The sequence below is a fragment of the Canis lupus genome, chromosome X, assembly GCF_011100685.1.
Source record: "Canis lupus familiaris isolate Mischka breed German Shepherd chromosome X, alternate assembly UU_Cfam_GSD_1.0, whole genome shotgun sequence".
Lineage (NCBI taxonomy): Eukaryota > Metazoa > Chordata > Mammalia > Carnivora > Canidae > Canis > Canis lupus.
The window spans coordinates 22,596,920-22,741,098 of NC_049260.1; the positions used below are offsets into that span (position 1 = coordinate 22,596,920).

Genomic DNA, 144,179 nt, shown 5'->3' on the forward strand with positions numbered 1-144,179 from the left:
GAAATTAAACTACCAAAACTGAAACAAGAAGAAATAGAAAATTTGAACAGATTGATAACCACCAAGGAAATTGAATTAGTATTTTTAAAAAATCTCCAAACAAACAAAAGTCCTGGACCAGATGGCTTCACAGACAAATTTTACCAAATATTTAAAGAACAATTAATACTTATTCTTCTCAAACTATTCCTCCCCCAAAAAAAAGAAAGAAAGGGAAGGAAAACTTGCAAATTCATTCTATCAGGCCAGCATTACCCTCATACAAAAACCAGATAAGGACACCACTAAAAAAGAGAACTACAGGCCAATATCCCTCGTGAACATAGATGCAAAAAATCCTCAATAAAATAATAGCAATCTGAATTCAACAATACATTAAAAACATCATTCACCATGATCAAGTGGGATTTATTCCTAGATTGCAAGGGTGGCTAAGTATTCACAAATCAATCAATATGATACATCAAATTAATGAAAGAAAGAAGAAACATATGACCCTTTCAATAGACACAGAAGAAGCATTTGACAAAGTACAACAATATTCATCATAAAAAACTCTCAATAAAGTAGGTTTAGAGGGAACATACCTCAACATCATACCTTTTCATCATATATGAAAAAACCTACAACTAGTACCATCTTAAATGGGGATATAAAATGAGAACTTTTCTTCTATGGTCAGGAACAAGACAGGGATGTCCAGTCTGATAACTTTTATTCAACATAGTACTGGAAGTCCTAGACACAGCAGTCAGACAACAAGACAAAATAAAAGGCATCCAAATCCAAAAAGAAGAGGCAAAGCTTTGACTATTTGCAGATGACATGAGACTATACAGAGAAAACCCAAAAATATTCTACCAGAAAACTGCTAGAACTGATAAATGAATTCACTAAAGTCACAGGATACAAAATCAGTGTAAAAAAAATCCATTTCATTTCTATACACCAATAATAAAGTAGCAGAAAGAAATTAAGGAATCAATCCCATTTACAATTGCACTAAAAACAAGAAGATACCTAGGAGTAAACCTAACCAAAGAGGTGAAGACCTATACTTGGAAAACTATAAAACACTGACAAAAGAAATTGATGATGACACAAAGAAATGGAAAGACATTCCACGCTCATGGAATGAAAGAACAAACATTGTTAAAATGTCTATGCTACCCAAAGCAATCTATATTAAATATACAATTCCTATCAAAATACCACCAGCATTTTTCACAGAGCTAGAACAAATAAGCCTGCAATTTGTATGGAATCACAGAAGACCCCAAGTAGCCAAAACAACCTTGAGAAACAAAAAGAAGCTGGAGACATCACAATTCTAGACTTCAAGTCATATTACAAAGCTGTGGTGATCAAAACAGTATGGTACTCCCACAAAAATAGACACAAGATCAAGAGAACAGAATAGAAAAACCAGAAATGAACCCACAATTATACGGTCAATCTGCAACAAAGCAGGAAAAAATATCGAATGGGAGAAAGATTGTCTCTTCAATAAATGGTGTTGGGAAAACTGGACAGGAACATGCAAAAAATGAAACTGTACCACTTTCTTACACCATATGCAAAAATAAATTCAAAATGTATTAAAGATCTAAATGTGAGATCTGAAACCATAAAAATTTTAGAAAAGAACACAGGCAGAAGTTCTTTGACATCAACTATAGCAACTTCTGTCTAGATATGTCTCATGAGGCAAGGGAAACAAGATAAAAAATAAACTATTTGGACTACTTCCAAATAAAAAGCTTCTATACAATGAAGGAAACACTCAGCAAAACTAAAAGGCAATCTTCTGAATAGAAAATATTTGCAAATGACATATCCAATAAAGGGTTAGTATTCAAAATATATAAAGAACTTCTAAAACTCAACACCCATAAAAGGAATAATCCATTTAAAAAATGGGCAGAAGACATGAACTGACATTTTTCCAAAGAAGACATCTGGATGGCCAATAGACACATGACAAGATGCTCAAGATCACTTATTGTCATGGAAATGCATATCAAAACTACAATGAGATATCACTTCATTCCTGTCCAAATGGCTAAAATCAACAACACAAGAAGCAAGGAGTGTTGGTGAGGATGCGGAGAGAAAGGAACCCTTGGGCACTGTTGGTGGGAAGGCAAACTGGCGCAGCCACTCTGGAAAATAGAACGGAGGTTCCTCAAAAAGTTAAGAACTACCCTATGATCCAGCAATTGCTCTACTAGGTATTTACCTGAAGAATACAAATACACTAATTCAAAGGGAGACATGCACCCAATGTTTATGACAGCATTATCTTTTTTTTTTTTTTTTGGCATTTTCTTTTTTTTTTTTATTTTTTTTTATTGGTGTTCAATTTACTAACATACAGAATAACACCCAGTGCCCGTCACCCATTCACTCCCACCCCCCGCCCTCCTCCCCTTCTACCACCCCTAGTTCGTTTCCCAGAGTTAGCAGTCTTTACGTTCTGTCTCCCTTTCTGATATTTCCCACACATTTCTTCTCCCTTCCCTTATATTCCCTTTCACTATTATTTATATTCCCCAAATGAATGAGAACATATAATGTTTGTCCTTCTCCGACTGACTTACTTCACTCAGCATAATACCCTCCAGTTCCATCCACCTTGAAGCAAATGGTGGGTATTTGTCATTTCTAATAGCTGAGTAATGTTCCATTGTATACATAAACCACATCTTCTTTATCCATTCATCTTTCGTTGGACACCGAGGCTCCTTCCACAGTTTGGCTATAGTGGCCATTGCTGCTAGAAACATCGGGGTGCAGGTGTCCCGGCGTTTCATTGCATTTGTATCTTTGGGGTAAATCCCCAACAGTGCAATTGCTGGGTCGTAGGGCAGGTATATTTTTAACTGTTTGAGGAACCTCCACACAGTTTTCCAGAGTGGCTGCACCAGTTCACATTCCCACCAACAGTGTAGGAGGGTTCCCTTTTCTCCGCATCCTCTCCAACATTTGTTGTTTCCTGCCTTGTTAATTTTCCCCATTCTCACTGGTGTGAGGTGGTATCTCATTGTAGTTTTGATTTGTATTTCCCTGATGGCAAGTGATGCAGAGCATTTTCTCATATGCATGTTGGCCATGTCTATGTCTTCCTCTGTGAGATTTCTGTTCATATGACAGCATTATCTACAATAGCCACAGTATGGAAATAGCTCAAGTGTCCATCAACTGATGAATGGATAAAGAAGACGTGGTATGCATATTCAATGGAATATTACTCAGCCATAAAAAAGAATGTAATCTTGTCATTTACAACAACATGGATGGATCTCGAGGATATAATGCTAAGCAAAATAAGTCAGTCAGAAAAAGGCAAGCACCATACGATTTCACTCATATGTGGAATTTGAGAAACAAAACAAATGAATAAAGGGAAAAAAAAAGAGACAAACCAAAAAATAGATTAACTATAGAGAACCAATTAATGGTTACTGGAGGGGAGGTGGGGGGGATGGGGGAAACAGGTGAAGGGGATTTAGAGTATACGCACCATGATGATCATTGAGTAATATAAAGATTTGTTGAATCACTATATTATATACCTGAAATTAATTCAACACTGTAGGTTAACTATACTGGAATTAAAATAAAATAAAAATTAATTAAGAAAAAAACCCCGAAAAACATAAGCAATGGAATGAATCTTTGAGATGAGGGCTATTTGTAGTTTCTTTTCAAAGCTTTATATTCTTTGCATAATGAGAGGAATGTTCTATTCAAATTGTGTTCCTGTACAAACGTTTCTTTTTTTCCCAATTATATTATTGTGATAAAATACTCATAATACACAATTCACTATTTTAACCATTTTAAAGTGTATACTTCAGTGGTATGAAGAACATTCATATTTTTGTACAACCATCACTACCCAGAACTCTCCTCACCTTATAAAACTGAAACTTTGTATCCATTAAACAGTGATTTCAATCTTCAGTTTTGAAGAACTGAAATGCAAACGGACAAGGACCAAACCGTACACAGAAAGAGAACTCTCACCCACAACCTGCAGCAACCTGCCCAAGAAACCAATTTTCTATTTATACTAATCAGCCCAGGAAGCCAACTATTATCTATTAGTCAGACTTAGAGAAATTCAGACCACTATCTCTATTCAACCATGAGGGCATACTTGAAAGCTTTCCCTTTTTTCCTCTATAAAGCTTTACCCCTCACCTGCCTGCTTTTGAATCTTTGCCCAAACTCAAGTGATGGTGGCTCACTCTCTTGCTATAGCAAGCTGCAAATGAATAGCTTTTAAGTGCTCTCAGTTGTTTGGTATTCATTTATTTCCAGTTTGAATGGGTTAAACAGCTGCTCTACCACAAGGTTGATATGGACCAGCATATTTGAACCTGTTTATAGGAGTCATATGCAGGGTGCCTTCACCTGCCATATGGCAGCACATTCACCACTAGATTTTTTTTTTTTAATCAGAATGTTATTTTCAAATATCCAGTAGACTTCTTCCAGGGCCTACACCTACATGTGTAAATGAGCCAGAAAAAGAGAGGGAGAGGGAGAGGGGGGGGGGGAGAGAGAGAGAGAGAGAGAGAGAGAGAGAGAGAGAGAGAGAGATTAAAAGAAAGGAAGAAAGAATGTGTGAGAGACAGAGATGGAGGAAGGATAGAAGGAAGAAAGGAAACTGTTGAATGATAGTTTTTCAGTGCAAGCAATGACAATCAGTTGGCCTTTTAAATTAGAAAACTGACTAGATATCAGAATTTTTAGTAACAGAACATTAACTTTCAGACATAAACTCTAATCTCTGCCTTGAAAAATGAAAAGTTAATATCATAATGCACATTTATTTAGTTCTTTTTCCCCCCAGGCTAGCAAGTTACTTCAATTGTATTTTAGTACATTAGAATTGGTAGGAGCTTTTGTTATGTCACAGCTTAGAAACTGATTGTTCCTATTTGAAAAAATAAAATAAAATTAAAAAGCCTGAAACACAATCTACCAACAACATGGAAAATCTCCTTATTATAAATTTCAATATGAAAACCCTGCTTGGGGTGAAATTTCAATTAGAGATTAAAATAAAACAAAATCATCTCAAACTTATTAATATAGTGACAAAAAATGGATTACAGACAGTTCCATTCTCACTTCTAGAATATGATGATAAAAATGGATTTAGGAATTAATGGGCCTTTTTGCAATGTTGCTTCATAGTTCATAAACTGTATATAACCTGTTGCTTTTTTCCCTTTTAAACATTTCCCTATGAGAAGATAGGGAAATGATTAAGTAAATGCCCATGTACAATTCTTGCTTCTTTTAAAAAATTAGTGACAATAATGAAAAATAGAGACTAAAGCATCATTTATTACTAAAATAAGAGGCTCCATTCACCATATTGGAAGCAATTACACCAAAATACAGTGCACTTCGGTCCCAGTTGAAAGAGGATTTTGGGAACAGAGAACAAATTGTTAGTTGCCAGAGGAGAGATGGGTGGGAAATGGGTGGAATAGATAAAGGGGATTAAGAGGTACAAACTTCCAATTATAAAATAATTAAGTCACAGAGATGAAAAATACAGCATAGGGAATAGAGTAAATAATACTGCAACAATGTTGTATGGTGACAAATGGTGACTACGTTTATCATGGTGAACACTGAGTAAGGTATGTAACTGCTTAATCAATATGCTGCATATCTAAAACCAAGATAACATTTGTTAATTATATTTCAACTTAAAAACAAAAAGGATTTTGGGAGCTGATACAAAACTGTGTTAAAAAATATCTAGCAGAATTTGTTCTGAAGGACCTTGCTGGACACCTTCAATATTGGAAGGCCTGGGGCTGTTTGGCCTGTAGGGCTTCTTTCCTAACCACATATCAACAATAGAAACAAGGCTGATCAGTACTAGTTCCTAAAATCTGGAAACAACACTACTCTGCACCTATATACCAGAAATGATTTTTCTATAGATGTCTACTAACAATGAGATTCTATTACATATCTAGGAGAATGGCTAAAATGAAAAGAATGACAAAACCAAACATCAATGGAGTTGCAAGCAAACCATAACTCACATACATATTGGTGGGGGTAGGAGATGGTATAAAGCATTTCAGAAAAAACTCTGGAAGTATATGGAAAAATTAACTATATATCATACATATATACGACACAGTCCTCTCAGTTATTTAGCCAAGAGAGATGAAAACAGATGCTTACAATGAGGTGCAAAAAAATGTTCACAGATTGATTCCTAACAATCAAAACCATAAACATCCCAGGTGTTCATCACTTGGAGAACACACAAATTATGGTATATTTGTGTAACGGAATACTGCTTAGCAATAATAAGGAACAATTTCATGATATACTCAACAACACGGATGGATCACAAAATTATTATGCTGAGCGAAAGGGGCTTTATACAAAAGAGTACATACTGATGTGCTTCTGGGACACTGCCCCAAAATATACCACTTTGGCATATTAATTCTTTTGAATTAAAGTTACTTAAGAAACAGTCAGTACAAAGACACTCTTACCTTCCTCTACTCTTCCTGCACCTGGAGGGTAACCAGAGATAGAAGATTCAAGGTCACAATGGTTATATAAACAAACCTTGTTACTTTTTCACTAATTTGCTACCCTAAGTCCAGACCCCTTTATCTTGCCAATTCTTCACAAATTTATGGTTTGTCTAAAAGATTCAAAGGCTCCTACTCTGGTTACTTCTTCGATAGTCACATTTCTATGAGCACCCATATGTATGAATTAAATGTGTTTTTCTCTTATGAATGTATTTTATGTCAATTTAAATATTAGACCAGCCGAAGAAAGGAAAAGTTTTCTCTTTTCCCTACAATGTTCTTCACCATATTATATCCTGTCCTATGTTCAAAGGTGGTATAATATATACTGCATGACTGTATACTAAATTTTAAAACAGGCAAAACTAATGACAGAGAAAAATATCACAACATTGTTTATTTCTGGAAGGGTAAGGGCTAGGATTTTCTAAGGAGCATGAGGGAACTTACTGTAATTTTGTAATATTTTATGTTTTAATAGAAAATTGGGTTACACAAGGTTTATGTACTTGTCAAAACTCGAATGTATATTTAAGAGTAAAACAAAATTGCTATCAAGAGAGAAAATATGGCAAACAAATTTCAATTTAGTTAATAATATACCTGTTGATGTATTTATAGGAAAGAATACTAATATCTAAAATTCAATCTCAAATCCATAACAAATAAAATGAACTAAGGTATAGACATGCTAAACAGTTGTGCAATTTAAAAAGTATAGCAAAATGTTAATACGAGAATTTAAGTGTTGGGAATATGAAGCTTGGGTTGCAATTCTTTAAACTTTCCTTTAGGTTTAAAATTTTACAGAACATAATTTGCAAAATATTCAGAGAGAAAAGATAGGAAGGCAATGATCCCAGGAAGCAGCTATCAGGGAGTCGATCTTCTCAATGACCTTGAAAAACTTAATAGCTAAGCATGGAAAATAAATAATCAGCTTCTAATTCCGGAGTTCAAATTTTAAGATTTGATTCTAAAAAGTGTTTTCATCATCTGGAAAAAAAAAAGGCAAGCAAATACCACTGAAGGGGTACAGAAGAGCCTCCCCAAAATGTGGCACTTTGGCAAGTGGATTACTTTGAGCTAAAGTCAATTAAGGCTCAAAAGACTCAGCAATAGCTTTTATTTCCCCCTTAAATACTTAGAAGAATTTAGATAGGTGGCCTAGTCCAGGAAGAGAACTATCACCAGACATAACCACAAAGAATATGGGCTAGATGTTTGGGGTTTGGGGAAACTGCAGCTGGGCCTAGAGCTCAAATTCCTTTCTGGGTCCCATTGTCTCTGTACAGTATAGCAAACATTTGTTTAACAACTGCGCTTCTCATTTTCCTATGAACTGTCTTCTTCCTCTTTCTCAGACCCCTACCCTCTTCTCCTTTGCTCAGGATGGCATATTTATAGCCCCCAACTGCCTGACTGCCTCAGGGATCTCAGATTCTTATGAGGCTTCTGTATGTACATAATTAAATTAATGTTTTTCCTGTTACTCTGTGTTCTATCAATTTACCAGGCAAAAAAATCTAGAAGGGTAGAGGAAAAATTTTTCTACCTCAACACCACCCACATTTGTGTAGAATCCAGTTGGGTAAGGTACACTTAACATGATTGTCCCATACAGACACTTAAATCAACAAGGTAAGGAAAAGAAAATACCAGTTAAGGGAGATTTTTGTTTCTATGTTTCTGGACTCATAAAATAGACAGTGATGAGTTAATAAGTTCGAAAGTATAGGTGAGAAAAAATAATTTTACTTCTACCCTTCTAGGCTCTTGGCTGAGACTTCATCTCCCGCCCATAATAAAAGACTAACAGTAGAAAAACAAACAGAAGCTTAATAATATACATACCTCCTGTAATATATGGGAGATACCTAGTTAAAACTGAGTAACTTCTTGAAATAGCCCACACCACCACTTTAAATAACATCTCCAGCTAAAGACAAAAGGTATTTGGGTGGCAAACCAGTTAGAGGAAGTTACCAGGAAAACCACAGTAAACAAGGCTATGGTTGTTATGCAAATTTAAATCCTTGCCTGCAGAGTTTCTAGAAATTTAGTTATCCTCTTTTAGGTACAGAGAAAGGGACATCCTTATAAATGCAGATTTCCTTTATAAATGTAAATGAGTCTTACAAAAGGGTAATTTGTATCTGGTTTTCAGAGTTTCTCCTGTGACCTGTGTTTCTCCTGTGTTTTTTAAAAACAATCAACTCAAAATAACTCTTGTGCAAAAGAGGCATCTTTTGGGTGGCAGATTCTGCTTCCCTTCAAAAGCAGCTGGTAAATTATAAAAAAAAACATTTTTAAGGGAGATAATAACATTACAAAGCTGAAAACTAAATTAAAAGTATAAATCAGTAGTATCAAATATTTTATTAAAAATTGAAAAATCTGTGATATTTAAGGTTTAGTAGAAAAAAATACATGGAATTCAGTACAGGACAAAACATAAATACTAGAGAGGACAGTAGGAAAATTAGTATGTTAAAAGAAGAGACTAGGACAAATGAACAAAATGTCTTAATTACATAGATACAATGGGAAAAGTTTCTTAAAATGAGGGAAAACATAAATACGCGCAACTGCAAGTCTCAACACTTAGAAAGATTATTTAATAAATATTAACTACACACCAAACTTATTTTATGAAGTTATGCAGCTCCAATACTAAAAAGAGAATACTATAATCACACAGAGAATCATATTAACCAAGGGAGGGATAGAAAAAAAAGTTTACGTTAACTACAATTCTCTCTTCTACAACTGTAATTACTGTATGCCAATGACGTAATTTCCTCAGCAGAGTCAAAACCAAGAAGTTTCTACCAGGAAATTCTATTCTGACAAGTCTATCACAAATTAAGGAAATAGAAAAATAAACTTGAACTTCAAGGATTCAAGGGGTCTATCATTTTTGTACCACAAAGAGCTAATTTTTAAAGAAACAACCAGAACTAAAACAAAATGAGTATCAGTGTGTAGATAAGAAGGAACCCCTGGCTTAGAGAATTCATTCTTAATATCTGGACGCCAAGGATATCAAACAGCATGTGTCTGCTCTAATTAAAAAAAATATATATGATATAAAAATACAAAAACAAAAATTCACATAGTTTAGAGCACAATAGAAAACAAAATAAAGAAAACGTAATGTAATAATATAAAGTAAATGAATCTTTCAAAAGCGAGACCAGCCATATCAATTTTGACAATAAATACAAAAGGAATAAAATTTATGTATAAAAATTAATAGGACTCTCAATGTCAAGGAAAACAGCAAAAAACTAAAAAGCCAAACCTATGCTGTCTCAGTAATTGCCTTGAAAGAACTGACTATAAATGAAAACAAATACACATCATGCTAATGAAACAAAAAATAAACTCACATCATTAACATCAACGATGATTTCAAGGTAGAATTTACTAAGTAAGACAACAAACTTATTTTGTGAGGCTACAGAGTACCATATTCATTTACCATTATATTTATAAAATAAAGAACTTATAAATATAAGAAGAAATTGACAGAAACATTAAATTTTTATGTGATTTTTATAGAAATATCTTAATTCTTTATAGATCATAAGCCAAATAAAACAAGAATATAGGAATCTAAGTAATACTAAAAATAACTTCATGCAAAAGATTTTTTAAAAATCAATGCCCTACAAAATAAGTTACATTTTAGGCACCAAAGAGAAACAAATATCCATACTGAAACCATGCCCCACAGGGTTAATGAGGTTGAAACTAGTAGAAAACTTAAAACTTGTTTTTCAGAGAACTGTTTTCTCCTGATCACCTATTATGCCATTTCAAACCCCACTAACAAATCCATTAGATGTCCTTGCAGAAGCTGGACTCAATGTCAATTGAAATGGTTCTAGTCTAGGAACAAGCAAGGCCCTGCATTCTTTACCCAAAATAACAAACCCAAGATCCTATTCACTTTACATAAACTCTTGGAGCATACCCACAGCCCCTTCTCCTTGTCCTTAAAAGAAACTCAACATCAGGAAATAAATTTTTCCTCATTCTGACATTAAGTCTCTACTCCAAAGTGAGCATGGGCTATATGCTACATATATGTTTGCTCAAGGCGCATGCTCCATTTTTTCCTCATGAGTAGTCATAAGTTTCCCTGCCCTCTTTATCAATATGTATGTAATCTCAACCCCTATGATTATAAAAAACTTGTTCTTTCCCCTTCAGGAAGGCAGATTTTAGACTTGTCCTGTCTTCTCATTTGGATGCCTCTCCTAGAATAAACCCTTTTCTTGCCGCAAACCTGATATCCCAGTGATTGGCTTTGCTGTGCATCAGGTAGATGAATTTGGGTTCCATTTAAATATTATATATATTATTTAAATATTAAATAACAAAGACAAGTGCAATGAATTCCAAAATGTAAACATGATACAAATTAACCTTTGTGAGCACAATGGAATAAAGAGCTCAAAAAGCATAAAAAGAAATAAACCTAAGCAATAGGATCCTAAATAAATAAGTTAGCCAAATGTCACAACTGCCACTGAAGAAATCCTAAAAATAGTGGGAATACAGACACTCATATTAATATCTGAGTAATATAAACAGGACGCTGTTTTATAGAGAAGAAAGTTAAACCACCAAACACTTTCAAAGGGAATAAACTACAAAAGAAATTAATGTCTTCATTTAAAAATGACAAAATAAACAACAAAAAATAAATCAGAAAAAGTATTTATACAGATTTAATACATATACAAATGGAAATCTCTACAACATACAAAATAGTAGCAATGAAAAATAATTTCCGAACAACATGCATAAGCTAGCCTAACCAAAGGGAAAAAAGCATGATGAAACTAAAACTTATAATATGCAGATATGATGGCAAGCCCACTCTAGGAGCTTTCCACAGTCTCAAGTTTATTAATCCTCTCCAATAACCTTTTAAGAAGGACCAGAGTAATTTGGAACCAAGAAGTGGTTGGATGTTAGTTGTTCCTATATACTACTTTTTAGTCATTAAAATTTTAAATTTCCCTAAGGGTATCATTATCATGATGAAGGTGACAATTACTATATAAACTCTTTATCAGAAAATATATTTTTAGTTTTATTGTTCATCATCAAGACAGGGGTGAGGGAAGAGAGTGGGAGAGCTTTTGTGAAAAGAGACCCCCCCCCCCTTTATTTTGGAATCCCTTTACTAAGAAAACCAAGCTATGGCTGATGCCTAGTCACTTCTGGCAGGCTGGGCAGAGTCATCACAGTGACAGGAGTAATTGATCTTAATCATTAGAATGAGGGAGGATGGGGCAGCCCAGGTGGCTCAGTGGTTTGGCTCCGCCTTCGGCCTGGGGTGTGATCCTGGAGACCTGGGATGGAGTCCCACATGGGGCTTCCTGCAGGGAGCCTGCTCCTCCCTCTGCCTGTGTCTCTGCCTATCTCTCTCTCTCTCTCTCTCTCTCATGAATGGATGAATAAAATCTTAAAAAAAAAAAAAAAAAAAAAAGAAGGAGGGAGGATGGCTTTGTATCTTAGAGATGCAGAAGGACCAGTAAAGACAGTCATGGTGTTCCTCACATTTAGTCTCCCACTGACTTTCACAGGAGGAAAAAGCACCTTGTCGTAGGAATTTATTGCAGTGGCTTAGGAAATAAAAACAGTGCATAGAAGATAAAAGCACATTGTCTGGGAGACAATTTGAGATTTTTTTCCATTTATGATGGAGAAAGACACTCATCTCCTGTGTCTGGTACAGGAAGGATAGAAGCTGATTCTTCAGATATGAATGGAAAACACAGAAAATCAGATGAAAGAAAAATACCAATAACTTTACACCATCCTGACAAACGATTGTACCTTGCTGTATTCTGCTATGTATTTTTAATGAATACCATTTGTGATCAATTGCATATATAATTCTTATTTTATTATAAAAGTTATTTCTAGGGGCACCGGGGTGGCAGAGCAGTTGAGCATCTGCCTTTGGCTCAGGTTGTGATCCTAGGGTCCTGGGATGGAGTCTCGCATCTGGCTCCCTACAGGGAGCCTGCTTCTCCCTCTATCTATCTCCCTCTCTCTCTCTCTCTCTCTCTCTGTCTCTCATGAATAAATAAAATCTTTTTTTAAAGTTATTTCTAAAAATATCAGACATTTTAATGACTGATGGAAAATCATCATTCAAATTCCCACCACTGAGATATAATGACTTATCATTCAAGTGCATTTTTTTATTGTCCTTGTTATTGCATATTTTTATGTAGTTTACATCAATTAGAATCTACTGGACTTTTAAAAAGGTTAATAACTTGGGAAGACGCATAAATACTACATTGAAGATTTTAAATGGTAGGGACAAAAATAAAATAATGAAAATGGCTCAACTCATCCGATATAATATTTAAAGTCGTACAAAATCATTACATGTGTCTAATAAGAGTGAGGCTATAATAATTTTCTATTCAAGTTTGCTTCTGTGATAGAGAGAAAACTCATTCTAGGTGTAATTTCATCCAGTAAATTCTCCAAAGCAGATTAGGCATCATTACCAATTACATTTTTAGGGCAGCAAGAGTAATTAGTTTTTGACATCCTCAAAAATAACAAGATCTTCCCCTAACCTGTGAGTTAGGAGACACATGATAAAATAAAATAAAAACAACCAAGACAAAAGAAACAAGAAAAAAAAAAAAAACCCTAGTACTAGACCAATCCTGTAATTATCAGAGAAAGATAACTTCAGCAAGCCTCGAGAAACATTCACTTAGGCTGCACAGTCCATTTGGCAATAAATCACCCAGAGATAAATTGCATTCTGCATGTTAAGAAAGTCAATTTATGTCACAATTTAACCAGTCTGGGATTTAGTATTAATTAATTTTGGAAAAAGTCTAAAAGTAGTATTTTGAAGAAAGATACATGGATAGTCTATTTTCTAAACTCTTTACTCTTTAACAGTTAATTAGTTTCCATGAATGAAAAACAATTTATTTGAGCTATATAATTCTCAGGTTACCACATCTCCCCTCCTAGGAAATACAGTAGTATGAATTCATTATCTGTGGTACTTCATATTAAAAAAAATTAAAGTCTAAAGGCATTCTTGTTTTCATTCTTTTCTAGGTAATTTTTAATTTCCCTTTTTTGTCTTCTATTTTTACAGACTTTTATGCTCCACTTTGTAATGTATCCTAGCCCATTCAGCAAAACAACTAGATGTAGCTTTCCTTACATTGCTTTTGCAGGTGTACCATGACTTTTTTTATTTTTCTCAGACTGACTTCTTGTTGCTGCTGCTGCTGTTGTTCAAGCAACTTCTCATTAGTTGTAACACTGATCAGCTGGTTATTGTTTCTGTGTCATTTGTCTCTTCATCTTTTTCTATATTTTGTATTTACATTATCCACCTTTGCCAGCACAACTATCTCTGCACACAGTAATCACTCTGTGTTTTTCTCAACCCTCGAAACTTCTCAAGCAACTCAGATCAAAAAGAGCACTGCAATGAAAATCTGGCTTTACAGCTCATTAGCACTGCCTTAGTTCATATTACCTAATGCATAGATTGTTGTGAAAATTAAATAATATGGCAAATATAAAGCGAGGGACTTATCACCAAATAAATGTATGTAAGTATGCACAATAGTGTATATTTTGTTCTTTACTTTTTTTCCAAAACAAATTTATAAACTGCTACTCAATTTTATTTGCCCTGCCATCTTTTCTTATATCTAATTTTGTCTTGTGTCATCTAATTTTATCCACCTTCTCTTTCACTTAATTCTGTTGATTCATTTAAGCCTGGTGAATCCTGGCTTTCTTATATGTTAGCACATAACATTTGTCTTCTTGTATTCTTTCTATCAATTATTTCTGAAATGTTAGTTGGATTAACATGGGCTATTATTTCCAGATGTATGCTCTGTCTTTAAACTTTTAGGACTGTTCCCCTCTCATGAGAATATGCTTATAGGGTCACCTACCTGTCTTTGCCTTCCTTCAGAGATGGGTTAGATTAGGGATAAGGAATTCGTATTTAATTCTTCCAGAAACTCTTCTACCAAATAGAATGAGCTGCTACTTCTAACTTCAGTTTCATAGCTCCTTCTGTAATAGGAACAGGGGGAGAAATTAAGAAAGAAAGAAGTTTCTTTTAAATAGTCATGGTTTTTACACTTTAGAGTAGTGGTTCTTAGTGGTGATTTTGCACCCCCCAACACCCTCACTGCAGAACATGCAGCCATGTCTGGAGATACTTCTGGGTGTTTCAACTGGGTGGAACTTAGTGTTACTGTCATTTATCAGGTTAAGGGCCAGAGATACTACTAAACTTCCTACAACATGAGGAAAACACCCCACAACAAAAAACTGCCTGTCCCCAAATGTCAGTAGTGCTGAGGATGAGAAATCTGGCTCTCAAGTTTACTGCTCTCTCCTGCCTTAAGTATTTTAAGGAGAAATTTCAACGACTAAAGATATTGGGCATGAGTGGGAACTGTGGTTCCACATAATTTTTCCCTTAGGAAAATTCCAGGCTGACTGTGCAGATTCTGACAATTCATAGTCCATTTCAAACTGTCAAGAACTTTTGATCAAATACTTGATTGAAATCTTCAACAGAGACAGGGTTTGAGAGATCAAAGTTCACTTTATTGTAAATAAAATATCTGTGATACATGAGAAAATTAGGCAGGATGTTCTCAAAGAACTGAAATGCCGGTTTGGCTAGAGAAAACATTTCAAAAGTGACAAATAACATGTGAACTCAGATGTGCTAACCTGAGGAAAAAAGTGAAGTTCTGTCTGAACTTGTTCTTTTTGAAGAGCTGAAGTTTGAGAAAGAATAGCTAAGCTTTTATCTGCTAAATAGACATAAAAGCTTTTTAACCAAGTAGAGAAGAGATAAAACAGATAAAACTACTAACTGATAAACTAAATAGATTGAAATTATTTCAGGCAAGTCAAAATAATTGCTGCTTCAAAAAAATTTTTTTCTTCCTCTATTCCCTCAAACATTAGTTGGAATGATTCAGCATTAATCTAAGCAAAGTGAGCTTCAGACAGAGAGAAAAAAATAATAAAACACGAGGAAAGGGTAAGGCTATGATGTCAGAATCTGCAAGGCTTTAGAGACAACTAATTTAGTGAAATAAGTCAACACTAACATCATGCAGATAGAGCTAGAGACAAAAAAGACAGTAATGCTGTACTAAAAATAGCTAGCCATATATGGTACGGTATCCTAATCTAACAGGCAGACACACCATAAAATTTAATGGAGTAGTTTGGTGATTGTACATTTTGTCTTGCTAAAACTTTAAGTGTATCATATCTATCATCATTAACTTTAATGGAAAAAATCCACAAGGGTCTGGGAGTAAGCAGGAATAATTAGGTACAACAGGAAAACTATGTACAGGTGGAAAATCATATTAACTATTAGAGTATAATTTTATATTTAAAAGCAAAATAAAAAATTGATATGTGATCTATAAAAAGAAAAATTGGTAAAAATTACTTTGACAGAAATACTTAAAATACTCATTAACAAAGAAGGATGTGCAGTTTGTGAGTTTGTGAGTTTACAGAAATCAGAATTGGCTTTGTATGGGAATATCTGGTATTATAAATATGTCAATTTTCCTTAAATTGATCTATAGGTCCATTAAGTTTACAATAAAAATCCCAGCAGGTTTTAATTTGGTTTTTCTTTTTTGTGTGTGTGAGTGGAAATTAACCAGCTAATTCTAAAATTTATATGGAAGAGAAAAACCAAGTCAATCTTAACAAAGTAGGAGAACATATATTTATGACAGCATGGTATTGGGAAATGAATAGACTAATATTTAGGTTACATTCATGTAATAGGCAAATGCAATGAAGATGAACAAACCACTATTTCTTACATCATCAAGAGTGAATCACATAAAAATAATGTTGAGCAAAAACACCCGTACATAACAGGATATATACTGGACAATTTCATTATTTGAAGTTCAAAAATAAGGAAAACTAATTTGTTGTTTAATCATGATGCTGGTAATCTTTGGTAAGGAAAAATGATCAGGATGAGGCATAAAAGGGAAATTAATATTTCATTTAATTTTTATAATGGTGGTGTGATCACATAAGTATAATCACTTTGACATAATTCACCATATGTATACTTTGGAGTTGTGAATGTGTCTTCACGAACTTTACATTTAAATTGTAAATAAAATAAAATAAAATATTAAATTAAATTAAATTAAATTAAATTAAATTAAAGCAGGCTTCTACTGGCCTGTAAGGAGTGATTTGTTTCAGCTGCCAACACATCAGATATAACTTTTAAAAAAATCAATGACTTCATGATGTGGCTCAAAAATCCTTATGGGTCACTAGTGGATGCTAGGATATCATTTTTATGCTCTGAAAATTGATAAATAGAAGGAAAGAATCCACATTTACCTTCTATTTCTCATACACACTCTATGTCAGGGTAATCAAATTTCTGATGAGGAAAGTTCTTTATAAGAGAATTTCAGTGAATAAATACAGAAACAATGAGAGCATTAAAAATTGCAATTTTAAAATCTAATGAAATAATGGAAGTAGCCAATAAACTTCAACGGATGCTCAATACTTCAGGCAGGGCTGTGATAGAGAAATTTCTAATGGGAGATAACACTGATACTGCGTGAACCCAGTGACCAATCTCAATATAATAGTTGGACAACCCTACATTATGTGTCTACTGATATGATACAATAGGAAATACATAATACCAACTATAAGATATCTTCTCAAATTATTATTCCTGAATATAATAAAACCTTTATATATTTTAAGTTTATAAGATATTTTATAAGATATATGGGGGGGGTGATATGTAGAATAGAAACTGAAAGCATGCAATGAGAAAAGTAAAGTCAAATTTAGAACATAGTTTTTTGGTTTTCTTTACAGAATATTGACCTGGTTTATCCAACAAATCAATGGCATTAAACAACAACAACAAAAAAAGTTGGGACAGTGTTACAGAATAAAAGAGGTTTTAGAAAAGTAGTAACCAAATGTAATATATAGAATTTACTTAAATTCTATTTTAAAAGAAAAAATATTTAAAAAATCACCTTTGAGATAATCAGGGAAACTTGAACATGAACTATTAGTTGATATTAAGAAATAATCATTAGCTATATTAAGTATGATGGATATCATTTAGAGATGCCAAATGGAAAATTCACAGTTGAAATGACATCTGTTTTACTTTTGACTTCTCCAAAAAAATTTTGTTTGCACGTGCACGTGGACATGCACACATATATACACATCATATATCTGGTCATTGGCTTCCAAAAGTATCACCAGACAACTTATTAATAAAACAACACTTAAGTCTGTTCAAAATCATGTCAGTAAGGAGAACATCATACCAATAAGGTGTTAGTAGTGTCTCAGGCTAAAGTGGTTTAAAGTGGGAAACTGAATGGGATTGGGCAAAGTTCATAATATAGTAATTCAGGACTAGTTAGGTATCAGTCCCTTAAGAAAGTTTTCATAAGTAAATTGTTATTTAATACATGAGCTGTTTCCCTAGAAAAACAGACTATGATCTTTGATAAACTGATTTGCAGGTATTTCCTGAAGCAAATAATTATTTATTAATCTGCAGTCACATCTTTCCAGACCAAAGGTTTCCTGGAAAGAAAATAAAACAACTAAGTCATGTTCATATGGATGATCTTAGTTCTCAGGAAATAGACAAATAAGGTTTGCAAAGTTTGACAACAGGTGAGGCTATGTATGGGTATGAAGAGTCACTTAATTTTACTTTTCTCTATAGTTCTAAGTTCTATATTAGTTCTATATATAATTTAAAATTTCCCATAATAGAAAGCTTTTAAAGGTGCTAATCTTGAGGTCCTCTTTCATTAAATCTAATAAAGCACTTGGTTATAGATGAACATTTGGAAAACTAAAGAAAGAATTGGCTATAAAGTACTGGGCAAGAAAGGGACTAGATAAACATCAAGAATAATAGGAAATGTACTAATGTGACAGTTAGAAAAGTTACCTGATGTGATGTTTTAAAATCAAAACACCTACAAATCAGTATTTCAGCTAATTTTTTAATAAAGATTTTATTTATTTATCCATGAGAGACAGAGAGAGAGGCAGAGACACAGGCAGAGGGAGAAGCAGGCTCCACACAGGGAGCCCGACATGGGACTCGATCCCAGGTCTCCAGGATCCCACCCTGGGCCGAAGGCGGCACTAAACCACTGAGCCACCAGGGCTGCCCTTTAGCTAATTTTTAAAGTACTTAATATATACTGGTATTTTGTTTAATGCATAATATATATAACATCTTGATTCTCACATAACCCTATGAGGTAAGAATTATTAGTAGCAGCATTTTACACTTGTAGGTAGGAATAGGTGGAATAAGACTCAAAGATTCTGGTTCAAATAGTGAAAGATAAACTGCTGCAATAAACTAGTCTAACGTCACAAAATATAATGGAAGTTTTTTCTTAAATTACTATTTTCATTTTTTAGAGTACAGAAACCTCATACTTCATATAGAAGCCAGTGCTTCTGAATGTGTCCAGCATACTTTGAGAAGCAAGTTTGACCCCAAGACCCATCTAAAGAGGAAAGAAGTAACTCCAGATAAATGGTATTTATGCTTAAATGCTCAAGTTGGACAAATACATTGCAGCTGAATTTCAGTTATAGTCTTGATAAATGGATGAGGGCTCCTGACTTTGAACTATCAGTACTTAGAATCACCTGAGAATGTGGTCATTTGTCAACATTACTGCTTGCTTTGGTTTTAGAAATACAAGCAATGTGCTCATGCACTGACATTAGTGCTTACAAAATGTGCAATCTATCATCATCATCAACAAATATTTATGCAGTGCTCACTGTATGTAAGCTAGTTTCAGAAGTTGCAATGGGAATTTATATGGCACAGAGAAACCATCCTATTGTGTTTTCTTTTCCTTTTCAGTCATATGTAGTGTTTCTAAGATTGTGAAAAAATATATATGTTGAAAAACTATACTTACCCATCACAAATCTGATAAGTTTAGAAAACTGAAAACAACCTTTTTGCTTCCTATTATAATTTATATTGGGTTCACGTTATTTCATATTCATGATCCTTTTGCAAACAAGGTGGGCTTTAAAATATGACTTAACAAGTGATCAGTCAGGCATTGGATTGCTGATCACTCTGTTCGGCCTTTTGTAACAACAGAAAGAAATATAAGAAATGTCTTCACTTGAAGATATTGCTAGCCATAGCATACTGTTTTGAGTAGACCTGTAAAAGAAGACTCTTGTTTGTTTTCCTATGAGCATTTGAAATGTAAACATCTCCTGAATCAGTATTCATTTAGTTTTGCTATGATTTAGATCTCATAGCATTACTTATTAAGCAAATATACTTTTAACCAATGCAATCTCTCTACAAACAAATGGCAAAGGTGTTTTAATTTCATTTTTGCCAATGAGGGATCTGTAATAGCATTTGTTTAAAATATGTTGTAATTCATCCACTTTTGAGAAGAATTGGTATTGGTGGAAAAAGATAATCTAGTTACTAGGCAACATAGGCTAATAGTTTTAGTTTTTAAAAAGTCATTAGCAATTAACTTCCCTGACTTTATTTTACCTAAATGAGTGTAGAAGAAAAATTTTCCTCTACCCTTCTAGGCTCTTTTAGCTGGTCTATTAATCACATTGACATAAAACAGATTAACAGGAGAAAACCAAATTTAATTAATAGACCAACCAAAAAAACATGGACGGGTAGAAGGAAAATTTTACCTCTCCTACTGTTGGTGACCCAGTTGGGACAAAATTCACTGGTTGGACACTACTCACTCCAAGGCTTCTGTAGCTGAGAGATCCTAAGACCTCTGACAAAAAGGCAGCAGTAGGTATGAATTCTTACCACATTAGTGTCCCAGATCTCTGCCTGCAGAGACCAGTGGAAGTGAGAATTGTGAGTCTTTTCCTTTTCTAAATTTAGACTAGTAAGAGGAAACATTGGTAGAACTAGTTCTTTGGGCATAGCAACTCTGTTAAAAATGTGATATAAGTATTCTTGATTTGTATTGATTTATTCCTCTAATAGGTGGTCACTGTTTTTCTTCGTCTCCGTTGTGTCATTTGTCAAAAGGAGGAAAATCTTAGGGTAGGGTACAGGCATAAGCCCTATAAACCTGTTGTTTATAACCAAGCTGGCCTCACAGACTGATGAGTTCATACTTCTTACCTGCCCAGCATATATTTAGGCAAATTTTCCTATGGGTTAATGTACACACGAAGTGAAAACTGTTGCTAAGAGACATCTCAAAAGACAAAGCAGTTTGGGGAGTATGGGTCAAGCTCTTAGCTGTTAGAGTACTTGCCACCTAAGCAAAAGACTCCCTTGTTAGGATAAATTGGTGACGGAACAGGCTACACTGACACTAGGTCACCTGCCAACCTCAAGAAAATATCCTTGCAATGAGGTTCTCTGTAAAATATCACACAATCCTCAAAGTGGTGGCATATCACTCTTAGTTATCAGTTTGGCTCTGAGAGACCCAAGGCTTAGCTAAAGATGTTAATCTGCATATGAGAAAAAAATTCCCTTTCATTTTGTACCATGTCTTGAGAGTCTCAGCCAACCAGAGGATGCATGTACCAGTGTGTACCCTACCTGGAGCACAGCCAAAGAGGCTGTGGATCTGATAAGCAGTATCTTTTTATACAACTGTGTCAGCTCCCAGGGAAATTTGACAGAAGGGATCCCAGTCGATATGGGGCCTTTGTTGTCTTGTCACTGATTTGGCAGGACAGCAGTATGGGTTGCACCCCATATGCAACTAGATCTTTTTTAGGCTACCTTTGGGAGTGAACTTTCTGGCTCTTGTAAGGACTGCATTTTTTGCACTATCATTTGGGGACACCTTTTGTGCCTATGGTTAAGCCATAGAAGATTTATTTGTTTGAGTCTCTATTGAGATTAATATAAGATCCTATGCATCAATGGCAGATGACAGATGGTCCCTTGAATCAACTGTATTTGAAAGAAAAAAACTTTAGAGAAACTCTCATCTTAAGCAATTGTCTTATTGGTACTCAGAGAATGACCAAATTAAAGAGAATATACAAAGAAATAAAACATCTAGCTTCAGGGACAACCTTAGCAAGATGAAAAATGAGAAATTACACATAGAACAAAAACTAAATCCAAAGTAAATTTGCCTTCTCAAAATCTGACCCCATCTGCCTGATGTAACTTCCCTTTCCCTACAAAGTTTACAGAGAGCACTCCAGCCTGATCTCCAGACTCAGGGCATACAGGTTACTCATGTAAATGCTGAAAGTCAGAAAGTGATATTAGCAGAAGCATATGGTACAGGCAGTACGGCTTGCTTTGCTGGGCCCTATAATCAGACTCTGCGAGCATAAGGCCTTTCTATGCAATGTCCTTTGCAGAAATATCCTAGATCCCAATCCAAAGAATCCATATTCCCTGGACAGCAGAAAATAAACTTTCATATTGTCCCTTCCTTTCTCAATCCAGACTTACTGGTTATTGATCCTTTCTCTCCTAGGGATTGCTACGGACTGACTTCTTATCTCATTTTGTGTCTTAAACACTTGCCTTGGCTATCTGCCTAACTGGGATGTGCAGGTTGTTGGTTTTTTCTTTTGGCTATCTTTGGGAGGGACTCAGAATCTTGGGAAGCTAATATCCTTTGCACTCTCTCTGGCGACCTCTCTTACATCCAATGGTGTTTTCTTTTTTTTTTTTTTCTTTTTTTTTTTAATGCTGCCAGAAATATTTACCGTTTTTTTTTTTTTTTCCCTGCTGAAAACAGACAAGATATTTAAAAGGAAGAATGGCTTTATTTTGGTCCTCTCTCCTAAGCTAAAATGAAGCGAAATGAACCCAGAAGGAAAGAAAAACCTTCCGAAGCCTTTGTAGAAGTATTTACTAAGACATTTGAAAGCTACCTGATATAAAAAAAAGGCAAATTGAAGATAATGAAGTTAGAAGGGTGGATCAACCTATGATGTCACTTTACCTACAACCCAATTCTTTGAGAAATTGAAAGCAAGTGCCCTTATCCTACGAATGTCTGCAAAATCAGAAATACGCCTCAGGACAATTCAAAGCCAACCTGCTCTTTTTACCAATCTTAAAACCTTCTCCTTTTATCTCAAAGGCTTGAAAATACTGTCCTTAAAAATCAAAGTTCTTTTTGGAGGAACTTGCATTCTTTGTGCCTTTGAAGGTTATCTTAATTTGTTCAGTCTGCCACAAACAGTGATCTGTGTATTGTACCTAATTTGTGGCTAAAGCCTTGGAATGAAAGCTATAAGATTTCTGCTTACATCCATCTGTATGTTTATGTATATATGTGTATATATATGTTACAGATATGGTACTCTACCTCTGGATGGTACTGACAAAATTAATTCATAAAGAGCTTTAACTGGCTTAAAATTAAGTGTTTATAAAATAAGTATTTTTAAGCTTTTCAGGAAATGTAACAGAAACTAAACTAACCCAAATGCTTTTCATGTCATATGATCTTAAAAAGTATTCAGTATTAAAGCTAGTCTAAGTTCATCTCTTTTGAATTACAACACTGAATATAATGCAGACATACAATTTTTTTAAAGATTTTATTTATTTATTCATGAGACACACAGAGAGAGAGAGAGAGAGAGAGAGAGAGAGAGGCAGAGACATAAGCAGAGGGAGAAGCAGGCTCCATGCAGGGAACCCGACGTGGGACTCGATCCCGGGTCTCCAGGATCATGCCCTGGGCCGAAGGTGGCACTAAACCACTGAGCCACCCGGGCTGCCCGCAGACATATAATTTTTATTGTGCTTTGGTTTATCAGTCAAACAAGTTCAAATTATATTGTTTATAAAATTTGTCAGCAAGAAAAAATAGCTTGGGATTATGGCTGACATTGTCTAATGTTTCATGAAATTTTTGTGAATAGTCTAAACATAGGGAGCAAGTGATTTAAGATCCACGTAAGTGGGATGAGTTCAGGTAAAGTTTTTAGCAATAATTATATTTTATAGTACTTAAAAATAGCTTCCAGAATATTTTTTTAAAATATTTTATTTATTTATTTGAGAGAGTGAGAGAGAGAGAGAGCACGAGCAGGAGTGCAGAAGGAGATGGAAAGAGAGAATCTGAAGCAGATACCCCGCCGGGCATGGAGCCCAATGATGGGCTTGGTCCCAGGACCCTGAGCTCATGACCTGAGCCAAAACCAAGACTTGGATACTTTATTTTTTTTTTAATTTTTTTTTAAATTTTTATTTATTTATGATAGTCACAGAGAGAGAGAGAGAGAGGCAGAGACATAGGCAGAGGGAGAAGCAGGCTCCATGCACCGGGAGCCTGATGTGGGATTCGATCCCGGGTCTCCAGGATCGCGCCCTGGGCCAAAGGCAGGCGCCAAACCGCTGCGCCACCCAGGGATCCCAAGACTTGGATACTTAATCAACTGCACCACTCAGGCGCCCCCAGAATCTTCCTGGTAACTTAAAACTCTAGAGTTTGCTATGTTAAGTTAAATGACGGAAATTTATTAAATATCTAGATCATTTCCAAATAAATAGCGAAACATTAATTACTGAGCGTAGTTTTATCTACTTTTGCTTCTTATTGCAGAGAAACTAAAGATAACTTGGATGTATTAGTAACCATGTCTTAAGAGATGTTAAAAGACCATTATGAAGAAGCATATGCTTTTAGAAATTATGAAATGTATTCATAAATTTGCTAGTCTAAAAGAATACTGGTGTAACAGTTCACAATTGCTTATTACTTATTTTTCATTAGAAATTAAAGTCTTGGGCAGCCCGGGTGGCTCAGCGGTTTAGCTCTGCCTTCAGCCCAGGGCCTGATTCTGGAGTCCTGGGATCGAGTCCCACATCAGGCTCCTTGCGTGAAGCCTGCTTCTCCCTCTGTCTGTGTCTCTGACTCTCTCTCTGTGTGTGTCTCTCATGAATAAATAAATAAAATCTTAAAAAAAAAAAGAAATTAAAGTTTCTAAGGATAAGAATTCTGATTAATATCTGTAGTTACAACTACAGGAAATAATAAGCTAAACAACTTAATGCAAGGAAAGTAAGATTATTTTTGGTAAGGAGAGGTAGAAGATATGAAGATGAATTTTTGTTGAGAGAAAAGGAAGTGAATTTGTCCCATAGTAAAACTAGTTATTTCAAAATGGGAAAGGGGAGAATAAAGCACAAATTAAACAGAAAGTTGAGAAGAGAGAAAGAGAGGGAAAATTTTATCTTGTGTGCTTAATTTGGCTAAAATTGAATGAATTTATTATAAGGGTTATAAAATTAAGCTTTAAAACCAGTAGTGTTCTTATGTAAAACTAAAGCTTAATTTTCTTTGATCTTCTAAAAGGACAACATTGGCTCCTGATAAGAGATTATGAATGTTTTTCTTTACCTTTTAAGTACTCTGTCTAAAAAGCAAAGATTCCATGTTTTACCAAAAAATTTCCTGGACTTTATCAGGTCTTTGATTGCTTAAGAAAATTAAATCTTCTTAATATTAAAAAAGGCTAGATTTTGCACAACTGTGTAACTTTCTGTGTTTGCCTTTGATGTTTTTTGTTGTCACACTGGTTAAATGGATAATTAAGTCTTATTTTGTAATGATCTATGATCCTATTTAGTCATTTGTCCATACCTTTGATATCTTTGACAAGCTTCTCAAAATCTAATCTAAATTCTTTTTCTTTTTTTTAACCTCAAACTAAGTTTAAGGTATTTCAGAGAGCCCCTGGAACAGCTCAAATGATTTGCTTTCTCTCCTTATAAGAAGACAGATGTTAAACTAATTAGGCTTACTTGGTATGTTAAATTACATGGAAAGCATTGTCAAATAAGTCATGATAAGCCTTACTAGATTATATTGTATGGGTAAATGTTATTAATATAAGTAGTCTAGAAATTGTATGAAATTCCTAAAATTCTGATATATCCTGACATAATAGTATCAGTCATAATCCTAGTTATTATCTTAAAATGTTGCAATGTCATAGAAATAACCAAATTTCTTATCAATTCCATTAAAATGAACTCTCATCAGCTCTTTAACAATGGACATTATAAATCTGTTGTCATTTACAGACAGTTATTGTTTTACTCTGATGCTTTGCAGAAGTACTTCACCTTCAAGGAGATTTAAGGAAAGGATTTTTGACAACTACAGGTTTCTGATAACTTTAAGATCATGCAACTGAGCTGGCTATTAATTTCAGAATTAATGGAAAAACTGAATTCAAGAAGAAAAAGTATTAATTATATAAAATTGAATGAAGTGAGGAGCATGATTATAATTCCTATGACTCTGTAACATTGATTGTTTTTTATGTTTTGCTTTTCTTTCTTTTTCTTTTTTTTTTTTAGATTGTATTTATTTGTTCATGAGAGACACAGAGAGAGAGGCAGAGACATAGAAAGAGAAGCAGGCTCCATGCAGGGAGCCCAATGCAGGACTGGATCCCAGGACTCCAGGACCACGCCCCGGGCTGAAGGCAGGCACTAAACTGCTGAGCCGTCAAGGGATCCCCTGTTTTGCTTTTCTAGATTTAAGGAAACCTTTTCTCTTTTTTCTTAAGCTATCAACAATTTGGAAAGATGAACCTCTGTGCATAAAGATGAAACAATTTTTCTCCCTACCGGATCCCTCCAGAATTTGGAAACTTACTATTCTTATTTTTATGGTAATATAGATATTTGCGTAAGTTCAATAAAAATTTGTTTTTATAACAGGACACAGTAAGAGACACTGGATATATTATCAAGACTTTGATTGGAATGTCATATTTGAAAATGACGTGCATAGCTTTAAGAAACTAGGGTTGCCTTTATGGAGCCAACAAAATCCCTTGGAAAAATATACCTGGTATCTTGCTTACATGGTTCTCCAGACCCTTCTAGGTTAGTAATTCCTGGTAGGTGCAGGAACCTCAGGACATTTTGAGGACCTCAAAAAGAGAGGAATTAACCCAAATCTATAGGTATCAGAGGCAAACTTTGATGTCAAGTCCTTGGCTTAGCTTTCTAGCCTTGAAAGGCCTCTAAAAAGTTGAATTTGCGATTCCTTAAGAAAAGTGATGACAAAGCAGATTTTAAAAGGATATATATATATCACTATTCTGTGGCATTTATGTAAATAATCAGGCCACATTTTATTCAAACTAAAGTTGGACAACTTGATACAAAGAAATCAGAGAAAAAAAAGAGAAATCACTACAGAAATGCTCCTATCTGAACAATACTCATGCCTGTTGCTGTATGGCCCATTCAGAAAGATCACCAGAGAGATTTAAACTACAAACTAAAAAACCTCTCAGGCTGCCACTGCCCATCTTCATTTTGTCTAAAGATGCTTCAAGCCATATATCTAGGAATCTTCTCAACTGGCTGCCTTTAGAACTCTGAAACTGGAATTATAGTCTGCTTCAATCATTAACCATTGGTTTCCTTTTGTTTCCACAGAAATAGCTCTTATTATATACCTGACTGCTTGCACAGGCTTAACTTTGGGAGCTCACCTGCATCACCAATCGTGAAAGAAGGAACAACTGTTTAACCGAACTGACCTATTCTCGGTACTAAGAGACTGGTTCACTGAGACGGAACAATCCACCAACTCATCTTCTGGACTGTAAAAACTACTTAGGGAAGTTTCAAAGGCAGGACTGAGGTAGGGGGGATCAAAATACATGACTCCAAAATATGCCACTTTGGCATATAGACTATATTGAGCTTCAGGTAATCCAGATCCAGCAGACTCAAGGAAAACTTTTACCTCTCCCTTAATACCTAGAAGAATTTAGATAGGGGGCCTGGCCCAGAAGGAGAGACTACTTTTTTTATCTGAAATATATATTGGTATGGTGCTGCAAACATCTAATTATGAAACATCTCCTCTTACTATTCTGTAATTATCTTCTTTCTCTTTGAAGACTCAGGCCCCTATCCCACTCCTTAGCTCAGGATGGCACATAAGTCGGAACTGACTGACTTATCCTTGAGTCTCATATTCTTATGGGGTTCCCGTAAATATATAATTAAATTTGCTTTTCTCCTGTTAATCTATCTTTTTTCATTTAATCAACAGATTAGCCAACACAAACTAAAAGTGTAGAGGCAAAGGTTTTCCTCTCCTACACTGTCAACTCCTATCTAAAATTTGAAATTGGAGAGAGTGGATCACAAATTTTAATATATTTGTTTATTTCAGGATGCTGCTGACTTCAATTTAATAACAGTCTCCCATATCTTACATAAAAGAGATTTCGTATACTAGTAGGTATTTATCCAAAGGATACAAACATAGTGATTTGAAGTGGCGCGTGAACCCCAATGTTTATAGCAGCCATGTAAACAATAGCCAAAATATGGAAGGAACCCAGATGTCCATCAACAGATGAATGGATAAAAAAGATGTGGTATGTACACACACACACACACACACACACACACACACACACACACACTGGACTATTACTCAGCCAACAAAAAGAACGAAACCTTGCCATTAGCAATGACGTGGATGAACTAGAGGGTATTATGCTAGGGTGAAATAAGTCAGTCAGAGAAAGACAAATACCATATGATTTCATTTATATGTGGAATTTAAGAAAGAAAAAAGATGAACATGGGGAAAGGAAGAAAAAATAAAATAAGAAACAAAGAAGGAGACAAACCATAAGCAACTCTTAACTCTAGGAAACAAATAAGGTTTGCTGGAGGGGAAGGGAGTGGGGGAATGGGGTAAGTGGGCGGTGGGCATTAAGGAGGGCACATGATGGAATGAGCACTGGGTACTATATGCAACTGATGAATCCCTAAATTCTATACCTCTGAAAGTAATAATACAGTATACATTAATTAAATTGAATTTAAATAAGAATTTTTAAAAAGTATAAACACGGGATCCCTGGGTGGCGCAGCGGTTTGGCGCCTGCCTTTGGCCCAGGGCGCGATCCTGGAGACCCGGGATCGAATCCCACATCGGGCTCCCGGTGCATGGAGCCTGCTTCTCCCTCTGCCTGTGTCTCTGCCTCTCTCTCTCTCTCTATGTGACTATCATAAATAAATAAAAATTAAAAAAAAAAAAAAAAAAAAAAAAGTATAAACACCACCGAACTAAAGATTCACATTGATTATAATATTTTTTCCAAAGACAGAAAAGTTAAAATACACAAAAATATGACATATACAGGTCCTACCAACACTTCCTATTTTGAGTAAGGTCAAAGGTTAAATGAAAATATACAGAGTCTGTTATCTTTTTTTAAAGATTTTATTTGTGTGAAAGAGACTGTGCATGCATGTGTGAGCATGAACAGGGGGAGAAACAAAGGGGGAAGGAAGGGAAGGGGTAAAGAATCCACAGCAGACTGTGCTGTGAGCACAGAGCTGAACTTGGTGCTTGATCCTAGGGCCCTGACATCATGACCCCAGCAGAAATCAAGAGTTGGGCTAACTGACTGAGCCACCCAGGTGCCCCAGTCTGTTATCTTTTAGATGGTTACTTTTGGTTAATAAGAGTACAGCAGAGAAAAATCAGCAATACCCATACCTATATCATCAGGTAAGCAATAATAATAGCTAATACTTACTGAACTCATCACATGTATCAGTCATTTTTCTAAGTACTTTCTTTTTTTTTAAAGATTTTATTTATTTATTCATGAGAGACACACAGAGAGAGGCAGAGACACAGGCAGAGGGAGAAGCAGGCTCCCCATGGAGAGCCCAATATGGGACTCAATCCCAGGACCCTGGGATCATGCCCTGAGCCAAAAGCAGATGCTCTACCACTGAGCCACCCAGGTGCCCCTTCTAAGTACTTTCTATTTATCCTCTCATTTAATCCATGATCATAGGGTGTAGGTACTATTTTTTTCCTGGTATGCAAATGAGAAACCCTGAAGTTCAAATGCTGGTAAGTGGAGGAGCCAGAAAGTAAAAGTAAAAAGATCTAACTCCAGAGATTGTTTTTGACCACTATGCTCTTTCTTATGTATAAGCAAGGTGGTACCTACAAATCGCAGAACAACAAACACACAGTGGCTGAGTAGGCAAGAACCAACATAATATGAGAAAACTTTCACATAAGCATATAACAAGCAAGCATTTGGGTTTTCTTCCAGCATTTTATTATGAAGTTTTAAGCATAAAGAAGATCTGAAAGAATCATACAATGAACACTCATATATGCATGACCTAGATCCTACAAATAACATTTTGTTGTATTTGCTTTATCATGTTTCTATCTATCCATCAGTCCATCAGTCCATCTTATTTTTAATTAATTTTACAATATATTCAGGTCTTTGATTTTGTTACTATAATAGTGCAGAAAAATTTGGAAGGCCTGTTTAGAGAGGATGTTAGAAAACTAATTTGTTATTTTCTAAACATCATACTACTGTCGGGGTCAAGAGTAGCCTGTTCCCAAGATGGACCACTTTTCCATGAAGATTATTTTAATTAAAAAGCCATCAAAAGGGATCCCTGGGTGGCGCAGCGGTTTGGCGCCTGCCTTTGGCCCAGGGCGCGATCCTGGAGACCCGGGATCGATTCCCACGTCAGGCTCCCGGTGCATGGAGCCTGCTTCTCCCTCTGCCTGTGTCTCTGCCTCTCTCTCTCTCTCTGTGACTATCATAAATAAATTAAAAAAAAAGCCATCAAAACCCAGCAGATTCAGGAAAAACTCTTTACCTCCCTCTCAGCTGCCTAAAAAGAATTTAGATAGAGGATGTGCGGTAGGAAGAGACCAATCACCAGAGATCACTATACTATACTGTGGACTAGTTAAGGTAGATGGGGAGGAATCTAGTAAGGCCAGTTTGTTCAAAATCCTCAATGTCTCAGCAAACACTTACACTTCATAATCTTCCTGTAAACTGCACTCCTTCCTTTTGAAATCCCAGACCCCTACCCTTTCTCTTTAGTTCAGAATGACATATATACCTCATTTTGTCTGTCTTTGGAATTTCCATGTCTTTGTGGATTCTTCATATGTACACTGTTAAATTTGATTTTCTCCTATTTATCTGTCTCATGTCAACTTGATTTTTAGCCCAGCTAGGAAGACCTTGAAGGCAGACAGGAAAGTTTTGCTCCCTGGCACCACAAACTGAGCACCTGTTTTTTTAAATGTCAATTAAGTACCACTAACTTCTCAATCACTATTTTCCTTCTAAATATGCAGTTGTGAGGATTTAATGGGAAAAAACTAATTAAAAAATACAACACTTACTACTCTACCTTGCATATAGTAGTACGTGTTCAATAAAATATAGTCAAAATAATGAAGCTAATGAGAAAATGCAAAAGCAACTAAGCTTATACTGCACTGAATAAGTAAATGTACTGGAGGGCTTAGGATAAAATAGGATAGGACAATCCTCCAACCAGGAAGGGGAGAGTAATGACCAGACAGTTTATATCTGTATCTAGAAATGTTTGAAAAATTTTATGCTATTGGAATTAATCAAGTAAAATGAAGATCAAAAGCTTTTTAGAATAAAGACAAAGGTAGCAGGGAATGCAGAAATATAATCAGATGAATATGTTTTCTTAGTTCTTTATTAAAACAAAAGCATTTCTTGAAGCAGCTGAGTGAATAAAGTGCAAGTACACTGCTCTTTGGGAATCTAAACTGGAGCCGCCGGAATAACCAATTATCTGTTAAATTGTCATTATAATGTGGATTTTGTGAACAGTATTTTCTCAATTCCTTAAGGACATCAAGTGAAAGTTAACTGTGTGCCTAAAATGCAAATAAACAATTATTTGCTGCAAATACTTTAACCCTCCAGATACGTATGAAATAAACACAACTTTCTCTTGTGAAAATTGAAGCACTTAACATATTTCTCATTCCAAAATTTACCATATCCTTACACAGAAAAAATGTCACAAATATTATAGGCAAGGTCAACAATATCCTTAAAAACAAATTTGGATTTCCATCCATGTAGGTATTAGCCACAATACCACAGCATACGATGAAAAGAAAACCTGGTAAAGGACAATTTAGCCTGAATAACTTTAAAAAGAAAGTGAAAAAATTTATCTAAATGAGAAAACAATAATAGATAATCAAAAACATCTGATTTGGTGTTCGAGGGTAGAAAAGAAAAGGAAAGAATATTGCTCTAACCTGGGCCTATCAGAATGAAATAGGTGTAAACCATTGCCTAAACACCTGAATGATGGAATTATTTACAATCATCATTTCAGTGCTTTAAGAACACTGGCCCGATGCACGGTTTTAATATAAGCATAGACATTGTCAAGATAATCTTTTGTAGCAAATTTTAGTAAAAGTAAATCGAAATCTGCTCCTTAGGTACTGTTTTGGGATATTAAGAGCCAAATCAAACCAATGGGACACTGAGAATCATTAACAATCATATTTATAAATCTCAAGTCTGAATATGTAGTCATAGATAGTTTGTTTTCATACTTTTGTCCATGAAAGATAAATGATTATATGAAAGAAAAGCTAATCATAACTGTATACATAATGTTAATTTGATTTTTTTCATGAATAAAATCCCATAAAAACAGAATAAAACATCCTCTGAAATGGAATATAATTAAACTTATGTTTGATAACTTTAAACAAGCATTTATATTAATCCTAATGTAAAAAATTCATTACCTATTCCCACATCTGCCTGTCTTTCATTAGGACATATGGAGTGTATCTCTGTCCTGATAAACATTTTAAGGCACCAATCTAGAGAAACAGCACGAATGCATTTATAAACCTGGTAGTTTCAGTTTCAAGTGGTTTCACATTATGAAAAACATAAAATGTTTAGGTAGATTTTGCTTCTCTACATACATACATTAAAAACATGGTCTTTAAAAATATTTATTTTGTGAGTCAATAGGAAAAAAAAACTTTATCTCCAAATACTGACGTTACATGTTTTGACCACCACCAACCCTCTACTATATTGATCTTACCAAAGAATAAATTTAATCTAAACCATAATCAGAATAAAATGAAATGAAAATATGTAAGACACAGAGAAAAATCTAATCTTCATTTCTGTTGAAATTCAGCCTGTTATGTACCTCTTCTCAGAAAAAGGAAGTAAATTCACAGTATTACAAAAACTCTACTGAGAATATCTTCTTGAATAAATTTAAATTTGGATAATGTACCCAGAAATTTCCCAGTGGCTTCAATAATGACAAGTTTCTCTAACTACACTGAGAGAGAAAGACAGAGACAGAGAATATGTAATACGAGAAACATAATCTAATCTATCTAGGTCAATTGTAAGAATAATAATGGATTTTAACTACAATAAAAATGAAAACAAAAGTTATGATTTTACCAAATCATCCTTCAGAACTGAAGAGACACACCAACAGGCCTACAAACTAGACACATTGTGAAGCTATAAGAAAAATAATCTGAGAAGTTTCTGGCAATTAATAGTATGAATCGGGACTAGCTTTTCCAGTGTTAGGGGAATATGCCAGTATGCAGTAGCAGAAAGATACGCAAGCAGGCAGCCTGCCCATATAATCAGCAATGTCTACTGGAGGACAGCCAGGGGATGTTCTGGCAGGAAAATGGTGTTAGGAAAATCTGTTGACTTGTGGTCAATAAAATTATTAAAAGGCAACCCTTATGATGGAGGCTTTAGGTAGTATCAAGGTGGTTAAAGGGATAGAGTACTTAGATGCCTATTCAGAGATGGGGAAATAACAAGGATCTAGTGAATTAACTAGAAAAATAAAGAAAAGGCTTCAACAATATAGCCAAGAACCAGTTATTAGAAATACCAGCCAAATCAGTGTCAAAGGTAAACTTGAAGTTGATCAATAGAATTATCAACAGACATTAAGAAATCCTCCAATAGAAGGGAGATTATTTGAGAGAGTAATACTGGTTTGAGCCTGAATTTTAAAATTAAGCATTCCCAAATAAGGGAATCTGATAGCTAAAAGATTAAGACACCAGGCAATTTTTACCATCATCTGCAAAATTAAGATTGAGTACGATGATTCTTAGAATATAATTGTAACGTAAGCCAGTGTGTGCTGGAAACAATGGTATCATTAGGTATATTGCACACAATAGTATTTTCCTACTGAATTCCCTACTGAAGAGGTTTCCAGCTGCATAATAAGAAAAATTTCCATTATTCAGCACCTAAGAGTCTGTTTCAGTCAGGGTTCTTTTTTTTAAGGCAACAGGAGCTGACTCTAAGTAACTTCAGCTGAATATAAATTTATCAGAATAGCTGTAGCTTACAGAATCAATAGGAAGGCTTAAAAGCCAAGCTCAGGCGATGAGTATAAAACAAAGGGATCCTGGGCAATGGTAGACACAAACAATGCCATGCTACAGAAACTGCCAGGATATGGTACTGTTTTGGCATCATTTTGCCAGACTTGGATGCTATCAACATGTCATAGCAGGCAGGACTAAATTCCCAACTACTCTACCATCACCACACCATTTCCTTAGATTCAAATTCCTGAGGGGGAGTTCATGATCAGCTAAGAAAGCAGGCTTACATTGGGGCTTCTATAAGGTGGCTTTCCTCCCACCCATTCTCAACCTCAGACAACCACTGGTCTGTTCTTGGTCACTATAGATTATTTTTGTTTTCTAGAATTTCATATAATTGGAATCATATGTATTCTTTTCCATCTGGCTCCTTTTGCGCAGCATAATGTTTCTGAATTTTTTCCAGGTTGTTTTATGTATTAGTAATTTTATTCCTTGTATTGCTCAGTAGAATTTCATAGAAACAGCAAAATTTGATTATCTATTAACCTACTGATGGGCTTAGAGTTGTTTCCAGATTTTTGCCAAAATAAAAAAGTTGCTATAAACATTCATATATAAATATCTGTGTGGACATATGTCTTACTTTCTCTTGCGTAAACAATTCAGAGTGGTAACTGCTAGATTATGCCATAGGGGTATTTTTGACTTCTAAGGAATTGCCAGGCTATTTTACAAAGTAGTTATAGTCTTTGCATTCCCACTGGCAATGTATGAGTGTTCCAGTTGCTCCATATACTAACACTAGGTATAGTCTATCTTTTTAATTAGCCTTTCTAATGGGTGTATGGTAATTTATTATGGTTTCCATTTCCATTTCCCTGATGACTAATGATGCTGACAGTATGTTCTTCTGTTTATTGGTCCATTTGTATGTCTTTTTTGGTGAAATACCTGTCCAATCTGCTTGTGCCAGACTGCACTTTAACCATTAACAGCCACAACAATATCTCCTGTCTCAAATGCTTTTCATATAATGTAATTGTTACACACTGACCATCAAGAGACAGGGTCTATGTTCCTCTTTTTTGAATTGGGGAAAATCCTGTGACTTTGAAAAATATGTCATTAAAGGTCATAAAAGGTGATACAGTTTCCACCTAGGTTTCTTGGGATGCTTCCTCTTGGAATTTGGCCACCATGCAGTGAGGAAACACAAGAAACCACATGGAGAAGCCACAAGTAAGTGTTCTGGCCAAGACCCCCTTCTAAGGTCACAGACAAAGGCCAGCATTAACCATTAGACCTGTATATGTGCTACCGAAGCGAGCACATTAGACTTGTGAATGAATAAACTTTTGGATGACTCCAGCCTCCAGTTGTGGATTCATTTTGTAAGCTGAGGCCTTTGACATTATGGAACAGATGACCTTAATATGCCCTTTCCAAATTCCTGTACTACAAAATCCATGAGCATAAAAAAATCGTTGTCATTTTGCACAGTTAAGTTTAGGATGGTTTGCTACATAGTGGTACATGAGTAAAACGCAGGCTTTGAGATGCAATAAAATATTTAAAAACTTCTAGAACAGAAACACAATTTAGATAGTTTTTTTTCTACTTTTAAAGGCAATATATTTGTTGCATATTATGTGGGTACAATTAAGTTCTTGAGAACCTAAAGTTTCCCCTAAAGTTTCACTAATTTTAATATATCACAGTGTTTATATATGACATATGTATAATATATAATAATATATACACACGTAATTTTTTTAAAGATTTCATTTTTTTATTTGAGAGAGAGCGTGTGTACACAAGCAGGAGTGGCAAAGGTTGAGGAAGAAGTAGTCCCTGCTAAGCAGGGAGCCCACTGCGGGGCTCAATCCCAGGACTCTGGGGTCATACATAAGCTGAAGGCAGATGCTTAATCGACTGAGCCACCCAGGTGCCCCTACACACATAATTTTTGATGAAACTCTCACTTGGAGTGTTACTTAGACATTATTCCGTTACTTTCATTTTTTCCCGTCAACTTTCAGGAGGCTGATAAAGTTTAAGTAGATACCTATTATGAGGTAATGATATTGATAAATGTCATTAGTACTTAACTGATTTCTCATAAACATTTTCACAGCTCTGAATAAGAGTTTCCTACCATCAGATTTGCAGGTGTACAAGGACAAAACAAGAAAACTGAACCAAACAAACAAGAAATATGCTGAATTTTATTTTTATTAACTCAGAACAGGTGCCAAGGTAATGGGAGCCCAAAATCACTACTCATCTAGCCAGGGTGAGCACACAACCATAATTGCATTAGTAATTCAGAGTTACAAATACACTCGTATTCAAATTACCCAGGACAATAAGATAAAGTATGTATTTAGATATATTTAGGCTGACTTATATATCTTGATAATTGTGGATTAATGGATGTAAATTCAGTAAGTATCCCTAAACTTATCCATCAATACCTGAGCTAGTCTTATATTTTTCCACTAAAGTTATATGAACTAAACTCAGACCAACATATAGTAGATATATTCTTGTATCTGCATAGAGCAAAGTACTGGAGACCATGAGGTAACACAAACTTGGATTCTTCAAGAATCTCAAAATGGAGGAATAGTATGTTTTTCTTTTGTCTAAATTTTATTTGCAATCAGTAAGAGGTTTACTATGGTCTCTATAGTAAAAACTATTTTTTGAAAAGTCAATTTATGTGATCCACATTGACTATAATGTTACAAATGTATAATATATTTATAATTACTTGGTTAAATAATTTCAGAACTTTATATAACAACTACTATGTAATATGACAGTCTACTTATACATTTATACATCCACATACTTTTCCATGAATTAATCAACTGCTATTATCTTTAATGAGAAAATACTTAGAACTTTTTCTTCAGTGATATTGGTAAATAAAAACCTTTATATTAAAAAATACATAACATGTATAAACTAAAACCGACATGAGTTAATATGAAATATTTGAAATTAGAAAATAGTTTTGGGATGCCTGGGTGGCTCAGCGGTTGGGCATCTGTCTTCAGCTCGGGGTGAGTGTGATCCTGGGGTGGGATTGAGTCCCGCATTGGGCTCCTTGCAGGGGGCCTACTTCTCCCTCTGCCTATGTCTCTGCTTCTCTTTCTCTGTGTCTCTCATGAATGAATAAATAAAATCTTTTTTTTTTTAAGAAAGTAGTTTTAACTCTGAGTTAAAAAAAGAATGTCTCATTATGTATCAGAATATATGCATATTTGGGAAAATGACAATAGTTTCTAATGAGAACCACATATGTTTGTTTCATTCCCTTATTAATGGAAGTGGACGTGCTTACAGAGCTCCTCTATATTTATATAGGACTTAATGCCAGCTTATCTAAAAAGCAAACTAAATGCTTAGAGCAGCAGAAAAATATAGACGCTAAATTTGGTTAAAGTTTTGTTAAGAATTTTCAATAAAACACCAGCTTTGTCATCACAGGAAAAAGCAGAACTCTTGTTCTACATGCTACACTTGTTCTATGGCTTAATGTTTTTTAAAATGTTATTACATATTAAGGGTATACCATCAACTTTTTAGTATGTGGACCTTCTCTTTATTTTAATCTGAACAACATGGTCATTTATGAATATCATTTATGAGTATGATGGATATTCATGAATATCACAATTTTGTGACATTGTGTTATTTTTGGATTCACTTTCAGAACTTTCAACAACGAAAGGCAATAAAAATAGTAAGATTTTATCATCTAATTCTGAAAATAAAAATATAATTCTCAATCACATGGCTTCTCTAAAAATCACATTTCTTCTTTGAGTTGAAGAGATGGCAAGTTAGAAGAGATCTATTTCAATCTTTCTACTATTCTGTTTGTGGCAATTGATATATCCTAAGATATTTGATCTGTTAAAAATTGCCTTTTAAGCTTTATTATTTATGTCCCATTTAATTGTTTCTGAACATCTAAATACTGACTACTAAGTCTAGAAATTAGAAGTCTGGGGACTAGTCATCAGTCATGTGACTTTGGTGAAAGAGGGTCTGGGAGGCCAGATCTAAATTGTCAACTTTTCTGACATTGGCAAAATAAATTTTGTAAAGGAAAACCAATACTTTGAACTTTATATACAAAAGGCTTCTTCAGCCTGGGCTATGGAAATGATCCTATTTCAATATGTGATTCAAAAGCTTAAAAATATAAAGCATCCAGACAGGATTTTTCTATTCCTCAAATTTTGAGAGTATGTATTAATTTATGGGGTAAGGTCGAGGTTGTTTGCACTAAAAGGGCACTTTGTTTTATTTTCTAAAAATCTGTTCATTTATTAATCACAAAGCATAGGCCTATTGGCTTAACAGGTGAGCATGCCATTAAAATATATAATCAAAATTTATTCTTGAAATGCAACATTGTTTCTGGACAATATTCCTTTACTGTACTACATTGTAAAAACAACTTATAAAAATGTACGATTTTAATTTTTAATTTTTAAAATGAAGTCACACATGTATCTATCTCATAACACTTAGAATATTATATATCAAAAAAATTCCACTTGATTTCACCAAAATTCCAGTCTTCTCCCAAAAGTAGCTATTGCCATCAATTTGGTATCTATACCATTAGATCTCTTCCTAGGTGTTTAAATACATTTATTAAAATACCAATAAGACAGGTTTTTAAAAATTTTATAGGCAAATTAAGTAATTTGGTGTATGTCAAACTGCAATTTTTCCCACTTAACAATTTGTATTGAAGCACTTGTCATTCTGTATTATGAAATACATCTCATTTATGTACAGTGATCCAAGATATATAAATGCAAATAAGGAGGAACTTCTATGCAAGCTGTCAGTAGCTTATTATTTTAAGGTTTTGAAAAAGTGCTGTTAGGAAGAAGCTTGGTGTACTTGTACAATAATTTCTTTAAGGTAATATGTGCCAAGCACTGTGTTATGCGAAAAAGGTATTATTATTTCCTCACTGCTCTGAAGGTAAAAAGCTACTTATCTAAGTCCACACAGCTAGTAAGGGCTAGGTCTGGGCTTTCCACACATCCTATCAGGCATCATAATCAATGTTTTTAACAACTGTTCTCTACTCTCCAATTTTAAACAAAATTACTACTGAATCAAACTGTAGTCACATTTAGATTTCAATATATGCTGTCCATTTGCCTCCAGAAAGGCAATAGCATTTTACATCTACACTAAGACTGAGATTTTTGTTGATATTTCCCTGGCACATCCCTCTAAAGGTAGGACTATGCCTAAGTACTTTAAGTAAAACAGTGATGAAGAACTCAATACAGATTTGTTAACTGGTATTAGAACCTGTGCCTTAATCTGTTGTGACAGAAGGCTTAGTGGGTGCCATTTCTGTAGGAACAGAAAATAGTGTCCTCAAAGTGAACAGAGATGTGTTCCCTTCTCATTCACCTTCTAGCTCTTTATGTTTTTGAGATTTCATAACAGTTTTAAATAAACTATTTACTTCACTATTCTCATTTGTCCTGCTTTTGGTATAGGAAATAGAAGGGTGAGCACGCTCTCATAAACTGAAAAGATGATTCTGTTGTCATATATGTGTCTATTCTGTTGTCATCTGCATGGAAATGGCTGTACCAGAAAACTGGATCCACTTTCTAATTACTGTCCAGAATAATGGCTTCTGATTATTTCTAAACCAAAATCATTACACCTGTTAGATGCTCTCCATAATTTCACTAGGTCATAGAAAACCAGTCTATAAAAAAACTGAACAATTTAATTACTTAGTAACCTATATTGCTCATGATTAAAATATATTTGGATGTTAGGCATATTTTTAATGGTTGAGTTTGGCATTTTGTTATTTGGAATTAAATTATCTGTACTTCTGCTATAAATGAAATTTTAGTTAAAAACTTGAGATCAAATTTTAACCTAATAGTAATGATCCTTTTCTTCTGTTTCAATTTTCTGAATCACTTTGTATAAGACAGAGGCTATGTTTCCTTTAATAATAACTAATAGAAAAATCATATAATTACAGTGCTTTATTTTTTTCTTTAAGATTTTATTTACTTAGAGAGAGAGACAAGGAGTGTGGGGTGGGGGGAGGAGCAGAGGAAAGAGACAGACTCTGTGCTAAGTGTTGAGCCTGACAAGGGCTCCATCTCAGGACCCTGAAATTATGACCTCAGCTAAAACCAAGAGTCAGATACTTAACTGACTGAGTCACCCAGGTGCTCCCCCCAAGTGCTTCATTTGAGTGCTTCATTTTGACTGATTCACTTTTAAGGTTTTTTTTTTTTTTTTTCTACTTTTTATTCTGAATTTCTCTAAGTTAAACTTCTAAGCTATACTTCTATATACAATTTTTCATTCTTAACATTTTTTGTCGAATGTATTGGCCTTTTTCATGGCAATGAAATATTTTAATATTTTAACATCTTAAATGGCCATAATATGTCAGGTTATGAAGTCTTCCCTGGGTTGAGCCATTTGTTTGGCTCTTTTGTAGATCTTCTATCTCTTTGCTGATATTTTCTGTTTCATTTGTTTCAACCACTGCTCATTGAAGCATTTTTAGGATAGCTGCTTTAAAATCCTTGTTGGACAATTTCAGCATCTGAGACATCCTGGCACTGGCATCTCTTGATTATCTTTCTCCTTCTGGTTATAATTGTACTAGTTCTTGGTGTGACTAGAGATTTTGAATTGTATCCTGAATATTTTGAATTTAAGAAATTCTAGATCTTATTTAAATCTTCAATTTTAGCAGTCAGCCATCCTGTTTAGGTTACCAAGTAGGCCCAGGCCTACTTACTGGATCCAGTAAGAATTTTCAGAGCCTTTTCTTTACAGGACTGTTCTAGTCTACTCCATTTATGAAGAATACTACTCAGACACCACTCTGAAAACCTGGGTATTAATCCACACTATATTTCAGTTCTTAAACCCTTTGGTGTAATAATTTCCCATGTGGGTTGCTTAAGGGTCTGCTCAGGACTTTACATGCAAATTTAAGGAATCCCTTTCTTCTGCTTCTTTTTCTCTGAGATTTTCCAATTCACTAGTTGAGAGGATGAGGCGCTTCACCAGTCCCCACTAGGAGAAGAATGTGAAGTCTAGACTCCTCACTAGGTCTTCACTGAGTCCACAGGGGGCGCCAGGGGGAGCTGGAGGGTACCTATGGTATTTGGTTGGGGTTTGGCAATTATTTGTCAAAAATGTTTCTTTCAGCCTGGGGTCCCTTTTTCCTCTTCTTTTGGCTGAAAATCAGGCTTTTCGGGTATGTGCCTGTTTTGTTTTCCAAGTTACAGATTAATCCAGTTCCCAGTCAGGATATATAGAGTATTGTTTTAAAAAGAAGAAAAAAAAAACAACTTACCATCATGCCATTCTTCAAGACAAGAAGATCCCCCTGCTCTCTTGCCACCTCTCAGAGTCCTTTTATGATTTATCTAGTATAATTTCTACAGAGTTTTTAGTTGTACTTTATCAAGGAGAAACAGAGGAAAATAAATCTATTCCATTCTATCTATAACCAGGAGCCCAGGACATAACCTTTGAGTCATGTTTTTTCACAACGCATAATTCTTGGGTTTCATTCATGTTGTAATATGTATCTAAGACCTTGCTGTTATGAAGAGATTTATTTTACAGATCTACCTTCAGGTACAAAAATTAATTATTTAAAACTCCATGACACCGATCACTCCTTGTTGTACTTCTGTTCCTTATCCTTTGCTAATTTTGGGGAGTAGATTTCCTCTTTTTTATTTTGAGATTGCCTTATATTGTAAAAATATTTGAAATTTTAAAATTTATTTCATCCAACACTTCTATGCGGTCGTATTGTTATATGTGAACAGAGAGGGGATCAATGGGGATTTGCATTAGTTCAATCTGCTAAGATTGTAAACTGCATCAAATCCTTTCTGTAATAAAGCAAAATATACATAATAAACAACTACTTTTTACAGAGAGATGTATAATATGGAAGCATGTCATTTATTTTATTTCATTTGACCCATACCATAAGGATGTGAAATAAAACCTACTGGTAGGGTAGATTTTTTATCGATAATTTTCTGGGAAAGTAGACACCAAGTATGTTTAGGTAATTCTGGTTAGGCATTTGAATAGAATGTAAAAAGGCGAAATGTAAACCAGGTCTTACGCTTCTCACTCCATATTCTTTGCTTCAATATACTGCTAAATAAAATAGAGCTTTGCCAAATTAAACTTTGAATATCATGCATAAAAGCAGATACATAAAATTTTAATATAAAAAGAACAAAGGAAGTTTAATTTAGCTGGAATACAATAGCTTGTTGAAATCTCTATTAAAATACTGTTGAAGATGTATATTATTACATTTTACTTTATAATTTTACTAATTAAAATTTTCCCTAACTGTACTGTACAATCAGCTTCATATTAAAGATGCATATTCCTCTTGGAGCAGCTTTAGCCTTTATCTTTTGTGGCTTTTTGCTATATAAATATCCTTGAGAAGAGAAATGGTAAAAATAGGGCACTTAGTGCCTCACTTGCAAAACATGTAGAAATATAAGATACTTGGAGAGAGAATTATCACCCAACAATTAAAAAATGGGTTTGGAAAATGTAGTTTCCAGTACGCACCCTGTGTGGTACACACTATAGTACAGAATGTCAGTAAGACAACTAAAAGACAAGAGACATTATCTGTCACAGCTTGAAGGATGAAGAGAATTTGTTAATGCTAATATTTGTTTAGGGGCTTAGATAAAATAGACTGGCAATCATAATTTTGGATTAAAACATGTATAATGCTGTAAACTAATATTTGAGCTATTTTAGATAGAAAGCTGATTCTTGTTAATATGCTCACATCCAGATGCTTGCATTTGGATATTCCAATGAAATTAATAGAGTTGGCTCATACTCAACATCCACATTTGGAAGAACTCAGTTTCTCAAGCCAAATAGTTTTTCTATTTTCCAGTTATTTATTTGGAAAGATGATATAATAAAATGTGTATTTCCAAAGCAGCATCTTTGTTGTAGTTTAGAAATGTGTGTGTGTCTGTGTATGTTTTACATACCTATATTTTTGTATGTTAAACAATACATTTAAACTGCATAGAAGAGTGCTTTACTTTTAGGTTATTTTGATGATAGTATCTTCTTATTAATCTTATGAGAATAGTAATTGTTCTATTTAGTTCAACCTGGTTCTTCATAAGACCTATTTTAGGTTTTGGATAAAAAATTACTAAATAATTATGTTTCCAGAGTGATATCCTTTGATTCCACAGTCACTGCTCACCCAAATGCCTCTCAATACAAGCCATCTCCAAGGGGTGGGTTTGGGTGTGTAGGACAAGTACATGATTAAGAGCGCCAGCTAACTATGTGGTATCTAAATCTCAGGAGAAAAAAAAAAAGGGAGGACAAGGAGGGGGGAGAATGACATGGCAAGACACAGTCTATAATCACATTACTTGCAACAGTTGTCCCTATGCAGCTACAACATCTAAAAGCCCTAGGATATAAACTCCAAAAATCCTACATTCTAGAAAGTTTTAATTACTTTCCTACCATCTTCTTGGCCACAAGCAGCTACTGCATGTCATGACCTAATTCTAACAAGGTAGGTGAGCAATTCTCAGTTTTATACCAAGACCTAGAAAAGGTAGTTTTGTTAAAATAGTTTCCCACTGGCACTCAATATACAGTCTGTATTCTTTTTTCTTTAAAAAAATATATTATATTCTTTACAAAAGTCTGATATCATCACACAAGTTTTACATTTTTCCATCATGGCTGCACACATGTTAAATCACCTTCTCTTCCCACACATATACAACCAAAGTATGAAGAGATGACAAAATCTCATTTTAAAAATATTCTGTAAGAAAGTGCTAGTTTTTTCAAGGTTTGTGCCCTTCATTTTTCACATATTACCATTTCAATAATTTGTAAAACCACAAAAATAATTTCGCTAAATCAAAATCAACATTGTATGAAACTAAAATGTTTTAGCAATTGGAATATTTTGCATATTCTCATAAAATAATTATAAATATATATTATTAATAAGTAGGTATTATGAACATTTGAATTGTCTAAAATATAATTTGCTGTTACGACCTAGATTCTCTGATCCTTTTTATTTCCCCTCTGCTATTACTCATGATCACACTACTATGTACCTATGCCCTCCAATTGAGAATGTGTAAATCCAGGTAAAATACAATTTCATTTATTAAGCTTTTCCTAATCATGTTTGTAAGAATATAACACTCATTCTTCTGTGTTTCCACAATAATTTCTTCTTGTTGCTCTTGAAGTTAACTGATTTTCTGATTGGCTGTCTACCACTAGGTTGTCATTTGCCTACTGGTAGGGACCAGTTCTTCTTTATATCTTTAGAAACTAACATAATGCTACACAAAGAGTTGGTATTCAGTAAATGTTTTCTCAATGGACTCAAATTAATATTTCAATATTAATGCAAATTAAAAAATGCTAACATGCACATACAGACATTATATATGATTAGAAAAAATACAGCCCTCTATTTCATCTTCCCCGGTTCTTTATAAGCAGCTTATGTCTGAATGGGAATATTTTCCTAGACTTCTAAAGCCCAAATGAGTTTTTAATTATACATGATAGCAGACTATTATGTAAAGGGATTTTCATTTCAGTGATTTTATTCTTTCCTTATCTTAATGGGATATTTTTGAGAAATTTATTTTCTCTTTACCTATAACTAAAATGTTATTTTAAAGTCATATTAGCTCTACCTCACAAACCTGGATGTATGAAAGAGATTTATGAGTGTACTTTGAGGCAGTGCAAATTATATGTATAATTTTAGAATGCTCAAACTAAAAATGTCAAAGTACTCTAAACCTGACACTAAGATCATTATTCTAAGTTTTAAATTTTACATGAAATTAGATTTAGTGAGGTGAATGGAAGTAAGACAATTTCACATTCTACTAATAGCCAAACAATAATGTTTCACTTGCTTATAGTAGTCATTATGTTTGGAACATAACTTTCCTTTGAGTTGTAATTTCATATATATTTTTAAGTGAAGTATACAAAATACTCAGACATTAGTTTGCAGATATTATCATATTAGATGTTCTGTGAACAGCAACTTTGACTCTCAAAACTATTCAGTAATGGAGACACCATTTTATCGATGAGGAAACTGAGGTCAGAAAGATTAAATAGCTGGATCTCTTTATCACAGGACATCTTTATTCTAAATTTTCTTAGTAGTTCTACTTCCTTTATGGATTCTTCATTTTAAAAATAGTTTAAATTGCTCCTGCTTTTCCAATAAACAATAGTTAATTAAAAAAATAGTAATACTTAACTTTCCATATGTTATGGTTAATATCATTATAGTGATTATTAGAAATCAGAACCTACTATAGTACAAATTGGAGCAAGGAAAGGTACCATATTAGATGTTTCTAATACAAGGCTGGGAAGACCACAGTTGAAGTTAAAGAGATTTTTGAATATCACGATAATCTCACTAGTTAAATTCTAAAAAATATGGACTAGTTTAAGCAGAGAAAGGCAGTGATGGAGAACAGAGATGCTCGAACCAGACTGAGTAAAAACTTATGCTCTTAAAAAAAAAAAATCCCGGTTTTAACTCTTAATAGCTTGGCAAGTTACTTAACCTTTTTCTGTTCCAAAGTGTCACGAGGATTAAGGATATACATAATTTAGAACAGTACCTGTTACATAGTAATCACTAAAACCAAGCTGTTGACTATCATTTCCTTTTTTTTTTTTTTTTTGATAAGCTTGAATAGCTTACCCTCTGTTCTCCTTCTCTCCACCATTATGGCTTTTATAGCACACTGTACTTCTATCTGGTCATTTTCAGAATTGCAGGCCACAGATATCACAGGGGAAAGTAAGCTTTTCCCTATAACTAGTACAAAAAGAAAAAATAATATATTCAAGAATCTTTGGTTTCATCACTTGCCTACTGCTTTATACTCTCTGTAAATAATTTTTCAAGGGTAAAATTTCCAGTTTCTACTATTCGCCATCATCTATATGCTGATCATATTCAGGAGTATTTTACCAGCAAAAAGCTATCTCCATAGCTTCAACTGAAATATCCACCTGTCTAATGGCTATATCCAACCAGATACACAGACTATATCCAAAACATGTTCTTCTTACTGTCATCTTATTTACAAGATAACATCCAAAATTCTTAGCATAACATAAGATATGTCATGGTCTAGGTCTTTTCTGTCCCAGTCTTCCCTTAGGCTGAATTGTTTGTGGTGCTTTCCCATTAGAGATGCTGGTTCCTGCTCCCATTTTCCTAGAATGCACTTCAAGCCTAACTTCTAATTTCAGACCCAACTGGGCCATTTTATTTTCCTGAAACCTTTAAACCCTCACTGGATATTACTAGCATGCATTTCCATTTTCCCAGAACTTCTACATATGTATGAAAAAAACATATATGTCTGAAAAGGCTAAATATAATAAGGCGCCATGGTGAATTGATGGATTCATCTTGTATTTTATGACAATGGAAGAAGGCACAAAAAGGAAAGAAGAGCCCATGGTTTTTGAGGTACAATGACACTGCAAATTCATTATTACTGCTCAATTAATGGGATGAGCCATTAGATTCACAATCCTCCCTCAGCTAATACGTATATGGAAAGCTAAAACACTGTGAATGATGGAAGTTACCTGCTATAATGAAAAGAGTTTAAAAAAAAGAAAACTCATTCCAAAATTTAAGTACATTGTTCTTTTCAGTGGTGATGAAAAGTCCTCTAACTACAAATGCAAAAGCAAGAAAAAAAAATCCCAGGCTTTCATAAAAACCTGTAGATCTTCAATTACCAAGAATAATAAAATGATCATTACACGTTTTTTTGATATTTGAATTGTTTAATTGGATATATATATAAGTGCTCAATTATAAATGATGCTAAAATTATTTTATGAAAATCTGCACTTTGGATTATTTCTTTAGGAAAGATTGTGAGAACTAGCAGTGCCAATTCAAACAATATTAATAGCTAGTAATATTAATTGCTTAAGCATACTTACAGAGAGTGTAAATTATAATTACATGCCTATATTATATTTAGATTATATTTTACATGCCTATATTATATTTAGATTATATACCTTTTAAAAATATTTATTTATTTTTCTTCATGGGAGACAGAGAGAGATGCAGAGACAGAAGGCAGAGGCAGAAGCGGGCTCCCTACAGGGAGCCGGATGTGGGATTTGATCCCGGACCTGGGGATCACTGCCTGAGCCAAAGGCAGATGCTCAACTGCTGAGCCACCCAGGTGTCCCAAGATTATATACTTTCAATAAATAAGATCTAAGTGTAATATAGGCATGCAATTAACATTTATACTCTCTCTAAGTATGCTCAAGCTTTAGGCATTTGCTGCTTGATTACTTCATTTGACCCTTGAACAATGCCTGGGTTAGGGGCGGCAATTCCCCACATAATCGAAAATCTACATGTAACTTTTGACTTCCTAAAAACAACTACTAACAGCCTACTCTTGCCTAGAAACGTTACCAATAACATGAACAACAGATTAACACATATTTTGCATGTTATATCTGTTAAATACTGTATTCTGACAACAAAGTAAGTGGGAAAATGTTAAGAAAATCACAAGAAAATATATTTAAAGTACTCTATTATATTTATTGAAAAAATCTGCATATAAGGGGACCCAGATGGTTCAAACCCATGCTGATCGAGGTAAACTGTACCTACAAAAAACTGCACCTCATTGTTATATTAATTTGATTATTTTTGAAATAAAGTTTTTAGGGTTTTTTTGAGTATTGTTGACATACAATGTCACATTACTTTCAGGTGTACGACAGCTACCTGTCCCATTATATTCCTATCACAATATTGCTGACTATTCCTTATGTTTCATTAAGTTATTTGCATGCTGCTCTTCTTTTCTTTTCAGACACATGGTAGGTTGGCACTTCCATATACTTTTGAAAGATAATGTGGCATGTGACTTGCTTTAGCCAATTAAAATTCAGGGTACGAAAAGCATCTTTACTCTAAATGCAATCTTTATAAACCCATGCATGATTTCCCACAATCCCTCACTTTGAGAGGGCATGGAAATATTTCATTTTGGAGCTTCCATCAGCTTGTGTCCCTGAATGATTAGGATGTGCAGATCCTCTGCTAATCTGCATTTGAATGAAGTTAGATAGCTTATCCTTCCTGATTTAATGTAAATACTGTGTGGATAATATGATAGCATGTTCATCTCATGAACTTTTTTGATAGTTTTAAAAAATATTTCTACAACAGTGTAGCTAGCTTTGGGGAGTTTATCTATGAATATTTACATGCTTTTACAAGTCAGTTCATTTTTGTTGTCTTACTTATGTGTTGTACATTTATCTATTCCTATAGGTATCTCTCAAAACCAAGCAGTTTTGTTGTTGGTACAATAGAAGAAAATTCCTGAGACATAAAAAAGATATTTGAAGACCTGTTTCTAATATTTTAAAATTAACTGAAATTGTTAGCATCAGGAAAAACAACAAATCCCTCTCTATTTTATTCTTGACTTTGCATGAATATAGCACATAAGGTAGCATAACAGAAAAAAAATTTAAAATAAGTGAAAGGAAAATAATTATGCATATATGATACATTTTTAACATATTAGATTGATATTAGTTTCTATATATAACCAATTCATCATGGTATCTAAAAATCCTTTTTTATCTTAGAAAGAAATAGCTCAATTCTATATTCTAAAAAGCCATCTACAGCATTTCAAGTATGTGGGATGCTTTCTAATTTTCTTTAATTTGTAAGGAAGAATTTGCATGTAAATAGATAATTAAGAAAAGGCATAAAAGGCTATGATAGAAACTAATATATTTAGAATAAGAATAAAAGTTTATTTTCCTATTTCCTGCACAGAGAAGTAACTAGGGTAAGCATTTGTATATCTTAGGAATAAATCCTAAGGCTGTGAATCCTGCAAGTTGTGTTTCCCTATAGCTTACTATTTCTTTTTTAAAACATAGTGAAATTAAGTGATTCCTTCAAAATTTTGGCGAGAGTAACTATATATCTGAAGTACAACAAATGTCATTATACTGAAAGGCAGATGCATGGGGATGCTTGTGCTCATTCACTTACTGTAGGACTTGCATCCATACATCAATTTTGCAGAACTTGTGATTCAAATCTGTCATTCAGCTATATTTAAATTTACTACATGTCATGGATGCTCAGAAAGCCAAAACCATGACTATTAAATCTGTTAAATGATTGTGTATGACCCATGATAATAGTATAATGTTAATGGTTTATTCAAGGAATAAAAAGGTAGTCCATATGATTATAGAATGGGTGGGAATTTTGGAGAATGCCATAGGTAATGCTAGAAAGGAAGTTTAGGACCAAACTTTAATAGATGTGGAATGTCATGATGTTTAACGCTGTTTAAGGGGAAAGGGGTCAATTATTTTTAATTTATATTATTTTTTATGTATTTGATTTTCACTATAGGAGTGGTGTCATATTCTAGAATAGTATGAAAAATGGACTCCTGGGATGGTCAACAGACACATAAAAGATACTGAATATTACTCATCATTAAGGAAATGCAAATCAAGACCACAGTAAGATATCACCTTACACCTGTCAGAATGGCTAGCATCAAAAAGACAAGAAATAACAAGTATTAGTGAGGATTAGGTAAAAAAGGATGCCTAGTGCACTGCTGGTGGGAATGCAAACTGGTACAACCACTATGGAAAACAGTATAGGGGATGGCTGGGTGGCTCAGAGGTTGAGCATCTGTCTGCCTTCGGCTCAGGGTGTGATCCCTGGGTCCGGGGATCAAGTCCTGCATTGGGCTCCCTGTGTCTCTGCCTATGTCTCTGCCTCTCTCTCTGTGCCTCTCATGAATAAATAAAAATAAAAACTTTAAAAAAGGAAAACAGTATAGAAGTTCCTCAAAAATTAAAAATATAAATACTATACAATACAGTAATCCCACTATTTACCCAAAGAAAGTGAAAACACTAATCCAAAAGATATATGCATCTTTGTTTACTGCAGCATTATTTACAATAGCCAAGATATGGAAGCAACTTAAGTGCCCAGTGATAGATGAATGGATAAAAACGTTGTGGTATATAAATATGAAAAAATATTACTCACCAGTAAAAAAGAGTGAGATCTTGCTATTTCTGAGAACACAGATAGACCCAGAGGGTATTATGCTAAGTGAAATAAATTAGAGATAGATAAATGCCATATGATTTAACTTGCATGTAGAAACTAAAAACAAGCAACAGCAGAAACAGTCCTACAAATACAGAGAACAAACTGGTGGTTGCCAGAGGGGAAGTGAGAAGGGGGTTGGGCAAAATAGGTGAAAAGGAGTAGAAGATACAGGCTTCCAGTAATGGAATGAATAAGTCATGGGGATGAAAGGTACAGCAATGGAATATAGTCAATGATACTGTAATAGTGTTGTATAGTGACAGATGATAGCTACACTTGTGGTGAACATAGCAGGATGCATAGATTTGTCAAATCACTATGCTGAACACCTGAAACTAATGTAACATTGTATATTAGCTATAATTCAATAAAAATAATTCGAAAAAGAAAAATGAACTACTTGGGCGTGGGGAAACTAGAAGCAAAGAAAATAGGCTTAGCTCAAAACTCAACTATGGGGAAAATCAGAACAGGAGTTACTTCTAAGAAGTTGACTTGAGAAAAACATGCAGGGATTCTCTGGGGTGATGGCAGTATTTCAAATCTTGATAGGGACTTGTATCTGTTTCATATCTTGAGAGGTTACAGAGTATAGGCTTTTGTCAAAACTCATGGCATAATACACTTAAGGTCTCATTTCACTCTGTATGAATTTCACCTCTAGGAATGTAAGGTCTAAAAACAAATATTGAACTCTAGATAAAGATATGCATACTGCTGTGTTTAGGAGTAAAATGCATCAGTGAGTAAAATGGATTAACAGATGAATATGAGAATGGATGAATATGGGAATGGATAGGTATGTGATATGAAATAAAACAAATATACCAAGAATGTTAGCTTAGCAATTGCAGAATTTAAGTGGTAGGTGTCTTCTGGATATTCACTATGCAAGCATTTCACATTTTCTATACGCTTGGAAATTTTCATACTCAGATGCTGAGGACAGATAAGCCAGATCAAATTGTGCAAAATACTTTGTAAATGTTAACAAGATCTGTACTTTTCCCTGAAAATCATTAAAAAAAAATTAAAGGAACAGAAGTCTGAAAAAGTCATGCTATTTTAATAATAAATAGGTTCCATTATAATCTTAGAAATTTCTATAATGGTAAATATATACTTTCTCAGAAAGAAAGCTAATATAACACAATGAATAATATATCCATTTGTTTTCTGTATAAGATATATATTTCATACACAAAGTAGAACTATTTTCTAGTTGAGCTAGCCTAAAAATTCATTTACATTCTTGATAGAGTGGGGATGGGAGACAGAACATAGCAGCTCCTTATTATTCCAGAAAAATAAAATTATTCTAATGGAAAAACCGAAAGGTATAGACAAGTAACACAGGTAAAATAAGATCAGTCTTATCAGAAACATTAAAGGAAAGAAAGATTCTGTAACTTTAGAGTGGTCCTAATTTCTTTGTTTTAAGCAATTACTTTGGAATATTCTATTATTTTATTTATCCTGGCTGGGTAAGTAGAATGTCTTTAAAATGGTTTCCATGCCTTAAAAAAATATAATGTTTTGATTATCTGATGGGTTGTCAGAATATTCTTTTTTAAAAAATTTATTTGACACAGAGAGAGAGAGAGAGAGAGAGAGAGAGAACGAGCAGAGCCGCAGGCAGAGGGAGAGGGAGAAGCATGCTCTCTGCTGAGCAAGGAGTGCAATGCAGGACTCATCCCAGGATCCCGGCCTGGGATCATGACCTAAGCTGAATGAAGGCAGATTTTAACCAACTGAGCTACCCAGGCGCTCAATCAACATTCTTATAGTTCTCTTTTCTAAAAAACATGAACATATGTTATTGCCTTTCTTAAAATATTTTTTTAAATATTTTATTTATTTATTCATGAGAGACAGAGAGAGAGAGAGAGACAGAGACAGAGACAGAGACACAGGCAGAGGGAGAAGCAGGCTCCATGCAGGGAGCCCGACTCGGGACTTGATCCCGGGTCTCCAGGATCACACCCTGGGCCGAAGGCAGTGCTAAACCGCTGAGCCACCCGGGCTGCCCAAAAAAATGTTGTTTTAAATCATATCAGTTTCAAACATTTAGAAACTGGTGTTCTTTTTTTTTTTTCTAGATTTTAATTATTTATTTGAGAGAGTATGAGTGAGAGAGCACAAGCAGGAGGGGGAGTGGTAGAGAGAGAGGCAGAAGCAGAACCCTCCCTGAGCAGTGAGCCCAAATGCAGGGCTCCATCCAAGGACCCTGAGATCATGACCTGAGCTGAAGGCAGCTGCTTACCCGACTGAGCCACCCAGGTGTCCCTAGAAACTGGTGTTCTGTAGGGTTAATGCTCATTTTATGCAAACATTATAAAGATTAAAATGTAAGCAAATCCTAACTACAGACTATCATCCAAAATGAATTTATTTGGCAAGTATTAGGATTACAGTAGAGATTTTTAAAGGTAATTATTAAAAACTATTATTCATAAATTCTCATCATGCATTGGGCTTACTTAGATCGAAATGTTTATCTTTTAAAGTACTGGTATTATGCTGCTGTGTGAAAAACTAGTAGTGTATCTGTTTCTAATACAAAACATATGGATTATGTATGAATTATACCATATTTCACATCATACTATTATAGTCCCAATAAGTATTACTATATTGGGTTTATTTGGAATGGATTGAGAACTTCAGGTAGAATTTCAAAAAGCATTGGCTTTGACCTTCCTCATTCTAGTCTCTAAAAAGCTGAAATGTTTCATCTGGTGATTTTAAGCCGTTGATCCCCTTTCAAAAATCCCAAAAGAAACATATGGCAAAATTACATCGTACAAGCTTTCCACTTCATCACCTCATCAGAAATTGAAACAGAACATTAGGAATTCAGCCAAGAGTTGCCATCCAAAGGCCACACTTTCTGTATGCTGACTCAACTCCGGCATTAATTATGGGTGCATATGATGGTTACTGATATATCTTTAGAACATCCAGAAATTGCTTGAAAAATATAGTAAATTATCCTTGTCAAATTTAGAACAGGTACGCAAATCTTTTTGAAAGGGAAAATGAAAGTGAATTAAGGAAAAACATCCTCTAATCAGACTCAGATTTAACTTTCAAGTATGTGGTGCAGCTATATACTTTAAAAAATTAACCTTGAATGATATTTGATGATTTTGTTTCATTGGAATTTTAACAAATACATATGGCAGCTGATTTAAGAAATATATTTAATAGTCAAATTAGTTCAATTCTTTTAAATAATCTCAGCAGCTAATTGTACTAGATATGAGTTTTACAGAGTAATCTCCAGTAAAAGTGAATATAAATGTATACTATAAATAATATTTCATTTATATATGCCAAATGAAGCAACATTAGCAGAGCATTAGCTATAACTATTTCCTTATTTCTGACAAGTGAAGGAAAGTGAGCTAGGAAAAGAGAATGAATGCAGCCACAGCATAGCTTCCCCAAGTCCAACTTGTACAACTTCCAACTTGCAGTTTCTTTTTTTGTTGGTTTGTTTTTAAGTTTCAATTTCTCTCTTCATGATATTCATGTTTCCTTTATTTCCTTAATAATGTTTATCATAACTGTTTAATTCTTTGTCAATTTTATTCTGTCACTTCTAGGTCATTCTAACTGATCTTTTCTGGTTATGAGTCACTGTTCCATGCTACACGGAAGTTTAGTAATTGCTGATTGGATGCCAGATACTATGAATGTTAATGTTGTCTAGACATCATTGGTTTCCTTGAAAGAATATTGAGTTTCACTTCGGACATTTATGTACTTGGATAACAGGATTTTCTTCTTGAGACTTTTTTCTAAGCTTTGTTAGGATGGGTCTAAGTTAGCTTTTATTCTAGAGGTAATATAGCCTTCTTCCTATAATGAGGCTTTTCTGAGGCCTCTACTGAATTCTCATGGTTATCAATAAGGCTATTCTATTTTGGTTATGTTCCAACCCCATGGGAACTTTGAGAACTGTTCAGTTTGTAGCTCTCTGATAGTTATTCTCTGGATGACCTTGTGAAGTCTCACTTTATGCACATGACATTTACTTAGCCAAACATTCAAGACCAAATTCAGATAATATGAGACTCATTCAGTACAAAACTCTCTGTTATGATACTCCATCCCACAAATTGCAGACACTTCAGCCTTCCAAACTGTCGTCTCTTTTAAGCCTGGAAAGTACACCATGTTCAGTTTGGAATCACCTCCCCTCAGCCAGAGGGAGGGTAAATACCTCCAGACTGAAGTCTGAGGCTACTGTAGGGATCACCTGGTTCTTTTCCTTGTCTCAGGGACCCAGCACTGCCAGTTGTTCGAGTGGGAGAAGATATGTTTTATATATTCTGTCCACTTTTTAAGTTGTTCATGGCAGCAGAAGGGGAGTAGTGGGGCACAATCATATTATCAGTTATTCTGCCATGATCATAAATAAAATAAAGTATTTCAATGTGATTCTTAAAACTCCTAAGGGAACTCAGATGTGCATTCAAAGTTGAGTCCTATGTTCTAGTTGACATTTATCAACTTAACAGGATACATATACATGAATTCAGCATAATAGAATACATAATCATCTTATAAAAACGTATAACATTCAAATTATCTATACTTTCAGAAAGATATATAGATATATAAATTGTTTTTTTCCAAATGAATCTCCACTATTCTTTAATTGATTATGTCCTCTGTTCAATTAATTTAATACTTAATAAACAGGTAACCCAGCTTCTATCTGAATATCAATTTTTAGTTATAAACATTTAATTTTCATGTATCACTGAATAGCTTGGAAATGATTATATAAAGTTTTGTTCTGACTTTATGTCAATGGAATCTGCCTTGGGAAATATGGACATAAGAGAGTCTATCCTCTAAACCAGTGGACTAACAGTCCACAGGCCAAATCTGGCCACCACCTGATTTTGTAAATAAAAGGGGTTTATTTTGAGCAGAACTATGCTCATCCATTTATGTATGATCTAAGGCCATTTTCATGATACTACAGTATAGTGAGTAGCTGAGATGGAAACCAGATGGTCCTCAAAATATAAAATATTTATTTTCACAGAAAAAAATTTGCCAACCTCTGCTCTGAACTCATATTTGAATACTGATCTGTTCAACAGATTGTAAGCTAATGATCCTACAAATATACTTTCATTTAGTATTTAAAACACAACGTCACAGTAAGTGTGGAAGTGATATTCTTGGTCCAGCTTCCTTTGTCTCCCTTAGTTTCACAGAAGCACCGTGAAAGGGGAATACTGCAAAAGATGACTGATAAATAACAATGAAAACCCTCATTGGGTGTTTGAAGCAGTCATTCAACTTTTTCCTGTAAGCTACTTCCTTATCTTTGGACACAGCCAGTATTTATCATGTTAATAAGGCTTATTTGTACACATTTAAGAGAATACATATACACATATCATATTGTATTATATTTATAAATGATCCTTGTAACATATATCTCAAAAGAGGTACAAAAAACCAAAGATGAAATATACTAATAAAAAAGGCAATTATCAAAGCTAAAATGGTGATGTATAGTCCAATTACTATTCCACTGGATGCAAGCAGGGTTTGACTTAGAGCTAAAAGAGCCTTTGCAATTTGTCAATCCCACAAAGTGCTGAATAGGAACTACATTTAAGTACTCTAAAGAAATGTCAGAAATATCAAAATTACTAGTTGTTTATAATGTGTGTACTATACTGCCAATTTTTTTTTTCATTTTTACCTATGTTGCTCTGTAAGAAATACTAAACTACTAGGAAAACTCAAAATGAAAAAAATATATTTTAATTTAAATGAGTTTTAAAATAAACCACAGTTCTGTAGAGCATTTAAAAACTCCCAATAACTGTTTTCTTTCTCTTCCTTATGCTGATGTTTTAAAAAAATCAAATTTCTATCTTCAGTAGTATTAAAATTTAAACATATCTGATTGACAGCAAATTAAATCTTATGTTAACAGGTTTTCAAATATCCTGTGATAATGAGCCTAATGAAGTAATCAGGTCACTGCGACAAATCTAAAATTACAATTTATATTAAGAAACTGCCAATATATGTTCATTGTATATTTGCAGTTTAATATAGGTAATTATTATTGTATTCTTTTTATTTTACTTGAGTGATTTAATGTACCAGGCACTGCACCATGCTCTTTGTAGCCATGGTCTTTTAACAATCATTATCAGATCTTTTAACAATCATTATCTATGACTGATATGAAATTTATTTCAGATCTCAGAGCAATTGCTTATAAACATACTCAATTGGTTAACTGATACAATCTTCTGCATGCCTGGCCACGCGGTCAGTGATGGAGAGATATCATTTAGCAAGACACATGTGCTAGCTAACTTCATGGAGCATAGAGTCTATAGTTATTGATCTCAAAGCAGTAGGGATTTCCATTTTATCTCTTTGCTACACTTACCAAGGGTTGTGTTAGCGAGGGACATGTGAGTGTGAAGAGTGAGCCCTTGTCTGCTCTACTATCATATTTCATTGTCAATCTCCCCTCGACACTGGTCTCAAGGTGTTGAAAAACGAAAAATAGTTCTCTTTTTAATAAGACTTACTACATGGTACACCGTAAACTTGTACAATGCTATATGTCAATTATATCCCAATAAAGTTAAAAAAAGACTCAGGACTCCTCTGAGCAGTAAAACGGAATTTGTCATTCAGTTTGACATCTCTATGACTTAATTATAAACTCTAAACTATGAAGTGCAATGTTGAAAGACTGTGAAATGCTAATTTTTATGATAATGTGATGTATTTCAGAAAATGAAAAGTAGTTAACATAAATGTTAATGTCCTACTAACCTCTATCTTTCAGTAAAGTTACATAAATAAAACAAAAGTGAACTCACCAATTCTTTCAAAGTATATTATTTCTTACAAACATGTATCTTCATTACAAACCATTTCTGATACTTTTCTACATTTAAATGAAGGACAGTTTGGTTCCAAAAACCTTTGTCTCTGACTCCATCAATTTTAAGAAAATAGAAGTTTCAGCATCTATTATCAGCTATCTATATAACATTTTTCTCTGTAATTCTTTCCATTATATGTTCTTCCAAGGCAAAGATGCTTGAGAAAAAAATATAACTTTGTAAAAAATGTAACTTTGCAAAAAATATAAAAAATATTTTAAAAAATCTAATATAGACCTAGACTTTCATCCTACTCTAACAATCAAATGCAAGCGTCTAGTCATATATATATAAATGACTGATTTTTTTCTAATGAAATATAACATGTTATCATTGCAAATAATGTAGCTTAAGGGGTTATATTGTCCTTAGACATGAACAGCAAATTAAATCTGCTCTCCAATATCATATATTGCCTATTGTCTGATGTAAATGTGTGAATTTAATTAATAATGGAGTTAGGGTTATATATGTTGAATTTAAACAATAGGAAAAAGGAAATGGGATTACTGTGCTATCCTTAAAAAGTTTTCTGATTCATTATAAAGAGTTTTTATATGACTAAGTGAGAGGTTAAAAATTTCAACATAATTTATAAAATGACATTTCACATGAAGCTTACATTCCTTAAAATAATCTGAGTTTTCTACTCTTCTGAAGGGGTCAATCCAGTTTACAAGCCTTCATCCAGCGTACCTCCTGACAGGGTAATTATTTAAACTGACTTTTATTCAAGGGAGTACAGTTTATTGCTCTATTTGTACATACTATTTTAAAAAGGACTTGATTCTAGTTTAGAGTCATAGTTTTTGTGTTTTCAAAATTTATTATCTATCATATTGAACTGGCTTCAAAGACATTTTTGAGGAACAATGAGAGACCATTTCTAGTTCATGCTACTTGAACTTTTTGTATTTGGACAAGGCAAGTTCAAGCATTTAATAAATGATAAATAGAATACTTTAACAATAGGATATAATTGCAAATCCCATTTCCCAAAAACTTTCAAAACTATTTTTTTATAAAAGGAAAAAACTAGTCTGAATAAAATGACTACCAAAATGGAGAAATAAACAATTTACCTAAAGGATATATAAAATCCTTGAAACAAAGTCATCCATGCTAAAACTCTTGCTGAACATTAATTTCAGATAAGTTCAAATGAAATTAACTTTCTAAATCTTCAGAAAGTATTACTTATGTAACTTCATGAAGAACTGATGTTTTATATTTTAATCCTACATTTGCCACTGACTTAATTTCAGCAAATTTCTTTAGAGTTATATTATACTACTAAATAATTCTTTCTACCAACTTACAAAGTAGAAAATGAGTAAATATTTATACATTGCTTGTGTAAAGAGCAACACACAAAATTTTTTTTTTCAAAGAATGAAGAGAATCCATTTGGTTTTAAACACAATGACCAGTTAGTTTCTAAAGATAAAATATTCCTTGGTTTGTTCTGACGTAAGTTCAGGAGATAAATGCCAGTTTTATAAATGTGGTGTGTTATAACAACTCAGAAAGAGAGACAGAGGGTGGCAGGGGGATACTCTTTTCATTTAAACCATTTCTGGACAAATAATTCCTCTTTGAAAATATCTTCTATTTATATTTATATGCATATAGAAAACAAAAGATCATTTATTTCTTGCCACTCTTATGTGATAGAAAATTGTTGGCATTTTTCATTAGTTGAATAAACTCTCCTTTATTTAGAAACCAAGCAATTCATAAAGATGGAAAGATAACAAATGATATTTTATCTATTTCCATATTCTGTATGCTTTTATTCATTCTAATATATCAAACTGAGGAACAGGCCAATAAAACAGTTGTAATAAAATCAAACAAAACCTTTCTAAGATACATGATTGAGAAAAAAATATTTTCTTAATCCAATCTTCTTTATTATGTATATAAACATATATGCCTATTATTCACTGAATACAATTAAAATCATGAGCCCTAGATACAAGCCCTAGATACAACAAGAATCACAAGTAAATACATATTCAGATATGGGTATTTAAAATATATTCTAATTAAATGAAAACTTAAACTCTTCAGACATTCACTCAATTCTCTATTCATTCACTGATGCAACCAACCCATCAACATGTTTGAGTATCTACCATTTGCCAAAAGCAGTACAAGGTACAAGGAAAACACGGAGAGATAAGACATTCTATTGTCTGTTTATATGCTGAGTCTAACAGGTCTTAATATGGTTATGGGCTCCATAAATGGTAACAAATACAAAAAGGGCAGTTAGGTGCTCAACTCTATCTAAAGATAGAGAGTCTTTACATAAATGCCATTCTGGGATTGACTCGGACTTCTCAAGGTAACAGGAGCCAAAACTGAGTTTTAAGGTAGACGTACCATGAATAAATCTCCTTTTTTCAAAGATCAGGATAGTGTGATTATGGATGATGAGCCTTAAAGTCTTAAGTTTGGAGGCATAGTGACAAGTCAGAAAACCATTAAAACATTCTAGGGGACAACAGATGGACAGCAAGAAAGCAGGTGACACTGGTAGAACTGGTGAGAAACATTTATATAAAGGACATAATTAGGGATACAAATGAAAAAAAAAACTCTTCACTCACTGTGAAAAGGAGAAACTGCAGATGTCTTAGATTTTGAATTTTCTAAACTAGTATCTCACTTTAACTATCCTTAATAAACTGAATTGATTTTTTTAAGTGCTGGGTTAGTAGTTCACTGTACACAAACTTCTGCCAAAGTAATTACTGCTGTAGCATAGTGCTTTTTGCAAAAAATTTCTTCATCCCAAGCCCATAACTCCTTGACATATATGAAATGTAATAATATGTTCTATAAAGACTCTTATAAATCGAAGATCTCATTGTTGCTTTGCTTGCCTTTCTTGTCTCTACATAGGGAGTTCTAGGGATTGCAGGGCTGATCAAGGAAAAAGATAAGGTCACAATAAGGTAGCCAACACAAGCTTTATTTGGAATATGCTTTGACAGGTTTGCATGTGGGAGAAGTCCCTCACAGCATGAGACTGTGCAGAGGTTCCTCCAGCAGGTGAGGAAGGCAAGAAAACTCCTGGGGGAGAGAGGGATTGGAGCGGAAGCTTATGTGTTTCGGTGATGTCACTCAGTCACAAGGCAAAGAGTCACTGGGTCAGAAATCTCAAAGGACAACATCATGGTCCTCACAGTCCTGGGATTTATCTTATCTATGGCATAGTTTCACAGGGTATGCAAAGAAAGCAAGCTCTAATTGGCTAAAAATCTGCCTATTTGGTTTATGCTTAAAACAAATGAATGTGAAAAATTTTAAGTTCAGGGCTGGTGGGCTCTTGAGCTAATAAGTTCTCAGTTGTCAAATAGCACAAGACTTAGGGACCAAAATACAAAATCATTTTTGGCTAATTTATGTAGTATGCTAAATAACTGCTAATAGGAGTGTCTCTCTGTGAGGTTATAGAAGGTAGGTGTGTGAGTAGTCATTTTAGTCATGATTCCTTTACACTCCACTGTGCACTTTTTGTGGCTCAACTCTATATTCCTTAGAAATCTATGTGGACATAATTGATTAATTCATGCATGCTTTCATTCAGCAGAAATGTGTAGTTATATGTATATGTATGTTTGTATGCATGTATATCACACACTGTTACAATGTGATAAAAGAAGGGGATACAAAAACAGGGTCCTTGCTCTCACTGAATCTGCATATTGACCAAAATTTACATCAACAAATATATAAATAAAAATTAGATGTTGATAAATAATGTAAAGATAAAACAGGAAGACTGACAGGAATTCAGAGAATCTCCTAGGGTGATACTTTAGACAGATGGTCAGAGATGCACTCTGAAGAGGTACAGCTTAGGTGGAGAGAAAAATGATAAAAATCAAGAGTAAACATTTCATATACTGAATCAATTTGCTTACATGAATTATAATAAAGCATATACCAAAAATGAAGTAATTGAATTAACAGTGAAGACACAAATTAACACTTTTCTTTTAAAAAAGGACTGACTCAGCAAAAACAACACATCAGTAATCACAGACCTGTTCTGCTGAAATACTTATCCCTCAGTTTTCTCATTCTCCCATTACTGCCTTATTCACACTCCAGAGACTTTGTAAAAAATATAAAGAAATAATAATTTTAAAGGCACTTTAAAAATGGTAAACCGGGTTCCAGAACCTCATTCTGCCACTCCAGCCCTCCACCAGTTTAACCAACCATGGCAAATATTCAGCCTATCCTCACTGCCATCCAGCAGAATGACATACAGCAAAGCTTTATGGCGGTGGTTAAGTGTTTTAGCAGCAGGGATTAAGCATCAGTACCCTGAAAATCATCAGAGCTTCTGAAACATACATGAAACAAAACACTGATCTGGTAAATCGCCCCTTCTGCAAAGCCTGGCAAAGTATGTGAATTTAGGGTCAAGTGGAACCAAGTTCACCAGAAGCAGAAGGTGATGAACAGATGGCAACAATTCTGAGGAAAACCAATCCACTGTGTTCTAGACTAGCACCTTTAATGACATTAAGCCACTTTGTGTCCCTTGTAGTATAGATGTTCAAAGCTGGCAGCATCTACTTAAAAATAGTACAACTGGCCTTGACAGGAGTGCATATAGGATGATTAATTCTGGGGGTTGTAATCCAGGCAATTCTAAGCCAGCTACCTCCACTACCATCTAGTCCAGTGGCATGCAATGGGGACTTACAGAAGAAGTCATCAAACACTATGAGAAGAAGGTAATCCATCTCAGAAACGTGGCATTCCCTAAGGATTCTGAGGAAACCATGAAGCAGCAATATATTAACTATCGAGACCAGTCAGTCTTCCCAGGGCCGGTAAAGTACATGACCTGAGGGCAAGTTGGAGCTATTGTTCAGCAGCCATTAAAGGGTGTAAACACAAAAGGAGACATGCACTGGGGGGATCAATCTAGTACCTTCTACACCAAGACCTTTCCTTTTCTCACCAAGCTGGGTATCACAGGACAGCCAGCAGTCACTCTCAGCAGAAGGAATTCAGAATCATGAACACAACTACCCTTTGGGCTTTTCAAGAACTTCTCATAAACTCTACATTGAAATGATTACCCATTCTTTTTAGTGTCAGTGCACGACATGGATTCAGGGCCAGCTGAAGTGATTGAGCAGCGGGTGTTGAAGGATGTGGACACAACAATAGTGATTCTTGAGGAAAAGAATCCAATGCGTTCTAAGTCTGTCACCTTCACTGCTTTCAAGTGTGGCTGCTTATAGTGGAAACTTATTGGAAAGGTCCTTACCCTCTTTGAGAAAAAAGGATTCAGCCTCATGGCAGTAACATAATTTCAGGCCTGCGACATATATATGAAGCAGTATTTCAGTGACCTGACAGACCAGTCATTTTTTTCAGGGCTGGAAATGTGCATGAACAAATGTTTGATTGTGGTGATGATGGTCCAGCATGTGCTTCAGGAGATGATGACAGTGGAAGTACAGTTTATGGTACCCAAGCAAGTTTCTCAGTCAGGCACCTTCATGGCCAGCAATCTGAACGACCGCACAGCAAGGCATTATAGAAAATGTATTGAGTGCTTGCAAAGAAATGCATTTCCAAGGGCTTGGGAAAACTGGCATTTCTTCAGAATGTAAGGAAAATGTGAAGCATCCCTCTCCTGAAATGATACACTCGTTACTCTTCTCAGGACTGGTGAGATCCATTATCTCAAGGGGGTTGTGATCATTGTCCAGCCAATGCTGAACCCTTTTACCAAAGGTCAAGTGACTAGGGGGGACAAATCCAATGCATTTTAATGAAAGCAACTTACTGCCATCAAGTTGGGAAAAAATAAGAATAGAGGTGAAGGAGAGGACGTGACACATTTTGAGCAGAAGGATTTTAGCCCAATGGTCTTTATATTCCTTTGCACCTCAGAGGAACATCTGAATCTGCACCACAGTGAATTAAGAGATGCCTGTTCTTCCCAGGTCTGAACATAAATTTAGGATGGCCAACTTTAGTATTAATTCAGCAGGCACTGTATAATATAAACTTAGAGAGAGATACTTGAGAAACTCAATGCAATGGATTTAAAAAATATCAAGCCAGGCTTACTAAATCCACCAGGGTTTTAACTAGACAGATGTCAAACACCTGAACAGAAGAGATTTAGATCCATGAACATAACATTCTTTCTGACCTGTGAAGAACAACATAAATAACATGACAGTGACTTGATTTTGCTGCACAATCTTCCCAATTACGGTCATGCTCAGCAGAAAATGAATGTGTTCAACTCAGGAGAAGTAGTTTTGGGGAAATCATTACTAGGCCTACTCAGAGTATCACCTTCATCTTCCTTGCACAAGGAATATCCTGTTGAGTGTATGTTTATATTATGTATCACATGTTGTATAATGAGTGTAAACAGTCCTGAGTGGAGTGAACACAGGATGAGTCATCTAGATAGAAATGTAACCAATTTATTCTATCCTGGCAAAATAAATGACATCTAGCAAGGAGCAGGCAACTGCACTGAGGAGAGGTCATCAAGCCCCTTGGGGAGAAGACTATGAGTCTTATGAATACAATATTCTTTCAAGCACCTACAATCCCTTGAAGAAGCAGTGCACTGGCTACACACCACTGAGCATTTCAACCTTGAAAGCGAGGTTCATGACCTGAGCCAAAATCAAGAGTCAGAAATTTAACCAACTGAGCCACTCAAATGCCTGCAACTTCATCTTTCTTACACAGGAGTATCTTGCAGGGTGTGTATTTACATCCAACATGAGGTGGTAACAACTAGAAAAGGCTATGTGTGGGGTAAACCAAGGATAGTTTGTATACTCCTTAAGTGGAATCAATTCTAATGAATTTTAAGTCCAAGAAACTACCATACATGCAAATGACATGCCATGAGGACTTTAGAGGACAGGTCATCAAGTACCATGAGGAGGAACCTATGATATTCTTTCAGAAACATTAGAAACCTCTAAGATACTAATTCACGACTCAGAGACCATCTGTTATTCCTGACTTAGAAAGTATATGTAGTAAGTGACTTGCACTGCAAAGTCCAGAAGAAACTGAAGGTGATGCGCAGAGACGCATGAGTCTGTGGCTAACCATTACCCTGTATCCAAAGGCTCGCACATTCAAAATGCTTACACACAAGATATCCAATATGTCGTTTATCCTTCTTTATGGCACATGTGATTTGATAACTGAAGAATGAGTGTAACTGTAGAATGAGTATATGGCACATGTGATTTGATAACTGAAGAATGAGTGTATGATAAAGAGAGACAAATGAGTAAGAACATTCCAGAAATAAGACAAATATAATATATGCAGAATAGGGGAAGGGAAAGGAAGCTTGTTTCACTCAAAGAATTTCTAGTACTGAGATCATTTGTGAGGGCATGACAGAGACAATGAGTACCTGAATGAGCAAAGTTCATGAGGCAAAAATCTGAGGCTGGAGTATTAAGGATGGAGAAAAAGGAATAACATTATAAGACATCTAGAGGGTGGAATCTTGAGGATTTTATAACTAGTTAGATTAGAGAGAAAAAAGGTGTGGTAGAGAAAGAAAAGGCTAGATTATTCATGGACTGTTTCATATCATGGTTTATAAATACTGGGTCTTGCCAGAGAAAGCATGAGGAAAATCTAAACTCTAAATATATATGTGTGTCCATGCAGAATTTGGATAAGGGAGTCTAATATGGACAAGTTAAATATGTCTACTGGTAATGGTGAAGAGGATTATATATACCATCTTTATCAATGAAGTAATCTTAAAAAGCTTTCATTACCAAAGAAGTAACAATACAGTCAAGAATTCCCAGTTTCAGATTTATGAATTGAGAGATACTCAAAAAAATAAAAAAAAATCCCACTACATTGGGATATTTGTGCTCAGGAGCAACTTACTCACCCTCAAGTGACCATCTGAGAGGCAATATTGCATTTTTGATGGTTCAAAGAAGGTGAGGAGACAATGTGGGCCAGGAGATTATGAAAGAGCCCAGTTAATGGTTATTTTTTTTTCTCTCTCTCTATTTTTTTGTTGTTGTTGTTGTTGAGAATCAACAAATGATTAGAGACTAATGGGAAAAGCCAGTGGAGAAAAATGGGTGAAGACAGAGGAAGCAGGCTAAAGAATGCCTTTGAAAAAAAAAAAAAAAGAATGCCTTTGAAGAATTTACCTTAATCCCTGATGTAAGTATAACTTTTGGAAAGACTCTATTTATGGGTGAGAAAGTAAATTTATATACTATGGCTTCAACGAGTAACACTAACACTGATAAAGCTTTCCTTAGTTGAAGTGTTTGTCACCTTGTATTCCAGAGGTCTATTAGACTTAGCCTAAAATAGTGAATATTAGCATCAGCATTTAAGCAACTCAAAACGATAGGATTCAATTGTGATTTTATCCAAAAATGTACATAGATTAGATTTTTATTACATAATATTACAGACTGAACTTAATACACTTTATTTTTTAATGAAAAAAATTTCTTTGAGAGAGAGAGAGAGCGCGCGCATGGGCACACATGAGCAAGGGGGTGGGGAGGAGAGGGAGAACGCCCCCTAATACTTTAATATAGACTCTTTAGAGACATTTTATACTAGAAAGATATATATTATCAAAGAATTTTTTAAAGATTTTATTTATTTATTCATGATAGAGAGAGAGAGAGAGAGAGAGAGAGGCAGAGACACAGGCAGAGGGAGAAGCAGGCTCCATGCAGGGAGCCCGACGTGGGACTCGATCCCCGTACTCCGGCATCGCGCACTGGGCCAAAGATAGGTGCTAAACCGCGGAGCCACCCAGGGATCCCCTATTATCAAAAAATTTTAATGTATTAAATGTTGGAGAAGTAGAACTTTCAAAAAGTTACTTTGGGTGGCACTGCAAGTCTTTATCTTATATAATTTTAATCTTGAACTACTCAGTTGCCAGGTTTCATGACCTCATCATTTTAAAAGAAAATTTTCTATTGGTTTTCTCCTGGAACCTAATGGATCATGCTGCATTTCCCTCAGATGCACTTACTAGACTGCTGTGCCACTGTTATGTATTAAGAACATAACTTAGACCTTCAAGCATCCTTGCCTGTTGCATTTGTTCTCTCTGCTCCCAAGACATCATCTGCACCCTTTTTTCACTATTCGGTATCATTCCCTATTCCATAGACACCATCTGTTTACTTCTCCATCTCTCCCACTGGATTATGGGAGACAAAGTTATGCCTTATTTCACCTTATAAAACAATACCTCGAAGAGTGGATGCTCTATAAATGAAATTTGAGGTAAAATGCAAATAAGGACATAGGAAATTGGATATGCTTAATAGACATTCTTACCTAACAGTGATAAAATATTTTAAATAATAAGGAATTATAATATTTTGCCCAAAGTAAGAGTTCTTTCTGTATTAATAAAATCTAGTTAATACACACAATGAGAAAATTTTTATCTATTATGTTTTTTAGTATTTACAGATTGTGATTTGGGTACTTCTCTGTCATTATTATTTTCTCACATACACTTCCAAGATTACTACTATATAACTACACAGACACACACACACACACATTTCATATATATGTTGCTACACAATTCAATATACATGATTTAACACATATCGCTAGAATATTACTATACCTATATATACATTATACATATGTTATGTATGTATTTACACATTTTGTGTGTGTATATATATAATTTACACATTAAATATATAAAGGTTACTTTGAAATTTCATAAATCTGCCTTTTTAAATAAGAATAATTAAAAAGGGAAAACTTTTGTTTCTCTTCATATATTTCTTGTGGTTTTCTTTCTTTAAACCTACAGAGAAATGTTGACTGTTTTTCCACATAGAATTCTGCATTGCTTTTAAGTTAGAATCCCTCTCTTAGACTATTTGTCTCTCATCACATAGCAGAGAGAACCGAGCTACAGCTGACATAGCAGATAGCCAATTTTATTTGAGTTTTTAATTATTGCCATTTTTAAAATGATTATGTAGGCAAACCTCATTTTGTAGAGAAAAATCATGCTCCACCATCATAGATAAGGATTATGATGATGTTGATGAAAGAGGAGGAGGAGGAGACAAGATACAAGAGGAATAAAGGGTGAAGGAGGAAGAAAATGGAGGACAAAATCTGACACAATTACCAGGATATTTTAGCCACAGTATCTTTACCAAAACTGCTGTTCACCAGGAAAAAAAAAAATCCATCTGTGAATTGTCTACAGTGAAGGTGTAAGAAGAAACTTAGAGTGTTTTAAGTGTCTGGATATAACTCAGTTTCTTTGGTTTCCATGGCCAAATTGTGTACTTCTGATATCCCAGTGGCATCATTAAAATATTTATTAATCTCTATATATTAGTGTTTGTGAAATTAAATGCAGTAATATATTCTACGTTCCTTACACAGCACACACACATAGTAAGCATTCAAAAAATTAGGAACTGTTATTATTACTATAGGTTCCATTTCCCTTTTAATACCACTGTTTTCTCTTAGGTGTAACTCTCAATATTACCAATTCTTAGGCATTTTGATTCCATCTCTTCATTTGCATATCCATTTAAGCAAAGCTAAAACACAATGACCATTTCTTTAAGCCTAAACTGTGTATACTTTAATCACATAATTGTTTCTTGATGAATATAAGTGCCCTCTGATGCTGAGAGAAGGTCATGTTTATTTCCTAATGAAACAAAATACGGCATTCTTTTGATAACCTTGCTTTCTATGATTGCTACCATTTTCATTGTATTGCTTCTATCTATAAATGGTGGAATTTGGCACCAATAATCAAATGCCAGGTGGCAGTAATACCACCCTTTTATAAATCTAAGGCCAATGCAGAAAATGGTGTCATGGAAAGAGTACATTGCTTAACCTGCTTGTAAAAGTGAATAATCAAGAGATAAAAGGATATTTCAGCACCAATTCTTACTCTGTTATTACATTATGTAAGGTAAATTAATCCCAAAGTACCACTGGTGTTTCTCTAATGTGTGGAAACATAACCGTTTTATTTAACAACTATCACTCAATCTGGACCAAAAAAATGTATTCCCTGGGCCTTTCACTGCCGTTTTAAATTTGTTTACCATTTATACTCTGTACTCTGTGGATAAAACTCTGTGGATAAGTATGTTCCACAACTCTTCATTCATTTAGAGAAAAAAATATCGTCTGGCCACCTTAGTCACAAAAATAAAGACTCATTTTAGTACCTAAAATATCCAGGCCCTTAACAATGCTAAAATGTGCATAGATGCGGGGAATCTCCTTCTCCCTCTCCCTCTGCCTGATGCTCCCCCTGCTTGTGTTCTTTCTTTCTTTCTGTCAAATAAATAAATAAAATCTTAAAAAAATTTAAAAATGTACATAGATGCTTTATCCAAAGTAGCCCCAAATAAAATTCAACTCAAATGGCAGGCAATGGTAAAATGGATAAATGTCAATACAATGAAATACTTATACAATAGAATATTAGGCACAGAAAGCAAAATGTGAATGTATTTTACAAACAACTACACAGACATTACACTTAGCAAAACAAGCTGAACACAAAAGAGTACACAGCATAGAAGTCCAGTTAAATAAAGCTACCTGTTTTTGAAGTATCAGTAAACTATATATTTGATATATATATGTATATATATATGTAACACATACATATATATATACACATATATATATGTAACATAAAGACTACTAACAAAGTGAATAAATGTATACCCATCTGAAAGAAAATAATACCAATACTTTTGGGAACCCATATACACAAAACTTGTCCAATTTTATCACCCTGCCTCCTAGGAAAACACACATCAACATAATGGATAAAGAAGATATGATGTGCACAGGCACACTCCACCCTAGAATATCATTCAGTCATAAAAAGGAGTGATATTTTGTCATCTGTGACAACACGGATAGACCTAATGGGTATTACACTAACTGAAATAAGTCAGAGAAAGACAAATAGCATATGCTTATATGTGGAATCCAAAAACCAAACCCAATGAACAAACAAAAACCAAACAGACTCTTAAATACAGAGAACAAACTTATGGCTGCCAAAGGGAAGATGGATGGGATTATGGGCAAAAGAGATGAGGGGGATTAAGAAATATAAATTTCCAGTTATAAGATAAATAAGTCATTGAGATGAAAAATATAGCACAAGGAATATAGTCAATAACCTGTAATAATATTACACAGCTGCAGATGGTGACTATACTTATCATGGTGAGCAATGAGTAATGTACCAAATTTTTTTTATCACTATTGTTCTACACCTGAAACTAATATAACATTGTATGCGAGCTATAATCGAAACAAACAAACAAGAAGGCAAATGAACCTTGGCAAAAAAAAAAAATCAACAACTTAGAAATTATTTTATTTCTTAAAAAGAAGCAAACTAAAATTCTAAAGTAGAAAACTATGGTAAACAAAATGAAGAATTCACTAGAAGGACTTAAAATTAGATTCATTACAACAGAAGAAGGAATCAGCAAGCTTGAAGATAGGTCAATAGAAATTATGTAAACTAAGGAACACACAAAAAATAGTGAAGTTTTCAGAGAAAGTGGGACACTATCAAGAGTACCAACATTCACATAATGAAAATGCCAGATGGAGAAGTGAGAGAGAATGGAACAGAAAATCTATTTCAAGAAATAACAGCTGAAACGTTCCCAGATTTGATGAAAATCACTAATCTATACATCTAAGAAACTCATCTACTTCCGAGGGTAAATGTAAGAAGATCCACAAGAGACATCATAGTCAAAACACTCAAAGCAAAAAAGATAAAGACAAATACTGAAAACAAGAGTGAATTATCATGTGGAAATTAACACCAATAAGACCAACAGGTGGTATTTCACGAGAAACATTGCCAGAATGCCATGGGACAACATATTCAAAGTGCTGAGACAAATAAATGAACTGACAACCAAGGCTCCTATATCCACCACAGCTATCTTTCAAAACGAAGGCAAAATGAAGATATTCCCAGATGAACTAAAACTGAAAGAATCTGTTATGAATCCTGCAATAAGAAATTCTAAAGTTCTTCAGCATAAAAAGAGTGGCACCAAACTTATAAAATCTATATGGGAAAAATAGATACTCAGTAAAAACAATTATGTAGATAATTAGGCAAGTATAATTACATATTGATGTTCCTTTCTTATCATAACTGATATAAAAGTTACATGAAACTGGGATCCCTGGGTGGCGCAGCGGTTTGGCGCCTGCCTTTGGCCCAGGGCGCGATCCTGGAGAGCCGGGATCGAATCCCACGTCAGGCTCCTGGTGCATGGAACCTGCTTCTCCCTCTGCCTGTGTCTCTGCCTCGCTCTCTCTCTCTGTGTGACTATCATAAATAAAAAAAATAAAAAAAAAAGTTACATGAAACTATCTATAAAGTTGTATTTTGGTCATGTAACATGCACAAATATATATTTCACAATAAATACAAAGGAAGGGTTGTGAATGAAGCTATACTGGAGTAAGGAAATAAAACCAAATGGTACCATGAATTCATAGGAATAAATGGGACATAAGTTTAATATAAAATAAAATAAACTCTGTTAAGTATATTTATACTTCCATTTCTACTAGATTTTTCAATAGACATATACTTACATAAAGAAATAATTTTGACAATCTACTATTGGCTGTATTAAAGATATACAGAGATAATATGTATAAAAATGGTGGCACAGTGACAGTGAGTGGGAATGGAGCTATAGGGCAGTAAAGTTTCTGCATCATACCACTAACCTAGAATTCTGTACCCTGTGAAATTATCCATCAAAAGTGAAGCAAAACTAAAATCTCCTCAGGCAAACAATTGAGGGAGTTTGTTTTCAGGAGACTTGCCTCACAAAAAATGTTAAAACAAGTTCTTTAGGGAGAAAGAAAATGATATAGCTCAGAAACTCCTGTCTGCAAAAAGAAAGGAAGAATACTGAAACAAGAATAAATAAAGGTAAGACACAAACTTTCATTTTTTCCTTTTCTAAATTGATATAACAGATAAAAACATGTTCAAAATAATTCCGTGAATGCATTTTATAATATATTTGTATATACATACATTGTACTTGTGTCATGTATGCTTATGTATAAGTGAAATGAGTGACAGCAATGATACAATGAATGGAAGGAATTAGGAATATTTTGTTATCATAGGAACCTGTACTACCTATGAGGCAGTATCTTTGCATTTGAAAGTGGACTTGGATTATTTGTAAATGTATATTGCAAATACTAGGACAGCCAACAACTAAAAGTAAAAAGGAAGTGTAATTAATATCCTAAGAGAGAAAATGGAATATACACAATGCTCAATTAAAACCACACTTATATGTAGAATATGAAAAAGCCTGTCATATAAGTAGAGAGGAGAATGGTGGTTGCCAGGGGGTGGGAGGTGGGGAAATACAGAGATACTGGTTAAAGGGTTAAAGTTTCAGTTGCAGGATGAGTAAGTTCTGGAGACCTGATGTATGGCAAGGTGATACAGTTACTAATACTGTACTGTATACTTTAAACTTGCTAGGACAGTAAATCTTAAGTGTTCTCACCAAGAAAAAAAATAGGTAACTATGTAAGATAATGGATATGTCAATTAATTCACATTGTATACATATAACAAAACATGATGTTGTGTACCTTAAATATATCTGATTTTTATTTGTCAATTATACCTCAATAAAATTGGAAGTAAATTAAAAACAAAATGGCAGAAGTGTGTAAGTAAAAAATAAGAACAAATTACAAGGACAGCAAATAGAAACAATATTAAATATGGTAGATATTAATCCAACTATACCAAAAATCACTTTCAGCATCAATAGTCTAAATATACCAGTTAAAAGACAGTGATTGTCAGAATGGATCAAAAAACAAGACCTTGCCATATGCTGTTCACAAGAAAACCACTTAAATATACAGAAACATACAGATTAAAAGTAGAGGGATGGAGAGAATTATACTATGCTAACACTAATCGAAAGAAAGTGGGAGTAGCTTTATTAATTTCCCTCACAACAAACTTCAAGTAAAATTATTAGAGATAGAGGAGCATTACCTAATGTTAGAGGGGTCAATAATACAGTAAAACACAGGATTTCTCAGTGTGTATATGCCTCATAACAGAGTATAAAAATACGTGAGTAAAAAGTTGATAGAATTGCAAAGAGAAATAGATGAATCCACTATTATAGTTGGAGACCATAACACTACTCTATCAGAAACAGACAGATCCAGGAGGCAATCAGTAAGAATACAGCTGAACTCCCCAACACCATCAACCAGATATATAAACGACGTTTATAGCCTGCTTACAACAACATCAGAATACACAGCTTCTCAAGCTCACAAAGAACAACCAAGATAATCCCCATTCTGAGTCACAAAACACATGTTAACAAATTTAAAAGAACAGAAATCATAGTGTCTGCTCTCAGTTTGCAAAAAAATTAAACCAGAAAATCAATTAAAGAAAGAGCTGGAAATCATACAGATTATGTTATTTGACCATAATGGAATCTAACTAGTAATCAGTAACAGAAAATAAGAGGAAAATCTCTAAACACTTGGAAATTAAACACATACTTCTAGATATCCCATGGCCTATAAGGAAGTCTGAAAGTAGATATTTAAAAATACATAAAACTGAATGGAAATAAAAATTAACAAATCAGAATGTGTGGGACACATGTATACTAGTGCTGAGAAAGTTTTAATAAGGTGTGCTTACTTTAAAAAGAGAAATGCCTTAAGTCAATTATATAAGTTAACAGTGCTGTAAACTAGAAAAAAAGAACAAAATAATCACAAAGGAAGCAGAAGAAAGAGAATAATAAAAGAAAAGCAGGAAATAGTGAAATTGAAAATATAGAAAACAACACACAAACCAATGAAAAAAATTCTTTAAAAAAATCAATAAAATTGATAAACCTATAGACCAAGACTTGACAAAGACAAAAAAAAAGGACACAAATCACCAATATCAGGGATGAAAGAAAAGCTATCATTGTACGCATTACAGCCATTAAAAGGATAACAAGGGAATACTACAATCAACTTTACACAAATAAATTAGACAGGAAGAAATGGATCAATGCCTTGAAAACCACAAACACCTAAACTTAATCAAGATGAAAGACAATCTGAATAGCCCATGTCCATTGAAAGAACTGAATTCAAAATTTTAAAAACTTGCCAAAGAAATTTCTAGGCCCAGATGGTTTCACTGGCAATCTATCAATTATTCAAAGAATTAACACCAATTTTATACAACCTCTTTCAGAAAATAGAAAAAAAAGGAATGTTTCCCAACTCACTTAATAAGGCCAGTAACCACAATAACAAAAACAAAGACAGTACAAGAGAAAACTACAGACCAATCTTTTAGATGAATGTAAACGTAAAAATCCTCAATAAATTAGTAAACTTAATGCAATGATGTATGATATTAATTAGACATCATGACAAAATGGGACTCATTCCAGCTATGTGAAGCTGTATCATCATTTAAATATCTATCACTGTAAGCCACCACATCACCATAAAGAAAAACATCATATATGTATTATATATATATATAATACATATATGATTGTAACAATTGACATGGAAAAAGTATTTTTAAAAAATCCAACAACCTTTCATAATTAAAAAAAATCTCAGCAAGTTATCAATAGGGGCTATCTACCACAATTTTCTAAAAAGCATCTTAAAAAAACAACTACAGTGAACATTATATTTAATGATGAAAGACTGAATGCTTTCACTCTAATTTTTAAAAATAATTTATTTATTTATTTTAGAGAGGGACAGAGAGAAAGTACATGCAAGCAGAGGGCAGGGGAGAGAGGGGGGTGGGTGAGAATCTTAGGCAGATTACCTGCTGAGCACAGAGCTTAATCCCACCGACCCATGGGATCACGACCTGAAGTGAAACCAAGAGCTGGACACTTAACTGATTGAGCCACCCAGGTCCCTCAATTTTCACTCTAATTTCAAAAATAAGATAAGGCAGTCTGCTACCACCACTCTTATTGAAGATACTATTGCAAAGTCTTGCCATAAAAAGTCAAGGGAAATAAAAAATATATACACATATTGGAAAGAAGAATTAAAATCATCCCATTTTGCAGAACACATTGCCTCTGTTAAAAATTACAATCTACTAAAAACCCTCTGAGAATAAGTGATTTTAGCAGAGTTGCAGGATAGAAGGTCAAACACAAAATATCATATTTCTATATATTAAATATGAACATGTGGAAATCAAAATGAAGAATTCCCAAGTTCTTAGAAGTATGCCATATTACTGATCCAAGATCGATAGAACCAAAGTAGGTTAAATTAAAACACATATTCATGTGGGTACATCATATTTAAACTGTTGAGAGCCAAAGAATAAAAAACAATTAAAAGTGTCAGAGAAATAAAGATAAATTGCCTACCTGGGAATGATGACTTAATAATGCCTGCCTTCTCAAGAGTATCCACGGAGAACTGTGCAAATGGGGCAGCATCTTTGCAAGGCTGAAAGGAAAAATACAGCTGTCAAGACAGTATTCTATATCCATCAAAATTCTTTCCAAACGGAGGATGAAACAAGACATATTGATACCAACAAACCTGAGACCGTTGTTGCTGGACAATCTGTAATGTAAGTAATACTAAAGGAAGGTCTTTGGTTGAAGGGAAAGGACCCTTCCTGGAAATGAAAGACTGTGGAAAAAAGGGAAGAGTACTAGAGAGGGAAAATACTGTAGATAAATATGACAACTTTTCTCTATGTCTGAAATACATCTCTATGAAGTAAAAATGGTAAATAGTGTTGCATATGTAAAATACATGACAGAGATATATTTGTCACACTGGAAATATGACAAAAGATAGGGAAAGGATACATTCACACCATGTGGTACTTTCCTAACTCTACACACCAGGAGAAGATAGCAATGAGCAGGTCAGTCCCTAAAGCACCAATTAAACATGTTATAGGTAGTAACATGCTTAGTATGACTGTATAACAAGTTCTTCCAAAATTTATTTACTCATTATTTACTGTTTTTGTTTTCCTCAAGTGAATACAACCTCAGTGAGTACAACCATCACATGGTTTGTACCTGGCACATGTCAGGAAGGGAAGAAAAATTTACTGAGTCAATGAAATATTTAAAATGAAATCAATTATGTGAAATGATAAGAAAAAAAGATACACTCCTTGGGCATATCACTTGCCTTACCAAAAACTATTTATCTTGTGGACATAGGACTATATTAATTTTCTCTTTCAAAACCCCTATACCAAACTCTGGGAAACAAAGGATTGCAGAAGGGGAGGTGTGTGGGGGGATGGGATAACTGGTGATGGGCATTAGGAGTGCACACGATGATGAGATGAGCACTGAGTGTTATACTATATGTTGGCAAATTGAATTTAAATTTAAAAACTATATGGAAAAAACTCCCCCTACAGATCCAAAAGTATTTCAATAAGTAGTTTTTGAAGAGAAAACACTGCTATTAATGGCACTCCAGCCTCTTTAGTACAACCATCCTGCTGAGAAAACTTAAGAAAGCTGGAAGATACTAATCTAAGCTAGCGAGCTTTTGAAAAGACAGAATTTCAGATGAGAAGCTTATGTGGTATGATCCACCCAAATTTACAATTGCTTTTCTCTTGAAGGCTTTTACTGATTCCAAAGATGTGATTGACGATCTATAATATTAAACAGGAAGTTGTAGCTAAGAAGGTGAAAAGGACTTCCAGCAGTCTCAACCAACTCAGGAACACAGACTGGACCTGAGAGTGCACCAGGAGAGAGGATTTGAAAAACAAACCAGGGTTCACTTGGCACCCCCTAGGGGCTATGCCCTAATGTCACTATGAACCTCAAATAACTCCACAGAAAACCTCAAAACCAGCTTCAAAATGACTCAATCTCTAACTGTGATGAGATGAACTACCTCTACCCTAACAGCCTCTCAAAAGCAAAAGATTATTAAAGAAAGATAGTATCACCCAGCAACTTCAATTACTTCTACAGTATTTCATATAGAAAATCCAGCTCGCATTAAAAAATAACCACACATACAAAAAGTGAGTGGGCAAGAAAAGGACAACTGTTTCGTCACATGTGAGACTCATTTCCTCCTTTTAGTGAGGATGTTGGGACAGAGAAAACTAACACTTGGTTACATCAAACAATTTTGAGCAACAGTGAGATATCACTATATACCTATTAGATGGTAACAATGAAAAATGTTGACCGTAAGAAATGATGACAAGGAAACAGAGCAAATACAATTCTCATATTCTGCTGATAAGGAATACAACTGCATATTCATACCACATAACACTTTGACATACTGTAAAATAATTGAAGTATACAGCTGTCATGTGATCCATTCTGTCTCTTGAAACTTTTCCTAGTAAAAATGAATTTATATCTCCATATAAAAACTCCAAAAATGTCTAAACATGCAAAAGCGAAGAGGACTGGGGCAGGGTCAGAAAGAACTATGAAGTTCACAAGGAACCTCGAAAGGGGAAGAGTGGATATTTACATTATCTTAATTGAGGTGATGGTTTCATAATACACACATATCTTGAAACTTAGTTAATTTTAATGTTGTGCAATTTATTTTAACTCAATTATACCTCAATGAACCTGTTTAAAATGTGCAGCGTGCACCGAATATGTGTCTTAAAGTATAGAGCATTAAATCCCAAAAGAGGAAGTAGTGAAAATTTTAAATGATCAAGACACTGAAAAACTCAATAATTTTTTAACCAAAATATAATAGAAATAAAATGATAAAATTAAGATCGATAAGTGAAATTAATAAATTACAAAGAGAAAATGTAAAAATCCAAAAGTTGTCATTTGATGTTGCTGCTATTGTTCTTTTTTGGAATACTGCAAAAAATGATAAACTCTTGACAACACTTATCTCTCACCCTCTCCACTTGCAAAAGAAAAATATATCTAACCATTAAATTATCACTACCAAGAGTGTAGAGTGGATTATCACCACAGATCCTTGAGAGACATGCATAATAGCAGAAGTTATAACAGTATTTTGAAGTTACCTGAAATCAGTAAATTCCAAGATATAATCAGCTCAACAAAAAAGAAAAAAAAACTTAGAAAATCTCAACAATTCTATACCTATTTTATAAATTGCATCTGTAAATAAATCCTTCTTACCAATGATTCTCTACTCTTGTGCCAGAGGGCCTGATACTTTCCATACAGTTAAAAACAAACAATAATCTTGCACAATCTTTTCCAGAGAACAGAACCATTAAAAGTACTCCTCAATTATGTTATGAGACTACAATAAACGACAAGAATATTATAAGAAAATCAATGGTTTATAGTAGAGAACTGGAGAAATGAAGCACCACCTTTCCAATGCTGAAAAAAAGTATAAAATGTCAACTCAGAATTCCAAGTGCAAAAAAATTACACTTCCATAATCATACTTAAATATGTGATTAAATATATAAAATTATTTTCTATTATTTCTTTAAATGATAACTAACTAGAATAACAGCTCTCCTTTACCCAAATGCCACAGGAAACCTAAGACACCATCCTCACTCACACTATCAAAAGTCTACTCTTACCAGATTGTGACTAGTTAATCTAAACCTCCCATCCTATGGTGTCCAACAAGCTTCAAGCAGGGAACTGAAACCTTAATAACTGCTGGGTGGTAAAGAGCTGTCTTTCATTACAATTCAGTGCCAATGGAGAGCATGTGGCAAATCTGGACTTCCAGTCTCTGAAAATTAATGAGATGCTGCTCCCTTCCTTGCTGAGGTGCTGTCAGAGGAGATCTAGTAAAGATTAATGACTTTCACCACAGCCCATGCTAAAGAAGTCATTCTGTATTGTGTTAGTGGATTCTACATGAGGGGCTATAACCCGACATTTCTACTCTTCCCATCAAGGAGGAATTAGTGAAGGTCTAGTAGGGAGCCACAACTCCCAATGCTACCTGGCAATAACCAAAAACATCCCCCATCCATGAGTAAGCAGAGATCAAGGATGGAACAAAGACTACTACAGTAACCCAGCAATAGAGGCAGTGTCTTCACCTTTCCCTTCATGTATAATACCAGAGGAAAGAATAACTGATCTTGAAGGAGGAAACAGAAATTACCCAGTCAAAACAATAGAGAGGAAACAGATGGAGGGAGGTTAAAAAACCCAAAAACTAAGGCTCGGGAACCTGTGGGTCCATAAGAAACATTCTAACAAATCTGTTAGTGGAATCCCATAAAGACTGAATAAAGCATGGGACTGAAAAAATGCTCTAAGAAATAATGCCTAAAACCTCAATTTTTTCAAAAGACATGGACCTAAGCAGATTCAAGAAGCTTAACAAAGCCCTATGAGGATAAACTTGAAGATACTCACACCAAGAAACATCAGAGTCAAACCTCTAAAAACTAATGACAGTAAAAGGTTCATGAAAGCCGCAAGACAGAAGCAACACCTTACCTATAGGGAAAAACATTCAAATTAAGTCTCTTTTTCCATCAGAAACCAAAGAAGCCAGGAAATAGTGGCACATTTTTTAAGTGCTGAAAGGAAACAACTGTCAACGCAGAACCCTACAGTCAAATTATCTGAGGCCTGAAGTGAAAATGAAGATATTCTTGTATCAAGGAACACTAAAAGAACTGATTTCCAGCAAAATACCCCAAAAGAATTGCTAAGGGAAGTTTTCTATATAGAAGGGAATGATAAAAGAAACAATCCGGAAACATCAAAAAAGAAGACAGAACAAGATAAGCAAATACATAGATGAATACAATAAATGTTCTTTCTCCTTTTGAGTTTACTGTATTATCTTTTCAGCTGAAACAAAAATTCTAACATTGTTTGATATAGATTCTCAAAGTATATAGAAGAAATATTTAAAACGATTATATTAAAAGCAGGAGGAGAGTAAAAGGAGTGCTTTAGGAGGTAAGATTTCTACACTTCATTAGAAGTGACAAAATGATAACAGATTTTCATAATGATAAAAAAATCAACTGATTAACTGATTGACAGCAGATATATAATACATCCAGAGTAATCAGTAAAAAGACTAATGCAAAAAGATACACTCAAATATAGTATACATAAATAAAATTTGGGTTCTAAAAAACAGTTCAAGTATCCATGGGAAGGTTGACAAAAGAAAACAGAAAAATTAAAAATAGGGTGAATGAATGGGGAAAAAAAGACACGCAGATCCTAATATATAGATGATAACTTTAAATGAAAATAGCCTACATACACCAACTAAAAGATAGAAACTGGCTGAGTAAACTCCAAAAAAAAAAAAAAAAAAAAAAAGCTCAACCATTTTCTGCCTACTGCAAACTCACTTTAGATATGATTTAGGTGGACTCAAAGCAAAGGATGGGAAAAGATACATCATGCCAACAATAATCAAATGAAAGCAAGCAAGGCAATATTAATATCAGATAAACAAAATTCAGACCAAACAAAATTATCAGAGACAGAAATGGATACCACACAAGGATATAGGCTCAATTCAACAAGAAGATACAGTAATCCTAAATGTTATCTGTACCCAACAAACAGAGCTATAACCTGAGAAGCAAAACTGATACAACTGAAAGGAGAAATAGATGAATCAATAATTATAACTGGAAATGTCAACCCTACTCTCTCTAATTGATAGAACAAATGTCCAGAGACAGTCAGGATGCTGAAGAAATCAACACCATTAACTGACAGTACCTAACTGGTACTTATATAACATTGTGACAAATAATGACAAAATACAAATTCTTTACAAGTGTCCATGGAGTATGTACCAAGATAAAATATATGCCGGGGCTAAAAAGAAAGTTCCACAAATTGAAAATAATTTAAATCCTAAGAGTATGTCCTCTGATCATAATGGAATCAAATGGGAAATCAATAACAGAAACATAACAGGAAATCTTCAAAATTTTGCACACAAAACAACACACTTGTAAAAAATCCCTGGGTCAAAGAAGGATCACAGGAAAAAAAAAAATCACTGAAATAAATGAAAAAAAAAAAAACCCAACATGTTAAAATTTGAGATCAAAGACAGAAATAGAGAAATAGCAAATAAAAGAGGAAACATTTCCCAATTCATTTTATGAAGCTAGTATTACTAAGATATTAAAATTAGACAAACAAAAAAACCCCAGGACAGATTAATTAATATTCCTTGAATACAAACACAAAATCCTTAACATAATATTAGCAACTAGACCCCAGAAGCATAGAAAAAGATTTATGCACCATGAACAAGTGAGTTTAAATCCAGGCATCCTGGGACGCCTGGGATGCAAAGCATCTGACTTTGGCTCAGGGCATGATCTTGGAGTCCCGGGATTGAGTCCTACATCGGGCTCCCTGCATGGAGCCTGCATCTCCCTCTACCTATGTCTCCACCTCTCTCTCTCTGTGTGTCTCTTATGAATAAAATCAATCAATCAATCAATCCAGGCATCCAAGGCTGGTGCAGTATTTGAAAACCCATCATTGTATTGTACCATATTAACATGCTAAAGAATGAGGGGCACCTGGGTGGCTCAGTGGTTGGGCATCTGCCTTCGGCTTGGGGTGTGGTCCAGGGTCCTGGGATCAAGTCCCGCACTGGGCTCCCTGCATGGAGCCTGCTTTTCCCTCTGCCTGTGTCTCTGCCTCTCTCTGTGTGTGTCTCATGAATAGATAAATGAAATCTTTGAAGAAAAAAAAGAAAAAGAAGAAGAAAAATGACATAAACTTATCAGCTGATGAAGTAAAAAAGCCATTAACCAATTCAATATCTAGTTATTCATGATAAAAACTCAGAGAAATAAGAATATGGAGAACTTCCTAATCTCGATAAAGAGCATATACAAAAGATCTAAAATATACGTTATGCATAATAGTTAAAAGTTGAATACTTTCCTGCTAAATTCAAGAATAAAAGGCAAGTATGCTCACTTTCACGTTTATTCAAAATAGTGCTGGAAGGTGAGACAGGACAATAAGGCAAGGAAAGGAAATAAGAGGAGTATAAGCCTGAAAAGAAGAAATAAAACTATTATTATCAGCAGATGATAAATGTCTACACAGAAAATCCCAAGGAATCTATTCAAATTTCTTAAATAAGTAAGATCAGCAAGGCTATATATGACACAAGATGAACATACAAGTTCAAATGTATTTCTATATTTTAGCAATGATCTTATGTGCACTGAAATTAAAAAAAGAACTTACAAGTGCTTCAAAAATTAAATAGAGGCAAATCTAACAAAATATGTATAGACCTTATATACAAAAACTACATAACACTGATGGAAGAAACCAAAGAATATTTAAACAAAGGAGACACATACCATGCTCATGGATTGGAAGATTTAAGATTTATGAAAGATTTGAATACTTCCCACAATGATATACAGTTTTAAAGTAATTTAAAGTATACAAAAAAAGTATATTTTGTAGAGATTAACAAGAGCATTCTAAAATTGAAATGAACACAAAATGAAACTAGAACACCTAAGAAAATTTTGAAATAGTAGAATAAAGTTGGAGGACTCACTCCACCCAATTTCAAGATGTATTATACAGGTACAATACTCAAGATACTGTGGTATTACTAGAGGACTAGACACATAGATCAATAAAACAGAATGGGAACCTAGTAATAGCCACATGCAGTATGGCTGGTTTATTTTTTATAAAGCTGCAGAAGCAATTCCGTAGAGAAATAATGGTCTTTTCAAAAACTGTGCTATCGTAATTGGATACACCTAGCCCAAAATAGAGCTGCAATTTAAACTTCACACCTCATATAAAAAGTCAACTTAAAATGTATCATAGATCAAAATGTAAAACAAAATCTATAAAACATATAGAAAAGAAATAGGATAGAAACATTCAGGTCCTATGGCTAAGCGAAGAGTCAACAGATCTGACACCAAATGTACAATCCATATGAGGGAAAATTAATAAATTAGACTTCATCAAAAGTTAAAACTTCTGCTGTGCTAACAGTTCTATCTTCTGTTAAGTAACTGGAAACATGTCGCATACTAGAAGAAATCCTTTACAAGCCATGTATCTGACCAAAGACAGATATCTATAATATATAACATAAAGTTTTTTTTTAAAGATTTTATTTATTTATGCATGAGAGACACACACAGAGAGAGAGGCAGAGACACAGGCAGAGGGAGAAGCAGGCTCCATGCGGGAAGCCCGACATGGGACTCGATCCCCGGTCTCCAGGATCAGGCCCTGGGCCAAAGGCAGGCACTAAACCGCTGAGCCACCGGGTCTGACCTATAACATAAAGTTTTAAAACTCCAATTGGAAAAGAGTCAAAAGAAATGAACAGAAATTTCACCAAAGAGGATATACATATGGCAAATAATTACACAAAAATATGTTTAACATCAGAGCCACTAGGCAAGCTCAAATTAAAATCACAATGAGATACCACTACACATCTATTAGAATGGCTAAAATAAAAAATAGTTACACTGCAAAATGCTGGCAAGGATGCAGATAAACTCATATATGGCTTATTATAATGTAATGCAGCTATTCTGAAAAAATTAGGCAGTTCCCATAAAAACTGAACATGCAAATACCATATGATACAGAAATAGTATTTCTGAGTATTTATCCCAGAGAAATGAAGACTCATGTTCACAAGGAAACATGTACTGAAATGTTTATCACAGCTTTTTTTTTGTAAGAGCCAAAAATTGGAAACACCCAGATGTCTTTAAGAGTGAATGATTAAACAAAATGTGGTACATCCATACCATGGAATTCTCAGTAAACACAACAATAATAAAAACTATTTATACACTCAACAACGGTGATGAATTTCTAGATAATTATGCTGAGTGAAGAAAAGCCAATCCCAAAGGTCAAATAAAGAATGATTCCATTTATAAAGTATTCATTAAGTGAAAAATTATAGAAATGAAGAACAGAATAGTTGCCAGAAGTCAGAGATGGGCACAGGGGCAGGGAGGGTAGTGTTTACCTATAAAATGGAAACACCGAGATTCTTGCGGTAACTAAAATGTTCCATGTCTTGCCTGTGTAAGTGTTAATATCTTGGTTGAGATATTGCATACAGTTTTATAAGATTTTAAAACTGGGTGAAACTGGGCAAATGGTACAAGAATGTCTCTGTATCATTTCTTATAACTGCAAATGAATGTACAGTCACCTAAAGAGAAAGCTAAAGTATTACCTATAATCTTGATATACAGTTGGAATTCACTGGCAATGGGGGGGAAAATACCTGTTAATTGAAACTTATTTCAAAAAGCAGTTTGAGAGGAGATACCTTTTTTTTTTTTTTTGAAACAGTCAACTATTCAAAACATCTTACTGAGAAAAACTGGGACAGCTGGAAGTATATAAAAGAGATCTCTTCAAGATAACCACAAACTCAAGGAAACAAGCATGGAAGGCCTAGGACCTCAGAAAGAAGAAAATCCTAGGTAGTGAGATCCAAATTTAGGACCACTTTCATCTACAAACGATTTGCTAATTCAAAAGAGAGTACTGAACATTCAAAACACTAAGCAGCTAAGCACCTTGGGCAGGTAGGTCTTCTTATACCCTCACCATGTCAGGGGACACATGCTGAACTTAGGGCCCGGAGAGGCAGAAGGCTAAAGAAACAACACACTTCATGGGTTCTTTTAATTTCCCTAAGGGTCTACACCTTAAATGTCCATATGAACCAGAAATGCAAAACACCTTGTAAAACTTGAGACCCAGTTTTAAAGGTCTCAAGGAAGAAAAGAACTTCCTGCAGGTGACTTCCTGCAGTCAAAGAAATTGTCCTTAGAGGAAGAAAAATATCACCCAGAACCTACAGTTATTTCTGTAGTATTTCATACAGAAAGTCTATCAAGCAATAAAAGTAACCATACATAACAAAAGTATAAATGTAAAGGATTAACATCAGGCCTTTCAAATGTTTTCTCCATTTACTGCGGGTGCCTGGAAAAGAAAGGGTTAAGACTTGGTTATACCCAAGCAGTTCAGAGTGATAGTGAGATACCACTGTGCACTTCCCAGAAGGGCTATAGCTGAAAATACTGACTACAACAAATGCTGACTACGATGTAAGGTGACTGAGATTCACACTGCTGATAGGGCACCATATTGCAAAGCGTTTGTCACCTTGTAAAATAACCTACAGAAATCCTAATCATGCGATCCAGCCATCCATTCTTTGAAGTTGATGCAAACACATGAAAATACATGATCTTATAAAGACCTGTCCAAGAATGTACACAGCGTGCACAAAAGGGGAGCACCTGGGCAGCATCAGCAGGAAGGGAATATGACTGTGCTGCAAGGAAACTTAGAAAGGTAGGTTACATGGATATTTACGTCATCTTGATTATGTTGCTTGCTTCACAAATATGTATGGATTTCATAATGTATACCATTTATTTTAAAGTCGTGCAGTTTATTTTAAATTAACTATATACTTTCATAAAGCTATTAAAATATGAGCTGCAACAAAATATGTGTCTAAAGGAAAAATTTATACCATCAACTGCCCAAGTGGAAATGCTAAAAACTTAAGACCTGATAATCCATCTCAAGGAGTTTTTTTAAAAGTTTAAATTTTTAACTAATAATTAAAAATATGAAACAACAAGATGAAGATCTGTTAACAGATTCTGAATGATTGCAAAGAGAAGACTGACAAATCCAGAAGGGATTTTTTGAATAGAATAACTAACTTGATTGTGGTAATCATTTCACAATGTTCATATGTGTCAAATGGTGATATTGTACACCTTAAATATAGACACTTGTGTCAATTATATCTCAAAAATATGGAATAAAAATTTAAAAACTCCCCGCAAGATTTATCAAGAAAATTAAAGATATATTATTGATAAAAATAAATGTAGAAGGGATCATCACACAGATCCTGGAGACAAATACATAATATTATTTTTAAAAACATACTAATAAATTTGAAATTATATGAAATAATGAAAAAATTTTACAATCTTTTTTTTAAGCTTTTTAAAAATTTATTTATGAAAGACACAGTGAGAGAGGCAGACACACAGGCAAGGGAGAAGCAGGCTCCATGCAGGAAGCCTGATGTGGGAATTGATTTTGGGACTCCAGGATCACTTCCTGAGTCAAAGACAGACACTCAACTGCTGAGCCACCCAGGCATCCCAAAAATTTTTTACAATCTTAAGAAATCTCAGTAGCCCTGTAATTATTAAATAAACTGTGTCTATAATGAAAATCCTTCTTAAAAAACGAATGCCATGGCCTAGTGTCTGGATTCCTGAACTTTTCTACATAATAAGAAAGAAATAACAACTATCTTGCATAAACTCTCTCACAGGGGGCCTGGGTGGCTCAGTTTGTTAAATGTCTGCCTTTGGCTCAGGTCTTGATCTCAGAGTCCTGGGACTGAGCTCCTCATTGTCTCTGCTCAATGGCAAGTTTGCTTCTTCCTCTCCCTCTGTGAGCTCTCTCACTTTCTCTCTCAAATAAATAAATAAAATCTTAAAAATAAACCCTCTCACAAAATGCAAAAACATTCCTCCAAATGTTCTAGGAGGGTTCTAGGAGACCCTTATAAACTTTATACCAAACTAAAGATAATGTAAGAATAAGGTTTAGGTCTCATATGATCAAATGTAGAAAACGTATGTTTGACAAATGGAATAAAAAATGCATCAATAATAATGTACAAATTAAGGTTAATTCAAGAATGAATTCTTGGGGATTTAACATTCTGAAGTCAAACCACTTTAAGAAAACAAAGGAAGAGAAAGGAAGAAAATCATGTACTATTGCAATAGATACAAAGAAACCATGTGACATAATTTACCACTCACTTAAAAAACAAACAAACCCAAAACTGAAAACTGAGAACACCACAGCAAACATCATACTTAGTGATGAAATACTGAAAAACTGAACTCCTGATATCAGAAAAGACACAAAGATTTCCACTGTCATTAGTTCTATTAACATTTTATGGTGGTCCTAGCCAGGGATATACAAGAAAATATTCAAAAGATCTTAAACTGGAAAGGAAGAAATGAAACTGCCATTTTTCATAAATGATATGTTTGTTTTCAGACTATCTAAAAGTAACCTGTAGGCAATATAGTAAAACTAATAAGCTAAAAGTTTCAGCAAGATTGATGAATACCATTAACAATGAAACATAAACACATATTACTGAGAAAAACAATCCTAAATAAGCTTTTTCTGTTTATCATTAGAAAGGGCACTCAAACTCCACAGGATAAGGTTTTATTTTTGAGGTTTATTCTATAAACACCAGATAAGCTTTGAGAGCCACTCTAACCCTAATCATTGTTGTCATTTCCTCTGATAGCATGGTAACAGAAGCCACTGAATAGAAGACAGACTTTATAACACTTGACATTAATTTTTTTAAAGATTTTATTTATTTATTCATAAGAGACACACAGAGAGAGGCAGAGATATAGGCAGAGACAGAAGCAGGCTCCCTACGGGGAGTCCAATGCAGGACTCAATCCCAGGATTCTGGGATTACCATCTGAGCCAAAGGCAGAAAGACGCTCAACCACTGAGCCACTCAGGCGCCTCCACACTTGACATTTAATGCCAGTACAACTCTTTTCTAACTCTTTTGTTTTTAAGTATAACTTCCTACTGTTGTGCACTAACTCAAGAAAGGGCAAAAAAGCAAAATGCAAGCCATCTGGTTTCTATTTCTTTGATGTATCATTTATTAATGACACATATATTGTATGCTCGGTGAAAAATCTTCAAAAATGCAGACATCATTCCCTCTCAGAAGTAACCATGATTAGCAACCAAGTGCATATATTAGCAGATATACACATAAATATGTATTCACAGAAATCATGTATTTATAAATTTTAACATATCTGAAAGTAACTTATACTCTGCTTTCTCTGTTTAGCAACTGATCTCAAAATTGCCTTCTGTAAATATATATAGTGCTTCCTGATCTATTGCAAAGCAGCCCAGTATTCATGGTACAAAGCATGATTTATTCTGAAACTGCAGTTTTGCCTCTTTTGCACCTATCCTTTCACACACATGTATGAGTCAGTGTGTCAGATGCAGTACTAGAAGGCAAATTACTGTGTAGTTAATAAAGTTGAAGTGTAGGTAAATATTAAAACTAGTAGAAAAAAAATTTTAAAGGCCAAATTACTATCAAGAATCCAGGGTAATTTTGTACTTCTTCCATAAGCCAAAACCAAGACAAAGAAGTATTGTAATATGAATTTACATGCTTTAAATATTAAGCATATTTAATAGAGTCATTGCCCATTTATATTATGTATATATCAAGATGCAACTGCTAAGTACATTTGTTAACCAGCTATTATATAATTATTTGAATACTAAAAATACTATATATTAAACCTATAGATATTCTTAAATATATCTTCTCATTATTTTCTTTATTTTCTATATATTACTTGTCAGTGACTGGTTCTGATATTTACCATATTTATATAAATCACTTCTAACAGATTTTGTTTTGCCAAAGCGTGATGGTATTATATAATTGTAGATATAAAATATTTTGCAATAGGCAATACAGAATCACTTTATTGAGACTGGCTGTTCTCATTCAACTTCTCATCCAAGTCACAAGTAGTAACCAATTAGCAGTAACAAACCATTTTGATATTTTTGGGAGGAATGTGCTTTATTTTAATTTGTGTGTATGGGCAGATATCTTTATGAATTAAATATATATATTTTAATTTCTGGCTTTTCTTATTTTTCATACCAGCTATAATTTTTGCTTTATTTCTAGGATCAAATGAATTATCCTTTTATTTACACAAATGGAATAATTTGGATTGACATAAAAGCTACTAAAGTTTTTGAACTTTTATTGGTAAACATTGTATTTGACATTCTACATCAAATATAAATAGTATTAGTGAGGTGAACAAATGTATGCCCACTAAAACCTGAGAAATAAATGCACATCACTAATCCACAAACAGTGACTTAAATGATGGGCTACTTTCTCAACAGGATTCATAGAGAACCAGAAAAATGGGGCAGACTCTTTAATGCTCAAGGAAAAGACAAAATTTTAAACCCAGAACTGTGAAAGCAGTATTCTAAGCCACAAGTCTTTTTTGGTACAGGGACCTAAGTATACAACGTTTGACCAGTAAATGTCTTATCTGATTAGAGGAGGACACCTATGAAGCCAAGCTGACAGGTCTTTTCTTTTCTTTTCTTTTCTTTTTGTTTCTTTTTTTTTTTTTTTTTAATAAGGGAACATCTAAGCAATCATACCAGAAACTACAGAATGCAGCAGAAACAAAATACATAATTAGTCCAGCCTTGTCATCAAACAACAAAACAAACAACAACAACAAGGGAAGTGGGGAATCAGTCTCCAGCTTTCCTCCATTAATATTATCTAACATGATCGGTTTTTAACAACAACCAAAACTCTGAGATGTGCAAAGAAAATGTGTTGTTACAACTGCTGCAATATAAGAAATTCTAAAGGAAGTTCTTCAGCATGAAAAAAAAGTGATACCAGACAGCAATTAAAATCCATACAGAAAAGAGAAAGACCTCCAGTAAAATAATTATGTAGGTAAGGATAATACCAAGTATAATTAAACATTGATGTTCTTTTCCTAGCATAACTGATTTAAAAGCCAACATCACAAAACAGTATCTATAAAATTATAATTTTATAATTATAAAATTGTTATATGGTCATATAGTATATACAAATGTAATATATTTGACAAAGGAACACAAAAGAGGGAGTTGTAAATGAATCTATATTGGAGTAAAGAAGGAAAACCATATGGTATCACCAATTCATAGGAAGAAATGAACAGATTCAGGAACGTAAAAAGTTTAATATAAAAAATCTATGAACACAATTTAATCTTTCCTCTAGCTTCTTTAACAGATATAAAACTAAATAAAACAATTATTATACTATATAACAATGTAATGGTGGGTGTATAACATATTTCAACATAATATATATAACAGTATTAGAAAAATCAGGGAGCTATATAGGAATTGATGTTCTACATTTTACTGTAATTAATTTAATGTAAATTTGAAGTAGATTATAATAAATTAAGATTTATATTTTAAATCATAGAGAACTCACTAAGGTAATGACACAAAAATATAACACTAGGCTACAGAACTTCAATAGTCTTAAAAGGACTAAAACAATACAAAGTAAGCTTTCTGACATAATGGACTGAAATTAGATGATTTTGCTTATTACCTTGATTGTGGTGACGGTTTCATAGATACACGCATATGTTCAAATGCACCAAATTCTATACATTAAATTTATGCAGGTTTTTGATTATCAATTATACCTCAAGAAAGCTGTCAAGAGAAACTAACTGAGAGAAGTTTGGAAAATTTAAAAATAGGAGGAAATTAAACTGCTGTAGACCACATAAACAATATGTCAAAGAAGAATTCAAATAGGAAATCAAAAAATGAAAAAGATCATTTTTTAAGCAAAAATGTTAAATACCACTCTGTATGTAAAATATACGATTTGCAAAATTCACCGAAATGTAAGCTCAAGATTCATGTATTTAACTGAACATAAAGTTTACTTCATTTAAGAAAATTAAAAGAAAAATTATAATAACCAATAACCACTTTTTAGTAACACTGTAAATAAAAAAATGATAAAAAGACCACAAAGAAAAGGGGAACAAGAGACATTTCCTTGTTGTGAGATTGCATGTACATAACTTGGTATTTTGTTAACTTTAAGTAGACCAAGATAAGTAAAGGTTTCATATGCCAACCTCTAGATGGACCAATAAACAAAATACAAAGTGGTACAGGAAACATTTTAGACTAGAGTAGCTTAAAACATTGCCATAAAAGTTGCCTTTTATAATATAATCCATATTTACTTGCTTGTGTTTCACTGGGCTATACCTACTAAACTTATGAACCTCTACTACATAATTCATACCTGGCACATGTTAGGAACTAGGGAAATATTTAGGCAATGAAAAATTTTAACTGGAGTACATTAACCAAGTAAGGATAGAAGAGATCCACTCTTTGGAAGATGATTTGTCTTAAAAGAATATTTTTATTCTATTGGTATAAAGATTGAATTAATAAGATCTGGGAGGAAAAACAACTAGAAAAATTTATTCCAAAAAAATAACATATATGTAGCTGTCTGCTTTCAGTAGCAACCAAGAAGCTCTATCAAGCCAAGTATTCTGCTAAGAAAAAACAACAACAACAACAACAACCAACCAACCAACCACCTTAGGAAAGCTGGGAGATATTAAAAATATTCCAAGGAGGCAAGCATTTGAAGAGACAAGATCTCAGAAAAGATACCCAAGGGATGAGATCCAATTGTGGTACCTCTCTCCCCCTCCAGGTATATGCTTTTCTAAAAGGGGTGATCAAGAAGCCGAAATGCTCAGCAGAAAGTTATGGCTGAGACTCTAAGCAGCTCAGTAGGGCTTCTAGCATTCTCACCAGCTCAGGGAATAGGCTGGAACTGCAGGTGCACCAAGGAGAAAGCCTCTGAATGACAACCCAGGGGTCCATGTGGCATCCCTGGGAAGCTCTACCCTAAATATCTGTATGAACCCAACAGAGAAAAACCTCTCATAAAATCTGAGATCAAGCTTCATAAGAATGAATTCTCTGACTGCTATGACATGAATTGCCCCCATATTCACTGTCTCTCAGAAGCAAAAACAAATGCTCACTAGAGGAAGGAAAATTCATTCAGAACCTCCAGTTACTTTAGCGATATTTCAAACAAAAATCCAGCACATGGTAAAGAATAGCCATACACGCAAAAGCACAAATGGGAAGGAAAGAATTACCATCAGGCTTGTGATCCATTTTCTCCACTTATGGGGAATGACACCTTTTGCCTACCCATATGAAGTGGACCTACAGTGAGATAGCACTGCATATTAGTTAGAAGAGCTCTGATTAAAAACACTGACCATAACAAGTTGAGCTGACAAGAATGTTAAGATTTGAAAATGCACTTCATACAATTAGAAAACAGAGAAGGAATTTATTTATTTTTAAAGCTTTTACTTATTATTTGGGAGAAAGAAAGCACAAGTCTGGGAGGAACACAGGAAGAGAGAGAAGCAGACTCCCCACTGTGCAGGGAGCCTGACAAAGGGCTCAGTCTCAGGACCTTGAGATCATGACTGAGCAGAAGGCAGCCGCTTAACCGACTGAGCCTCCCAGGGGCCCCAAGAGTGGGAATTTAAAACAAAATTCTGAACCTGAAAAATTAATATCAATTATGAGAAAAATAAATGAATGACAAATTCAAAATCAAGTGAATAAAGGAGACATGTTAGCAGTAGCAGGAATGTAGAAGGGATCATCATTAGGATCCTGAAGACATATACATTATGTTATAAGGAAATATATGTCAACAGATTTGAAATGCATAAAATGATGAAATTTTTATAGCAAAATAGGAAATCTCAAGGATTCTGTATCTAGTCAATAAACTGCATCTGTATAGAAAAACCTTCCTACAAATGAGTTCCATGTCCAAATGCTTCAATTCTTGATGTTTCCCCATGTAATTGAGAAATCAATAACCAGTCTTGAACAACCTCTTTCACAAGAGAGAAATGGTAAAACCTCTAACCAAAATGTTTTCTGAAACCCCTATAAACTTGACACCAAACCAATAGGATCATTTTAGGAAAAGAAAATCAAAGTTTTTATGCCTCACAACAAACATTAAAGAATAAGTTAAAACCTGATGCTTGACAAACAGAATCCAAAGAGAATTCAAGTATAATATACAAGGCACAAATTGGGTTTAATATAAGAATGGATTCTTGGTTTAACATTTTCAAATGAAACAACCTTGACAAACAAAAGAGTAAAATCATGTCATTATGTCAAGAGATCCAGAAAAACTATTTGATATAATTAACCACCTACTTTGTTTAAAACAGCTTAAAAACTGCAGCACATATAATTAGTGGTAAAATACTGAAAAACTCCTTGAGATCAAAATAACAAGAAGGATGTCTATTATCACCACTTCCTTCTATTCACCATTTTAGGGAAAATTTAGTCAGGGCGATGACACAGGAAAAAGAAGAAAGGCACCAAGTTTAGAAACAACAAAATGAACTCGCCTTTATTCACAGATTATATAATTATGTTTCCAGACAATGTAAAGCAACCTGCAGGTCATGCATTAGAATTAATAAGTTAATTGACCAAGACTGATGGATACCAAAGAGTTAAACATGAACACATTTTTCTGAGAATAGCAACTAATAAACTTTTCACATACATAATAAGAAATGGCACAAAAACTCCTCAGGACAAGGCTACATTTTTAAGGCGTTTTCTATTTACTTTTTCAGGTAAACTTCCAATCACTATAACTCGGAGTACTGTTGTCATTTGTTTCCTGATACTATGGTGTCAGACATCCCAAAATATAAGATAAACTTTACTATACTACTGAACTTTATTTACTAAACAATAAAAAGAGCATTATTTGTGACAATTTTGCCTAGTTCAACTATCTCAATGACTAGAGATCAGCTTCTTTAAATTGGACCATCATTAAATATTTTCTCCACAAAACTTTTTACATTTTTATTTTTTTTGTTTCTAACATGTTTTCAGCATAATTTCTTACCTATTATACTCTATTAAAAGAAAAAAGTAAATAGCAGGTATTAAAAAATAATCACTAGTGATATACCATCACGTGACTATTTTTAAAATTTTCTTTTCCTACTTGTAAATTCAGTGTATGCTCAGTGTACATTTTTCAAAAAAATGCAGATGCATATTCTCTCTCAGAAATAACAATGGATATCAATAAGGTGTATAAAAACAGATGTTCACCTAAGTATGTATTTACATAAAAATATATTTTGTATGTATATGTACACGTGAAATTATAAGTTGTTTTCTTTTTTATTAGCAATAGGTCATGGAGTAATCATTTGTAATAAATTAGATCTACCTGATTTGTTGTTAAGTTTAATATCCATGGAATGAATACAACATAATTTATTTAAAAATAGCTCCTTTACCAATTTTGTAAACATATGTTTATGTTCAATTGTGAGTAGCTGTGCTGGATACAGTCCTAAGGGGAAAATTAGTATTTTAAAAAGTACATTAAAAAAAATAAGTTGCTGGGGATCCCTGGGTGGCGCAGCGGTTTGGCGCCTGCCTTTGGCCCAGGGCGCGATCCTGGAGACCCGGGATCGAATCCCACATCGGGCTCCTGGTGCATGGAGCCTGCTTCTCCCTCTGCCTGTGTCTCTGCCTCTCTCTCTTTCTCTCTGTGTGACTATCATAAATAAATTAAAAAAAAAATAAGTTGCTAAAAATGCTAAATTTTCAAAAGCCTGGTACCATTTCATAATGCCTTGATAATCTGCCATTAAGATAAAGACTATCTTCTTATCTATTTAATTTGCACTCATTAATAAGCCTATTTAATGACAATTTACATTTATGTTTGTATAAATTGTTGTATTTTACTATTCCATTTGTTAGTTTATCACTTTATAATTCTTCAAAATAAGAAACATTTTATATATTTAAAAAATAAGCATATGCTGTTACTTTCCCTTATGTTCTATATATTGCCTTTATTGAATTAATATTACTATATTTATAGTACTACATGTACTGCATTAAATAGATAGCTTCAGATATAGAATATGATTTGCCAAATAAGTGTTTTGATGCAGGTAATACAAGAGTTACTTTATTACTCTTATAAAGGATTTTTAATTTTTTCCCATATATTTTCTCATGCATGTCAACATTAGCCATAGATGAGCAATTATAAAAACCATTTTGATACTTTACTTAAAACACGCTTAAATTATTTTATTTTGTATATGATTTGGAGGTATGATACATATTCAATAAGAAATAAAAATTAAGTATTTTTTTCTGTGAGAGATTTTCCTTTGCTACATTTTGTTGCTATTGTCAATCAAATAAATTTTTACTTTTATTTAGAAAAACGGAGTAATTTGGAGTGACCATAAATATACTGAAATTCTGAAATATTTTATTATATACTAGAATAGCATCTATATGAAATATAAAGAATATCAATGAAATAGACAAAAACATCTGAGAAATAAAGATACATTACCTATCCCACATAGATGATTTAAAAGATGGCTGTCGGGCAGCCCTGGTGGCGCAGCGGTTTGGCGCCGCCTGCAGCCTGGGGTGGGATCCTGGGGACCTCGGGATCGAGTCCCACGTCGGGCTCCCTGCATGGAGCCTGCTTCTCCCTCTCCCTGTGTCTCTGCTTCTCTCTGTGTCTATGAATAAATAAATAAAATATTTTAAAAAAATAAATAAAAGATGGCTGTCTTTTCAGGAGAATCCATAAAGAACAGGAGAAAAGTAAGAATCTTCCTAATGCTGAAAGAAAAATTAAAACTCTCAACCCAGAATTCTATATCTATCAAAATTATCTTTCCAAACTAAGGGTTAAATAAGACACAGCCACATAAACAAACCTGAGACAATTTACTGCGTAAAAATTGTAATTCATGTTGTGGTGAAAAGTGAATGATTCACCACGTGATGATTCAGCACGCGGTGAAAACAGGACCACGGTACGAAGAGCAAGGACTGGTGAGCCAATATGGCGCCTTCCACTGTTGACAGTTGGTAACGTCAGCTGATTAGAATTTAAGCTAACAATTTACGTAGCTGCCAACCACTACATTTTGTTTACAAAAGAATGACTTTGGTTGGCCCAGAATTCTGGGAGGGGCATAAACTCCATTTTTTCGAAGAAAGAGAGTGTCAAACAATTTGTAGGCATGTATTTTTAAAGAAATATTTTATTTATTTGACTGAGATAGTGCACGTGCACAAGTAGGAGGAATGGGAGAGGGAGAAGCAGGTTCCTCGCTCAGCAGGGAGCCTGATGCGGGACTCGAATCCAAGACCCTAGGCTCATGACCTGAGTGGAAAGCAGATGCTTAACTGACTGAGCCACCCAGGTGCCCTGTAGACATGTTTTTATATTGCCACAAGTAAAAATCCAAAAGAAGCATTTAAATTGAATAACAAAAATTATTCAATAAATAAAGGAGGCACAAAAAGAAGAAATAAAAAGAGAGGGAGAAAACAGAAGATGAGGGACAAGATGGCCAATTATAAATCAATCTATAGTAAGAAAAACATTAATTTTTTTCGAGTTAAACATTTCAATTAAAATGTAAAATTTTTCAGGTTAGAAAAAAAGCAGATCCCAAATATATGCTGTTTACGTGAAAGGCAATTTAAATTGAAAGATACAGTAACATTGAAAGTAATAGCACAGAAAGTGATATACAATGCAGAATTAAGCATAAGACAAGTAAGACAGGTAAATCAATGCCAAATAAACTAGATTTCCAGGAAAAAAGGATAACTAGAGATAAAGAGGGACATTTCATTATGACTAAAGGATTCATTCTTCAGGAATGGAAGAAACACATTACTTAAATGAGAAATGTCATCATTACAGAAACTGGAAATAGACAAAGTACAAGTGATTTTATGCTAAATAAATTTTTATGCTATTAAATATTAAATGTCAAGCCCAGCTTACCAAAAAAATAAGACTTAGAAGATCTGCACTATCCTATGTTTATTAAATAAATTGAAACTATAATGAAAAATCTTCTATAAGTGAGTCCCATGCTTTGGTGATTGAATTAGTAAATTTTCCTCTACAATTGAGAAAGAAATGACACCAGTGTTACACAAGACATACAGAGAACATAAATAGCAGGCAGCCCCTCTAAATTTTTCAAGAGTGCCATAAAAACTTTACAATGAACTGAGAAGAATATTGCCTAAAGAGGAAAATCAAAGGCTTTTATCTCTTACGACCTAATGCAAAAATAAAAGAAGTATGTTTAACACAGTGAATCAAGTCTGATATACTATGAACAAATTGGGTTTTATCCAGTAATAAATTCGTGTTGAATTAACACTGAAATAAAATCATTTCAATAAAACAAAGGAACAAAATAGTGTGATTATTTTAATACAAAAAAAGATATAACTTATCACCCACTTAGGATTGTTAAAAATTCATAAACTGTAGCTAATATAACAAGTGCTGAAATATTTAAATCTTCCCCTGAGATCAGGAATAAGAGAAGGATTCCTAACACCATTTCAATTTATTATTTATGCAGGGCAATAGATGAAAAAGAAAAAAAAAAGGTTGAATCACTTATGTTGTATACCTAAAACTAATATGATGGTTATATGTCAATTATACTGTAATAAAACATTAAAAACAAACAAACAAAAAGACATAAGGATGGGAAAGGAAGAAATGGCAGTGTCATTATTCATAATGGATGACTGTATATATAGACTAATATCAATCTACATACAATATATTAGAATTAATAAGTGAATCTAGCAAGATGGCTAAACACATGATTAACAAAGAAATCAATTATAATTGTCATTCCAAATGCCAGGAACACATAATTAGAAGACTAAATATGTTATAAATACCATTTACAATAACTCTGAAGATTATCAAACTCCCAAGTAAAATTTCAAAGAAATTTGCAATTTGCAATTTCTTTACATGGCAAACAATAAAAAATTATGGATAGGAATTAATGAAGACATGAATAACTGGAATGGTATCCGAAGTTTATTAACAGAAGATTCTTTTTTTCAGGTGATCAACTTTTCCACTTTGAAGCACATGTGTGAACCCAAGTCAAGTCCCAGCATATCCAATAATTTAGTATGTTCTGTAAAGGCATAAATAAAAAATTGGGCTGGGGGGGGAATGAATACGAAGTTAGATTCCAGTTCAAACAAAAGAAGGAAAAACCTACTGTTGAATGTTAAGAACAGTTCTGAAAATTGTGGCTTCCTGCCCCAAAAGTTCCAGTAGAATCTGTAGAGTACCCTGGGTGAAGATACTCTACTGGGAAATTAAAGGTAGGTTGATGGCCTGTGACAGCTAACTTTATATGGTAAAATCTGAGTTCATATGATTCTATCATTTATGAGTGTTTGGGTATCTGATAACTCAACTACTGAATTTTCTGTAGCCTAGTATTCTGCGTGAATCTTTGAAACCATGGGGGCAGATTCTGTACTTTAATGATTACTTTAAAATGGCGTGCTCATAGAGAAGGCGAGATGTGTAATTTGCTAAACATCTAAATGTTACCATCACTGTGAAATGCTGTAGGTTATGTTCATGTTTGTGCTATGCACTTGGGTATACATATCCTGTAGATTTTAGCACTTAAGAGATTTTGATTCCCTTGTTTACGAAAAAAGACACTAAGGTCAGAGTGATGTTCTCAAGCTCATGAAGAGACAATGGCACAACTGAATCTAGGAGTGCACCTCTTGTAACCCTGTTTAAAGCTGAGTTTCCATAAGTGGGCATTTACCTTTTAATACCTTTAAAGCATGCCTACCTTTTAATAGGAGGCAGGCAAATTCAGGACCATCAGAATCATTTCCTCAATTTTGAATATACGCTAGAACTGGACTCTCTTTTGGTCTGAGTCACAATGAATTATTTTTTCAATTCTTATGATATATAATCACATACAAACAAGAACTGTGTTTTAAGAAATTACTTCTGGGAACTGGTTGTTCTTATACATTATATTCTCTTCTTTCAAAACATGTTGAATTATCCAGTGATTTTGACAACACCTAAGTGGTCCTCTGCACTTGGCCATGATCCTATCATACAGTTACAACATAAATGCAGTCTTCTGAGAATAACAATCCTTCATAAGGTATTTATACATGTCACAAGAAATGGCACAACAACTCAACAGGACAACGTTATACTTTAATGCTTTCTTCTATATACTTACCATATAAAATTTAAGAGTCACTAGAATCCTGACCCTTATTGTCATTTTTCTGCTGTTGTGGGAACAGAGACCCTTAATATAAGATAAACCTCCTAATAAACATGGCATTTAATCCTCTTCTAGCGGAGTAAAAAATTATTCCAAGTAAAAATTTCATTTTTGATGCCTCACTTAATGATCTCACTGACTAAATAGAGACCAGCTTCTTTTAAGTGGTTCACAAATAAATTATTTTCTGCACATAGCTTATTTATATATGTTCTTAGCATTTCTTTTCTTTGTATCTCTTTTCTTTTTTTTTTAAGATTTTATTTATTTATTCATGAGAGACACAGAGAGAGGCAGAGACACAGGCAGAGGGAGAAGCAGGCTCCATGCAGGGAGCCCGATGCGGGACTCGATCCCAGGTCCCCAGGACCACACCCTGGGCTGAAGGTGGCGCTAAACCGCTGAGCCACCTGGGCTGCCCTGTATCTCTTTTCTAATTGTACTTTAAGTATAACATCTTATCCTGTTCTGTACTACTTATAAAAAAAGAAAAAGTAGAAAGCAGATTTACCAAAATAATCATTAGTGATACTACATTCTACATTGCTTTTTAAAGTAAGCTCCATGCCCAACCTGGCGCTTGAACTCACGACCACAAGTTCAAAGTCACATGCTCTACTGACCAAGCCAGCCAGTCGCTCCTATGTTTTTTCTTTTATTAGTGAGAAATACAGAGCATGCTCGGAGTAAAATTTTGAAAAACTGCAGATACTTATTCCTTCTCAGAAGTAACCATGATTAACAAAGTCTATATATGAACAGATACACACATAACCATACATTAACATACATATTTATATATTGGTGCACACAAGTGAAATTAAAGTACAGTGCACTTTTTTCCCCTTAACAATATGACTTGGAGATGTTTTATGTGAATATATACAGACATACCTTATTAACTGTAAAAGTTGAACCGTAGTCATAGTACAGAAACATCATAATTTATTTAAAAATTGTTCTTTTTTGGTACCCATGCTTTAGTGCACTTCCCTCAGTAGCTATATAGTCCTAGAAGTAGAATTATTGTGTAAAGGATTATGACTCAAATTTTGCTACAAAATGTCAAATAGCTTTCTAAAAATCCAGTACCATTTTATACTTTTTACAAAATCTAGGACCAGATTAAAAGTACTATATTTTAAGTTTAATGTTCTTAATAAGGCTATATAAATTATTATAGATATAAAATGTTTTCCCAGAATTGAATGTTACTGTATATTACCGTAAAAAATTAAATATTTTGATATAACACAGGTGTTATTTTACTTTATCAAAAGAACTTGCCAGTTCTCATGTAATTTTTCATCTCGGTTAATATTAGATTTGAGTCATCAATTATGAGAACATTTCCTCTTGGAATTTTCCTTAGGAATATGCTTAAATTATTTTAATTTGTGTGTAGCTTATTCATATCTTTTTGGTTATCTTAATATAATTTTTTAACTTGGATTTTTTTGGCTTTCATGATAGTTTACCTTTTATTTTTTTTATTTCATTTTGCTTCTACTGTCAGGCAAATTAGGTATGCTTTCCTTCCTATATAGGAAATAATTTTAATTGAAAACAAATCTTCAGAAAATTTTAAATTATTTTATTAGAAACTACATATTTGACATATATGTGAAATAAAAAGATTATTTATAAAGGAGACAAACTATAACCACCTGAAAGAAAACAGATCTAATGCCCTTGGGTCCCCATATATACATTTCCCCAATTCTATCACTCTGTCTCCTCCTAGAAAAACATAGGTGTGCACACACCCCCATATGCACAAACTCCTCAAAAATCTGGTGTTGATCATTTGCTTGCTTATTGAGGTTATATTTATTGTATTTGTAGGTCACTCAAAGCATGGCATGAATGGAGAAGAGTACCATACACTAACTGAGCAGTGACATGAAATTAGCAAAAGAAAATACAACTGTGTAAACCACTATTCAGGTGAAGAATAAAATACTCAGACTTCCAGAAGAATAAAGAAGGCAGGGATCCCTGGGTGGCGCAGTGGTTTAGCGCCTGCCTTTGGCCCAGGGCGCGATCCTGGAGACCCGGGATCGAATCCCACGTCGGGCTCCTGGTGCATGGAGCCTGCTTCTCCCTCTGCCTATGTCTCTGCCTCTCTCTCTCTCTCTCTCTCTGTGACTATCATAAATAAATAAATTAAAAAAAAAAAGAAGGCAAATTCTTTTTTCCACCTCCCATCATCATGTCTTCCGTTTCCCCAAGTAATCATTTTCCTGACTCCTAATATCTTAGGCTCATGTTGCCTGTTGTGAAGAAAAGGAGTGAGAGCAGACCTGTAACTATTCCCTAATATCTGATAAGAGTAAATAACTCCTAGTAAATGTGCTAATGACAAGAGTAAATAACTCCTAGTAAATTTGCTAATGACACTGACAGTAACTCCTTCTAAATGTGCTAATAGATGCTATTGTTTTACCAGGGTGTACCTTATCTGTCTAGGTTGTTCACTGCAAACTACCTCGGAGGTTAGGAATCTGGAGAATGGCAGTAGTGTTATTAACAGACTTTATGCAATTAAAAGTGTAAAATGAATAAGCCAGAAAAACTAAACAAATCCCTTTGGTAAATAATATTTTTACGAACATTACTCAACATCACAACTCATCTTTACTTGTGAAACTGAAACATATCCTGATGTGGAATAAGGGTAGCACTACTAGGGGCTTTGTTTGATGCTTTCTTGTTCCCTCATATATTGTGCATTTTGGCTGAATGCTTGCCTCTATTCTTAGAGTAATTAAAATTTGGTTAAAGTCGACATTTACATACCTGATTTCACAATTCAACTCATGACAAATTGCTGTTTTAGAAATCTATAGTTTCAAAAGGTATGATTTTAGGAGAGTCTGGATTCCTTTGCTCAAAAACATGTTCATGGGACTTATCCATGTGGAATGCAAAAGTTTGTTCATGTTCATTGGTGTATATTATATTGTATGATGGAGCACTTTTTACTCATTTTTAGAGATGGTGGACTTTCAAATTGTTTCCAGTTGGGGGCAATTAGGAATTAGGAATTTAGGGTTTCTAAATTCCTTTAGGCACACATGTACATAAGCCAGAGCAGAATTACTACATCATACTGTATAGATACGTTCAGCTTAAAAGAACCTGCCAAAACTTTGCCAGAGTTTTTGCTGCAATTTCCTCTCCTATAAGCAGTATATGAGAGTTCCTCATCAACACAAGGTATTGTCAGGAGACAGCCTTATTTGCCCAGGCCCTCTGCATGGGGCAAACTCCTCTGTTGCAGGAATTTTGAAACCAGGCCAATGTGGAAGTGTTGCTGAGGTGACAAGGTAGAGATTGAAATCAGGGCTGCTAATGCAGCTGGGTTTATTGTAGATGAAGGAATTCTATACAGGACCAGGGCAGAAGTCTGTGTGGGAGTTCACAACAGGTCTTTAGTCAAAGGTTGGGCTGCACATGTACAGAAGACATATCAAGGTCTAGCAGACAGTGGATGTGAGGCTAAGTAAGAGAAGAACAGAGATACCAGTTATCTTGCAGCGCCCAAAGACTAGTGTTGGGCAGGGGAGGTTTCTAGCCTAGATATCTGATGTGAAGAGGGACCAAAATGGATCAGAAAAAAAAAAAAGTTTTATAAAAAAGTGGGCAAAACTTCCCAACTTTTTAGAAGTATGTCAAATTACAGATTCAAGATCAATGGAACCAAGTCAGGTTAAATAGAAATAGTTATTCACGGGCATACATCATACTTAAACTGCTATGATTCAAAGACTTTTTTTTTTAAATTAACATTTTCAGAAGAATATAAACGAATTTCCTACTTGAAACTGATGATTTAAATGATGTCTGCCTTCTCAAAAGAATCCACTGAGACTGGAGAATATGGAGCAGTGTTTTTCCAAAGTTGAAAGAAAAAATAAAGCTGTCAACTCAGAATCATATATCCAAAATTATCCCTCCAAACTGACAATGAAGTAAGACATGACCACACAAACTTGAGGCCATTTGTTGCTGGACCACCTGTAATACAAGTAATACTACAAGTTCTTTAGACTAAAGAAAAAGATACCTCATGGATATTAAGAACTCTGGAGGAGTAAAGACCAGAGAGGGAAAATATGCACATAAATATAAGAGACAACTTGTCCTTATTTTTGAAATATGTCTGATTCCATGAACAGAAAGTGGTAAATAGTATTATATATGTAAAATATATGCCAAGACACAAAGCAAAGGGTATTAAATGAAAATATAATGTTGGGAGATTATATTTACATGGGGTAGTGCTATCATAATTCACTGTACATGAAGATAAAATAAAGATTCATATGCCAATCCCTAGAGCAATAATTAAATATGATATAAGAAGACATTAAGTAATAATCTGGTATTATGACTGAATCACCAATTACCACTGAATTTATCTATTATAATATACTCCTATTTATTCAAATTTTTCCCACTTACCATCAATAAAGTACCTACATCTCCTGGCCCAGTACTTGGCACACTTTGTGAACTAAAGAAAGATTAACTTTAATCAATGAATATGTAATTAAAATAAATTCAGTAAAATGTAAATACTTCTTAAGAACACCATTTGTCTGAAATAAATTGATATATAGATTAGAATAATTGGCTATTGCCAAAAAACTACCAGCTAAAAACTCAAAAATATTTTTTAAAGTAGTGTTTGTAGAAAAAGACTTTTTTAGTAATAACAGTTCAGACTTTACAACCTAACCATGCTGCTGCTAAAAATTAGGAAAGCTTGGAGGCATATTAAAAATTTGTGTTTGAAAGCATCACAAACCCAAGGAAACAAGTTCTTGAAGAAACAGGACATCAATTAGAAAAGAATCCCAGGTGGTTAAGACCCAAATTTGGTACCTCCTTTCCCACCAGGCTTTCATTGATTCACAGCAGGTGACTGAGAAACAGAGAGGCTAAGCAACTGACTGGGGCTTCTAGCAGTCTCAGCAACCCAGGAGAAACAAATTGGACCTCAGGCTGCACCAAAGAGGAGAGGCTCTATGAAACACACCAGGGCTTCGTTCAACATACCTAAAGGGCTATTATAAACGTCAATACAAACTGGACAGACCAAACTGACAAAATCTGTGACCTAGCTTCTCAATCCTTGATAGTTATGAGATGAACTATACTAATAACATAAAAAAAAAGTTTTTTTGAATGCTCCCTGACCTTTAATTACCTCCATAGTATTTCTTTTTTTTTTTTTTTTTTAAGATTTTATTTATTTATCCATGAGAGACACAGAGAGAGAGAGACGGATACACAGGCAGAGGGAGAAGCAGGCTCTATGCAGGGAGCCCGACAAGGGACTCAATCCCGGGAATCCAGGATCATGCCCTGAGCCAAAGGCAGGAGCCAAACTGCTGAATCACCCAGCCGTCCCTACCTCCATAGTATTTCACACAGAAAATCTGGCTTGCAATACAAAAGAACCATATAAGCAAAATATGAATGGAAATGTGATCAACTATTGCCATTTACTAGGATGCTTAGGAAAAAAGAACAATGACTTGGCTACATCTATGCAATTTAGAGTGACACTGAAATATCACTGCATACCTACTAGAAGAGCTACAATTAAAAATTGCAACTATTTGGAAGAATCAATATTGTTAAATGTCCACAGTACCTAAAGCAATCTACTGATTCAATGCAATCCCTATCAAAATACCAACAGCATTTTTCACAGAACTAGAACAAATAATCCTAAAATTTGTATGGCTACAGAAGACCCCAAATAGTCAAAGTGAGCTTGAAAAAAAAAAAGAAGAAAACTTTTTCTTTTCACAATCCCAGGTATCACAATCCCAGATTTCAAGATACACTACAAGGCTATAGTAATCAAAACAGCATGGTATGGCACAAAAGCAGACCCATAGATTAAGGAATAGAATAGAGAGCCCAGAAATAAACCCATGTTTATATGGTCAATCAATCTAAGATGAAGAAGCCACGAATATACAACAGGGAAAAGACAATCTCTTCAATAAATGGTTCTGGGAAAAATGGACGGCTATATGCAAAAGAATGAAACTGAACCTCTTTCTTATACCATGCACAAAAATAAACTCAAAATGGATTAAAGACCCAACTGTGAGACCTGAAACCATAAAACTAGAAGAAAACATAGGCAGTAATTTTTATGACATCAGTGTTAGCAAGTCTTCTAGATATGTGTCTTCCGGATGGGGAAAGAAAAGCAAAATTAAACTACTAAAACTACATCAAAATAAAAAGCTTCTAATGATTTCCGAAGATGGCGGAAGAGTAGGGTCCCCAAATCACCTGTCTCCACCAAACTACCTAGAAAACCTTCAAATTATCCTGAAAATCTATGAATTCGGCCTGAGATTTAAAGAGAGACCAGCTGGAATGCAACAGTGAGAAGAGTTCGCGCTTCTATCAAGGTAGGAAGACGGGGAAAAAGAAATAAAGGAACAAAGGCCTCCAAGGGGGAGGGGCCCCGCGAGGAGCCGGGCTGAGGCCGGGGCGAGTGTCCCCAGGACAGGAGAGCCCCGTCCCGGAGGAGCAGGAGCTGCACCGACCTTCCCGGGCGGAAAGGGACTCGCGGGGAGTTGGAGCAGGACCCAGGAGGGCGGGGATGCCCTCGGGCTCCCCGGGACAGTAACAGCAACTCCGCGCCCAGGAGAGTGCGCCGAGCTCCCTAAGGGCTGCAGCGCGCACGGCGGGACCGGCGGGACCCAAAGCAGCTGGAGGGGCTCGGGCGGCGGCTCCGCGGAGGGGGCTGCGCGGCCCCGGGAGCAGCTCGGAGGGGCTCGGGCAGAGGAAGAGGCTCCGTGCGGAGGGGGCTGCGCGGTTCCAGGAGCAGCTCGGAGGGGCTCGGGCGGCGGCTCCGCGGAGGGGGCTGCGCGGCCCCGGGAGCAGCTCGGCCGGGCTCGGGCAGAGGAAGAGGCTCCGTGCGGAGGGGGCTGCGCGGTTCCAGGAGCAGCTCGGAGGGGCTCGGGCGGCGGCTCCGCGGAGGGGGCTGCGCGGCCCGGGAGCGCGAATCCAACAGCGCAGGCGCCGGGACACAGCCCAGGATCCCGCCTCCCCCCGCCCGCCCCCGGGACAGGCAGAGGCCGGGAGGGCCCAGGACAGCGAGGACGCTCCTGCCCCAGCTGAGCAGATCAGCGGCCCCGCCCCGGAGCCTCCAGGCCCTGCAGACGGAGTTCCTGCCGGAGCTGAATCCAGGTTTCCAGAGCTGCCCCGCCACTGGGGCTGTTCCTCCTGCGGCCTCACGGGGTAAACAACCCCCACTGAGCCCTGCACCAGGCAGGGGCACAGCAGCTCCCCCAACTGCGAACACCTGAGAATCAGCACAACAGGCCCCTCCCCCAGAACACCAGCTAGACTGACAACTTCCAGGAGAAGCCAAGGGACTTAAAGAACACAGAATCAGAAGATACTCCCCTGTGGTTCTTTTTTTTTTTTTTTTTTTTGGTTTTTTTTGTTTGTTTGTTTGTTTTTTTTTTGTTTTGTTTTGTTTTGCTTTTTGATTTGTTTCCTTCCCCCACCCCCCCTTTTTTTTTCTCCTTTCTTTTTCTTTCTCTTTTTCTTCTTTTTTTTTTCTTTCGTTTTTTTTTCTCTTCCCTTTTTTTCTCTTTCTCTTTTCTTTCCTTCTTTCTCTCCTCTCTTTTTCCCCTTTTCCCATTACAACTTGCTTTTGGCCACTCTGCACTGAGCAAAATGACTAGAAGGAAAACCTCACCTCAAAAGAAAGAATCAGAAACAGTCCTCTCTCCCACAGAGTTACAAAATCTGGATTACAATTCAGTGTCAGAAAGCCAATTCAGAAGCACTATTATACAGCTACTGGTGGCTCTAGAAAAAAGTATAAAGGACTCAAGAGACTTCATGACTGCAGAATTTAGAGCTAATCAGGCAGAAATTAAAAATCAATTGAATGAGATGCAATCCAAACTAGAAGTCCTAACGACGAGGGTTAACGAGGTGGAAGAACGAGTGAGTGACCTAGAAGACAAGTTGATAGCAAAGAGGGAAATTGAGGAAAAAAGAGACAAACAATTAAAAGACCATGAAGATAGATTAAGGGAAATAAACGACAGCCTGAGGAAGAAAAACCTACGTTTAATTGGGGTTCCCGAGGGCGCCGAAAGGGACAGAGGGCCAGAATATGTATTTGAACAAATTCTAGCTGAAAACTTTCCTAATCTGGGAAGGGAAACAGGCATTCAGATCCAGGAAATAGAGAGATCCCCCCCTAAAATCAATAAAAACCGTTCAACACCTCGACATTTAATAGTGAAGCTTGCAAATTCCAAAGATAAGGAGAAGATCCTTAAAGCAGCAAGAGACAAGAAATCCCTGACTTTTATGGGGAGGAGTATTAGGGTAACAGCAGACCTCTCCACAGAGACCTGGCAGGCCAGAAAGGCTGGCAGGATATATTCAGGGTCCTCAATGAGAAGAACATGCAACCAAGAATACTTTATCCAGCAAGGCTCTCATTCAAAATGGAAGGAGAGATAAAGAGCTTCCAAGACAGGCAGCAACTAAAAGAATATGTGACCTCCAAACCAGCTCTGCAAGAAATTTTAAGGGGGACTCTTAAAATTCCCCTTTAAGAAGAAGTTCAGTGGAACAGTCCACAAAAACAAAGACTGAATAGATATCATGATGACACTAAACTCATATCTCTCAATAGTAACTCTGAACGTGAACGGGCTTAATGACCCCATCAAAAGGCGCAGGGTTTCAGACTGGATAAAAAAGCAGGACCCATCTATTTGCTGTCTACAAGAGACTCATTTTAGACAGAAGGACACCTACAGCCTGAAAATAAAAGGTTGGAGAACCATTTACCATTCGAATGGTCCTCAAAAGAAAGCAGGGGTAGCCATCCTTATATCAGATAAACTAAAATTTACCCCAAAGACTGTAGTGAGAGATGAAGAGGGACACTATATCATACTTAAAGGATCTATTCAACAAGAGGACTTAACAATCCTCAATATATATGCTCCGAATGTGGGAGCTGCCAAATATATAAATCAATTATTAACCAAAGTGAGGAAATACTTAGATAATAATACACTTATACTTGGTGACTTCAATCTAGCTCTTTCTATACTCGATAGGTCTTCTAAGCACAACATCTCCAAAGAAACGAGAGCTTTAAATGATACACTGGACCAGATGGATTTCACAGATATCTACAGAACTTTACATCCAAACTCAACTGAATACACATTCTTCTCAAGCGCACATGGAACTTTCTCCAGAATAGACCACATATTGGGACACAAATCGGGTCTGAACCGATACCAAAGGATTGGGATTGTCCCCTGCATATTCTCGGACCATAATGCCTTGAAATTAGAACTAAATCACAACAAGAAGTTTGGAAGGACCTCAAACACGTGGAGGTTAAGGACCATCCTGCTAAAAGATGAAAGGGTCAACCAGGAAATTAAGGAAGAATTAAAAAGATTCATGGAAACTAATGAGAATGAAGATACAACCGTTCAAAATCTTTGGGATGCAGCAAAAGCAGTCCTAAGGGGGAAATACATCGCAATACAAGCATCCATTCAAAAACTGGAAAGAACTCAAATACAAAAGCTAACCTTACACATAAAGGAGCTAGAGAAAAAACAGCAAATAGATCCTACACCCAAGAGAAGAAGGGAGTTAATAAAGATTCGAGCAGAACTCAACGAAATCGAGACCAGAAGAACTGTGGAACAGATCAACAGAACCAGGAGTTGGTTCTTTGAAAGAATTAATAAGATAGATAAACCATTAGCCAGCCTTATTAAAAAGAAGAGAGAGAAGACTCAAATTAATAAAATCATGAATGAGAAAGGAGAGATCACTACCAACACCAAGGAAATACAAACGATTTTAAAAACATATTATGGACAGCTATACGCCAATAAATTAGGCAATCTAGAAGAAATGGACGCATTCCTGGAAAGCCACAAACTACCAAAACTGGAACAGGAAGAAATAGAAAACCTAACAGGCCAATAACCAGGGAGGAAATTGAAGCAGTCATCAAAAACCTCCCAAGACACAAGAGTCCAGGGCCAGATGGCTTCCCAGGGGAATTTTATCAAACGTTTAAAGAAGAAATCATACCTATTCTCCTAAAGCTGTTTGGAAAGATAGAAAGAGATGGAGTACTTCCAAATTCGTTCTATGAAGCCAGCATCACCTTAATTCTAAAGCCAGACAAAGACCCCACCAAAAAGGAGAATTACAGACCAATATCCCTGATGAACATGGATGCAAAAATTCTCAACAAGATACTGGCCAATAGGATCCAACAGTACATTAAGAAAATTATTCACCATGACCAAGTAGGATTTATCCCTGGGACACAAGGCTGGTTCAACACCCGTAAAACAATCAATGTGATTCATCATATCAGCAAGAGAAAAACCAAGAACCATATGATCCTCTCATTGGATGCAGAGAAAGCATTTGACAAAATACAGCATCCATTCCTGATCAAAACTCTTCAGAGTGTAGGGATAGAGGGAACATTCCTCGACATCTTAAAAGCCATCTATGAAAAGCCCACAGCAAATATCATTCTCAATGGGGAAGCACTGGGAGCCTTTCCCCTAAGATCAGGAACAAGACAGGGATGTCCGCTCTCACCACTGCTGTTCAACATAGTACTGGAAGTCCTAGCCTCAGCAATCAGACAACAAAAAGACATTAAAGGCATTCAAATTGGCAAAGAAGAAGTCAAACTCTCCCTCTTTGCCGATGACATGATACTCTACATAGAAAACCCAAAAGTCTCCACCCCAAGATTGCTAGAACTCATACAGCAATTCGGTAGCGTGGCAGGATACAAAATCAATGCCCAGAAGTCAGTGGCATTTCTATACACTAACAATGAGACTGAAGAAAGAGAAATTAAGGAGTCAATCCCATTTACAATTGCACCCAAAAGCATAAGATACCTAGGAATAAACCTAACCAAAGATGTAAAGGATCTATACCCTCAAAACTATAGAACACTTCTGAAAGAAATTGAGGAGGACACAAAGAGATGGAAAAATATTCCATGCTCATGGATTGGCAGAATTAATATTGTGAAAATGTCAATGTTACCCAGGGCAATATACATGTTTAATGCAATCCCTATCAAAATACCATGGACTTTCTTCAGAGAGTTAGAACAAATTATTTTAAGATTTGTGTGGAATCAGAAAAGACCCCGAATAGCCAGGGGAATTTTAAAAAAGAAAACCATATCTGGGGGCATCACAATGCCAGATTTCAGGTTGTACTACAAAGCTGTGGTCATCAAGACAGTGTGGTACTGGCACAAAAACAGACACATAGATCAGTGGAACAGAATAGAGAATCCAGAAGTGGACCCTGAACTTTATGGGCAACTAATATTCGATAAAGGAGGAAAGACTATCCATTGGAAGAAAGACAGTCTCTTCAATAAATGGTGCTGGGAAAACTGGACATCCACATGCAGAAGAATGAAACTAGACCACTCTCTTTCACCATACACGAAGATAAACTCAAAATGGATGAAAGATCTAAATGTGAGACAAGATTCCATCAAAATCCTAGAGAAGAACACAGGCAACACCCTTTTTGAACTCGGCCATAGTAACTTCTTGCAAGATACATCCGCGAAGGCAAAAGAAACAAAAGCAAAAATGAACTATTGGGACTTCATCAAGATAAGAAGCTTTTGCACAGCAAAGGATACAGTCAACAAAACTCAAAGACAACCTACAGAATGGGAGAAGATATTTGCAAATGACATATCAGATAAAGGGCTAGTTTCCAAGATCTATAAAGAACTTATTAAACTCAACACCAAAGAAACAAACAATCCAATCATGAAATGGGCAAAAGACATGAACAGAAATCTCACAGAGGAAGACATAGACATGGCCAACATGCACATGAGAAAATGTTCTGCATCACTTGCCATCAGGGAAATACAAATCAAAACTACAATGAGATACCACCTCACACCAGTGAGAATGGGGAAAATTAACAAGGCAGGAAACAACAAATGTTGGAGAGGATGTGGAGAAAAGGGAACCCTCTTACACTGTTGGTGGGAATGTGAACTGGTGCAGCCACTCTGGAAAACTGTGTGGAGGTTCCTCAAACAGTTAAAAATATACCTGCCCCACGACCCAGCAATTGCACTGTTGGGGATTTACCCCAAAGATACAAATGCAATGAAACGCCGGGACACCTGCACCCCGATGTTTATAGCAGCAATGGCCACGATAGCCAAACTGTGGAAGGAGCCTCGGTGTCCATCGAAAGATGAATGGATAAAGAAGATGTGGTTTATGTATACAATGGAATATTACTCAGCTATTAGAAATGACAAATACCCACCATTTGCTTCAACGTGGATGGAACTGGAGGGTATTATGCTGAGTGAAGTAAGTCAGTCAGAGAAGGACAAACATTATATGTTCTCATTCATTTGGGGAATATAAATAATAGTGAAAGGGAATATAAGGGAAGGGAGAAGAAATGTGTGGGAAATATCAGAAAGGGAGACAGAACGTAAAGACTTCTAACTCTGGGAAACGAACTAGGGGTGGTAGAAGGGGAGGAGGGTGGGGGGTGGGAGTGAATGGGTGACGGGCACTGGGTGTTATTCTGTATGTTAGTAAATTGAACACCAATAAAAAATAAATTAAAAAAAATAAAAATAAATAAAAATAAAAAGCTTCTGCACAGTGAAGGAAATCAACAATAAACAAAGAGGCAACCTACTGAATGGGAGAAGATGTCTGTAAATGATGTATTTGATCAGAAGTTAATATCCAAAATATATAAAGATTTTAAACAATTCACCATAAAAAAATCCAATAATGTAATTAAAGTGGGCAGAAGACCTGAATAGACATTTTGCCAAAGAAGACAATACAGATGGCCGACATCCATGTGAAAAGATGCTCAACATCATTAATCATCAGATAAATGCAAACCAAAACCACAATGAGATGTCACTTTATACCTGTCAGGTTGCTAAAATAAAAAATACAGCAAATAAAAAGTGTTGGCATGGATGTAGAGAAAAAAATACCATTTTGCACTCTTGGTGGGAATGCAACCTGGTATAGCCACTGTGAAAAACATTTTTTTAATTAAAAATAAAAATAAAAATAGAATTACATGATCTAGTAATTCCACTACTATTTAAAGTCACAAAAACACTAATTCAAAAAGATATATGCACTCCTATGTTTCTTGCAGCATTATTTATAATAGTCAAGATATGGAAGTAACCCACATGTCCAACCATAAATGAATGGACACGGACACACACACACACACAGAGGAATATTACTCAGACACACACACACACACAAGGAATATTACTCAGTCATATGAAAGAATGAAATCTTGCCATTTGCAACAACATGGATCAACCTAGAGGGTATACTGCTAAGTGAAATAAATCAAAGAAAATCAAGAACCAAGTGGCTCAGTGGTTGACCCTCTGCCTTCGGCTCAGGGTGTGATCCTGGGGTCCTGGGATCAAGTCTCGCATCAGGCTCCCCACAGGGAGCCTGCTTCTCCCTCTGCCTATGTCTCTGCCTCTCTTTGTGTCTCTCATGAATACATAAATAAAATCTTTAAAATAAAGAAAGGAAAATCAAGTATCATGATTTTACTCATATGTGGAATTTAAGAAACAAAATAAATAAAGGAAAAAAGAGATAAACAACAAGTCTCTGAAATACAGAGAACAAACTGGTAGTTGCCAGAGAATAGGTTGTTGTTAAATAAAGGGGATTAAGAGTATATCTATCTTGATGAACACTGAATAATGTATAGAAATGTTGAATCATTACATAGCTACACCTGAAACTAATAAAACACTGTGTATTAATTACACTTCAAATAAATAAATAAAATTACTACATATCAAGAGCAGAAAGGGGTCATAAAAAAATAGTGACCACTCCAAGTGTTGATACCGGTGTAGAGCAACTGCAAGTCTCACACACTGCTGGGTTGCTATACAATGGGATAAACAAATTGCAAACCACTTTGATATTTTCTAAAATAACTTAGACACATCAATCATATGATCCAGTCATTCCATTCTTTGAAGCTTATCTAAAAAAAATGAAAAATTGTGTCCACCCAAAGACATTTACAAGAATGTTTATTTTGTGGCAAAGAGGAGAGGTCTTGAGAGCAGGACTAAGAGGGAGGAAATACAAAGATATAGAAGGAAACTAGGACACACTGGATGGATATTTACATCTTATTGACTGTGTGATGATTTCACAAATGTATACATATTTCTAAACTTACATTGTTAATTTTATTGTTGTGCAGATTATTTTAAGTCAATCTCAGTGAAGCTGTTATGAAATGTGTAGGATGTATGAAAAGATGTGTCTAAAAGAAACTATAGAACATTAAATTCAAGAGTGAAAATCTGGAAAATTTAAGAGCTGATAATGTAGTTCAAGAAAATGAAAAAAAACCCAGTAATTTAGCAGTAAAAATAATAGAAATAAAATGATAATATTAAGATCAGAGAAATACTGAACAAAATTACAGAGAATATCAATAAATTCCCAAGTTGGTTTTCATTTTTTGTTAAAATGGTTAAAAGTGATAAATTCATGAGAAGACAGATCAAGAAAAAGCGTAGGTCCATATTATCAATACCAAGCATGTGGAGCATATTATTATATGCTGATCCTGAAAACAGATAGGATCATATGATTACAGATATGAAAACAGATAGGATCATATCCTACAGATCCTGAAAACAGATGCATGTTATAAGGAAATTCATTTTAATACATTTGAAATTATATAAAATGACAAAAGTCAAAGGGAAGTACATATGTATCTAAAAAATCTTAGGAAATATCAATAATCCTATATCCATCATGAAAATTTTGTCTAACAAAACTACCTACAAATGATTTCCATGCCTGTTGCCCTGAGCCATCAATTCTCCCATATAATTGAGAAAGAAATAGAGTTTTGTATGAACTCTTCCACAGAATAAAAAGAATAAAGACACTCTCCAAAAATCTTTTGTAGGATCGGTATAAACCTTACATAAACTAATTAAGGATATTATCATGAAGGAGGATCATGATATATCGCCTACAGCAAACAACAACAAATCTTTTTTTTCTGAAAATAGAATGCTAAAATACTCAAATACCTAATACAGCATGAACAATTTGGGTTTAAGCCAATAATGAATTATTATGGATATAATATTATGGTAACTTTAACAAAACTAAGAAACAAAAACATGTCTTATGATGAGAAATGATTTGACAAAATTTATTATACACTTATAATTAAGAATAATAACTCAGAAAGCTGAAGAATATCATGATTAGTGTTGAAATATTGAGAATATTCCCCTTGAAATGAGGACTGAGAAAAGCATGCCTTCTATCACCAGTTGTAGTAAACATTTTACAGAGGTCTTAGCCAGGGCAATAACACAGGAAAACAAAACAAACCTCAAAAAACAAAAACTGTTTTTGTTTAAACATTAAAGGGAAAAAAGGTACAAAGGGGAGAAATGAAAACAACTTTATTCAAGAGCATAATTATGTTTATAGACTAAAAGCAATCTGTATATTATTAGGATTGCTTAGAGAGAGGTAACTAGGTGATGGACATTGAGGAGGGCACTTGATGGGATGAGCACTGGGTGTTATACTGTATGTTGGCAAATCGAACTTCAATAAAAACAAATTTTTTAAAAAAGGATTGCTTAGCAAATTTATTAGATTTGCTAAATTCCACTCAGTTAAAACATATATTTTCCTAATAACATCAGTTCTTGATAAATTTTTTATACATAAGAAATGGCACAAATACCCTGCATGCTAATATTATATTTTAAGGCTTTTGCTCTACATTTATCAGATGAAGCTAGTTATAATCCTGAACATTTTTGTCATATTTTTCTGATATCATAGTAAGACTCCAGTAAATAAGATAAAATTTGCAATACATTTGATATTTAATCCAAATGGAACAATAAAAAAAGAGCATTCTTTGTGATAATTTTACTTATGACCCACAGTTTAATAATCTCATTAACCAGAGCTCACCTTATTTTAAGGGGTTCATAGTTAAATTATTTTCTTCATGTATCTTTTATATTTTCAGAGTATTTTTTCTTTTTAAACTCTTCTAAATCTGTCTATAAGCCTAACTTCTTATGGTATTCTATACTACTTAGAAAAAGAGACAGTGTATACCTTTCAAAAACAATTATTAATAATAGCTTGTCATGTGACTATTTTTATATGTATCTTTTATTGAATATTAAGCAGTGTAAAATTTTCACAAAATGCCAATACATATCCCTATAATAAATGATATGTGGGTGGCCTTGGGTGGCTTAGTCTGTTGGGCATCCAACTCTTGATTTTAGTGCAGGTCGTGATTTCAGGGTGGTGAGATCCAGCCCCTCTCCCTCTGCCCCTCCCTCCATGCCCCTGCTGGTGCTCTCTCTCTAAAAGAAGAAATGATAATGAAATGATAATGATTGGCACAAAACTGTGTATATAAATATACATGTACTGTAGTGAATCATATATTTATGTATTTGTATGCATGTCTTAAGTAAATTACAATTTGCTTTCTTTTTATTAGTAATAAATCTTGGAGATGAATACTATAAATATTTAATATTTAAATGAGTGACTATAAAAGCTACAAAGGAATAAAAGTATAGGAACAGTATAATTTTTTTAAAAAGCTGTTCTGCCTTTCATTCCCTTCTTTTCTTAGTTTCATAATATTACAATAAAAATCATATAAAATAAGCGACTTGAAAGTAAATAATTTGGTGGCATTTGTTTCGCCCTTTTTGTATTGTATATTAAATGCACATGTATAAGTAACTTTGTCAGAGACAGTCCTGGAAGGAAAATTACTGTGCAAATGTTATTAAGTAATAATTTTATTCTATTTTAGTGCTTTTCAGGTTTTGATATTTTTTGCTGTTGTCAATTAAAGTTGTTATTTTCTTATATAAGTGGAATAATTTTCATGGATAAAGGAGCTAGTTACATTTTAAAATATATTAATGAGCTATTTATTAGATATATGAAATATAAATTATAGTAGGGAATTGAACAAATGTATATCTACCAAAAACTTCAAAGAACTAAAGATACATTACCTACCAGGGAATGATGATTTAAATAAGGACTGCCTTCTCAACAGAATTCAAGAAGAACCAAAGAAAATGGGGCAGCATCCTTCCAACAACAAAAGAAAAGACAGAACTTTCAAACCATATTTTCTATCCAGCAAAATTATCCTTCCAAACTTAGAGGGAAAGTAGACACAGTCATAACCAAACCTGAGACAATTTATCTCTGGTTAACCTGTAACAGAAATGATGTTCAAGGAATTTCTTCAAGCTGAAGAGAAAGGAAACCTGATAAAAACTAAAATATATAGCTATGGATGAAGAGCAGTAGATAGGGCAAATATGTGGATAATTATAAAAGGTTAATATTCTCTATTATTTCTTAAAAGACAACTATTTACAGAAAAGTAATAAACTATATTATAGATGCAAACAATACAACAAAAACACAAAGGAAGTGGGAATAAATGGAAATGTCCTGTTGTAAGGTTATATTTACAAGAAACGATAGTGTGTAAAACTAAATAGACCATGAAAAGTAAAGGAGTCAAATACCAAGCCTTTGACTAAGCACCAAACATACCACAAAAATATATGGAGAAGGGGAACCTGGGTGGCTCAAATCAGTTAAGCATCTGCCTTTGGCTCAGGTCATGATCTCAGGGTCCTGGAATTGAGCCCCACACAGTCAGACTCACTGCTCAGTGGGGGAATTGGCTTCTCCCTCTCTCTCTGCTCCTCCCCCAGTTCATGTGCTCTCCCTCTCTCAAATAAATAAATAAATAAATAAATAAATAAATAAATAAATAAAACCTTTTAAAAATTCCCAGAAAAAAATGTGGATAATATCCTACTTAGTATAACTATAATACATTTACATTAAACATATAGCATACTTAAGAGGTAATTACCCATTTATATTTATCCTTTGATAGGTGTTACAAATTCCATTAAGTACTCTTTTATCATTTCATAATTATCTAATTACCAAAATTATAATACATTAAGCATACACACACACACATTATATGTAATTAAGCATGTACACACACAGAAATACTGACAGATAGCTATAGGTGCATAAATACTTGTATATATGGTCTATATATTGCTTGGTACATCGTTGCTTCTGATATATGTTATGTTCACATAAGTAATTTTGCATGTAAAATATATTTTGCCAAAGCAGAATAGTATTGCTTATTACAGGAGGGGATGTACTCTTAGAACATGAAGAGTAAAGAATTCAAATATTGAGCCCCGGATAAATCACTAAAAATAACACAAAAATATGCAGGCGATATTCTAGTTACTGTTACTGCCTAACAAATCAACACTAAAATTATATACCATTAAAATCCTATGATATAGGGCAGCCCAAGTGGCTCAGCGGTTTAGCGCCGCCTTCAGCCCAGGGTGTGATCCCGGAGACCTGGGATCAAGTCCCACGTCTGGCTCCCTGCATGGAGCCTGCTTCTCCCTCTGCCTGTGTCTCTGCCTCTCTCTCTCTCTCTCTCTCTCTCTCTCGAATAAATAAATAAAAATCTTTTTAAAAAATCCTATGATACACACGTTTACTTTTCTGTTTTCTCACTAGGCTTTCCATCAATAATGTAACTCCAGTTCACAGTACATGTATACATGCTGAGAACTGAAGAAACATTTATGGGATGAATAATAATTTATCTGAAAGAAATTAAGCACATGATGAAAAAAATCCTGTATTTGTGAACATTAGGAGAAAAAAATTGCTGGACCTTGGCTTCCAAGGAAAAGGAATACACATACTTTTCCTTTTCACAACTCCTAAAAACAACTGAAAATCTTGATCTTATATATAAAACAAACATAACAAGATTCAATTACGGAGAGAAGCAAGACTTATTAGGGACATCACAAACCAGAAAAGAACATGATGGTAAACTCCTTGTTATGTCTCTTTTTGGGGGCTTGGTGGTCACTGTTTTCGGCTGAAGAATCCAGTAACCTGTAAACACCAAAGACTTTAGACAAAAACAAACAACAACAACAATAACAACAACAACAACACACACACACACACACCACCTTCCCAAAAAAGCGTTAGAGAAGAAGTAGGAAAAGAACAGCTTAACAAGACAGAAAAGTTTAAGACAACAAGCATCTTCCTCCAGCCAGCATGACAGACAGAATGGAGATGCCATCTTCACCCTTGCCAGCAAAGGCCTTGTGGGGGCCTCCCTTATTTGCCAGGATGTTAACTAATCACTTCAAACTGCCCACGCCATGATGTTAGAAAAACATGACCCATCAAGGTAAATTTGATAATTTGAACTCCATAATATTTAAAGATTGTGCTATTAAAAAGGTTTTATCCTATGTTAAGAGTATGAACAGACAAGCTATAGGTTTGGAGAAAATATTTTCAAGTCATGTATTCATAAAGAAGTAGTATCTAGAATATATAAAGAACTTTCTAAACCCAACAATATAAGATAAACAATTCAACTTGAAAAATGAGTGAAAGATACAAACAAAAATTTTACCAAAGAGCATGTGCAGATGTCAAGTAAGCACATAAGAGGATGTTCAATATCACAGCCACCAGGTAAACGCAAATTAAAACCACAGTGAGATATCATTACATTTATCAGAATATCTAAAATAAAAAATAGTCACATAAACAAATGCTGGCAAGACAGAAGTAAGCTGGATCACTCACATATTGCTTATAGGAATGTAAAGTGTTACAGCCATTCTGGAAAACAGGTAGGTTCTTAAAAAACTAAACTTGGAAATGGTATATGATACAGAAATTGCACTCTTGGATATTAATATCAGAGAATGAAGATGATGTTTACACAGAAGTGTGTAAATAAATGTTTATGGCAGATTTATCAGTATCAGCCAAAAACTGGAAACAACCAGATAGTCTTCAAAGAGAGAATTGCTGAACAGAATGTGGTACATCCACAGTATAAAATACTACCTGGAAAGAACTGCTGATACACACAGTAACTTTGATGAATCTATGGAGAACTACACATTCTGAAATAAGCCAATCCCAAATGTCACATACAGTATGATTCTATCTATATGACAATCTTGAAATGAAAAATTTTAGAAAAGAACAGTTGCTGCCAGAATTTGGGGACAGGAAGGGATGAGGAAGTGGGTGTGCCTCGAAGTGCAACACAAGGGTCTTTGTGGTAATTGAAATGTTACCTATGCCTTGACTGTATCAATAGGAATATTCTGATTGGGATATTTTACTACAATTTTGCAATATGTTAAACAGGTTGGAAATGGGTAGGGTACACGGGGCATCTCTGTCTCATATTTTGCATCTATTAATCAATGCCCAATTATCCCAAAGAAGAAAGGTTAACTAAAATAGTGTATATTCTTAATATACAGATTGAATTAAGTGTATAGAAGTGGCAAAGTATATACATATTAAAATGTATTTCAAAAATAGTTTTGAAGATACTTGCTTCTAGTTATGGCAGACCAGACATTTCAGGTCAAGCATTCTGGTGAGAAAACTGAAAGATGCAAAAATATAAGACATCTGTTTGAAAAATACCATAAACCCAAATAATCAAGCATTGAAAAGATAGATCTCAGGGAAAAAAATAACAAAGAGGGTGAGAAGCAAAACTGATTCTTTTCCCTACATGATATTCTTCCTCAAATGAGAATGAAAACCCAAAAAGCTAATAAGTAGAAAGGTGTAGCTAGAAGCTAGGCAACTGAGTAATGTTTCTAGTAGACTCACCAGCCCGTGGGACACAAAAGGGTTCAGTAAAAATGTTCCCTGAAAGTGTTTTATGAAACCCCTATTAACCTGATACCAGATGATAAGAAGACTAACAATGGAAAAGCCATTGCCATCAGAAAAGAGATGAGGAATCACCTACTATCACCAGTTCTATTCAACATTCTAAAGAGAGCCAAGGCAATAAAAAAAAGATAAATTTCAATTTTTAAAAAAGTATTAACAAATGGACAGGAAGATACTAAATCACCTTTAATCACAGATTTCCTGTTTTCATTTCCAGATTACATAAAAGCATTCTAGAGATAATACATAGGATTAAACAGAAAATTTAGGAAAACTTCTGGATTCCATACAGTTAAACATCAGCATTTTCTAATAGTAAACATTTTCTAATGGTGATTGTTACTAAGGTTCTTATACACAACACAATAAATGGCACAAAAAATCTACATTACAAAGTTAGTTTTTAGACTCTTTCCATATATGAGTCGGCAAAATCTGTAAGGGTTTTAACCTTGATTATTGTTTCAATGTTTCTGCTATCATGACAATAGAGCTCTTTACCAATACAGTTGACATTTAATTCTGATGGAACAATAAAAAGAGCATTATCTGTGACAGTTTTAACTATGGTCTCTAGTTTAATGATCTCATTGACTAATTAGAGATTAGCTTCATATAAAGGACTCACAATTAAATAATTTCTCCTCATATCTTCTTTATATTTTAATTTGTCCCTTCCCTTTTCTAAACCTTCTATCTGTAAGATTGACTTCTTATTTCACTCTGACTTTAAAATAAAAAAGCAAAGAGTATATCTAACTTCTGATTCCATTCTACACTTGAAAATAAAAACCCAAAGAGTATAGCTTTTAAAAATTATTAGAAGGATTTCATTATCATGTGATTAATTTTTGATGTATATATTCTATGACATAGATATATTGCATGTACATGATGTAAAATTTTCAACAAAACTGATATATATATATATATATCCCTCTTCAGAAGTAATTGTGATGAGCAGTAAAGTATGTATATAAATAGCTGTAAACATAAACATTTATATACATGAATAATATATTTATATAATTAATACACATATCTATACATAAATTATATTTAGTTTCTTTTTAATCAATAATATATCTTAGAGATGTCCTCTTTAAGTATTTAACATCTACCTGATTAGTTGTAAAAGCTGCACAGCATATTATGGACATAGTATAATTTACCAAAAAAGTTGTTTTGACTATTTTGTGTCCATACTTTTAATGTATATGTGTGAGTAGCTATGTCAGATAGTTATAAAAGGCAAACTACTGTGTAAAACAGTAAGAAAATTCACAACTTTGTCAAAAAATACTACTTCTCGAAACTCATTGCCATTTTGTATTCCCTTGATAACCTAGGTATCAAGATTTTAAAAAGGTACCTTGTTACTTAAATTATTTACACCAAATATTAAGCATACCCCGTAATTACCCAAATATATTTGTTATTATTCATATATTCTTTAATACATATTATTAATCCCATTTGGCACACCTTATCATTTCATAATCATTAACAAAATTATATGGCAACATTTATATGTATACACACATACACATAATTACACATAAATTCTTATTGCTTTCAATTACATTCTACACACTGCTTGGTACCAAATTGATTCTGATGTGTATTATCTTTATTATTTAAATCATTCTACCTGTAAAATACATCATATATAAGCATGGAAGATATAAAATATGTAATACAAGTGTCATTCTATCAGTTGTTATCAAGACATTTTGCCTGGTCTTTCTTATTCACTGTCACATTTAGGTCAACGTTAGCATCAGATCAGAAATAATTAAAATGTTCTTGACATTGTACTTGTAAATGTACTGAAATTAATCTTAGTTGTATGCAAATACTACAGATATATTTATATATTATAATAAGAAGGAATTGGTTCTTTTTTTGGGTATTGTACTTTCCTGCAGCTTTTTTTTTCTTTTTTTTGCTATTGTTGATTACCTCTCCAGGAATTATTTAAATGTTGACTGTCTTCTCCACACAATACATGGATAATCAGTGAAAAATGGAGCATTCTTCCAATGACGAATGAAAAGATAGAACTTTCAACCCTGAATTTAATATTCAATAAAATCACCCTTCTAAACTGAAAGTGAAATAAGATACATCCAGATAAAAAAACTTGAGACAATTATCTGCTGGCCAAACTGTAATACAAATCATGCTTAAGGAATATATTAGTTTCCTAAGATCGTCATAACAAATTACATTAAACTGGATTGCTTAAAAAAGGAGAAATTTATTGTCTCACAGTTCTTGAGGCTAGAAATCTGAAATCAAGCAGTAGGCAGGACTATGCATCCCTCTAAAACCTGTAGGAGCATCTTTCTTGGTCTCTTCCCAGCAATCTGTGGCATTCCTTTGAACATCATTACTGTAAATCCTCTATATTCACGTGGCACTCTCCCTCAGCATATCTTCACAGTCTTCCCTCCATACATATCTGTATGTATATATCCAAATTCCATCCTCCTCCCTTTTTAAGGACCCTAGTCATACAGAATGAGTGCCTATCCTAATGACCTCATCTTAACTTGACTATATCTGCAAAGACCCTATTTCCAAATAAAGCACATTCTGAGGTACTGGAAATTAGGACTTGTTAGGGTGACACAGTACAACAATAAGTAATTTCTTCAAGCTGAAGAGAAAGGACAACTGATGGAAATTAAGAACTATGGGGCTACAATAAAGCGTAAAGAATGCTGATAGGGAAAATAAACATAAAAGACTAGTATTTTCTACTATTTTTTGAGAGACTTTTGACTTTTTTTTTCTTTTTTTCTAGATTTTTTTTAAATAATAAATTTATTTTTTATTGGTGTTCATTTTGCCAACATTCAGAATAACACCAGTGCTCATCCTATCAAGTGCCCCCCTCCGTGCCTACCACCAAGTCACCCCCACCCCCCGCCCTCCTCCCCTTCCACCACCCCTAGTTCATTTCCCAGAGTTAGGAGTCTTCCATGTTCTGTCTCCCTTTCTGATATTTCCTACCCATTTCTTCTCCCTTCCCTCTATTACCTTTCACTACTTTTTATTATTGACATCTGACTCCTTAGAGCCAAAAAAATGATAAATGATATTACTGATATAAACTAGAGAACAAACACAAAGGAAAGGTAGCATACAAAGCGTTATGGGGTAGTGAGGTTACATTTACAGGAAGTGGTACTATGTACTTCCATAGAAATGATGAAAAGTAAAGAATTTTTTAAAAAGATTTTATTTATTCATGAGACACACACAGAGAGAGAGAGAGAGAAAGAGAGAGAGAGAGGCAGAGACAGAGGCAGAGGGATAAGCAGGCTTCATGCAGGGAGCCTGATGTGGGACTCGATCCTGGGACCATGGGATCATGCTCTGAGCCAAAGGCAGATGCTCAACCACTGAGCCACCCAGGTATCCCAAAAGTAAAGAATTTAAATATAAATCCCTTGAGCAACCAGTACACATAGCACAAAAAATGTACAGATAATATTATAGTTACTACTACTAGATAACCAATAATACCGGATAACTATCACAAAACTGATTTTCCCCACTATAATCCCTACTTACTTGCTTGATTTCTCACCAAGCTTTCCCCCAAATTTCAACTGTCGTACATCTCCTGTACTTAGCACATGTTTGAAATTGGGGAAAATGAAATAATTATATTAAAAGAAATTAAGGCAACGATGGCAAAAAATAAAATAAAAAAGAATCCACTACTTGGAAAGGTTACCTAGCTAAAAAAAAAGAAGCTGGATATCTATTTTCCAGAAGATGTAGTTATACTTTCCTCATTTCTCTCCCCAAGTTAAACTAAAATTCCTTGACAGTACATATAAAAAACAAACTTAAAAGTAGTCTGAAAGGTAGAGAGACTAATGAAAACTGAGTAAGAACCTCAGAAGCCAAGGAACAACACTATGGTGGTTTCCTTGTTTTCTTTTGTATGTTTTATTTTCTTTTGACCTCATATATCCTAGATCTGGACTGAAAAACATCAGGCAACCTGAAAATGCCAAAGGGTGCAGACAAAAACAACACAAAACCAAACAAACAAAAAACCCACATGCCTCAAAAAACAAACAAACAAACAAAAAACCCTGTTATCTCCAGACAAAGGATTAGGAAAGATGTAGGCAAACAAGATGGGATATTTGCAGACAATAAACGTTCTATGCCAAACACCAACCTCATCCACCACAGCTGAGGACCAGTGGAGAAGACAGATGTTCACCATTACTAGGCTGTAAAGACTCACCCAAACTGTCCCACCTCATAGTCATCTATTTTTTTCCCATTTACTAGGCATGCAAAAAAAGTAGGACTTGGTTACATCTATGCGATTTAGACAGATATTGAGATGCCACCAAACGTTTATTAGAAGGGCTACAACACAATGACCCTAAGAAATGGCAGTAAGAATGCAGTGCAACTGAGACTCTCACACATAGCTGGCAGGATGGATAAGAGCACTGTCACCCTGGAAGCCTCCTGACATATTCTAAGTAACTTACTTAGGGCATACCCAACATGTAATATAGCTACACCATTCTTTCATATTCATCCAAGGAAAATAAAATTAGATGTCCACACTAAGACTTGTACAATAATGTACATCCCATGGGAAAGGAAGGAAGGTGTGCACAGAAACAGGAGGGGAAAAGACAAAATTGTACAAGAAAACTCAAGAGCAGGCATGAATATGTACAGTATTTTGCTTCTGGTGATAGTTTTGCAAATATACACACACGTGTCAAAACTGACATCATTCAATTTAAATTTGCAACATTTATTTATTTATTTACTTATTTATTTATTTATTCATGAGAGACACAGGAAGAGGCAAAGACACAGGCAGAGGGAGAAGCAGGCTCCTTGCAGGGAGCCCGACGCGGGACTCAATCCCGGGTCTCCAGGATCATGCCCTGGGCTGAAGGTGGCGCTAAACTGCTGGGCCACCAGGGCTGCCCTGCAACTTTTATTTAAATTCAATTGTATTTCCATGAAGTTGTTGTAAAGTGTGAGATACAAGAATATTTGGGGCTAAAGGAACATTTATACCAATAAATGCAAAAATCCTGAAATTTGTGATTGAGAAATCCATCTCAAAATGCTAAGGAAAACTCCATAACTTAATAATGAACCAGTAGAAATGAAACAAAATGGAAGTTTGTAGGTGATACTAAAAGAAAGAGAGGGGGCACCTGGATGGCTCAGTGGTTAAGCATCTACACCTTTGGCTTGGTCAGGATCCCAGGGTCCTAGGATTGAATCCCGCATCAGTCTCCCTGTAGGAAGCCCGCTTCTCCCTCTGCCTATGTCTCCTCCTCTCTCTCTGTGTCTCTCATGAATAAATAAATAAAATCTTAAATAGCAGAAAGAGAATATTTTTTTAAAGAAGTTTTAGATTTTTCGAAGAGTTATATAAACTCTGGCTGGAATGATTATGGGAAAACAAAGATGAAGACACATAAGCATATATTCACTACTATCAATGATGCAAAAAGGAAATTTTCATGTCCTGTCCTGGTGACACATACATAATTATGTAAGCAACTTTATCCTAAAAAGTTTGATAGATGAAAAGAGAAAAATACCAAGGAAAACATACCCTAATGAACAATAAAACTTACAAAATTTCAATTGTCTTATACTGTGCAAATAAACTGTGTCTATAAATGACATCTCTTCCTATAAATGAAGCCCACATGCTGGTACCTAAAGTAATGAACTTTTCCATATGATGGAAAAAGAAGTAACACTAATCTTGTACAAGTGTTTCCAAATAATAAAAATAATAAAAATGCTTATCAAAATGGTTTGTGAGAGTCCTATAAACCTTACACCAAAATGATAAGGAAAATCAATGGCATAGTTCCCACATCAAATCACCAAAGTGCCTGCTTCTCCCCAAAAACGTTACAATTCAACAAACAAAAAAAGGCACTTCAACTGTAGCACCCCATGCACATACTGGGTTTAAACCAAGAGTCAAGAAAAAAGGGAGCAAGACGGCAGAAGAGTAGGGTCCCCGAGTCACCGGTCCCCACCAAATTACCTAGATAACTTTCAAACCATCCTGAAAACCTACGAATTCGGTCTGAGATTTAAAGAGAGAACAGCTGGAATGCTACAGTGAGAAGAGTTCGTGCTTCTACCAAAGTAGAAAGACGGAAAAAAAATAAATAAAAAAGCATCCAAGGGGGAGGGGCCCCCCAGGAGCCGGGCTAAGGCCGGGGCGAGTGTCCCCAGGACAGGAAAGCCCCGTCCCGGAGAAGCAGGAGCTGCACCAACCTTCCCGGGCGGAAAGGGGCTCGCAGGGAGTTGGAGCAGGAACCCAGGAGGGCGGGGATGCCCTCAGGCTCCCGGGGTCACTAACAGACACCTGCGCCCCGGGGGTGAGCCCCACAGCCCGCGGCCGAGCTACCTAAAGGGCTGCAGCGCGCGCACGGCTGGACGCGGGAGCAGCTCAAGCGGCTCAGGCGGCGGCTCCCCGCGGAGGGGGCTGCGCGGACCTGGGAGCGCGAGTCCAGCGGCGCAGGCCCCGAAGCCCAGGGCGCCAGGGGACACAGCCCGGGATCTGGCGCTCCCCCCGGGACAAGCAGACGCGGGGAGGTCACAGGACAGCGAGGACGCTACCCCGAGCTATGCAGATCGGCACCCCCGCCACCCCAGCATCCAGGCCCCTGCAGAATGGGAGCTGTGGTAGTTACTGCGGGAGCTGACTCCAGAGCTCGACAGCTGGCCCCCGCCGATGTTGTTCCTCCTGGCGTCACCTTGTACCTGGGACTGAGCAGGGGTCTCACAGGATAAACAACTCCCACTGAGCCGTGCATGTGGCAGGTGCACACACCTGAGAGTCAGCACAGCAGGCCCCTCCCCCAGAAGACCAGCAGGAAGGACAGGGGAAAAGCAAGTTATTGACCAAGCAGCGCTGGAAAGTTCCAGGGGAAGTCGAGGGATTTACAGTACATAGAATCAGAGGATATTCCCCCTTGTTTTTTGTTTTCTGTTTCTTTATCCCCCCCTTTTTTCTTTTTTCTTTTTTTTTTTTTCTCGCTTTTTCTCCTTTTTCCAGTACAACTTGTTTTTGGCCACTCTGCACTGAGCAAAATGACTAGAAGAAAAACTCACCTCAAAAGAAAGAATCAAAACAGTCCTCTTTCCCACAGTTACAAAATTTGGATTACAATTCAATGTCAGAAACCCAATCCAGAAGCAAAATTATAAAACTACTGGTGGCTCTAGAAAAAAGCCTAAAGGACTCAAGAGACTTCATGACTGCAGAATTTAGATCTAATCACACAGAAATTAAAAATCAATTAAATGAGATGCAATCCAAATTGGAGGTCCAAACGACGAGGGTTAACGAGGTAGAAGAACAAGTGAGTGACATAGAAGACAAGTTGATGGCAAGGAGGGAAACTGAGGAAAAAAGAGAAAAGCAATTAAGATCATGAGGATAGGTTAAAGGAAATAAATGACAGCCTCAGAAGGAAAAATCTACATTTAGTTGGGGTTCCCGAGGGCACCGAAAGGGACAGAGGTCCAGAATATATTGAACAAATCATAGCTAAGAACTTCCCTAATTTGGGAAGGGAAGCAGGCATTCAGATCCAGGAGATAGAGAGATCCCCCCCCTAAATCAATAAAAACCGCTCAACACCTCGACATTTAATAGTGAAACTTGGAAATTCCAAAGATAAAGAGAAGATCCTTAAAGCAGCAAGAGACAAGAAATCTCTAGCTTTTATGGGGAGAAGCATTAGGATAACAGCAGACCTCTCCACAGAGACCTGGCAGCCAGAAAGGGCTGGCAGGATATATTCAGGGTCCTAAATGAGAAGAACCTGCAGCCAACAATACTTTATCCAGCAAGGCTCTCATTCAGAATAGAAGGAGAGAAAAAGAGTTTCCGAGATAGGCAGAAACTGAAAGAATATGTGACCACCAACCCGGCTCTCCAAGAAATACTAAGGGGGACTCTGTAATAGAAAGAGGAAGTCCAAGGAAACAATCCACAAAAACAGGGACTGAATAGGTATCATGATGACACTAAATTCATATCTTTCAATAGTAACTCTGAACGTGAACGGGCTTAATGACCCCATCAAAAGGCGTAGGGTTTCAGACTGGATAAAAAAACAAGACCCATCAATTTTCTCTTTACAAGAGACTAATTTTAGACATAAGGACACCTACAGTCTGAAAACAAAAGGTTGGAGAACCATTTACCATTCAAATGGTCCTCAAAAGAAAGCAGGGGTAGCCATCCTTATATCAGATAAATTAAACTTTATCCCAAAGACTGTAGTAAGAGGTGAAGAGGTACACTATATCATAATTAAAGGATCTATCCAACAAGAGGACCTAACAATCATGAGTATTTATGCCCCGAATGTGGGAGTTGCCAAGTATATCAATCAATTAATAACCAAAGTTAAGACATACTTAGATAATAATACACTTGGTGACTTGAATGTAGCGCTTTCTATAATCGACAGATATTCTTTTTTTTTTTATTTTTTTATTGGTGTTCAATTTACTAACATACAGAATAACACCCAGTGCCCGTCACCCATTCACTCCCACCCCCCGCCCTCCTCCCCTTCTACCACCCCTAGTTCGTTTCCCAGAGTTAGCAGTCTTTACGTTCTGTCTCCCTTTCTGATATTTCCCACACATTTCTTCTACCTTCCCTTATTTTCCCTTTCACTATTATTTATATTCCCCAAATGAATGAGAACATATAATGTTTATCGACAGATATTCTAAGTACAACATCTCCAAAGAAACAAGAGCTTTAAATGATACACTGGACCAGATGGGTTTCACAGATATTTACAGAACTTTACATCCAAAAGCAAGTGAATACACATTCTTCTCAAGTGCACATGGAACTTTCTCCAGAATAGACCACATACTGGGTCACAAATCAGCTCTTAACCGATACCAAAAGATTGGGATCATCCCCTGCATATTTTCAGACCATAATGCCTTGAAATTAGAAGTAAACCACAAGAAGAAGTTTGGAAGGATTTCAAGCACGTGGAGGTTAAGGACCATCCTGCTAAAAGATGAAAGGGTCAACCAGGAAATTAGGGAAGAATTAAAAAGATTCATGGAAACTAATGAGAATGAAGATAGAACCGTTCAAAATCTTTGGGATACGGCAAAAGCAGTCCTGAGGGGAAAATACATCGCAATACAAGCGTCCATCCAAAAACTAGAAAGAACTCAAATACAAAAGCTAACCTTGCACCTAAAGGAGCTGAAGAAAAAACAGCAAATAGATCCTACTCCCAGTATAAGAAGAGAGTTAATAAAGATTCGAGCAGAACTCAATGAAATAGAGACCAAAAGAAGTGTGGTAGAGATCACCAAAACCAGGAGTTGGTTCTTTGAAAGCATTAATGAGATAGATAAACCATTAGCCAGCCTTATTAAAAAGAAGAGAGAGAAGACTCAAATTAATAAAATCATGAATGAAAAAGGAGAGATCACCACCAATACCAAGAAAATACAAAGGATCTTAAAAACTTATTATGAGCAGCTTTACGCCAATAAATTAGGCAATCTAGAAGAAATGGACACATTTCTAGAAAACCACAAACTACCAAAACTGGAACAGGAAGAAATAGAAAACCTGAACAGGCCAATAACCAGGGAGGAAATTGAAGCAGTCATCAAAAACCTCCCAAGACACAAAAGTCCAGGGCCAGATGGCTTCCCAGGGGAATTCTGTCAAATGTTTAAAGAAGAAACCATACCTATTATACTAAAGCTGTTCTGAAAGATAGAAAGGGATGGAGTACTTCAAAACTCACTCTGTGAGGCCAGCATCACCTTAATTCCAAAACCAAACACCCCACCAAAAAGGAGAATTATAGACCAATATCCCTGACAAACATGGATCCAAAAATTCTCAACAAGATACTAGCCAATAGGATCCAACAATACATTATGAAGATTATTCACCATGACCAAGTGGGATTTATCCCCGGGATGCAAGGCTGGTTCAACACTCATAAAGCAATCAACGTGATTGATCATATCAGCAAAAGAAAAAACAAGAATCATATGATCCTCTCAACAGATGCAGAGAAAGCATTTGGCAAAATACAGCATCCATTCCTGATCAAAACTCTTGAGAGTGTAGAGGGAACACTCCTCAGCATCTTAAAAGCCATCTACGAAAAGCCCACAGCAAATATCATTCTCAATGGGGAAACACTGGGAGCCTTTCCCCTAAGATCAGGAACAAGACAGGGATGTTCACTCTCACCACTGCTATTCAGCATAGTACTAGAAGTCCTAGCCTCAGCAGTCAGGCAACAAAAAGAAATAAAAGGCATCAAATTGGCAAAGAAGAGGTCAAACTCTCCCTCTTTGCAGATGACATGATACTGGACGTAGAGAACCCAAAAGACTCCACCCCAAGATTGCTAGAACCCATACAGCAATTCGGCAGTGTGGCAGGATACAAAATAAATGCCCAGAAGTCAGTGGCATTTCTTTTTTTAATTTCTTTTATTTTTTAAATTTTTTATTGGTGTTCAATTTGCCAACATATAGAATAATACTCAGTGCTCATCCCATCAAGTGCTCTCCTCAGTGCCTGTCACCCAGTCACCCCCACCCCCCGCCCACCTCCTTTTCCACCACCCCTTGTTCGTTTCCCAGAGTTAGGAGTCTCTCATGTTCTGTCTCCCTTTCTGATATTTCCCACTCATTTTTTCTCCTTTCCCCTTTATTCCCTTTCACTATTTTTTTTATATTCCCCAAATGAATGAGACCATATAATGTTTTCCTTCTCCGACTGACTTATTTCACTCAGCATAAATACCCTCCAGTTCCATCCACGTCAAAGCAAATGGTGGGTATTTGTCTTTTCTAATGGCTGAGGAATATTCCATTGTGTACATAGAGTCAGTGGCATTTCAATACAGTAACAATGAGACTGAAGAAAGAGAAAGTAAGGAGTCAATCCCATTTACAGTTGACCAAAAAGCATAGGATACCTAGGAATAAACCTAACCAAAGAGGTAAAGTATCAATACCCTAAAAACTATAGAACACTTCTGAAAGATTTTGAGGAAGACACAAAGAGATGGAAAAATATTCCATGCTCGTGGATTGGAAGAATATTGTGAAAATGTCAATGTTACCCAGGGCAATTTACACATTTAATGCTATCCCTATCAAAATACCATGGACTTTTTTCAGAGAGTTAGAACAAATCATCTTAAGATTTGTGTGGAATCAGAAAAGACCCCGAATAGCCAGGGGAATATTAAAAAAGACAACCATAGCTGGGGGCATCACAATGCCAGATTTCAGATTGTGCTACAAAGCTGTGGTCATCAAGACAGTGTGGTACTGGCACAAAAAAAGACACATAGATTAGTGGAACAGAATAGAGAATCCAGAAGTGGACCCTCAACTTTATGGTCAACTAATATTCGACAAAGGAGGAAAGACCATCCACTGTAAAAAAGACAGTCTCTTCAATAAATGGTGCTGGGAAAATTGGACATCCACATGCAGAAGAATGAAACTAGACCACTCTCTTTCACCATACACAAAGATAAACTCAAAATGGATGAAAGTTCTAAATGTGAGACAAGATTCCATCAAAATCCTAGAGAACACAGGCAACACCCTTTTTGAACTCGGCCACAGCAACTTCTTACAAGATACATCCATGAAGGCAAGAGTATCAAAAGCAAAAATGAATCATTGGGATTTCATCAAGATAAAAAGCTTTTGCACAGCAAAAGAAACAGCCAACAAAACTAAAAGACAACCTACAGAATGGGAGAAGATATTTGCAAATGACCTATCAGATAAAGGGCTAGTATCCAAGATCTATAAAGAACTTATGAAACTCAACAGCAAAGAAACAAACGATCCAATCATGAAATGGGCAAAAGACATGAACAGAAATCTCACAGAGGAAGACATAGACATGGCCAACAAGCACATGAGAAAAGACTCCGTATCACTGGCCATCAGGGAAATACAAATCAAAACCACAATGAGATACCACCTCACACCAGTGAGAATGGGGAAAATTAACAAGGCAGGTAACAACAAATGTTGGAGAGGATGTGGAGAAAGGGGAACCCTCTTGCACTGTTGGTGGGAATGTGAACTGGTGCAGCCACTCTGGAAAACTGTGTGGAGGTTCCTCAGAGTTAAAAATAGACCTGCCCTACGACCCAGCAATTGCACTGTTGGGGATTTACCCCAAAGATACAGATGCAGTGAAACGCCGGGACACCTGCACCCCGATGTTTATAGCAGCAATGTCCAATGGCCAAACTGTGGAAGGAGCCTTGGTGTCCATCGAAAGATGAATGGATAAAGAAGATGTGGTCTATGTATACGATGGAATATTACTCAGCCATTAGAAACAACAAATACCCACCATTTGATTCGAGGTGGATGGAACTGGAGGGTATTATACTGAGTGAAATAACTCAATCAGAGAAGGACAAACATTATATGGTCTCATTCATTTAGGGAATATAAAAAATAGTGAAAGGGAATAAAGGCGAAAAGAGAGAAAATGAGTGAGAAATATCAGAAAGGGAGACAGAACATAAGAAACTCCTAACTCTGGGAAACAAATAAGGGGTGGTGGAAAGGGAGGTGGACGGTGGGTTTGGGTGACTGGGTGACGGGCACTGAGGGGGGCACTTGATGGGATGAGCACTGGGTGTTAGGCCATATGTTGGCAAATTGAACTCTGATAAAAAAAAAATAAACCAAGAATCAGTTCTAGTGAGAGAAAATTATCAGTATCAAGCAACCATCCACCGAAAAGGGAAAATAGTATTCTACAATAAAAACAATATGACCAAATTTCCCATCAACTCACGACTTTTAAAAAAGCTAATAAAACTACAGAAAATGCCATACCTACTGATAAAATACTGAAAACTTCCCTCTGAAATTAAGCCATAAATTTAGCTAGTTTTGGATTCCATACAGTTAAGTATTAATACATTCTTCTCATAACAGAAATTGTTATAAACCTTATTATATACATTATTAGGGCACAAAACCCCTATACTCCAAGGTTATATTTTTAAAGTTCTTTTTCACATACTGATCAGATAAAACTTGAGATTTTAACCCTTACCCTTGTCATTTTAAAAAAATTCTATTATGGTAATAGCAACCTGAAAATGTAAGATCAACTTAACAACACACAACATATAATTCCAGCAGAAAAAATAGGGGTGCCTGGGTGGCTCAGCTGATTAGACATCTAACTAGGGGCTAACCCAGAATACTGGGATCAAGTCCCACATCGGGCTCCCTGCTCCCCAGGGAGCCTGCTTCTCTGTCTTCCTCTGCCTGCTGCTCCCCCTGTTTGTGCGTGCGCTCTCTCTCTCTCTGTCAAATAAATAAATTAAAAATCTTTTTAAAAAAGAGAAAAAGATCATTCTTTGTAACTTATTTCCTAATGTTACTAGGAGTTCAACATCATAAATTAATTTTTTCCTCATGTTGTTTCTATTTTTATTATTTTTCCTTTCTCTTTTGTAAATCTCCTGTATTTCTTCCTAATGTCTTATCTCATTCCATACTACCTAAACAAAAGAAAGCAAAGTGTAGATCCTTTAAAAATTATTACTAACATGTCATCGTAAAATGTTTTTTTTTTGCTTGTATCTTTAATTATGCACATTGTCTCAGTCCTTTCAGGCTGCTATAACTAAATACCATAGACTGGGGAGCTTATAAACAATGGAAATTTATTTTTCATAGTTCTGGAGGCTGGGCATTCCAAGATCAAGGCACTATCAGATTCGGTATCTGGTGAGAGCATACTTTCCTGATTCATGATGGTTATTTTCTGCCTGTAATGTCACATGGTAGAAAAGATGAAGTAGCTCACTGAGGCCTCTGCTTGTAATAGCATGAGTTCTATTCAAGAGGGCTCCACCCTCATGACCTAATCACCTCCCAAGGTCCCCACCTCCTAATGCTATCACACTGGGGGGTTAGGTTTCAACATATAAACACTTGGGAGGACATGAATATTTAGTCAGTAACATACATATATGTGGTACATATACTGCATAAAATTTTAAAAAATGACACATTACCCTTTCTAGAAGTAACTATAAATAGCTGAGAAGCGTGTATATAAACAGATGTACTATATTAACATGAATATATTTACATAACTGTACACATATTTACATGTAATTTACCCTCTGTTTTTTTTCATATTAGCAATATACCTTGAAGTGTCTTTTATAATATCTACTCAATATGTAACATCCTCATCTAACTGTTTGTAAAAACTGCATAGTAACCACAGTATAGACACAGTGTAATTTATAAAAAAAATCTGTTTTGAATTTTATGCATCCACAGTTTAATGCACATGTGTGAGTACCTCTGTCTGATAAAGTCATATAAGGCAAATACTATGTAAACTATAGACAAATGTGTAATTTTGCTAAAAAAAACAAAATATTTTCTAAAAGCTCATTATCATTTTATACTCCTTCAATAACTTGCTATCAAGATAAAAATAATTTACTTATTACTTAAATAATTTACATCAAGTATAAAGTGTACTTAATAGCTAGTTGCCCATTTATATTATTTTTTGTATATCCTTTGATAGATGTTACTAATTCTGCTTTTTAAAGTACTGTATCATTTCCTAATTATTTGATCACCAAAATTATTATATATTAAGCTCATAGATAGATACATAGAGAGATACACAAACACTCATTGCTTTTGCTTATGTTCTCTACATTGCATGGTACCTAATTAATGATGATATGTATTATGTTTATAAAAATCATTTTGAATTTAAAATATATGTTGTTAAGACAAAATGGCATATGTATTACAGAAAATGATACTATAGGGGTATAACACCAAAAGTAAGGAATTCAAATTCCCCAGGAATGCCAATCCTTTGATAAGCCACCTAAAATAACACAAAATAGTGTAATAGTGTAGTAATACATAACAAATTACTACAAAACTTATCTTCTATAATATATATTCTATAATATAACTCCATATTAACTTATCTGTTTTCCCATGAGGCTGTCTCTCAATAATGTAAGTGCAACACATGGCCCATGCCTGGCATGTATTGGGAACTGAAGAAACATTTACAGGATAAATGAAATCACCGGACTGGAAAAACTTAAGCAAATGATGGCAAAAGGGAATCTATTACTTATGAAAATCACTAGGTAAAAAAAAAAAAAAAAAAAAACACAAAATTTTTGGGAATCTGCTTCTAAGGAGGTGGAATATACATACTTTCCCTATTTCTCCTAGGTACAACTAAATGTTACATGTTAAAAAAACTAAATATTACATGCTAAAAAAAACATATGAAAGCTCTGAAAGGTGGAGAGAAGATGAGAGACTGCTAGGGACCTCAGGACTCAATGAACAATTCAACAGTGTTTTCCCCTTTTCTCCCCCTGTTTTGATTTGTTTTGGTTTTGCCTTATATACTACAGTGCAATGAGCTGAGAAATCTGGCAACCTGGAAATTCCAAAAGGATCAGACACAAAAAGCCACAACAAAAGCCTCCTTTCTGCAGATAAAGAGCTAGGAAAGGCACCACCTAACAATACAGAAAACTTAAATCAACAGCTATGTAACTACAGCTAAACACCATTCTTATCCATGCCAGCAAATGCCTGGCAAGATGCCTAGATTTTCAGCCTTACCAGGACATAAGGAATCACCCCAAAATGACCTCCAAAGTCATCAGAGATGGCTCAATATACAACAGGGGCTTTCATCTTTGATGGATGATAGAGAGCACTCCCCTCAACGATGAGTTAATGGATAGCATTTCAACCACTCCTTGCAAAGTCACGAAGCTCTTCTCCCCTCCTTGGTGGAGTGGTGACACAAGAGGTTTGGCAGAAATTAATGGCTGCTGTGGCCTGAATTGTGTCTTCCCAAAATATGTATGTTGAAGCCCTAAACCCCAATGTGATGGTACTTGAAGATAGGGCCTTTGGGAGATAATTGGGTTTAGATGAAATTATGAGGGTGAGGTCCTCATGAGATTAATTAGTGCCCTTATAAGAAAAAAACATGAGAGGCATTACTCTCTCACCTTCCCTCTACATGCCTCTCCTCCCCGTCCTTCCCTCTTTCCTTCCCTTCCTCCCTCCCATTATTTTCCTCCTTCTCTTTCTGCCTCTCTCCTCTTTCCCCTCCCTCTCCCCATTTCTTTCCCATGTGAGTACACAATGAGGAGGTGGTCATCTGAAAGCCAGGAATAGAATTCTCACCAGAACTCAATCATGCTGGCACCCTGATTTTGGGCTTTTAGCCTCCAGAACTGTGAGAAAATAAATTTCTGTTGTTTAAGCCACCTAGTCAACACGACTTTGTTACAGCAGCCCAAGCTGCCCAAACAATACCTTTCATCACAGCCCATACGAAGACAGAAAAAGGAAAAAAGAAAAAGAGAGAGAACAAACAAGGAAAAAATGGTAGACTTAAGCTGGCATATAGATAATAACATGAATATAAATAGTATATATACACAAACTAAAGACAGACATGGGCAGACTGGATTAAAAAATCATGACTTGACTATTTGCTGTCTACAACAACCTCATTTTAAATAAAATGATAAAGGCAGACTGAAAGGAAAAGGATGGGTAAATATGCATGCTAGTAACAATAAAAATAAGCAAAATGGCTCTATTGACATCAGATAAAGTAAACCTCTGAACAAAGAAAATTTTCAGAGACAGAAAAGAACACTACCTAATGATAAAAGGGTCAATCCTATAAGAGGACATAGCAATCCTAAATGTGTATGCTCCAAACAATCTTTCTGAAAAATATGTAAATCTAAACTGATGAACATGGAAGGAGAAATATAAAATCTGTAATTACTACCGGAAATGTCAAGTGCCCTTTTGCAACAGTTATGGAATAACTAGGTAGAATCAGCAATAATAAAAAAGACTCGACAATACCATCAACCATCAAGACCTAATCAAGATTAATAGAGCCACCCCCTCAACAGCTATAGAATATCCGTATTTTTCAAATCCATGAAACATGAACCAAAATAGGCCATATACTGGGACATAATTACACACAAAAAAGAAAACAACAGACTAATATACCTTGAATACAGGCACAAAGTCCTTAATAAACTATTATTAAACAGAATTCTGTCATATATAAAAAGATTATCCACCATGACTAAGTGGTTTTAATTTCAGGATTATCAGCCTGGTTCAATATTTGAAAATCAATGTAGTCTACATACTAACATCCCAAAGAAAAAATAACATGTTCTTATTAATTTACGAAGAGAAACAATTAACTATATTCAATAGCCATTCATGATTTTAAAAAACCCACTGAAAAATACAGAGTAAATCTTTTTTTTTTTTTTTTTAAGTAGGCTCCACACCCAGAATGGAGCCCAACATGGGGCTTGAACTCACAATCCTGAGATGAAGACCTGAGCTGAGATCAAGACTTGTATGCTTAACTGACTGAGCCATCCAGGCACCCCCAGAAGAAGCCTTCTTAAACTTTATAGAGAACATCCATAAGAAACCTATAACTAACATTTAACTTAAGCTATATACTGGTGAAAAACTAAATGCTCTCTGCCTAAGTTCAGGAACAGAGCAAGTAGGTCTGCTTTCCCTACTGTTACTTAATACTGAAAATTAGGGATGTAAAGAAAAAAAACAGAATGAAAAAAGAAAAAATGCTAAAAGGTAGACAAATCTGAATGGAAGATATAAAAAGCTTCTACAAGTAATAACTGAGTTCATCAAGGGCACAAGCTATTAGATGAAATTATAAAATTATATTTTCATATATTGGCAATGAATATGTAAGACATCATTAAAATACAACAACATTTTTAATTGGTAAACAAAGTAAAATACTTGAATATAAATCAGATGAAACATGTAATGGCCTTCTATGCTAAAAAGTTCGTGGCAATGGTAAAAAAATCCCAAAGCAAATCTAAACCAATGCAGAGATAGGCCATGTTCATGGATGAGAAGACACATCAATATTTCATTTCTCCTCAAATCAATATGCTGGTTTAATCTAATTACTAACAAAATTATCAGATGATTTTTTTAAAGATGTAAGACAGGATGGTTTTAATATTTATATGGAAAGATAAAGGAACTAGTATAGGTAAAACAGCTTTGGAAATTAAAAATAAATTTGGCAGAAGCACAATACACAATTTCAAAATGTGTATATAGCTACAGTAATCAAGAAAATGCGGTATTGGTAAATGGACAGACACAAAGGTCTATGTAACAGAGGACTACTGGTTTACAAACTGAACCAAACTGAGACACCACCACCTCCCATGAGAAGGGCAGCAATGAAAAATAATGACCATAACAAGTCCTGGCAAGGATACAGAGCACCTATGGCTCTCATACACTGTTAATAGAGAATAAAACAGTGCAATCAAGATGCAAAACACTTTGACATTTTCTAAAACAGTTGAAAGATACACACTGGGTAATGCAGACATACCATTCCTTGGATGTTTATTTAAGGAGATGTAAATATATACAAAGATTTCGGGCAGCCCGGGTGGCTCAGCGGTTTAGCGCTGCTTCAGCCCAGGGCCTGATCCTGGAGATCCGGAATCGAGTCCCATGTCGGGTTCCCAGCATGGGGCCTGCTTCTCCCTCCACCTGTCTCTGCCTCTCTCTCGCTCTCTCTCTGGGTCTCTCATAAAAAAAAAAAAAAAAAAAACAGAAAAGATTTCTACAATGATATAAACATCATGGGGCCGAATCAGGAAAGGAAATCCAAAACTTCACAACAAACCTTGAATGTAGCCATGGATATGTATATTACCTTGCTTTTGGAAATGGTTTTACAAGTATATATATATGTTTATACATATATACATATATACATATATAAATATACATATGTACATGAAAAAATACATTTGTTTAAAGTTGTAAAATCTTTTTATTTTCTTAATTTTTATTTATTTATTTTTTTTGTAAGATCTTTTTAAACTCAATTATACTCCAATGAATCTGTGGTAAAGTGTAAGATATACCAATACGTATCTTAAAAGGACATTTATAACCAATAAATACAAAATGTACTCTTGAAAATCTATGATTTGATAGTATATCTCAATATTTTGTTTAAAAAGCAGTGACTTAATACAAAAACATATAGAAATAAACATTGAAGACTTCCAGTTTCTAGTTGACATGTTAAGAAGCTTGAATGTTGTCCTTACTCTCATTCTCACAAGAAAAGAGCTGAACAAAGTGAAAATCAACAATTCTTAATCATCAGAAAATTGGTTTTGCAGGACCACATGATACCTATCACATACTGAGGAGACAGGCAAATATTGAGAATCACAGCTTACTGGAGCAGACGTCTAGAAGCAGAAGTCCATCACTAGAGCCAGCAGCAAGGGTATTTTACAGTGGAAAGACCTGAATGTTCCAGATTTTATTAAAGAAGTCTCTAGGGCAACTCAGACAAGGGAAACAAAAAACAAGGGCACCAGAGGAAATTTTAGCCTATGACACCTACAGCTATAGCTAAGAATTAACAGTCTACCTCTTTACTAGAGAAACATAAAGCCTTACACTAAAGGTCTATTTACTCCAGTGTTGTTGTTGTTGTTGTTTTAACCCAATACACTGTGTCTGCCTTTCAAAAGAAAAGTACAAGACATGCTGAAGGCAAAAAAAAAAAAAAAAAAAAAATTCAGTTGATGAGGCAGAGCATCAAAAAGCATGAAACCTAGATTCAGATATGGCAGGTACTTGAGAATTAACAGACCAGGAATTTTTAACAACTATGATTGTAAGTTCTCTCTTTTTTTTAAGATTTTTATTTACTTATTCATGACAGACACAGAGAGAGAGAGGCAGAGACACAGTCTGAGGGAGAAGCAGGCTCCATACAGGGAGCCTGACGTGGGACTCGATCCCAGGTCTCCAGGATCATACCCTAGGCTGAAGGCGGCGCCAAACCGCTGGGGCTGCCCTGATTGTAAGTTCTTAATAAGCTAAGAGCTCTAATGGAAAAAGGTGACAATATGAAACAATAAAATTAAGGTCAGAGAGAATTATATTTTAAAAATTATAAGTAGAAATGGACACATCTGAAGCTATTTATTTTCATAAAGGTTTAAAAAATAATTGATAACCCCACAGCCATATTTATTGAGGGAGGAAAAAATATAATTGATATCAGCACTGTAAAGGAAATCCTCATTCCAAATCCTAGATACACATACATAATTATATAAGAAAATTTATGCTAATATGTTTGGTATTATACAAATGAGAATATTCTAAAAAAACACAGCTTAACAAATAAAAACCTTAGGAAATCTCAGCTGTCTTGCATGTCATAAATAAAATGCCCATATGAAAAAAAATATTTCTTACAAATGAATTCCAAGTGCTGGTGCCTGAAGTCATGCACCTTGCATATAATAATAATAAAATGACACCAGTCTTGCATAAGCTCTTCCAAGTACAAATGCATCCCGAAATGTTTCATGTGAACTTTACAATTTTACACCACAATGATAAAGATATTACAAGAAGGTAAAAATAAGTATTTATAATCCTCATGAAACCACACCATTCACTGGCTGGAAAAACAAAAACAAAAACGTAACAACTTACAATTGACAAACAGAACCCAAAGATACTGCCACTACTAAGCCCATGAACAAATTGGTAGAATCCAATCATGAATTATTTTTGTGTTAACTTTTTGGCATGAAACTACATACTTCAGTAAATCAAAAGACAGAATATTGTTGCCATCACCACAGATGTTGAAAAACCACACGACAAAATTTTCCATTTAGTTTTGTTAAAGAAAACTGCAGCAAATATAATTAATAGTGAAATTTGAAAACCTTCCCCCTGAGATGATAACAAGAACTAAGAATGCCTACCATCACCATTCAATATTTTAGAACAGTCAGAGCCAGGAAAAAAAATGCAAGAAAAAGAGAAAATGTATAAAAACTGTAAAAAATGAAAGAAAAGAAGCCACCTTTGTTAGCAGATCAGACAATCATGTTTCCAGGCCATGGAAAAGCAATCTATGTAAGTAATATATTAGAATTGATAAGTGAATTTAGCAAGATGGCACAATTCCATAGAGCTACACCCAAACACATTTCTCTGAGAATAACAACTCTTACTAAACTTTATTATGCATCTCGTAAGAAATAGTACAAAACCCTACAAGATAAGGTCATATTTGGAATATTTTTTTCTATATATTTATCAGAAAATTCAAGAGTCATTCTCTCATTATTGTTTCATTTTTTCTACTACTATTGTAATAGAGGCCTCCAAATACATGACAAACCTCCCAATATACTTGCTATTTTTTTTTTTATACTTGCTATTTAATCCTCAGGGAACAACTTCAAGAGCATTCCTTATGCCCAGTCTACTTAGGATGCCTACGTTAATGATCTCATCAACTAATTAGAGGTGAGCTACATCTAAATAGTTTACTAAATTATATTATTTTCTTTACATCAATTATTCATGTATTTTCTTCTTTCCCTAACTGTTCTATTTATGTTTTTTTAAAATTTTTATTTATTTATTTATTCACGAGAGACACAGAGAGAGACAGAGAGGCAGAGACACAGGCAGAGGGAGAAGCAGGCTCCATGCAGGGAGCCCGACATGGGACTCGATCCTATGTCTCCAGGATCACATCCTGGGCTGAAGGCAGCGCTAAACCGCTGAGCCACCTAGGCTGTCCCCTATTTATGGTTTTAAACACAACTTTTGATCTGTTCTGTACTACCTTAAAAAAAAAAAGAGTGTATCTTTCAAAAAATCATTAGTGGTATGATTTCACATGAGTATTTTCTTCTTCTAAGTATCAATTTGGCACATGCTCAGGGTAAAATTCCCACAAACTAGAAATGTATATTGTTTCACAGAAGTTACCGTGATTAGTAGTGAAGTGTGCATATGAGCAAACATACAGAGAAATATTTACATAAGTAATACATTCATATACTTGTACCTACAAAGTACAATTTGCTTTCTTTATTAGCAATATATTTTTGATATATCTTCTGTAGTAATAGAAGATCTGCCTGATTGAGTATAAAAATTATTCAGGGATCCCTGGGTGGCGCAGCAGTTTGGCGCCTGCCTTTGGCCCAGGGCTCGATCCCGGAGACCCGGGATCGAATCCCACGTCGGGCTCCCGGTGCATGGAGCCTGCTTCTCCCTCTGCCTGTGTCTCTGCCTCTCTCTCTCTCTCTGTGACTATCATAAATAAATAAAAAAATTTAAAAAAAAATTATTCAGTATTGGGGCAACGGGGTGGCTCAATGGTTGAGTAACTGTCTTCAGCTATTCTCTATGGAAGGGAATGAAATGGGGATGAGGGACGCCTGGGTGGCTTAGTAGTTGAGTGTCTGCCTTTGACTCAGGGCGTGGTCCCAAAGTTCCGGGATCAAGTCCAGCATCAGGTTCCCTGCAGGGAGCCTGCTTCTCCCTCTGCCTATGTCTCTGCCTCTCTCTATCTCTCATGAATAAATAAATTATTTTTTAAAACTCTCTAAAAATTATACAGTATTAACACAATGTAAGTTATTTTAAAAATAGCTATTTTGCCTTTTTGTATAATATTTTTTTCACATGTTTAACAAACTGTCAGATACGGTCATAGAAAGACAATCACTATATAATTTCTAAGTATTAAGCATATTATACTATTAATATGTTCTACACATTTCCTGTTAGTGAAATGATTCTGATATGTATCATATATAAATCATTTCACCTGTAAAATGTTTTGTCAAAAAAGAACTATATTTTATTATACACAATCATAGTATAAATAAAATATTTTACTATGGGACATCTGGGTGGCTCAGTCAATTAAGCATCTGACTCTTGGTTTTGGCTCAGGTCATTATCTCAGGGTCACAATATCAAGCCCCTGTTGGGCTCCACACTCAGCTCAGAGTCTCCTTGGGATTCTCTCCCTTTCTTTCTCCCTCTGAACCTCCCCCTGCTCACAAGCATGCTCTCTCTTGCTCTTTCTTTCTCTAAAATAAATATATAAATAAAATCTTAAAAAATATTTGACTATAGGTACTACCAATGCCACTTCATTATTTTCTATCAAGAGTTTTAATGTGTTCTTGTACATTATTTTATGCATGCCAACATTACCAATACATCAGCAATTATAACAATTATTTTGATATTTTGCTTATAATTGTGTTTTAATTACTTTAATTTATATATACTCTGTGCCAACATTTCACTATCTTAATTGGAAAAATTGGACTTTTGGGCTTTTTATTTGTTATTTTTTTGAGGGCTTTTGTATTTTTAACATCAGCTACTTTTTATTTTGACTTTATTTTTTTTGCTCTTATCCATCTAATCAGTTATCTTTTCATTTACTTAAATAGAAAATTCTGGAATGACAGAATAGCTATTGAAGTTTTAAATGTTATTAGTAAGCTATATATGAAGTATAAGGAATAGTAGTTAAGTGAACAAACGTATAACAATCAACTTCTAATAATTTCCAAAAACTTCCAAGAAATAATAATACATTGCACACATACCCAGACATGATGATTTAAATGATGGTATCTTTCTCAACAGAACCCAAGGAGAGGGCAGCCTGGGTGGCTCAGCGGTTTAGTGCTGCCTTCAGCCCGGGGCGTGATCCTGGAGACCTGGGATCGAGTCCCACATCGGGCTCCCTGCATGGAGCCTGCTTCTCCCTCTGCCTGTGTCTCTCTCTCTCTCTCTCTCTCCTCTCTGTGTATTCTCATGAATAAATAAATAAAATCTTTAAAAAAAAAAAAAAAAAGAACCCAAGGAGAATCAGACAAAACATACCAGCACTTTTCCAGGGCTTAAAGAAGAAAGACTCAAGCTAGAATTCTATGTCCAGCAAAGTGATCCTTCCAAATTGAGACTGAAATAAGACAACACAGCCACATAAACAAAGTTGAGATTAATTTGTCCCTGGCCAACCTGTAATATAAATAATACTACACTAAGTTCCTCAGGCAGAGGGAAAGTGAAATCTGATAGAAACAGAGCTACAGGGAGGAGGAGAGAGGTCTTCAGAGGAAAAATATTTAGAGAAATATTAAAGTAGTATTTTCAATTATTTCTAAGACAAAGGACTCTCGAAACAAAAATGTTAAGTAGAACTGTAGATGAAATCATATGCAAAATGCATCAAATGAGAAGATTTATTTAACTGAATGTTTTAATCCCTTAACCAAAATTACAAGGCAAGTAGAAATTATAATTAATAGTTTCAATAAAATATTTAATTAAAATATATGACAAAAAGAGAACAAAGGAAAGGGGGGATAAATGGATTGTACTGTTATGAAATTACATTTACACTATGTGGTGGAATCCTACCTGGAAGCAGGCCAAAATAAGTGAAGAATTCACACACCAGTCCCTAGAGCAACTACTTAACATAATAAAAAGTGGCAGAAATGATATTCTGATGCTATTGCTATATAACAAAATATCAACAGCATATCTATAATATATAATATATACTCTTTTTTAAAAGATTTATTTATTTGAGAGAGAGAGAGAGAGCATGAGTGGGTAGGGCAGGGGGAGAGCAAGTGAGAACGTGAAGGAAACTCTGTGCTGAGAAAGGAGCCCAATACAGGGCTTGATCTCACAACCCTGAGATCATACCTGAGCCAAAACCAAGAGTGGGATGCTGAAATGACTGAACCACTTAGGCGTCCCTATAATATACAATATATTCTTATTTGCTGGTTTGTTTTCCACTAGGCTATACCTCAATGACGTACCTCTACAC

The 144,179-nt window shown here is 35.0% G+C and overlaps 2 long non-coding RNA genes across 2 annotated transcripts; one reads left to right on the forward strand and one right to left on the reverse strand.

Annotated features, from left to right (window-relative positions):
• Window positions 1-6,447: 6,447 nt before the first annotated feature.
• Window positions 6,448-94,657, reverse strand: LOC119868187. Its single transcript, XR_005385928.1, has 4 exons — window positions 94,505-94,657; window positions 74,716-74,797; window positions 14,570-14,693; window positions 6,448-6,566 (listed from the first exon to the last, which is right to left on the reverse strand). It is a non-coding gene; the product is annotated as an uncharacterized LOC119868187 (long non-coding RNA).
• A 2,412-nt stretch (window positions 94,658-97,069) lies between these two features.
• LOC111094966 lies at window positions 97,070-100,355 on the forward strand. Its single transcript, XR_005385929.1, has 3 exons — window positions 97,070-97,332; window positions 98,053-98,153; window positions 100,128-100,355. It is a non-coding gene; the product is annotated as an uncharacterized LOC111094966 (long non-coding RNA).
• The last annotated feature ends 43,824 nt before the right edge of the window (window positions 100,356-144,179 follow it).